At 41.0% G+C, this 144,179-nt stretch overlaps 1 protein-coding gene across 1 annotated transcript; it reads right to left on the bottom strand.

Annotated features, from left to right (window-relative positions):
• Positions 1 to 38,441: 38,441 nt before the first annotated feature.
• Positions 38,442 to 104,874, bottom strand: pcdh1a (protocadherin 1a). The gene is made up of 4 exons (XM_086131919.1): positions 104,077 to 104,874; positions 101,664 to 103,847; positions 60,104 to 60,323; positions 38,442 to 42,268 (listed from the first exon to the last, which is right to left on the bottom strand). Exons 1-4 carry the CDS (start codon positions 104,869 to 104,871, stop codon positions 41,904 to 41,906), a joined length of 3,564 nt encoding a protein of 1,187 aa, XP_085988045.1. The 5' UTR covers positions 104,872 to 104,874; the 3' UTR covers positions 38,442 to 41,903.
• Positions 104,875 to 144,179: the final 39,305 nt, after the last annotated feature.

Raw genomic sequence — 144,179 nt, 5'->3', positions numbered from 1 at the left:
GGTCTGTCAAGCTGGCCGTGAACTTTGCAACGCAAAACTCTCCCGTTTATAGCACAATTCCGAGTTGACCAATGAGCTTTGAAACCGGTGCCGATTTCAAGTGTTGTTTATTAAGTCATGCAGCTTGCCGTGAAAATAGTTCCCCAACGCTTGCGTGAGCATCAGATTGAATTTCCGTCAGAAATGCGGATAGCCTTGTGAATCTTGCGCAGCTGAAGCAGCGTAAAGCTCACGTTTTCCAACATACTTTTTCCTTGAATTGGACTTGGACAAAATGGATGAATAGTATGTAGAAATGATGTTTTGACATGTCTGTACAATGCACGTCTTTGAGTTTTTGCCATAAATCAAGACACTTATAAGTTGCTCATTAGGTAAGCAACCATGGATGGCGGCCGCATCTGCAACAGTTTGAAAGCCATACAGTCGACCTGCACGATTAAATAGCACGTACAGAACCAGCAGTCGCATAATAATAATGGCTGCGTCGATCCATACGAGCTTGCTTTGACTTTTCATCATCTGTGATGAACTTGTTTCGTATAAATTGGCTGAAGACTGTCTCATTTTCTAAAATTCTGAATGTGTTGGGTGTGTGTTTTTTTTTATTTTATTTTTTAACAGATTGGAAATTCAAAGTGAATGCAAATTGAAAAGGTGGGAACACACATTTTTAATAGCTGGCTGGGGGATACATCTGTTAGTGGCAAAAATGTGTGTGGGTGTGTGTGTTTAAACTAATCCTGTAAACAAATAAACCGATGAATGATGATCAAATTGAACACGTCTCATCCTTTGTCTTTTTTTTTTTATTTGCTAACAAAGCTGCAATAAAGCACGAAGATGGCGGCCTCACACCTCCTGACATGCTTGTAAGCTGAAAACGAGAAGGATTTCACCTCCACGTAAAGCATAAAGCACAAAAGACAAAATAAATAGCTTCTCAGATTGAAGTAGGGACCTTTAAATCAATTAAGGAATCAAATCCGTAAGAGAATGGATTTTTCGACAAGAAGAGGATTGATTTAGAATTGCCTCGTCAAATTCAGGACATGAATCTAATTGAAAATCTTTGGGGTGACCAAAAGAAAGCTGAAACAGGAGGTGCCCTTACAATCTCATAGATTCAGGTTGCTTTTACAAGAAGGACAGGACTGATCAAGCCAAGTCAAGATGTTTCATGCCGATAGACTCTAGCCTAAAAACAATACGTATCATGTCAATGGACTCGAGCCGGTGGTGTACGACTGTGTTGTGTTTCAGACTATCGGTGAGGTACAGCAGGATTTCTTGTGTTGGTTACGTGTAATCGTCTCACTTCGATGGCACTGCAATGTTTTAAAATACTTCAACTTGTAAATGAAAATAAAAGCTTCCCCAGCTTTAAAAATGTGCACCCCCCCCCCCCCCCGACCCACACACACCCTCATGGACATCAAGAGAAAAAGGGGAGAGTCAAACTCCCCCTGTTACATATCAAGTGAAGTTCAAAATTGCAGCCATGGATTTTTATTTTCTATCGCAGTTCACATTTCACAATGTTATTCAATTACTGTCGGGTCAGTGTCTGCCCACATCAAATCAGAAACTTAAAAAAAAAAAAATATATATATATATATATATATATATATATACATATATATTTTCTTTGTATGCTTATGGATTGTCATCCATCAATTCCATTTTCTGATCCGCTTATCCTCACAAGGGGCGTGGGGTGTGTTGGAGCCTGTCCCAGCTGTCTTGGGGCAATAGACGGGGTATACCCTGAACCGGTTGCCAGCCAATTGGATTGCCTTTTGAATTGAACCCCCCCCCCCATAATAAATGTGTTGCTTGTATCTTTGACTTGACCCCAATCTGTTTGACTCACTTGGTATCATTACAATCATTGCAACTGTGGCCATATTTGTGTTTCGAATTGTGTATTTTATTCAGAGGGATGTTATGCCAACTTAAAATCGAGTTAATATGGTCCGTGTGTGTATCCAATTCTCACAGTTGATACACGTTGTGATTTGCGCCTTCCTTACAATGACGAGGCTACACAGAAACGTCTCCTTTTGAGTCGAGTGCAGGCTTTCACAAGTTACAAAGCCGTCTCAAGGTCAAGGTATTTCAAATATATTCAATTATTTTTGTATTGTAAATCATTCTACGCAAACTAAATAACACTTCGAAATCACAGTGGAAGTTTTATTTCAAAGAAGTTATCTGAACGGTTTTCTTTTCACACCGAGGCTCATCATGTTGGCCTTGTCGGTCATAATGTTAATTCAACACGGTGTGAAAGGACAAAATCTTCAACAATCTTTACCTTGAGTTCATTTCTGCCAACAAATATTGATCAGTGAGGATTTTAGCGCAGACTGCTTAGGAGACTCGCCCCACATCTGATATGATTTTCAACTCAAAGTAAACCCTGTTAAACAAGAGCAATTTCTTTGCCCTATTGTGAAGCATTTCCTATTTTCAATTGTCAACATGAACAAGGTAGACCCCATCCCACGAGCAGTTATGACTGTCAGATGATACAGTATAAGATACTCCCTATAATAGCCCTTCTCCTTCCCCCCACCTCCCACGTCGTTTCTATCTAAACATTTCCTGGCACCTATATGTTTGACATGATCAGGAATGTAATACGTGCACACTGAACTGTAGTTCAATGCACTGCAGTAACCAAGGAGCAACAGAGGACCAGTCTTAGGGCAGGGGGAGAGGAGTTATATCCTGCTGAGCACAAGTTACTGGATGGTGACAATCTCATTTACGCCGAATCTTTTAGATTGCTGACTCAACTTGGGCCCATCCCGAGAGAAAAAAAAACATAAAACTAAAATTGGGGCCAGAGTGCACTTTTCAATTACTTTCAGGGGCTACTAAATTCATTGTCACTGCAGAGGCATCACACAAAACTAATATTTATTCATTCATTTTCCGATCCGCTTAATCCTCACAAAGGTCGCGGGGGGTGCTGGAGCCTATCCCAGCTGTCTTCGGGCAGTAGGCGGGGGACACCCTGAACCGGTTGCCAATCGTAGGGCACACAGAGACGAACAACCATCCGCTCTCACACTCACTCCGAGGGACAATTTAGAGTGTTCAATCAGCCTGCCATGCATGTTTTTGGAATGTGGGAGGAAACCGGAGTACCCGGAGAAAACCCACCAAAACTAAAATATCAAATGTTATTCAGGTTACAAAGCAAGGTATGTTCACGCACAAATACATCCCCCTATACGCCAATAGCTATGGGGGAGCCGGCTATGGAGAAGGCATGCTCGTTGGTCTGAGAACACACTTCGCACTGCAGTTTGTCCTTGCCTTGTTTAAAGTCTTGCCTCGGGCATTTCAGTTTGGCTGGGTGGCAGAGGGTCACACAATCATCAGTTCTCGAAGCGGCATCCATTCTTCGTTGTAGACTTTGGCCAAACACAAATACAGGTGTTTTTTTTTGAAGGTATAACTCATATTTTTGTAAGCCTTGTGGCCTTTTGGCCACACGATAACTCTGTTTTACGTCACAGAAAATGGACTTCTCAAGACACACGTGCACACACACATACATATACATACATACATGCAGAACAAATGATTCCTCTCGAGCCTTCTTGATTGTTTGAACTCCTCCAGCTTGTGTCTCCATCCAGGTTTTTGTCGGCGAATGGCATACAGTAGATTGTTGATTTGTCTGGGGGGGGGGGGGGGTTGAACACAATGGACAAAAGCAAGTGTGGCAACGCACATTCATTTCTTTGCTCCTTGCGGCTGTTATTGTCTGAAAGTGCTGTCGACAGCTTTTGCACGACGACGCGCGTTTTTCTAAAACAATGGACCGCTCACCTGCCTTTGTGCTGCGGGGATTTGATGAGGCGTGCAAATATGAAAGAGAAGATCTATGTCAGCGAGGTTTATAAATGACAATCGATTGGATAAGAAAAATATGTTAATGGGAGAATTTGGATTTGTGATGGACTCACAGTGTTATAAAATTAGAATACAATCTCAGTAAACTCACTAACAGGGTTGTGAATCAAACGTATTGTCTCGTAATGTTGGAAATTAAGCATTTATACGAAATGATGATGAGCGTGCAATTAAAAACTTAATTAATTAAAAACTTAACGCAAAACATTTCAATGGTGGCGCACTAAATCCAAAGCGACATTGAAATAATACTTTTATTCTGTTTATTGTACTTTAAAATGCAATACAGTAAAAGCTCAAGGACACTCTAAAAATATTTTTTTGGAGATATAATGAAAATGCATTTTTATTATTATTATTATTTCAGGATTTACACCAAATTTCATGCTGTTTAAATGTTTTTACAAGGATATGGATCTAACTCTCTTTTTAATACTGGTCTAGCGAGATTATTATATATTTTTTTGTTTGTGAGCCCTGCAACTTTCTGATATTTGTTCTGTCAAAACACTGATTTGCTCGCATGAGATTTATTTTCCTGCGGGAGTGAGATAAAAACTTCAGTTTATAAAATGCCATTCTCTTGTGCTTGTGGTGTCTGAACAAAAGACCTCACATAAAACACGAGAACGTAAATCTACACAAGATTTAAGAAGTGGGAAATTATCATGCTATTTTTTTTTTAAGAGTCATCATCTGTTAGATATTTTCCTAAGCTTGAGTCTTAAAATATTCAGTTACAGTATATGGCTCAGTTTTACAGGAGGGCAATACATCATGGAAAATTGACTTTAATTTACAGTCTCTGCATAGTTGGGTCTCTGAAGGGACTGTCCGACCACAATGTGTGAAATATAGTCAGTAAATCAATTTTTTGCTGCCTCGTTTGACTTTTCAGTTCAAATCTGTCCGTCGGACGACACAGAAGCGCAGTCATGTTAAAGCAAGGTAAGCAGAGTTGCAGTGTCAGTTCTGACTCGATTTAGTTCACGAACAGCATAAGCAGCATTAGCAGTTTATGATAACCGTCACTTGTGGAAATGATAACTGTCACATGTATAAAATACTCCGTGAAGTTGCCGAGGAGCGGACGGGGGGGGGGGGGGGGGGGGGGTATTTGTGTTTGGTGGCGTTGTCCATTGCACGCAAGAGAAAGTGACGAGTGTAATTCTGAATCTTGGTGGGGGTGAAATGATTTCTTGCTTTTTTATTCACAAACTGGGCTGTTTTTAAAACAAGCAGCCAGTAAACCCTATGCCTACAGTTGTCATGGTAACAAGCTTGAGACAGCCCCCCCCCCCAACAGAAACACACTAATTTTTTTTCAACAAGTGTTGTGTGGGTATTTGTTATCCATTACTTATTTTGAGTGAAATATATAAGAGGCCATGGGTTTTCAATTATGAAGAAAAAAATCAATATCCCATTAAAAAATAATAATAATAATAATGCTTGTGTACTTATGACAGTTCCTCTACGAATACAATTGAAACGTGTCACAATACCCAAAATGGTTACCTGTCTTTAAAAATACTGTGAAGCCAAATTTGTGAATATCCAGGCAAAAGCTGCACTCGGTCTGTGGACACAGATGGATATACAAAGATTTACTCATCCGTCTTTCTTTTTTTTTTCCTCAATTGCTGTCCAGATTGTACAGGATTAAAAGATTTGCCTTGTGTCCTTCCACCACAATTCAAGGCTCATAGCTAATGTCGCAAATACTTTCTAATGTGCGGCTGGAAAAAAAAAAAAGAAGCATTTTACATTATTTCAGACGTGTTAAAAGATAATGATTTGCAACTAGTGGGAATAATAAAAAAATAAAATAAAAGCAGGAGTGCAGCCAAGCAGGATGGGCGATATAATATATTTATGGCCTTTGAAGTTCAAGATATAAACTGCTGTCTCACGCCTTGGGATTCACCTCCAGCCTCATCACAGCATCAGTGTTTCCACCTCCCCGTGCAAATGTGGCAAATGTGGCCGTTGATGGGCTGTCTAATGTGAGAACTGCGGCCAGGCCTGGAAGAAGTCGTCGCCTCGCCTCATTTGGTCGCTTCATTGCACTCTCTGAAATAATTGATGAGTTCTAAGTGACTAAAACACATCGTGATTTTTTTTTCTCAGATCTTTATGTTTTAATATGGTTGAGACGAAAGTTTAGTGTGGAAAAGAAACTTTGGAGCCCCTCGATGTCAACGTTGAAACTTTGGGAAAGAAACTTTGGAGCCCCTTGATGTCAATGTTGAAACTTTTCTGGTTAATTCAATCATATACAGTTGAATCTCATTACAACGTACTTCAAGGGACATAGCGAATCTGTTCGCTACAATGGTATTTCGTTGCAACCACTTTTAATAAAATGGCCACCAACTATGATGTATAATACAGTATGAACATTTATAGATGTAAAAACATGAATATGGAAAACAGTATAAATATGTCAATTCCAAATGCATGTTAAGAGTGTGAAGACACAATGATTTTATTAGACATGAAAAAAAAAACAACTAACATTCCTACTTCATCTCTGAAGCCATTCAGTCAGCAAATGCAAAGTGCCTTTTCCAGTTCGGGATGTGCCGCGATCCGAAGCCGTTTACGATTATCTTTAAATCCTTTGGCTTCAAACTCTGCCATGATTTTGTTGCTATTACGGATGATTGTCGAAATTGTTAACTGCTAATTCGTAGTCTTGGCTGAGCTTTGTCTGGGAGACTCCCTTTCGAAAGTGAGAGAAAATTTCCGTCTTCACAGAAAGCGAAATTTGCTTCCGTTTATCAGGCATGTTCTCAGACCAAGTACAACAATGTACGAGTTGATCTGTCGCGTTGCTAAGCAACAGGGGGGAATCCCACACTGTACATTTTGTTCGTAAGGAAGGTCGCGGTGGCAATTAGCTTCCCACGGTTCGTTGCAACAAAGGCCTTTTCACTATTCGTTATATTGAAACTCACATTATAAAAGTGTTCATTGTAAGTAAAATCGAATTACGTGAAGTCGGGATTTTGAAAGATGAACGTTATAAGGGTGGAAATGTAAACGGTGTTCGTTGGAAACAGGTTTGACTGTACTAAGACAATCAACGTAACAATGGTGGGGCTATAAATCACTTGGAATCTGTTTGTGCGAAAGTTTTATCTTGAGTTTGCCACCTTCAAATCTTAAAATATTGTTTCTCTGTTACAGACCCCACACATAAAGAAAAATGGAATTTGAACAAAACATTTTTAGTCGTACTGCATGAACACAACAATCCACCACGAATATGCCCAATTAAAAAATCCTGGCTTTCATGATATGGTTGCTTCTGCACTTGGCGGAGAATCCAACGTCCCTCCCGCAGGTTATTCAGAACAGTCATTTTGTATAATCGAAATAAGCAGACTGACTCAAATAATGTCTACATATAGCACAAAGGTTGCAGTGTTGCTTTGTCATATCACGACATGCTGTGGCCCTGTCGAGTCTAACTCAAGTGGAGCGCAGTATAAAACGACTGGCTCAATGTGAAGTAAATAGCGCCAAATGGCCACATTCATTTAAAAATTGTGAAGGTGAAAGAAGATCATTAGAACCATTTTACAGACTTTACAGATGATGAATGTGTAGAGGAGAAGTACTGCAGTTGGTGAGAAAAAAAAAATTTCATTTCTGTCAAAAGACCCCAAAACAACTGTTAGTCGCATCAACGGCAACCTCCAGAGGGTAGAAGTGATGCTCGCACAATCTACTGTTTGCAGAAGAAAGTACAGAGGATTTAGCAGAAGATGCAAAACACTAATTAGCCCAGTAGAATAGAAAAGCCAGGCTGGGGTTTGCCAGTGCCGCGACAAGCCTTAAAAATCCCAGTCAATAGTATTTTGGTCTTTGAAACATGATACCAAACATGCAAGCTCATCTCTGAAACATAGCGCTGCTCATGTTATAGCTTAGACTTGCGCGATTTATTTCAGGGAAAGGCTAATTAATCACAATTTTAATTGATAAACAACACGGCAGCAAAATCAGACTACAGAAAATGTTGTCTGCTAATTTCAAGAGGGATGCAATCAAACTAATTAGAAAGTCCTCCATCAAGGCGCAAGATAAGGCCCAAAGCACACAAGCAACCCCCAGAAGACTGCATCGAGGGAAATAAGCGGAAGGACTTAAACCTTATCGAGCATGCACAATATTGCATACGTTTTCTGATGTCGGTGAGTCAAATGCTTGATGTGATGATCACAAAAAAAAAAGTTTTATTTGCCCTTGTTTATTTCAAATCTAACTCGAATTTATATTCACGTAAGAAATCTGAACCATGGCGCTATCATCTGAAACATCAAACGCAAATTTTTTCATTAATGACGGACGACCACATTGACCCAACTCATGACAGATCGGCCAAATTTTGTAAATCGCCCACCTTTGGTTTCATCTTACAGCTGGAAAAAAAAAAATCATTATAATGGCTTGAGTTTTCCAAACCTTTGGCTGGGGGTTTAAATCCTGGACTCCATCATTTAAATTCATCCTCAACAACGCGTTGCGCAGGACGAACCGAGAGTACTTAAAGATGTGAATGTACAAGTTCTTCATCTGTTGCTTTTGCACATGCCGCACATACGAGTGCGATTGTTTGAAATGAGATGAACGCATCTGTTTAAATGGAGCTCAGAACCAAGTGGCTCCCCACCTCATATTTAAGAGGCAATCAGTAGTAGATTTGGATATCGTCGGCTCATTAAATCCCCATTTTGTCGGAACGAGCAGCATAGGTTTGTTCGCTCTTATAGTTAAATCAACGTGTGCTCTTAGAATAAGAACAGATGGAAAAACAAATCATCACCAATTATATACAGATTTTATGAATGTGCTCAAACGGCGATTATAAAATACATGTTCAGATATGAATCATGAAACAAACACACCGTGAGTCATTATACTTGTCAACATTGTCTTAAAGCCACTTTAAAAAATAAAAATGATGAAACCATACCGTTACATATCATGTACGTATGCAATCCGGCAACCTGAGTTTGCTACCGAAAAGACAGCAGAACAATAATAGGTATTAAATGCATTCATATCTTCCGCAAAGGATGCACGCAGGCTGCTTTGGTGACGCATAAGCATTAAAATAAACTGCTGATCACTGGCTGATCAGCAGTTTGATTCCTCCAAATGGCTCTTAGAATTATCATAAATGTGCCTCCCGGATGACGGACTTCAACTGAATAGTAATGGGAAGGGGGGGGGGGTGATTCAAATCAAGCACCGAAGCAGGTTATTGTTGAGATTATGATCCGCATTGTCCTCTACCTGTTTTTGATTCTGACATTTTGCCAAATAGTGTGTGTGTGGGGGGGGAGGGGGGGGGGGGGGTTCTAGGTCAAATCTGAAGGTAAATCGGGGTAATGAACAGAGCAAACTTTCTGTTTGAGTCGACAAAATAAAACGATGGCTGCCGGGGGCCGTTTTTTCTCCACCGTGACAGAAAAAAAAAATGAGTGGGAATTGCACCTTCACTATCCAGATCTGATCATTTGTCACTGAGATGATATACGCGAAAGGTAGACCCATGACTGGAGGCCTTTTCATCTTGAGAACTTGCCTCCTACCGTACCCCTAATGGTGCGGGAGGTAGTGGTTCAAAACAATGTTCTCACGCCGGAAAAATGACATTGGAATGCCAGGAAACAGTTGTAGGGAAAACGAAAAAAATAACTTCAATGGAGCATCGCGTTTAAGCTTCAGAAATGTGGGGCAATCATTACTGCTGGGCACTGCTTGAAAATGTGACTTTGATGTGGATGTGATGTGCAAGTAGAAAGGGAAAGAAGAAATGACGCAGGAACAGGAACGACTCTGATAACACACAGTCGAAATCCTGTTAAGTGTACAGTCCCGTCTTTTTTTTTTTTTTCCCCCACTCGCACTCCAATTACATGACCCTCCTACATGGACATCATGAATCATACAATAGATCATGATGCTTTTATGAAGACAATGAATTTCTGACAGGTTGGGGCCCGGTGGTTTCCTGATATAGTGAGTCGGTGCTCAGTGACGGAAGGAACAGCCTGCAATAATTACATCTTCCAACAAATTCCAAGTGAACGGTCAGATGCTTTCATCGTAGACCTCGGGCATAATTGCAGGGTGGCGAATGATGACGTTGGATGACATTCGATAAAATCCTGGAGTATATCAATATTATGATAAAGTCGACTCACAGGATCTGAAGCAAAGCTAAAAAAAATGAACGCTTCGTCAAAAGGTTGGACGGTTGTTCAAAGATCCGGCACCCGCTGACGAACCTTCTTGTTGAGGGAACGTCTCTTTGCATATCTAATGAGGTTATCTCCTTAAATTATTTGTTAGCAGGTGGAATTACGGTTGCAAACCTGTTCCCCCCCCCATCCCCCCAGTATTTTTATCAAAGATTATTGTCCACCATTGCGTAATGCATGTTGATCTCCTCCTGCGCTCTGAGGATTATATCACCATAGAATTATTTTTTTCTTTTGTGTATGGCTAAATCACTATAAATATGCCAATGTATGCTAAACTTGTTTTCCAAATGGAAGAAGTTACAAGCAAAATGGGTTTTTATAAATTAATTTTTTATTTTATTTTTTTTAAGGATCCTTGACAGGGAAGTGATACAATCATTGACAAAGATATTACAACCGCTGTGGGCACCTTTGTACCAAAGTAAAAAAAAAAAAGGGGGGGGGGTGTTTTGTGTAGGAAAGGAAGCTTTTTGGTGCATTTTAAAGGGGAATTGGTTGAAATCAAGCTGAAGCACAGTTAATTGTGAGAAATAAAAATGTGGGGTCATTTTTGAGGTCGGTGATCATTTTCGAGAAGTATTGAATCTCTTACAGCGTTTGGTTAACGATTTGATAATTCACAATAGTTCTTTTCTTCCTCCATTTTCTCTTGGCCACCCTGCAGATTTCTTTGTCAAGTTGATTTCTTTCCCCCCGGAGATATTTTCAATTACATGACCTGTGTAAAAACCTTTTACCAGTTCGTTTGAATAAGAGCATGCACTTGTTTTCACATCCATTAATTCATCTTAGAAGGCTCAAAGAACCGCATATTTTAAATTGATTTACCAAAGAAACATTTAATGACCATTATAGCTTTACTGATAATGGTCCTTCAAATAACAATTTAAAGGTATTAAAAAAAAAAAGGTTCCATGGTCTTTTGTGTTGTTGTTCCAAATAGAACCTTTTTCTTTCTCCCAATTTACATTAATGTGTATATTTTAAAGATCATTTAGATTTAGAGGCTACTAATGGAACCACCGAGCAAGACATTTCTGTGGAACATTCATCCGCTCTGCGGGCCTCTTAGCTACCAACGATTTCCTGCCAATGCCCAGAGACATGCCACTGTGTCGGGTTCAATTCGTGACTGCACTTGGCTTGTTGTGAACATCATTTTTGGATAGGTTCTGATCATTAAAGAATATTATAAATGAATGAAATTCTTTCCAAAAAAAAAAATCTAGTTTTTGGTGATCGTGTCGAGGGTCTGAATTTTATTTACTGCTTCGATGCATTCATCATCTTTAGCATCCACAGATTTTTTTATTTTTTTTTTGGGGTGGGGGGCGCAGACTACCAGTCACACTTTTTTAGATTACATTCAGATTTGTGTTTGGAAGACCAAAAGTGTTATATCTGTCTTGAAGTTTAATGTCAGGACATTTGTCTTTCAGATTCATCCAAGACGATTATTGTTGCCCATACCACTCTGTTAGTTGCATCAAAGTATTTTTGCCTCCTTCTTTTCCTCAGCTAACCAAACCTAATTTGTATGCTTTTCTTTTTTTTCTTTTGTTGTTCCAGCCAATGCATGGAGGTCAATCGTCGCCTCAGCTATAGCTGGTATGGCTTGTCATTTGGCAGAGCGATGCACTTTCATGAATCATTTGGTCAGATTTCTCAACTGTCACATATCATTTTGTCACTGGGGCATCTCCATCCGAGCATGCAGATGTCATAGTGGTTCCATTTTTGCCTCCGCCGGAAAACTGAGGTCCACACGCGCACACAAAACAAATTCAAGTGCGGCCATAAAACGCTGCAGGCTTTGTTCCACTGCTTGAGATGTATGATGTGATTCATTAGCAGATTGACTCAATTGCATGTGGTGAGTGTCAGGATGTCCGGAAGGTTCCCGGACAGAATAAGAATCATCTGAGACTCTGATAAAGATTTTGACAAAAATATTTATTTACAGAAAAAAAAAAAGTACAAAGTACAAATACTGACGCTGGTACTATAAACCAGGATAAAACGAGAAGAACAATACGCGCTTGCAAAAGGCAAGGAGAATATAAATGGAAATAGCTTGTCTCACAAGGACACGACAACCCAAAACGCGTAAGGTACAAACCGTGAATAACCCAAAACACTTCTTAGATGAACAGATACAAAAACGTGGCAAGAAAACTACGAAGGAAAATCATGGAACGTCTCGAATACCGCACTTGAAACAACGGCATGAGCAAGGCGAACTATACGATGTCGAGTGATAGGAATCCTTCAGTAGTGGCGTAATCATGATGCGAGACAGGTGCGCCGTTGGAGGGAAACGCCCACCGCTCCAGCTGGAACTCAGACACAAACAAACGGCTCTTTTTGTCATCAATTTATTCTACCAGTACCTAATATTTCCACTTTTCTCGCTAATTCAGACAGAATAGTTATTTGACTTGAAACAAAGTGCTGTGTACCTTATTATCATGTTCAGGATGGATGCACAGACTCATTTCAGTCCAATTCAATTGATACAGATAGATAAATATAATAAATAAATAAGAAAAAAAGAAACTTTCTCCTGTGGGTGAGAGGAAAGAAATGTTATCTGTGCTGTATGTTGCACATAGAGCACATTTGACAATAAAGTTGACTTGAACTTGAACTTGATGATTCACTTTTAAACAGAGCCAGTGCATCAGGATGGAAGCTTGGTAGAAGTCGAATGAAGATTATGAACATCATGATTACTGTAGTGATCAAATTTCAATGACAAAATTCCATTTGCTTCATCGGTTGAAATTTGACTATTCAAACACACTGTCATCGCAAACATGGATTGAAAATAATGTTGACAAATGTTCGGGCAGACAGCAGTAAAACCGTGTCAAATATACTGAAGTTTGTTGTTATGGTAGAAGACTAGTCACACGGAATTGTTGCAACAAAAACATGTTACTTAGACCTTCCGATCTTGGCATTTTTCTTGTGGGCTGGATAGCAATGTTGAAATATATATCTGGAATTCAAAACATTCGGAAAGACACCACGCAGTAAACATCCACCTTGAAATCAAATCCAAAGTACACTGCGGAGTTTTAAAGAATTAAGTAGATTACCCCCCCCCCCCCCCCCCATACAGTGGCCCTCATTACAATTGCATAGTCTCTGGAAGTCTGTGTCGACTTGGCAAAGGTTAATTTCAAATAAATGATCTGCCAGCTTGACTTTTTGCATACCTCAAGCACTCAATAACATGAAAACCTCATTACAAATGAGGCCTATGACATATTTTGCTCGCTCCATTACCTCATGGTTGAATCTTATTTAGAAACACCACCAGCATAGGCTCTCAATCCATATACTGCATCTCAATTTGCAATTAAAGTCTCGTCTGTTTTTAACAGTGAAATACTTGTGAAACGCTATCTTTTGTAAACCTGTTACAATCGGGATGAGTATGAGAGTTTGGGCATCTTATAATGTGATTTTTCCTACCACATGATGCATAAAAAGTTGATTCAGAGCACAATTTTCACACCCATCATTTTAATTGTGGTGCAGTCCCAGTGGGTCAATCCCCTGTGACCTCAGTTCATGTTTGCAGTTGGAGCTGCGCCAGTCCTCCCCTGGTCCTGTCTCAGCTGTGCAGCTGGAGCCCCTGCCACCTTTCCATGCCTCATTTCTCTGCTTCGAGGGCACAAGACCTGCAGCCGCCATCTGATGCTGTGGCTTGAGGACACAAGATCAGCGACCGCAATCCCCGTTGGTTGAGAATTCCTGCCAGGGCCAGCCAGCTCCACTCGCTCTGGTGTTGTACTGCTTGCAATCCTCACTCGGGTCCAGCTGTCTTTGTCTTCTTCACACCACATTAAACTGTGACATATTTACTCTCCCGTTGTCAATTAAGCCCCTTAAGTTAATTTGTTACGCGCCTTTCCTGCACACTTTCAAGGTGCGACGATTCTTGGGACGCACCCATCATGCGCAATTTGGGAATTTGGGTGCAACCACCAAAGAGGTGTGACGGATTAAATTCTGAGGATTCCTGCAATTCCCGGATTGTATCATTTTTCGGAGACATTGAATTCCATTGAGATCCATTTGGAAAATATGTCACATTTGAAATGTGAAATCGACTTGGGTAGTAAAGTTTTAGTGTGCGCGGCTCATCTAACAAGTTACTTTGCAGGTGCATTTTGATTTGCATTATGTGTTTAATAAATACAATAAAAGTAATCTATACAGAGTAGTGTGGTCATGACTGAATGCATATTTGGAGTCGTTGCATTAAGTGAAAAGTTGAGTGAGCCGGCCTTTGTTGAAGCCTTGCTCAGCAGGGCATCATAAGCGGATGTGTCACTTCTATGGTTTTCACAAACGACATATATTGAACAAAAAAATTATTCTTCAAAATCGAAAGTCATTTCCACCATGCAGCTGGCACCAGCAGAGCACGAAAGCAGTTAATTGAATCAAATATAATATTTCAGCATCCTGCGTTGCTGTAGTCCTGAGCATAGAATAGAAAATGAGCGCACACACAAACATACATATATATATATATATATATATATATATATATATGCATGCATCCATCCATCCTGTTGTGTTGAGACAAAAGCAGTTATGGGCCTGTGCTGTTTCTGTTTTACAACACGAAATTCAAGAGCAAAAATAGAAGCGCCAAAATAGTGTTGAAAGAAACTCAAGCAAGACATGTAAAAGTTTTTTCTTTTTTTTTCAAGGATTTGTTTTAGAACCTGCACAAATTGAACACTTTGAAATACCTGTCAGCGATTCAGAACTTCTGCCTCAGGGAATCACACTCCTATTCCTGAGCTGAATTCCTGACTATAGAGGCACCAAGTACAACATTGCACATGAGCAGCTGACACAGTGAAGTGAAAGAAACAAACAGTAGGAACAAAAAAAAAAAAAAGCCATGAGTTGATAAATAATAAATAAAAGCTTGTTGACGTACGGAGGGAGCTGTCACGACAACACATTTGCATTTCTCTCTCTTTGTCAAACATCTTCAAGTGGAGTACAAATTACGACGGAAGAGCTCATACACCTGAAACTGAAAGCCCATCCGCCCATAAAGTATGTTGAGCTGTTTTGAATCACATCCCGTTTCAAGTGATGTTGCGCTCCACGATGGCATTTTCTTCAGCCGCGTGCATTCTGTAGGGAGCGGAGCATCCTGGTGGCACTCTGACAAGCTCATCCATCAGCACGGCGGCGCTCACGTCCTCATCAAATGCCTGCACGGCACCATAAAGTGGAGGAGGAGAGGTGTCACTCCCTAAACAGGATATATGGCCTCACACTGAGGCGCAAATTAGACAGTAAATACATTACAGTGCAGGTACATACTTCCCCCCACTAGTAACATGTCTGCACCGCTGGTGGGCCAAAAACAACACTACAGAACCATTGAAGGAGGCTGCTCGCCTGCCAAGAAGATATACACTACACATCTCTACGTGATTCACCCATTTCACAGATTTTGCACCGTCGCACGTATATCAGGCGAGATCTATTCCAATCGGAGAGGTCTCACAAATCGTTGGCAATTCATGGTGATGATTTCATTCGTAAACCAGACTTGATCATGCAACCAAATAGCTTACTATTCAATAAATTATATGTCTGGTACTACATCGACAATTTTTATCAACTGCATCTGCCTTGTATCTCATTAAAAGTTGGCCCGGATTATTCATAAGTCTACCATGTGTTGATGATTTGCCTGCTTTTTTTAAAAAAAATCAACTTGTGATTGGATTTGTGTCGGTGACATTTACTAAAATCGTTCTCTCAACATGAACCTGACATATGGCAAGAGGTTAACTTGAATTCACTGCAACTCTTCCCCCCGTTGCGATATGCCTATGACTATCAATTTCCACATATATTCCACGACTAACACTCGGCGCGCAACAAAATGAGTTTTTTTTTCAAATGACTCCCGTATCCCTGTATAACTCCAGCGAGGAGGGAGGAGTCCCAATTAAATATAGCAAAGTGATTTGTTGATGTTCGTCACTGCAGCAGCAGGAGCACAAACAGCCAGAGGTACCGCACGAGCTTCTGTAATTAGGACAAGTGTTTTGGCCTTTTCTCCGCATCATGGAGAAATCCGGTTTGCTATGATAAGCTGAGTTATGTATGAGGAAATTAACCAACCTGACATGCCAGATGGCTTGCTTTACAAGAGTGTTTCATAAATCCATCTGGGACAGTACGAATAGTAATGACTTGCAAATTTAAAAAAGAAAATTAAAAAGGAAGGAGGCTCGGTGATTTGACATCTTGTCTTTATCCATCAGATCAACAAGACATGTTACACATTACACAGTACATTTGACAATAAAGTTTTATCCGATCCAATCCAAAGAGTGCCGAGAGTAAAAGTGTGAGAAATGTGTGTCATTTCGAAAATCAAATTCTCACAAATCCTTAAAATGGAAGGTTATCAGAAGCTTCCTCAAATAAGTCCTGAGAGTTATGCAAGCGTTTTTTCCAGTGGCCCGAATGAGCGCTGTGAAATGTGAAAGGACACCAACCACGACACATAAATATGTATGTCGCAATAAAAAGCCCACTCAAACAAATCTTTTAGCTTTCACTGACAGGATTAATGAACGTTTGGAAGCCTTTCATCATGTAAACAAACATTTTCCCTTAATGAGGTTCAACAACCCTTTCACGGGTCGAGCTTGAGCGACAAGACGTCGAAAGTTTCAAGGGTGTATGCTGTCAACTTTGCAATGCATGACTACAGCAGTACATTTTCATTGTTGTTTCCGAATGAGATGAAGACAAACCACACGGGAAAGTCATACAGATGAACGGAAGATGGAACCAAAAAATATATATAAATGTAATGAAATGAAATTAGTACATCAGAAGGGAGCAACGTGGGGCGAATGCTTTCATGTGATTTTCAGCAAAAATAAAGATCACATTTGCACAGTGCAGTTACAGACTCAGACTGTCAGAAATGTGGGAAAAGGTCAAAAACATGATTTGGGTTTACATGCTTGGAAAAGGTTTGTATCTCTATCGCACGGTTTACTGGCTGTCATTCTGAAACGGCCACATGGTGCGTTTTGAAATGCCACAAACGAGAGCGACGATCCTCCGAGATTGAACATGTGCCGCAGTTAATCCGAAATGTTCTGCACAGCTGTTTTTTTATGGAGGTTTTTGTTTTGTTTTGTTTTTAAACAATGAATGTGCAACTTTTGTTGGAAAATTTGGAATATGACAGGAAGCATTCATGAATAAAATTCCACTTTCAATCACACTATCCAAACTTTTATTGACCAATTGGTACAAAGCAAAAGTCGGACAGATAATACCACAATGCTGCACAGAATACTTCTACAGTCTACCCCCCCCCCCCCGCACCCCCACTAAAAAACACTCAAACCTGGCTCCAATAAAAAAAATACTGTATTTTAATTACATTTTAAGACTATGATGAATTAACTTTTTGTGCACACATTATAATTATTATATACATGTTTATATATTTTTTCCACCTCATTTCTTAGCCTCTGTCCAATAGAAAAGGAAATGCAAACAACACAGTAATCAAAAAGCTAAACATGTCCTTCAATCAAACGTTCCAGTATGCAGCCAACCTTTTAAAATGTCTTCATCAATATGTTTTCACATCATGTAGCACGTCTAAGAAAGTCGCTGCAGGACGATGAAGTCCTGTCCAATGGTCGGTATCATTAAATGATATATTAAATCTCCAAGCAATTGACATTCCCCCTGTGGAACTCAGCATATGACAGTGCCAGCTGGTTGACAAGTCCAATTAAAACATATGAAATGCCTCTCCTGACACATTACACCTGGACCCTCGTGTCTACTTTGTCTGCACTATTAAAAAAAAAATTGAACATAGAATATTATCTCGAGAAATCATCATACAAGGTATTTTTTAAGATGCATTATAATTTGCTTTGAAATAATCAAGTGGCAACCTAAGGAAATGCAACGTAAGACCCATTAAATGATTTTTTAATTAATTATTTTTTTTATGTAATTCTCAAACACAAATAGCATCTTTGCAACAAATTGGAATGATCAGTGGTCGCCAAACTTTTTTGACTTCCTCCTTTGGCACTACCCGCCAGTGACGCTCACCAGTCAAATGGGCAGTCATGTGATGCGCACAGCTTGATGATTCATTGCTTAGCTGTGTCTTGCCTAACATGGAAATTCAGCTCACTTCTAACTTGGAAAACAAAAAACAAAACTGCAATAAGTTGCAGATGTTTATTATTGTTTTTGCTGTGCTTAGGCCAACATTAGTTGATCATCAGTCACTGTCAAACAGCCATATTTTCAGGTCTCTCTCTCTCTCTCTCTCTCCCTCCCTCCTTCCTCAGTTATTTTGCAAGTGCCAAAGGACATCTGTAGCCATGGGTTTGAACTCATGCAAATAAAGAAATAAAAATCCCAGTTCAAATGTATAAGCTGTTCAGAAATGAAATGAAACACGTTTTATTTAAGTGGATTTGATTGTTTACTTATTTGGCATCGATGGAGATATTTTTAATACTTTGTCTAAGTGGTGGGTGCTATAGCTGGTGTCTTAGCCATCCCGCACCCTCCCCAGAAAACAGCTATTCAACTCATGATATGAATCTTTTTTTGGCAGCTTGGCCATGCAGCTTTGCATGATTGGCTCTCTCCTTGTCCTCTCACACTCCCACTGACATGCATTTGATTTGTCACCAGCATCCAGAGTCTTAACAGAATAGTGCAAAGAATCTCAGAGTAAATGTTCTCTCTTGGCAGACTTTAGCGGCGCAGAAACTGACTATTCAGCTGAAGGATCTTCTAAGTACCCCCCCCCCCCCCGCCATCGCAAACGAAGAGGGTGGGATTACAATACACCACAAAAATAAAGGGAATAGATGATGTGAAGATGACTTGGCACATAAAAACATGCAGGCCATGATACGGTATTATCATATGATAAGATGCCTGCTTCTTTGAATCCTTTCTTGTGAGAGGAGGGTGACAGAAAATAGGGCAAACTAAAGTAATTGGCTTCAGAAGTTTCAGCTTTCTCCTCTTCAATTTGAAGTTGACTCGGAGTAACCTGCCAAGCTTGTCAAATCTACAGTACTTGAACATTCCTGTGCCGGGTAACAGTGGCCGCTGTCTTCAAAGTGTATAAGAAAATACAGTCGAGTATGAAAAACAGACTTTGTCATTGTATCGAATTGTGTGCAGCTCCCAAACTGACATATTTTAATTTCTCCTCTGCTTCTTAAAAATGGCCACATTCAAAATGACAAATTACGGAACACTTAACTCAAACTTAACACTTTAGCAACATTGACTTCCGAGACAGATCCGATCTGCTCACACGTGTATTATTGGCTATCCTTAGCCCTTGCTATTAATCGCCTGTCTCACCATAGATAGTGTTACAAATGATAGCGAAGGTGACAACATTTAGAATTGATAAGAGACGCTGCCTCGGGGCAATGAGCCGTGCACATCAAAAAAGGATTTGATTTATACTGCCGAATCAGATAAGCTAAAATGTGGATGTGTCCACAGAAAGAAGGTCCAGTGCAAACAGCTCTCCCTATCTCGCTCACTGTCAAAGTTTCCTAAAGCCCAGTGGCGAAAACACAACAAAAAGAGTCAACACACACAGGCTGTGCTATCATTACAAACAGGCACACATTATTTTAAAAGGTTATTTCTTGACAGCGCTTGTCTGGATTCTGGAAAGAGAAGTCCGCTATATGGTGTTTTGTTATGCAAAGCGGCCACTTGACTTGAGAATAATAGAAAAAAAATGTTATATCAGAATTACAGAAACATGGCAGTGTTTACAATGTCAACCGTACACTGATGGACATCAAAACAACGGGGATACATTTTACAAATGTATCCATACAGCACTGACAACATTATACACCATTTTGACAATGGGAATCACTAGTTACTCGAAACATCGATTAATTATTAATTACTAGTTTTACCTACTACAGTAACCACCCACGATAAACGAAAATCCGCGAAGTATAAGGCCAAATTTAATGGTATACATGCATGTAGAAGTACATTTTGTAGTAATTAACATTACTTAATTTTGTATACTAATAGAGTTCAACGTGTATGACTTAGGTTAGTGTATGAATAACAAATTACAGTAAACATATACATGTAGTACTGTATATGTTGCTCTATGTGACTCGCTGCTGTTTTGCGGACTTAATTAAAAAAAAAAAAAATTAATGAATATGTTTGAAAAAAATCCGCAATGCACTGAAGCCGCAATAAACGAACCGCGAAATCGCGAGGGATCACTGTAATGCCAAGCAGACCCTGGACTAGAGTTGGAGGAATCGACACATGAGATTGGAGGAATCTACTTCATTGTTTGGATGTACCTGAAAGTGTTTTGTTTCAATTTTGAGCATTTAACACATGCTCAGGTTTGCTAATTAAAAGACAGGTCCCACCATTTGCATACGACGGAGTGGGTGTTGGAGTCTATCCAGCAGAAAACCACCCGGCCAGTGACTTCACACAGTTTTATTAACGACTACACGAATGGGTTCCTTTGAGTGAGGGGATAATGCCATGTCTTTACTTTCCAGGTAGCTGGCTTGAGTTGATCCCTGGCACTGTGGCTGAAAGCTGCTGAGCGATTGTTTTCTCCATCTCCTTGTCTCAGAGATTTGATGTTTCAGAATACCCCCACAACACCATCCGAACGCGTCTGCCCACTCGGAGAAAGCCCTTGAATTGTCTAGGCCTTTCATCAACCAGGGACTGTAATTAGCTTGTCCAGGCTTGTTTGAACCAGGCGTGTTTTGCAGCAAACATGTCATCCATGTTGGGCTCACCGTGATTACACCAAACGCGATAAATCAATAAACCATTTGGACGGAGATGTGAGCTTTTAATTTGGCTGTATTTAGCTTTCGGAGAGACTTCCTCTACTGGAGGATACAAACAGCCACTCTGGAGTATGTGAGCTGTTATCTCCGTCTAACACACAGATACACTTAAGCATAGCCCCCATATCGTTGAACACAGCATGAGGCACAAGCTGCCGGGCAGAAAGATGTACACCTCCCACAAATAAACACGTGTTGTCAGTGAGCTTCATTTAATGAAACCAAATTTAAATTCACGTCACATTTAATCAGCGCAAGTGATCACATTATCGCTTAGACTCCTGCTCCTTGGTGGGAATCAGGAGGCCCCGGCAGCTTCGGAATACGCGCAAGCTGAAGATCCTCGGCCACAGTTTGGAGCGATTGACCACCACTTAACTCATTCACTCTCAAAGACGTTTTTAAACGTCTTTTCAGACTTGGTCTAGAATTGGCTGGTACTGAATGAGTTGTTAATAGAGATGCAGGAAAGTGTCTGGATGATCAGGGCAACACCCAACATACTTCATTCGAAATGATAGCATGAATAAAAGTACCTCTCACTGAAATAATGGTTGGCATGGAAATGTCATAAGAAGAACAAAAGGCACATTTTTAATCTTTTCATCTCAACATATTACTTAATGTACTAAATATGACTGACTCATGTTACTCTGATTCACTCACAAAAGCGATGCAGTTCAATTCACTCGAGTTGCCATTGTTGATATTTTGGCACAGCAATCTCTGGATCTTTTGACAGTCTTGTTGCTCAACAAGTGAGGACAAAAACTAGCCGATGGGACGTGAAGTTGCTTCAAAACAAATGTGCTTCCTTTCACTTGGTTTGTGAGGAGAGACTCCTTGTTGTGGAAGTTTCAGGTAAAAAGTCAAGTCGCGCTTTTGAGTGGCATCGCTGTTGACCTGTGGTTTGGGTGAGCTTCAACCAATGAGACAACTTCACACATTGGTGTGAAATCTGCAAAGCCTTCTGGGAAATTAAGTCTGCAGCAGACGCCCTTTGTTGTCTTATCAGTGCTTTTAGCTGGCTCGCAGGCTACATGGCCACAGGAGGGCCCATATGTAGCGATTCAACATGAATATAAACAAAGGTACATATAGGTTCATCTCGAAAAATATCCAATTCAAAGAAAAAAAATTGCCTTCACAAAGATAATAATGATGAATTTCTTTTGACACGAGGGAGGCATTAAGCTACAAGTTTATGATTGCAATTTGTCACGAGATTGTCAGCAACGCTACTGCATCACAACAATGGCATATTATTATACTCAGCGTTATGCTGTTATTCTAAATTCCCAAACTTGTTTCCTGTGTTCACATCAAGGTGATGCTGGATATTAAGTGACCATGTGGTGATGTGACAGAACTTTCCAGGTTTTGTAATTAATCAAAAGAAATCCATTTCGAACATGCTAAAATATACATATACACACACACACACACATATATATATATATTGTATATATATTATATATATAGATTGATATGATATTTAACCGACTGCATGAGGAAACGCTTGAGATTCAGACCTTTAAATGATGAGAAGGTACACACTCTGAGACCTTTAACGAGTGAAGCAAAGAGGTAATAGGATTCTAATTGGGTGGGGAAAAAAAACCCCAAAACGTTTCTTGAGTGAGATCACTCGACTGTACGAATTTTCATTATAACTGTATGAAACACAGGGAGCGAGAATAGATAGTGTATCTTCTCAATCACGATGGGTGACATTTTATAGAATAAGTGATTAGCTGTTATGTTTTGCCAGCAAATTAGTTTCCTGTCAATTTCATTTTCATTACACAGAGTGCTGTCATTTGGTCCCAGACCAGTTTGAAGCTCGCAAAACGGCAGAGTGACAACATTTTTGGCACAAGATATCTTCCTTCCCTGGGCACATTTGGTAAAATCAGGCCTACTCTATGACATCACTTGCCACCAAATGTGAGTGGAAGCACACTAAAAGGGAAATGTCAATACAAATTGGACAATTTGGCACCAAAGAATTGTGCTGTGCACTCTCAGATCTACGTGTTTCAGCAGCCGATTTATTATGATGGGCAGCTCTGCGACTCAGTTGGACTTGGAGCTAAATTTGGAAGTTGGACCCCTTGAGTCTGATCCACCAATATTCTCAAAAGAGTTCAACATCACAAATAGGCCAACAACAAATAGATGTACAGGCTACCACAGCAACTGTAACTTAGAATGCCCAATGTCTTGCAAAAATATCAAATAAACCAGACACCTAATTTTCAGATTAGGCTTAGATTCAGTTGCCGTCATGCTAAAGTTAGCTGCAGTGCAGCTCCCTGTCCATTTCCCCAACTGACTGTATCAAAAAAAATTCAGTCCTGGCATGACATTACCTTTCTCAAACTTAACGGACATGATCCTCAAAGCCACCCAAGTTACCCTCTCAAATACCAGCACTTTTTCCATCTAGACCAACAACTTTTCATTTCCCCCCGCGCCCTCCTTATGGGTTAAGAGTCTGGATGCCATCCTCGATAACACTGTAATTTCAGTGACAAATTAACTCTATCACTCAGTCTGTCTATTTTCACCTCCACATATCTGTCCATCCCTCTTCCATAACAACCCTTCCACTCTTATTCATACACTAGTCACATCTCATCTTGATGACTGCTACTCACTTCTCACTGGCTTACTGAATAAATCCATCCCTAAAATGCGCCTGGTCCAAAACTCTGCCATCCACAGACGTACGAGATCCAGCTCACAAAATTCACCGTGCACCAGTTCGACAGCAACTTCACTGGCTGCCCATTAGAAACACATTCGAAGCTAGAAATAACCTCACACCCCAGTTTTTCCAACAAGCACCTTCACATTAACAGACCCACCCGTTCTCTTAGGTCATCCTCATCTGTCCAATTTGTTCTGCCACCAGCCCGTCCCATCACCATGAGGTCAAGAGCCTTGAGCCACTTAGCCAACCCCAAGACACCCCCTTCACCTCACCTCAGAAGTCCGTATCCAAGGACTCCTTGGTAGGGTGCCATGGGGATACCCCAGAATTAAAAAAATATTTGCTTTGGGGGGAAAAAAGAATATCATGTACATGCGGAAACAGTCATTTCACAGCAACAACCGTTTTTTGATTCCCATCCGTATTTAAAAGTTCATCCATCCATTATCTGAGCTGTTTATCCTCACAAGGGTCGCAGCAGTCTTTTCATCCTCAACATCGTCAGAGGAATGTCTGTGGGCTTAAATCTTTTCCAATCACCTTGAAGCCGGGCCATGAACTTCTGAAAGCAACACCAGAAATGCATCATCGCTCATGGGACTGGAAGTAAACAGCTGACCACACAAGGGGAAAACAACTAAACTCGAAATAATTGACTCACCCAAGATCTAGACCTAAACTAGCAATCACTGGAGAGTAGTCGGATGATCAATCATCAAATGATGCGCGGGCAAAGCTCCAAGAATTTGACACCAAGTGCCCTTTTGGTCGATTCTTCCAAGACTTTGCTTGCTGTGAATTTGCTGTCTACACTAATGGTCTCTGAGGAGAAGGGTCAGCACCTTCTTAAGGTTTGTGTCATTCCATAGGAGGAGGGTCATCTCTTTTTGGTGGTAACAGCAAAAGGTATTTCTGTCTGCATAATGAGTTTGATGATGTAGAGTGTGAATATTCAAGACAAACGTTCAGATATTCCATTCGATTTCAAACTCAGAATGCATCTTACATCCCCCGCATCCGATATATGTTCAGCCTGCAATTACCAGCACACCTGATAAACCAGTGTGCAGAAATCCCAAATTATTGTTCAAGGTAAGGGAGCATGTCAGATGAGAGCGCTTCCCTATTGCTACAATGGGTGCCCAAAAAGATTAGGTTTGCTGTCAGGACAAATCATTTCCAATCCGACCATCGCTTTTGTATGTATTTTTCTGGAATGCTTTTGTAGATCTCATAAATGAGATTTCCCCCCCCCCCCCCCCCCCCCACTTCTTCCTTTGGACTAAAATGCTGCAGACAGTCAACAACTCTTCTTGTTTGAAAAATAAATAAAGAAAAAGCAGCGGGGGGTCGGGGAGGGTGACTCTGCCAACTCGAAAGTAACAGATGAAAAAAGTGCGCCTTGTTCACACTTGAATGTGTATGTTATGAAGCTGCATATGAAAGTTAATGAATATTAAGCACTTCTGTATGTAATACTGAGATTATTCCCATGGAAAGTATTCCTCGGCAAAGATGGTGATCGTAGATTTTTTTTTTCAAAATTTTCAAAGGCTGCAAAGTCTGCAGCCTTTAGGCCATTTCTCAACAATGCAATGTGCATACTTTGAGGTTAAACATTTTAGTGAGTTTACAAAGACTGTCAAAACTATCAATGAATTATGTGCAAAATCAACCTTGTTTAAACAGTTATGAGATTATTAAAAACTACATGAATGGTCCCATGGGCGAAATATGCGCGGACCAACCCTAATGAGCCAATCAATTATTGAGATCTGCTGGCAGTTGGCTCCGTTCACAGTGCAGCGTTCAGCAAAGTTTTACGGCCTTCAAAATGGCAATGGGACTTTCTTTTATGCACAAGACAGACTCCGCTGTCACCAAAAACCAAAATATCCTCACAGAGGGAGAAACATAAAACAACCCCAAAAAAAAAAAGGAATTCCTTCCAAGAAGAAAGCAAACCACAACCAATTATTCTGTCACCTGGAGGCTTCGATGAAAGGTTGACAGATTGTGTAAGGCAGGTGATTAGTTCAGCCGTTTTGGCTGTGAACTCTGTGCTTCGCTAACTATTATCAGGTTTAAAGGAGAGAAAACTAACATGCCACTGAAAAAGTCCCCCTAACAAGCTTGCACATCAGTTTAAGACATTCAAACCCTTGGAAGTGTCGAAACTGCTTTGCTTTTGTCCCCTTTACAGTGCCACGGGTACTATTTTAATTACCCCACAGTAGGAGCAAGATGTAGCCCCTCAGCTAGACGGTTACAAGTGACGGAGGTTCCCGTTGACTCTCGCATAGAAATCCATCAACGACAATTTGTTTTATCATGTAATTACAAATCCGAGCCGGTAGACTGTCATAACTAAGCCAATCATCCAACAAATAGACTGCAACACCGGAGGCCATTAATAGTGCTCTACACTGCGTTCATATTTTATTTGCTATGAGATTTCTAGATTGTTATGGGTTGTTACATCCGGTTACACTTGTAGATGCGTCTTATTTCCTAATGAATGAAAACCACTCTTAAGTTGCCGTGTTTTCTACTTCAGTTGAAGAGGACATATTTTACAAACCTCAGATCTGCCGAAGGTAATGTCAACATTTTCCTTTTATCTTTAAAACTTCTGAAATGTATGAATGGAATTTAATTGAATTTTGCGCATCGTTGGAACACTGTTGATGTGGATTACAGTGTGGGGAAAAAAGATCAACCTGGAATATATGTGTTTTATAAAGCAATGCGGTACATGTTTTTTTTCCTTTAATCGAACGTACTGTATATACTCCTTCCTCCATGTTTTCTGTGCACCGTGGCCTCCATCTGAAATGTTGTTGAACGTCAGCCTTCCTTTATTTTCCTAAAAAACCCCCCAACTAGTTCACCCAATCGCTGCTGATTGACTCGTCTCTCGACTGAGTGGTGCTGCACCCATCCCCACCCAAGTGCCACCTTGTGTGAGTGCAATGATCGATTTGAAATTTCTCGAGGGCAGCGGAGAAGGCTGGTGGTTACATAAAGTGTCCCACATCTTCACTCCCCTGCAGCACTTCTCTGAATAGAGCGCTATCGGTCTTTGTTCGCATACTATATTGTATATGAAGGAGTGTTAAGGTCATTAGGCAATTTCTGTGTGGTCCAAAGAATCTGTTGTTTCTACAAGCAGAGAAATAACATCCGGGGGGAATTCTGAATAAATGATTCGATTTCTGTCACGTTTCATTTTGATCATTTTGTTGTGTTTTAATAAAATTGGACTTTGGTCATTCATAAAACAATCATGAGTGTATCTGAAAATTCTACAACTTCCATCTTACGTCATCTGAACCCACAGGATATAATTTGACCAGTATTCATCTATTTGACGACCCCGCATCGACGTGTATTGTATTTCCTTTTTTTTTTTTTTTTGTCAGTACAAAATTCAGCGAGCCCAGAGCAGTCATTTTCTACCAACAGAACATTAGAACACGCAAAATTAGGTAGGTTCATATACATGCATGAATAAAAAATAAGTAAAAGGCTTCCATGGCCACATACTGCATATTAAACGAGTCGAGAGAAGTCAATTGCAAATACACGGCAGCACTAGGCGGATCGTAATTGGCAAGGAAAATGCAGTTGAAACGTCTGAACATATCTGTATGCCGAATTGATATTGGGGGGAAATTCTAAATGCCTTAATCGACCATAAGTGCTGCCTCATTAGATTATTGCTTAAATGCCATGTTTGTAAGGTTAAGAAATGCAAACGAAAAGCATTAAATGTATCATTTAAGGCCGCGGTGTACCATGGTCCGGTCGCTAAATAGGAGGTCACGTACAAAGTAGTTGGTGTCTGATTGAATTCAATCTGGAGCACTCTTACATTTGAATCTGGCACATGATTAGCATTCAACTTGAATGAATACTTACTGTGTCTTTTAAGAAAGGAAGCATTTGAAAATGAAAATGGCACTTGGTATTTTCAACAGTGGAATTCTTCATTAATTTATCCACAACTGGATTGGAATTGCCCATCGCTTCTCAGTTATTTTACTGTGAGAGCTGCAAGATGTAAGTGCCTCTCCGTTTGAAAGTAAGGCTAATAGCATTCCAAGTGCCTCTCACCTGCTCAGACAGCCCACTCCTGTCCTGACAGCCCACTACTTTCTGGCCTTGCTTTGCCAAGCGTGCCACAACCAGCTGGGGGCAATCTTCAATACAACACCTGTGCTGCATCAACTCGTCAGTGCCAATGGAAAGTCAGCAGGTGCACTCTGTGGAAGGTGCCGGTACCAGCGGATGAGACAGGGGCTTGTGTCAAAGGAAGGGCAAGTTCATCCATCCATCCATTTCCAACACTTTGTGCATATCACCACGCTTCTTCACCAATGAGCAATAAATAAACCTACATGTCACGTTGTATTTATTTCGCCAGACAATGTCGTGTTCAAAGTCTCTCTGGGATTGACGTTGCTTGGTGCTTTTTACCACTGCCACTACCATTCGCCATGATGGATGGGCTAATTTTATCTCAATAAAACACAAACAGCGACAGCACAAGCTGATGCTGTGGGAACGGCACAGCGCTTGACAAAACATACAAACTACCTCTATTTCTCCTCCAACAACTTTGTCAGAATAGCTGACTTACAGTAACATTGCCAACTACTGGCCTGGCATGAACATTGCAGCACTTTCTATCATTTCTGATACCCTGTCAAAATGTGTCATGATCGTATTTGCAAATGGGACAATTGTGTAGGACTTGAGTGGCGCTAAAAATGGGGAAAAAAAACACCCACAAATTATCAATGTATATTAATATTTCATACATGTATATATCATGTCATATAAAGTACAACTAACATGTCCTTGACTGCATTTCCAAGGATTCAAGTGATCCTTTCCTCATTAACCTCACAGTCATTCTGTCTCATACGTGTAAAACAAATCATGACAACAATCTCGCCAAGTGCCGCCGTGTCGCCACAAACACTTCATCTCGTTGGTGTTGTGCGTCGTTTGAATTAATGTTGAGTCGCATTCAGCCAATGGCTCCACTGGGACAGTGATTTATTGAAGTGAGAATATTGACTTGGGAATTAATTTCTGAGATGTTCATAGAGAGGCCATGAGTGACAGCTATTATTTTTATATTATCGTATTTTTACACAATGCTGCGGGGTTTATACTAGAGTCAGGACAAAATAAACATGTTTTCTGTGTAATGATGGATGGCGAGGTCGGTGATTCAGTGAAGGCTGTGTGTCAGCTAATAGACTCATCGCACAAAGTGTTTATTTTTCCTACATGAGCAAGCAACGCTGTGAAAGGTAATGGTAAATGGATTACACTGATATTACGCTTTTCCATTGCATTCATACACAGGTGGCGAAGGCGTTAGTGGTGGTTAGGTGTTAAGCATCAGGCTCAAGGACACAACAACTCCAGTGCAGGATCAAACCATAAAGGTCTCATTACAGGACAACACAATCCACCTCCTGTGTCACCGCCGTAAACATATCCAATGCCCATATCCACTTAAAGGTAATGTCATTCACTCCTTCACGAATATTGCCACCCGATTATTCGAGTTATAAACATCTAAGTGAATGATCTGGAATGAATACTTTGTTAAACAGAAAAGGCCTTTGGCAGATGACAAAACATTTTCTTTGTTGTTTTTTATACTAATAAATCGCACACACAAGGAAGCATATTGGGCTGGATCAACCTCCCCTTCCGTGAAATAGGCGTGCTGGGAGCATTGATTTACCTATTTACAATATGTGTATAGTGCAGGCTTGAAAAAGCATTGCAGTAACACGGCAAGACATGTTGCTGGGCTATTCGTAATGTTGAAACAAGTTCACAAAAAAATAAAATAAAAAACAGAAAAAGAATCGAAAACATGGATTTTGAGGTAATTCATCAACATAGCAACCACTGTGCAGGATTTTAGGAACATAGCTCCCAGGTGCATGGTTTATTATATAGAGAGCAGATGTAGCTTGAAGGAGCACTGCTATTTGAAAGTATTTAATTGGAGACTGCATTTCAAGACAGCCAGGCCTGCCGCTGGTTTTCATTCTAATTGCCAGTAGCAATGCACTTAATGAAGCGAGTGGGGAAGAGTGTGGGGAAGGGAGTGCGAGTGACCAGGTTTCCAAGGCAACAGCAGCGGTAGCCAAGTAGTGTTTTCATCTAGAGGAAAATGCTACAGGAGAGCAATGTCGCCCTGCTGTGCTTCCTGACGCTCTATAATAAATGCCTACAGTATACTGTAATTGCTGTATTTGCTCAAATGTTTCAAGGCTGGAAAAACTGACAAGTAAAGCATGACGAGGAGAAAACATTTTCTGGAAATGTGAAGCTTATGGCGTGAGTGGTGTTGGTGTGTTCAAAAGAAGAGAAAATAAGGCAGAGGATACTGTGGTCAAGATATTGGCGGACTGCTAAGGGGTGTGTTACTGTTTTCATGCACACGAATCAGATTACTGACAAAGTTCATGATCGTCAACTCTACACGCTGGTGTGACATCCCGGGTTAGATAAACTCGTCACAACTTTGAGCCAAATGCTAGGAACACGCCCTCTGCCTTTCTCTTCTTATCTACGTGGATTAAATGTTAAGGTCTGCCATAAATCCACCGGCTATAATATTTGATGGATGGAATTGTGTACATGCAAGTGGAGTTTTCCAATCGAACCGTTTGTGTGTATCGTCCAGTTTTGAAAGTGTCAAACTCAGTCAAACAAAGTTCAGTTTCAAACCATACAATGCACATGGTGTTGTTCTTGCACAATCGGACATACTGAGGAAATTGAAATGAATATCACAATTGACTACGTGCTCTTACTACTTAGTCTTTCATCATTTTTTTTCTTTATCATACTGCAATATGAGCTCGACAGTAGGTTCTCATAATGCTGAATCTTAGAGCAACTTCACATCTTAAGGAAGATAATGCGAGCGTACATCCAGTACACAGTAAAAATATTATGAGCCGTAAAACATTAGAAGCCAGGAAGCTCGAGAGTTATGAGCTGGAGCTATTGACTGGATTTAACATCTTTAATTTATCATCAGCCCAGCCCGTCTTTATCGGATTGTCGATTATCACAGGGTCTTGGGTCTCCCTCACACAATTCTAGGTGACTACCTTGAATACAAAAACACTTCCATGAGTCAAAAAGCAGATAATAACTACAACACTGAGACAGCACATCCCTCATGTGAGAGGGTCTCCAAAAGAACATTGACACATTAATAATTGATAGAAAGAAAGGCAGCAGCACCGAGCTATTCTGAGAAGCCTGGTGCCTACCACGGGAGAAATTCCCAGCAGCCAATGGGTAGCGGTTATGTCATCCTTTTTTCCAAAAGGGAAGTGAAAATGTCAACTGTAATAGATGATGAATTGGGAGCCTTTCCTTTGATTGCAATTCATTTTAAAATGTCCTGGAACAATTTTGTTTAAGTTACATGAACAAACCAAAACGCTTTGTTGTTCACAGATATCTGAATATACAGGTACATAGCATCTATTTTGGGCTTTAATGTCAAAGTTATGTGTGTTCCCTCTTTAAGTTACTCGCTTGATTTAGCTCAACCCTACTCGCTCGGTTTTCCACCTCAAGGAGAGGAGCGTGAGAGACTGAAAACGATTGTTGAGAATGAGAACAAAGGACAACAGTGTAGTGGAGGAGAATGATTGTCTCCTGTCGTTATGTATTATTTTAATAGTCTCAAAGAGAATGAGGGCAGCTTTAGGAGCAAGTGGAAACCGTGGAGTAAACATGGTGAGCAAATGTGACCAATGATCAACTAGAAGTTCAGATGGGATATGACTTTGGCACATTTGGAACAATCAACCTCACGTGAATGTGAAACGCAGGTCCTCCAGTTGAAGTTTTTTTTTTTCATTTTGAGAGGATCTATGTGTAGGGTTGGCATCGTGAATCAAGAATCGAGTGGAAAAACGAGTGGGTCTCACAGAATCATTCAGATTTCAAGATGTCGGTGCTAAATTTCGATGCCGCACAGTGCAAAAAAAAGCCGCTAAGCACATACAAAGAAGGACCGATAGGAAATGTGTGTGCGTGGCGTGCAGCCCCAGTGCCAACTGTGACTCAGGCACTGGCAGTGCTGTAATTATACCCACTTTCTCCTCATCCTCTTCATTCTCATCAGCATCATAATCATCATCTTCAGTTGCTCCACTTACCTTGAAATGTTGGCGGAAATGGTTCATCACACATTTTCAGTGCACCCTCAAAACTTGTGCCGCTGTGGTCGGCCATTTCTTGGAAATTGCTTTTGTAACCAGGCGTTGCGTTGCTGATCCTCGCGAGCAAGAGAAGTGATCCAGCAGCTGAACGAGATGTGTACATGTACGGTCGAAGTTTAAAAATGCGCTCGCCACTTCGACCTCAGCTATCAGGTTTTTGTAAAAAAAAAAATCTAATTTAAAGTGTTACTTTAATATGATATAATGTTGCGCATCATTTGCCTTTAAATTGAAATATAAGGTATTCAATAAATCAGGATGTTATTGGCCGTGCTCACTGTGGTTTGAGTCGGGTATAGCTAGCTTTAGTTTTAGCTACGTGGGTAATGACGCCCCCCTGCGTCAGTCGCAGACGGGACCTTACCGTGGTGGAGAGGTTTTTGTGTCCATTGATCCTAGGAGTGGTTTGAGGCTTTATGCCCCTGGCAGGGTCTCCCATGACAAACAGATCCTTGGTGAGGGACCAGACAAAGCATGGCTCACAGACCCCTAATGATGGAAAATACATATGAATCCAGTTTTCCCTTGTCCTGATACGGATCACCGGGGGACCCCTCTGGAGCCAGGCCTGGAGGTGGAACATTCGCTGGGCTCACCACCTGCGAAAGGCCAAAGGCTGGATACGCGGGAGAAAGGATGTTTCCCAGATGGCCTGGAAACGCTTTCGGATAACCCTGGAAGAGCTGGAAGAAGTGGCTGGGGAGAGGGAAGTCTGGGCTTCCCTGCTAAAGCTGTTGCCCCAGTGACCCGAACACAGAAAAGCGGTAGAGAATGAATGGATGGATGGATGGATGGATAGTAATGACGCCCACTGCACCAAAAGCAAGCAAAATAAACACAAAACTCAGACAAAACCATGAAATGACAGGCTTCTTTTGACTCACTGATGAGTTGGGAGACCGTCGAAGAGTAACACAAGCGAGCCCCGGGGGTTATTTAAAAAGACGTGCCCGCAAAATCAAAAACACAACAGAAGCCTCTACAGTGTACATGGTTACATTTACATGATATTGATTGGGTTCCTTCCACATCCGACAAAACAAGGTTGACTGAGAGAAGAAGCGCGACTCCTTATACCCCATTACTTGGATGAAAGGGAGACTAATTAGACCTGAACTCAAGTGGCATGGTAATACGCCTTTTAATTGCATCTATAAGTCCAGCATTGTAAATGTCAGGACGTGTTGTTTTGAGATACCCTCTCTGCCTGCTGTGATTCTCAGCCCATGCACTCACGAGAGTTCAATCGACAATCTCGGTAATGTGGTTACATCTAGCCATTTCCTCTACCTCTCTCATCATTAGGGTGGTGAGCTAGAGCCTTTCCCTGTTGACTTAGGGTAGGGGCCCACGACCACACTCTGAGTGGGCTCTTGATTTATTTGATTTGATTTTGTTTCTGTTTCTCATTTTACCAACGTTTTTTTTTGTGTGTTTTGCGGGGTAGTAAACTTCCGTTTTTCATTGAAAATGTACGTAGGAAGTTTTATCAGGGTTGTTTTTTTTTTTTTGTTTGCCAAATGAGTTCTTGTACTTAATGTTGGTTTGCTGTTTTGGAGTTTTGTGCCATCCTTGAGTGTTAAATTTTATGCAAGAGAGCCTTATGCCATAGGTGTCAAACTCTGGTCCTGGAGGGCCGCTGTCCTGCATGTTTTCCAAATCTCCCTGTTGCAACACACCTGATTCAAATGAAAAGTTCAATTTCGGGCTTCCGCAGAGCTTGCTGATGATCTGATCATTTGAATCAGGTGTGTTGCAACAGGGAGACTTGGAAAACATGCAGGACAGCGGCCCTCCAGGACCTGAGTTTGACACCTATGCCCTATGCAATGGGGAGGGGAAAAATAAATCGCAGTATGTGGTTATTTTGTTGTTTTCTTAAAACCCTTTGTTGTTGACTTGTGCATCATTTATACATGCACTGAGAAGTGTCTGATGAAAAATGAATGACCACGTATTTTGCATGTAGGCACGGTACAGTCGTTTGTCTGTATTTAATTTTTTTGTCATACATCTGGTTGCCTTATGTGCCCCCCCCCCCCACCCAGAATGCTAATCATTTGCAATGTGGTTAGGAACAAGATTCAAATGAAATCATCACTCCTTTCAAATGGAAAAAGTAATGTCGGTATTTGTTGTTCCAGAAATAAAGGTGAAAATATATGTCACGTCCTTATCAATCTTCAAGTCTGATTGACAGCAGCTAGCGACATATTCACAAGATAGTATCTCTACTGCCGCCTTGGAGCAACTGTGACTGAGATTATGGACCTGCTCTATGCTACTCACGGGCATTTGGAAAAACAAACATTCTACCACAGGGGTACCCAAGTCAAGAGTACCAAGTCCTTGACAACCCCTGTTGATGCTCTGTAGTGCAGCAGCTTATTAGCAACCAAGCCTTTGAGACAGGTGGTGCATTTTGGTTTGGCGCATGATTCAACGAGCTGGGGTGCACAACAAGATGCGTGTTCATCTACGTGAGAAGCTTCAGCATAAAGGATAATCGAGGTTGTATTGTATAACCGCCACTCACCGTCGCCGCATGCCCTCACTTTATTATCGCTTTGTGAGGGTTGAATTCCAATTGAATCAAATAACGACAATACTATGTTCCCCTTGTTTATGTTTTATTCTTGAGCAAATTATAATTCAAGCATAGCGGGTTTAGATCCTGCAGAGTGAAAAAAAAAAAAGAAATGAACTCAAAAAAGGAATTTTGCTCTTGTGGCTCATTACATTCTCATCAGGATGAACAAGATCTGTGACGAGCACAGACATTCTCCATCCTTCATACCATTGGGATTTCTATGGTTGGAGGATGGTTCACTTGGATGCTTTTCATCATCTATCGCGATTGGGGGAAACCATGCATCGCAATCATACGCTACATTGCTCATTTGGAGGTTATTCTCTTGTCCGACCAAACGTCTCATTGGTCAATTGCCGGGAAAGCTTTCTATAGGAGAAAAATAAACCACTAAAAATGCAGCCTTCCAGAAGAAAGGCGTTTTATTTGCAAACAGGAAAGCCATTATGCGCGATTAATCATGCACAGTCAGTGAACCTATACGTGTTCTGATCCGTTGGAGGCAATACGAAACATGGCTCGTGTGTAGAGTTTCACTCGGACATTAAGAGAGCACCAACATGATGTACACTTGCATTAATTGGTGAAAGCTGTATCAAAAATTATGCCTTTCAATATCTATTCTGACATCATTTGGGGAGCACTAATTATTAGATTATAAGAGCTACCTTTATGGAACATTATTGCAACAGTGGAGAGTAACTGATAACAGACTTAACAACAATCTGAGTCCATGTACAAAAATCTGAGAGCTGCGAAAACACACAGGATTTGCCCCGTGCTTGAGCTTGAGGGAAATATATTATGGGGAAATTTCTTACAAATACCCAGGATGATCTTTCTTTCCCAAGAGGTCCACAAACACATACTCAGCCTACAACTACCATAATCTCCCCCGAAAATCCACAGTATATTGAATCGCCTTGCACCTCCACTACAAGGGGATGCCGTTGGAGCTCATCAGCAGACTGCAGATCATTTTTTTGTTGCAGGTTAGTGAGAGAGCCAACACAAAAGGCAGAGAGGGTGAGCTAGGGCTACACAATGAGCGAAACAAGATGGATGAGCTCGGAGGCTCGGAAACATCAGAGAAAGGAAACATGAAATATTGCATTCCAGTTTGGAAAATTGGCTAAACTGCAACATTCCCAATGCTGCCTAAAGAGCTTGCCAGCAGCTCACAGCAGCACGCACAAAATGCTGACTTTGTATGTTCAACTGGTGCTGACAGGCTTTGCAAACAGCCACTTGTAAAGAATCACTGTCTGAACTCAGGCGCAGACAATGCATATTTAAATGGCACCACTTGCTTACATTGGTAAAATACAACATGGAAGTACCTGGAGTGACAATTTTGCCACCATAACGGCATTGTAACTTTTGGATTTTTTTTGGAATGTAAATTGGATTGGAATTTTTGGAATGTAAAATGCTTGCTGGTGGTCAAGAGGAGCGGTCGTTGCTGAAGATTTGAAGAGTAGATATTTCAACTTGAGTAACAGATGTCTACAATTCGGTCGCAGGTATCTGTAATTCACATAGCGGATATCTGCGGCTTGAACGGTAGATATCTGTCATGAGACAACTTATCCACATGAATCGCATATGTGACATCATATGCCTTGGGCAAGATGACACCAAGTGTGCATCGTAAGAATGGGGGTATATTTGGAATGCTTTTTTTTCTCCTTTTTCTTTTTTCTTTGGCTAGAAAAACGGACTTGCAGATACCATATCTGCAACACATATCCAGCCTAGTTCAATCAGGTCCATGGAGTCGTCAGTAACCTTAACAAGAGAGAGAAGATAAGCATTCTGTGGAGTGATTTAAAAAAAACATATGTTGGTTCGTGAATGAAGCCGAGTGTACGTGGACTGATGGAAAGGATGGAAAACGTCCACACAATAGAAAAAAAAAAACATGCAAGTCAAATATTAACAGTTCACTTAAACGTAAATCCCGGTGAGCTGCTTTCATTAGATACCAAAGTATTTGTCAACACTTTGAATGACAGGACTTTGATGGAGTTCAGTGCACTCTGCTGAACACTTCCAAAAGGAGATTGATAACTTTTCTCTCCCTGATGTGTGCAACCATCAACTTTCATTTTAATTATTAATTGAAAAAAAAAACAAATTATAGAAATCTGCCTGTCAAATGGAACTGGGAGTGGATTTGAATGTCACGTTGACATTTGAGAGAAACAGTGAACCAAGCCAAACAAATGTGGAAAAAAAAATAGTCAAGAAAGCCTTCACTTATCAGAACAATGTTTACGCTTTGTTTCGGCAGCAATGTGTTCGTATGAACATACTAAAATGAAAAAGGTTCTGTTCGCCTAATTAATTTACCGTAATTGCAAACACTCTATGGCCAGTATAATGTGCTTGGTTGTCCTCCACGACAGAGCCGCTTCAGCACTGAAGCTGTTGGGAATGCAATACAAAGTGTTACCATTCAGAAACTGAAAGGAGACTTTCACATAGTGTTTAAAAAAAAAAAAAAAGCTTCAAACTAAGACAAGCAAACATCTTAAAATTAACATCACAACACAGCCGCGTTCATTGTGGAGTTGGAGCCAGCTCCTCAATGCTTTGTAGAATCGCTCTAATTAGGTTGAGTATCGGACGGGGATTATCCACTTCGAGTACTTTGTTGTTGTTTTTTTAAGTAATAGAAATTCTAACTGCAGGTCCTGGGTCTATCTCACTTCAGGCCCTGGGGTGTGTCCTTTCTCAATATAATGGATCTTTCTTCACAAGGAAATGAGATACTCTTCCTTTCTTATTTGGGAAAACTGCCATATCTCTCTATGTGCTTGTTGTGCAAATTCTCATGAAAATGGAGTAGGGAATTGAACAAAGTACAAATATTCAAGCATTATGTCCTCACTGGGACTATTTGAGGGCCATTTTGAGCAATGTTGTGGTAGGATCGTGGATAGTGGTGAAGCATGTCTTGCTGACAGTCAAGAGATCTCGATTTTTTATTGTTTTTATTCATTGATAACAACAGTCACTCTGATTACAGTTTGGCTGTTAACTTCAGAGTAAGGGCGGAATTTGATTTCTTTAATTAATAATTAACCACATGTGTTTTGGGAATTTGAGTCACTGTTAACGTCTTTTTGAATATACCGGTAGTTCATCATAGTGTGTGTATGTGTGTATGTGTGTGTGTGTGTGTGTGTGTGTGCGCGCGCGCGAGCAAAGGCATACTTGTGGAAATATGTATCTGTGGATATTGGGAGGGAAAGGGGAGAGTCCTCCTTTTGTGTTGTAATTTTGATGTTTTAATTGCACAGCACTTTGAGTTGCATTTGTTATGTATGAAAAGTGCTTTGTAAATAAAGGTTGATTGATTGATAACCACAATCGAACTGGCTGCCTAAGTCAGGTGAATGTAAAATTTGAAGATCGTACAATACAACACGCCAAAACAACCAACCAATGCAAATTAAACTGCTTGTTTTAGCTTTTCTATCTATCTAAACTCGCTGACTCTGGGCGAAAGTGCAAATTACACCATATCTCCTGTCACTCTCCTTGTTGTTGCAAACAGGGCATTGAGTAAGAATCAATTCTTACCGGCGGTACAAGAGTCAGCTATACGTACCACTCCGCTAGCGTAATTGTTCTCTTTCTCCAGACCATAGCTTTGGCGAGACAGTGGTTATACGACAAGACAAACCACAGACGTTTTTTTATTTTTTTTTCCCTGAAGTAATTTTATTACAAAGTTCATGAGGACAGTATTACAAGAGAAGTTGTCAACATACTAAAACGGAACAAATTGGAACACAGGAGTTGAACAAACCGGTAAGATAAGACGATCCACTGTTCACAATAAACATAACTCGATTTAAGTCTTCAGGAGGTGGGAGCCAGTGAATGACTACAGTGCAGGCATAGAACGGCCACATTCACACCGACTCAGCAAAGGTCAATCCAACCAAGGCAAAGATGTGCACAGCTCAAGAAAAACGGGTTACAATTTTTATGTGCCATCGGCTTTTCTCAGAACTTTTAGAAAGCATCACTTGTATGTACATAAAACTGTACAAAAACATCACAAGCATTTTTGTCCTATATAAATATACCAATGATTAGGATAACAACTAGTATCTCTCTTGCAAAGACATTCTCAAGGCAATTGTCTTTGTTTTCCATGGACTGTGAAAAAGAGAAAAAATATATATATGTGCAGTTGAATTTCTATTTGAGGAGGATAGGGCCTGTTTTGAATATAAACCAGCACTGTCATTTCAGAAACCGAAAGAAAAGAAACAGTAAACGGTTTCAACCAATTATCTTTGGAATTCATGCGAAAATCTCAGCCTGCTTTGACGGCAGACGAAGGGGTTGTGGAGATCTATGTACACTAACACCATCAACAGATATTTATTTTTTTATTTATTTTTTTTTTTTCTTCACACAAACCGCTTCGCTAAGAGTCTTTTGACTGACACAGAAACAAAACCGCTTGCCAATTTCAGCACAGTAATTTGTCCAGCTGTCCACAGAAATGATCACTTTACAATACGGACTACAGAGAGGCAAAGTATTACTCAAGTGAATTCAACATTAAATCAATGCAAAGTACAAATGAAACAATATTCAACATGTTTTAGGTGTATTTCGGTGCTATGTGACGTCCTTTCCCTTTCGATCGGGGTCATCCTCTTTCTATTTCAGAGGGGGGGTCGTTCAGTAAGACTTCACATCAAAGGGTGTCGTGCAGGTCAATTTGGTTCCATTGTGTTGGCGTCAGTTTATGGGTCGTCAAGAGAGAATAAACCCAGAACGGTTATTTTGCTGTATGGTAGTAAATCAGCCTCCTGTTATTCCATTCAGAGGAACGCCTGACCATCCCTGCCCCAATTTGATGATCAAGGAGGAGAAATATTTCAGATATGTGCCGGTTATAAGCGTGTACTTCGGCAGGATTCAGGTTAGAATTAATCTTGGGGGGCCGAGTAGGGGGTTGGTGTTGGTGGAAGAAGGATGCAAAGCAGTTGCGGGTCCTAAATAAATGAGTCAGGAAGACACAAACAGATAAAAGTTGTGACTGAGGCGATGTGGCATTGGCTTTATCACTCCTTGCCGTCTTTCAGTTTGTCATTAATTCCAGGTCAGTGATCACACCCGCTGTTTCCGGGCCATGAAGCGGCTATCCGAGGGGTACTCGCGGGGGTTTAATCACAGTGCATCATGGCTGTTGTTTGAATTTTATTTCAGTCACTAAATGGCTTTGAAAATGGCATAATGCGCTCTCTCTCTCTCTCTCCCCCTCAAGGCAGGATAATCGCCCACATTATTTAATCATGGCCATGTCCAGTAATTTCCATATGTATTCAGTCCAATTACTCTAAATGCAGTTTTCAATAGCGGCGTGATGAGGTAAGTGCTGATCCTTTTCACTGATTATAGTGCTGCGGGTAGATGTGCATTATTTGGTGGGTGCCTTGTCCTGGGGAGGTGCCTCACGTACACACGGCGCAGCTGAGGACTCATTACTCACCCTAATTAGGATGCATCTATCCGGGCATCTTTCTTTCTTATTTAGTGACAATCTGACCGTGGAAATTTTGTCGCGCAGGTGAAAGGTATCTACAAGTCTCATCAAATCAATGTTTGAATCAAAGACGCTGGCGCTGTAGCGTGTTGCGAGAAAGGCTAATGTAGTCGTTACCAGCTTCCAATTACTGACTAATACAAAGTGTCCTTCAAGCATATCCTTCAGGTTGACTTGGAAAATCTCCATTAGGAGGAACAAATCCCGACATTTCTGTCTCCATAGGGGAAAAAAAAAATCACAGATGTATTGAGCACGCTGGTTTTGAATACAAGTCTGTTTACGTTATGTTAATGGCCATTTACTTGAATGATGTTCTTCAAGGGCCATGCATCTTTCTCAAATAAGTGAATACACAGGGCCCTGCACATACCCCTGAAAACAGCCAGACGAATCATAGAATACTTTGAAAGAAAAAAAAGAATGTGCTCAGAATGAAGAGGACTACATTAAGTGCAACATGAACTCCAATCAAACACTTAAGATCCAAGAGTTCTTTTTTTTTTTTTTCCGGACAATAACTAATATATTCATGAATTCTCGCAGCGTCCTCATAGGTCGTGAATGGAAAGCCCGAGCAAGTCGATTGTCTGGATATCGAAGAGCTTAAAAATGAGAAGGGGGTGGGGGTGGGAAAGACACACTGGTATATTTTGATTGAGTCGCAAGGATTTGAGGCAATAAATAATAAATAAAAAAATCCCAATTTGGTCATTGTGACTCCAGGGGACTCTGGCCAAGTCAACCGTTTTGATGATAAACTATAAGTCACAGTGCTGAGAGTCAATGGAACATAATGTCTGTTCAAATGTTGCTTCAGAGCTTTCTCCACCCATGGTGAAACTCAGCAGGGAGCAGAGGTAAAGGCCATTTTGCTATGATTAGGGGTTGAAGGTGTTTGTGATTATATGGCGCGGATAAATGCTTTCCACAATATTGAGCTTCTCTCCCGGAGATGTTTTCCATCAAGGTTTAAACAGCAGCAGCGGCAGCATCAAAGAAAACCTCAACGATGACTTAATTCGGAGCCAAATTATGACTAGTTTGTTTTTTGTTTTTTTGTTTTTATCAGCTTCTGCCAGACAAAAATATATGTAGAGCACACCATTCAAAATGTATTTACAGCACTGTACAACAAGAGAACATTTCATTTGATTGTTAGTTAAAAGCATAATGCCACTTGATAGGGCCTTCTTGGCCGTCTATCAAAATGATCTAACAATGGCACAAGAGCACTGATCACAAGTTTCAAATTCGAAAGATCACTTGACAGCGTCGGACTTGGCTAACTACAACAATTAAGCTAGCAGTTACTACTAAAGTAGTCATTAATCACCAAGCTCATTTTGATCCATGTCCTTACGAATAAATAAACGATGCGGTGTATCAATTAACTGGGGAATTTGCCTTAAATATGCGAATAAATTAATAGAAGGTGGAGATGGCAAGTGATCACGCCGTTAATTGAATGCATGACTGTCGACTGTTAATTTCAACTGGGCATTGGCATCGGTTAGGTGGGCAGCCTTACTTGTTGCACTGCCACTGGTTGATCTTTTCTTTATTTCTGCACTGATTTAGCGGGAGGGTATTCACAGATAGATTTCTCTTTTAGGAGTGTGGGCAGGCGGCGAGGTGGGCGGGAAGTCGGAGGTTACACTGAGCGGCATCTCCTCCAAGGGGCAGTCCTGACTGGCATCGTTGCTAGTATAGGCACTGCGAGAGGGTGGAAGGCGTGACCGGTGCTCTTCGCCACCCAGAATGGCGCTGCCATTTGCCAGGCGTCCCAGACTCCCTCTTTCCTGGTAAGGCACAAAGGTGGAGAGTTTCGGGGGGTTCCTCGTCCTGCGTACAGGAGAGGGATGCCCGGGCATCCAACACGCATCTGAGTGGCCCAATTCACTGCACTCGGTTGTACAGTTTCCGGTCATTGCCACATCAGGCAGTGAGCGAATGTCTGTAGGCAGAGGAGAGAACAAGACATTGTTAGTTTTTTTGAAATGTCACATTAATCAAACACAAACATTGATAAACATCCTTAAAACTCGTCGCCGATCAGAAATGGTGTCAACGGAACACAAAGAACCCCCCCCCCCCCTGCTCCCGCCCCCCGCTCACTCCCCTCTTTTGAGGTATTTGCAGCTGTTGCTATGCAGTGAGCAGCAGTTGCTATGTAGCTGTTGCTATGGCCGTGTAATGAGCACTACTGTGCGTAGTCCACTAGTTGATGTGATACATTCAGGAGATGACGTGCGGTGTCTCTGTGTCATTTAGAAGTATCCAGCAGCAGTTAGTCCGGCGTGCTTGAAATACTACATCACCGGACCATTAACAGCTTCAATAACAACATAATGATTTCAACTGCATGCAATTTGCATTCTGATTCCAAAAATATATATATACTGTATATATATATATATATATATATATATATATATATATATATATATATATATAAAACGTATCCCCCCGAAAATGTATCAGCATTTGGAAAAATACATAAACAAAAGAAAGACAAGCCAGCACAAGAATTATTGATTCACAGAGCACAAATTCTCGACATAGCAATTTAACTTTTCCGAATTAATTTAAATGAGACCATGAACCAGTGATCTCATTTGCACGTGTAAAAAGCTCTCAAATAACTCAAAATAACTGACAAAATAACTAGTGTCTGTCAATAGCTTTATTACGTCGTTAATCCAAAATCGAGCACAGAAGTGACTAACCAATCAACTAATAGCCACATACATCAACTAAACAGTGACTTATAAAAATACCGTATTGATGAAGATAACCTCTCGTAAACTCTACTCGAATATCCAACAAGAAAAAAAATAAATACATTAAAAAAAAACAATCAAACCATTGGTGGAGAATTTAACTTGATGAAAAAAGATCCTAATATGAACCAATATATAGTATGCTGCAAACTTTTGCTTATTGATTTCAAATGCCCGCTTATGATGCAAAATGACGGTAAGTAGGCGAAATAGTCCCGTCGTCGAGTGCAGCAGGCAGCTGACTTGTCACGCGGCCTACCTGTTGACGGATGACACTTTTGGCGGTGGTTAAAAGGAAAGCGTTTGGAATTTGTCTTTGTTATCCCTTCATCGTGTGACAAGGACACGCAATCAATGTCTGTAGAGCGCAGAACAGACAACATCACTCTGACACGAGCCGTGCGTAAGGTTCTGATCGCTTTGATAAATACATTAGCGTGATGTCATGTCCACGTTGCACATAAAATAAAAAGAGCAATGCGCATCACGGGTGCCTTGTCTGTTCTTGCAGAAACAGGCCAGTGAGCGTTTGAGCGGATGTATTTGTGGGGAAGGCGTAGCGCTTGGTGGTTCGGCGGTAAGAATGATGCTGCTGCACGCGACTGATGCAACCGCAAGAGATGGAGTAGCACAGGCAGTTGAGGCAGCCCAAAGAGCAAATGCCATCTTAACAGAGATTCACCATCAGTATTGTATTCTTGACCAGCAGCGTTATAATTATCTCCCCCAAAATGTCAAACCTCCGTGGCTGGAATCTAGCCTACGAGGGTTTAAATCATTCATAATAGCTCGTGTTGTCCTAGTCTTTGAGAAGATTTTGAGCGTTTTATGTAATAAGGATTTTTAAACCCGCGTTCAGCTTTACATCTGGAGAACTCATTTAAAGTACATCTGTGAAAATCAATTTAAAATATTTCTCGTCGATATAACTGCCGGAGATTTCTTTTTGTTGGACCTTGGGGAAATTTGACAAATGTGATATTTGCTTCTAAACAACCCCCAAAATAATAATGCCTATTTTAGGTGAAATTGTTCTCTGGCTTAAGTAACAAGCTCTCCGCAGAGGGCAAAAACCGGCATGTTGCATAACATTTATGATTATTATTTGTTTCCCATTCTTTAATAAATAAATCTCTTGGTTGGAAACATCTGTTGACTGACTACCCGGCATCTAACTGACTTCAAGCTGCAGAGAATGGAAATGAAATGTTAAAGCAAAGCCGACGAATGCGCATGCTAAACGCGGGTGGAAGTTACCTGTGTCATTCACATTCTGTTTTGGAAGAAATATGGACAATGTAAATGTGCGGCAAAATTTGCTTCGAGCTCAGCACCGTTTTCTGAACAGGAATGTTAGCCGTGATGCCGTTTCCAATACGAGGTGTCCCGGCCGGGACACCGCTATTACAGACCGCAGCTCTAGGTGAAACACGGTTGTCATGGCGATGACAGCGATGTCATTTGTAAATTTCCCCAGTGTGGGACAAATAAAGGATATCTTATTCGCTTATATCACAAGCCGGTGTACTACTTTGCTTTTGAAATTGTTATTTGAAGGTAAAAGGATCCCACGTACATGCAAGTGCAAAATAATCCGTACTGGATTGCCAATTGTGTGTCACAATGGCAATTGCTGTCCAAAGGCTGTTTGTTGCTTTACCTTTTGTTGCTCTGAATCTCATTGTTCCCTTAATCCTAATTGCTGGTTTTATGGTGTCTCAAGGCATTTGATTCACAAGTAATCAAGGTTTATTTATTTTTTTTATATTCTCGCTTAATGATATCATTAACCAACATTTCTAGTCAATAAAATGATACTTTGGAAACTCATTCAATCCAAATGTAGAAACAGAAAATGCATACATTTAAAATCGTCAACAACAGCCGAGAAAATAGGAGACTGTGTCTGCGTGCGGATATATCTCGTACACGGTGACAGGAGTTTATTTCTCATCTCGTCCGAGAATATTGTCTGCATGCATCACTTTGGTGAAATGGACCCCATGCTACAAAATATGTTCAAGGGAGGAGAGTTGAGTGAATTGTTGAGCGTCTGAGCGTGTGCACACTTGGGTAGGCAAAGACTCCAAAAGGATTTCACACTTGATTAAAACCTCTCCACAGCTTCCAGGAGGTTTACTCCGTACCAAGCCGCCTCGCGTCAAATTCCGCATAGCCGCAAGACCAAAAATCATTTACGCATCTTGACTGAAACCCACGGTTTTCGTTTCACCCATGTTGCAATTAAGAATATATTTTCCTTTCCTACTGTAGGTGTAAACACATTTATATTTTATCCACTCAAGGACGGGCAAAGAGGGTGAAAACTTTGTGATTGATAAACAGTTTGACTAATTGACTTCAGTTTTGAAGGCAGTGGACATGTTTAATGAAACCAAAAGAAAGCATGAAATGCACGCTGATGCCAAGGACCACTGAGTGCTCATCAACAACATCAACGGCCATAAAATAAGCAACGACAGCTCACAGCCTGCCAAAGTCTGACATATTCTTCTCGCAATGTCAAAGCGCATATTGCGCTTGTACCAGGAGACAACATCAATGTTCAAAGAGCAGCTATTTTCACACTCCAAGTGCCATCGCTTTTTTTTTGGTGCTTCATCTCAATTTTCGCACGGTTTTATTTGTGAAATAGTGTCGATAATTAAACAAGCTAGAGGTCTAAATGCGGGTACTGCAGCCTGCCCTGTCAGAGTTGTTGCTGTCATGAGCATGCGTATCGTTTCAAGCCCATGCACGTCAGCTTCCAGCGGTTGTCAACATGCAATAACACTAATGCGTATGCTTGTAAGGACTTTTTCCCCCCCTTCTCTTTAACACAGTGAAAGAAATGAATAATTTATTATTGATGGTTGACTGAAGATGAAATAAACAAAAGAGCACGATCTGCTTGTCGCTCCAAAGCGAACTCCTGAGCCGGTGATCGTAAAGGTGAGCATCAACTAGGATGGGGTGAAAAGGGAGCATAGAAGGCCAAGCTCAAGCTAGGATGAACTTCATCGTGAATCATGAAGGATAGGCTACCCCCCCCCCCCAAAAAAAAAGTTCCTTTTAACTAAATAATAACAACTAACAAGCTTTTATGAAAAATGTCAAGGATGTGCCCCACGTTTCATATTATGTCAGCTGTGACAGCAACCTTTTCCCACCAGGTGACCCTTCATGAAAAATGAAGTACACTGAAAAAAAAAATGTTGTGTACTCAAAATCATTTGGATGCAGTACACAAGTATAGTTTTCTTTGAAAAAGAAAGTGGATACGGACGATTTTATTTTGTGGAAACGCTTGACGAAATAAAACTGAGTGACCTCAACAAACACATTTCTCAATGAACTGTACATAAAATAGATGGGTGACTTTAATTTGTAGCAATGTATAACTTCACTAAATTGTGCTAATATGTCGACCGCTCATTTAAAAACCAATGGAAACAACAACCAAATTAATCAGACGTATTTATACACATTAACTGTTAATTGATGTTCATTATTCACTCTTATGAAGACAATGACAAATGAAATGTTAATTTCCTGCAGCATGTTATTTTGCCGGCACGGTGAGCGACTGGTTAGCACATCATCCGCACAGTGCAGAGAGGTGCAGGGTACGATTCTGGTTCCGGCCTCCCTGTGTGGAGTTTGCATGTTCTCCCTGTGCCTGCTCGGGTTTTCTCCGGGTACTTCGTTTTCCTCCCACATTCTAAAAAACATGCATGGCAGGTAAACGGCACACAACTAAGTTGTCCCTATGTGTGATTGTGACTGTGAATGGTTGTTTGTGTGTCCTATGTGTGCTCTGCGATTGGCTGACAACCTGTTCAGGGTGTCCCCCGCCTACTGCCCGAAGACAGCCGGGGAAGCGGATTAGAAAATGGATTGATGGATGTTATTTTGCTGATTGGGTTGTAAACGAGCTGCATTTACCCAGTTACTTTTACGGAAGTTACTTTTTGAATAAATTGTGCTAGTCAGAATAGTTTCCATGCAACAAATAGCACTTTGTATTTTTTATCAATATATTATTGCTTGTGCAAGGCACGGTATTTGCTTTGGTTCGTCAGAGCGGTTTTACTCTTCGGGTGCTGTTACATGACTCTTTTCAACCTATTCAATTTAACCACTAGTGACATTTGACTCCATTTCTCGAATCGAACAGGGCTCGGCACATTCTTGGTTTATATTTTTCTTTCTGCCTTCGAATGAAAAATGTCACAACAAAAAAAGGCACATTGAGAGAAGTCAGAAAGCCGGTTGGCATCTCTGAACAACTAGTTGAAATTTACTTCTCCACAGCGGGACTGTGATTTTGATCCAGACTTTGTCATGAATCTCATTAGATCGTGCATGTACCTAATGTTGTGGCTAGCGAGTGGCTTCCTGAATTATTTAATGGAAGGCGCATTTAAGAGAAATGATGATGGGAAATAATTGCAGCTCTGTTTTGCAAGTGGAATTGGCTGGCTGATTTGTCTTTAACGAGGAGTTGTATTTCTTCCAATTTGCGTGCACCAAAAATAATGTCCTGTCCTCAGCATTAGAAGCAAATGTACCTGAAATATTCTCCATTTATGCTCTATGTGTCTCGTGTGCAATGTGAGATCATGCATCACAAAAAAAAAAAAAAAAAAAAAAAAAAGTCAGCCACCACGTCACCAACTCAGTATGGACCTTCGTAAAACTCCCAAACGCACCTCGGATGCAGTGGCATAACATGCACTCCGCATCGTAGTCACAGGGGTAGGGGTATTCGCACAGTTTAACCCCACCACCTCATTCCCACCCCCCTGGCTGACTGACACATGTGAAGGGTGGGTTTGCATGCTGCTTGCATCAGGGTGCCAGTGGGAGGTGTTGAGTGTCTGAGGCAGGCTTCCTCATCGTCTGATCCCCTGCCCAAAGGCATTGGGAGGTGGTGGTGGGGAAGCTGCTTCTTCCTGAGATTTCACACTGCTGCTCTCCATTTGATTGCAAATGCTGCATCTCCCCACCGGCTGCTTTCTAGTGCGTGCGGCGCGCGGCTATGATCGATGGTGGAAAAAATATGAGAGCCACAGCTCATAGAGGGATAACAGCCACTATCGTTTGGGAGTGTGTGGGTGATATTAATGGCTGTGTTTGTGGTCCCTGCAAACAGTTTAGGTGGTAAATGGCTAAAAAAAATTCCAAGAAGAAAAATCCTCCACATCTCAGCAGACATTAGCGCCTGGTTCTAGCTGTCACTATAACCGGCTGTGAATGCATACTGCGTTTGTCATATTTGGAAGATAAACAACATGAAACCGGGGTTTTGTATATCTTTCGCTGTGACATGTCAAGCTTTTCCTTTTTTTTTTTTTGTATAAATACAAGTGCTCAGAGCAGTTTCTCACGGCAAGCCGAAGGAACCAAAAACAGCCTTTTTGTTCTCCTGAGGGGTGCATTTTTTTTTAAGAGAAGCGTGACACGAGCACTGCAAGCACACAACACAGTTTTGACATCCACATTCTCCTTGCAAAAAAAAAAAAAAAAAAAGAAGCAAGATGGAGTTAGTCACCTGACACTTGTACTTGTTCGTCTTGCATACGTGATTAGAATATTTTCGGTCAAAGAGATTGTCGCCTCAACTTGAAAGTCAATCAGCCATGTGTTATAATGCTGTCCTGTTACACTGCAGATAATTGTATGCATTTATTCAAAAACATGCTTTGTGTACAGCTGCTCAAATACAAAACCTCATCTGGCTGTGACAGCTTTTCTAGGTAGAATCTATTTTTAAATTATAATATATAAATATATATATATATATACATAAATCCCAATTTGTACTATAGGGATGAAATACCACTTTGAAAATTGGCTAATTTAATGGTGCTAGCTTGTGGATTCTGACTCCATCTAGAGTAGCTCCTCATCAGGGATTGATAAAAGGGATTGTTCGCCTTCACTTCACGGATGGAAGTTTGAAGTGTTCGACTCCCTTCGCAGGTAAGGCCACATGCTGACAAGCGCCTGATGAGCGGACATGGAGGCCAGCGGCATGTCAGGAAGAGCTGCTTGTGGATGGTTCGCCGAGTGACGGGACAACTTCTGTCAGTTCTTCCGACATGCACAATTTTGCCTAAGACGACCTTATTTTTGAAGACTGCTTTGTGAGTGGTTGCGTTTGACAGTCTTATCACCTTCTGACAGATCACGCTATGCACTGGCTACTCCAATTGAGGAGGTGATATGTGATGTGTTGGGCAACACTAGTTTTGGACAAGCCACTTGGAAAATGTGAGCACAGTCAGGAGTCATTCAGTATTTGAATGAAGCGTCATTAAACTGAAGCTACATTGAAACTAGATCAATAAAAGAAAAACAACACTTAGACATCTTGAAATTGTTCAACGAAACTGATATTTTTTTGATTCATCGCAGCTATGTACTGATCACGAACAAAATTGAAGTTGCTTCAAAATGTTGGTGGAAATAGCTATACCTCATTTTTTTGCAGCGTGGGAATTCCAGTCATGTTGAGGTCCTAAGAAACAGGTAGCCATGTCGATGTTCATGAATTAAAAGAAACAAAAATAAGGAAAAAGAAATATTCACCGCATTCTTTATAAAAAATGTAAGTACACTATCATATGCTCTCCCTGCTTCCTCTTGACGAGATATGGCAGTTAATCATTTGATAATGTTGAGTAGCTCTCATAAATGTCATTATATATCATAAAACATTGAGAATCGACATAGAAAGAAATCATAAAAGGCTTTTGATCTTACCTGAAGTAGGCTAAATGTAAAATAAAAACATTTGTATGCCGTATACACTGTGGGAAAATCTCAATTCTACTACTTCTGTTATTTAAAATGTGAATATCATTTTACATAATTATTTTACCACCTGCACCCTCGTACAGATTGCTTGTGCAAAACACGGCTTGTTTTTTTTTTTTTGGGCCTTTTGACAGCACTGATGTTGGACCTCAAGCTGCAGCTGAATAAAACCAAAACCATACTTTTTGAGCGGTTTATTCCTGCGAAATATTGCCGTGATTGTTCAACGGAGTGTTTAACCACCCGAACCTTTGCTGATGAATGTGACATTTACTTGGAGAGACGAAGAGCGTCTATTCCTATCTCTATCCGATGATTTTTTTTTTCTTGCAGTTTCTCTTTAATGGTCTCAGCCTCTGAAGCATTTGACGGTTTCAGACGTTTTATGTTTTCACTCTATTGACCCGTGTGCCATTGTGGCATCACCTTAAGGCCCCAGTGAATCCATGATGCCTTAATGTGCAACAGTCAAGTAACTCCAAATATTTGGGCCTCCTGCTAATGTTTTTTTTTCACTTTGAAGAAAACGTTCTACCTTCGGTATACAGAAATTGATTTTTCGACTGAAGTTGCAATGGGGTAATGTTCATTTCCTCCCACATAGTGCTTGCATGTCACGCTCACGCATGCACATTTGTCATTGACATAAAAACAGAACAGGAATAAAGAAATCAACGTCAGCAGATATGCTGTCAAAAATGTCAATTCTAGGATTCTACAGGGGAAAAAAAAAGAAGCTATTCCCAGCTCTGCCTATCATTCAATCATTGATCGTGTTGACATGTCTTCCATGAACCGTTTGTTCTCCCCCTCCCCCCCCCCCTCCCTCATATTGATCGTCGTGCATCCCTCGGTTAATTCTATCTTTGATCGCAACAGTATGATACATCGTAGGATCGCGCAAGCTACACAGTCGTTTGAATGGAATACAAGTCGGAGAAGGTTTTATAGTCAGAATCTAATACAGGCCCATGCCTTGTGTGTATCAGATTTCCGACATAACACACATGAAAGTCCAATTGAAATGGCAAAAGAACACAATCGCAACTCGGCCAATCCTCATTGATTGTTTCTCTCAGAAACGGTTCAAGGCAAGCAAGGTGTCGTCACAGGAACTGAATTGCATTATACACCAGACCTACATGGGAGTTTGTATTACCAGTCTGCATACGCTTTGAGGATTTGGAGAATGCCTTCACAGAGTCTTGTTTTGGATTTTTTTTTTTACTTTATATGGTACCAAACCAATGATTCCACCTTGGAATGCTCCCCGATGGATGAATGTATGGATGATGGATGGCCGGACGGATAATTTTTCAGCAACATGAGCATCAGTGGGAGCCACAACATTCACCACAGCTGCACGCACTGCATGTATCGTGAATCAGAGTCCTCACCTCCTTTAAACTGCCATCAATGAATACGTTTAAAAAATATATTTTGAGGAAAAAAAACAATTTGAAGGATTGACCAAATTATAACGCCTGCACTTTTGTCCCAATATTAAGCGACAGAAATGCAGCAATGCTTTTGCTGGGACTGAAATAAAACATTAATAAATATAGGCATACATTTGGTCATGCACACTGTATGAGTCTGCGTTTGCCCATAATCATGTCATTTCAATATTGTAGATATTTTTTCTATACAAATAATGTTGTTGTTGGTATTTGAATACATCTACACATCTGGGAGATTAGTATATTCAAATGAATATATGCATTTGGAAAATTAGGAAGTACACCCCGCCAGCCCTCCCCAAAAAATCTATGAAACAAAGGCACATGAGTAAACATCAGTCTTTTTTATGGCTGTACCTGCCATCTGTTCTTCAGTGTCTGTGTATGATGGCTACCTCATTTTCCTGCCAGACACAGTTTCAAAGAAAATAGCTCATCTTTTGGCTGCCGCTGCTCAACCCGTATTGTTTTGTGTTTTTTGTTATTGTAAAGTGTCCTTGGGTGTCTTGAAAGGCGCTTATAAATAAAATCTATTATTATTATTATTATTATCATCAAGATGAGTGACAAGTGTAGATGCCTTGCAATATATTGCTTCAAGTGCAATAGACCCCTGGTTTTCACCGATGAATTGCAAGAGCTACAAGAGTCTCCGACAGAAACCCTCACAAATCAGTGACAATATTCCACTGGTGTGGAGTCGACTGCCTAATTAAAGCAGACAGTCAGTAGAAAGCTGGCTTGGGAGGAAAGTTTCATTATAGAAAATTTCTGTCAGGATACTTGAAGAACAAGAGCTCTTCGGGGACAACTCAAGCAAAAAAGTGTGCTCTGAAAGAAACAAGTTCCAAACGACGGCAAAGGGATTCGTGAGATTTGACACTATTCAAAAGAGAATTGTCACATTTTGTTTTCCCCGCACAATGGAATAAAAGTCAAGGCGCCCTGGATACAAAACATGCATGAATAGCACCAAGGCTGTGGGGGTCAAACTCATGTCATATTGCTGAAGGCATGTTGAATATCGATATATGAACAGTGTACAGTAAATTAGGAATTGATCCTTTCACAGGAAGGTTATTTTAATCTCTGAGGAAAATGAACAGAACCATACTGCGGTGCCATTACTTATGACGGTGTGTACATTCCTGATTGCGTTTGGACGGTGAACTACGGTGGATGTGGCAATATCCTCAATTGACTGAAGACACTCCAGTCTTCTGTAACCCACTTGAAAATTAGGGAATTCATGTCAGAGCAATACAGTGTGAATCCAGTCCCTCGGGTTCTATCCATCATTAAGGGTCAGAACACTAGTGAGAGGGAGTTTCAGCAGCTCTTGGTAGCCAACAACGCAGTGTGGCGGGATGACCCCTTGGGGCTTTTCTCTGATGCCTGCCTGAACCGCTTGACAAACTGAGGTTGAAGTGGGTCTGCCCCCCCCCCCCCCCCCCTTCACTAGCATTGCCTCCAAGATGCGTAGCACTCGAACCTCATCCGCAAATCACATATGCGGTGACACTTAACAAGACCCCTCCTCGGGCAGTCAATTTGGCAGACCACGCTGCGCCTTGCTGGATGTTCTTGCACACCGAGGGCATTTTTTTTATTTTATTTTTTTTACAGGCCCCCAGCGCACCTGACAATTTGGTGACTGAAATTAGACGAGACTTTGGACCGGCTCAAAGCAGGTCTAAGTTATGGTGAATGGTTGTGGTGAATTTGATCGAGGTGCAGGCAAACAGATTCTGCGTCCCGCCGATATGTCATCATTTCATTCATAAATCAGACAGGAGCGTGCACTGAAGCCCTCTGAATCACTGAAGAATCAATTCATTGAATGCATTAGTGTTTATATCATTTTTATTACATGTTTTTAAAACACCCCTCTGGGCCCCTGGCACAGTGTGCAGGTGGGTGACATATGTACACCGTAGACCGCGAATGTACTTTGGATCTCCTTCTTGGACTACAGCGAGTCCGTTTCCCTTTCCGTCAAGTCAAAGACTCAGCGTCTCGCTTGCTCTGAATTTATAAGGAATGGGAGGAGCTGCGTCCATTGGCCCGAAAGCAAGTTATGTTGATTCCCACAACAGTGCAAACGCACCTATCTACAAAAATACCAAAAGAAAAAAACTCCACTCATGTGCACAGTTCCGCTGCGCTTTGCGCTAGACTTGTGCTGAACACGAAAATAGGGCTCGTAGCAACCACTGTTTTAATCACAGGGTTTCCCAGCGAGAATTTGTAAAGTTTTCTTTCATGCTATATGTAATCATGAATGCTGCATCAATAAATGGTATGGTACTGAACTTTGAAACCCGCGTACGTGTATGTGGCGAGAGATGACAATCCAAACCGGAAGTACATCGTGCGAGACCCCAGAGAGAATTTAATGTCACTCAGCACAAATAACTGCAAAAAATGTATCCTGCTCATCTATAAAAGACAAGAAACAGAAATCCAAATACAAGGATATTTCATCGTAATATTTCATTTTCATTGTTTAATTTTTGCCCCTTCTAAAGTGACTCAGCTAGGACGGGGGGCACCGTCTATTGACGAACCGCCGCTGATGAGGACGTGCAAAGCTCGGGGAGACTGACTCAGGCACCACTCACTCATGTTGTTAGCTCAGTGCAAAACCCAGAAAATTTGAGCATGACTGTGGTGTTAAAACCACATGTAGCCTAATGTCTGCTGTACTTTTTTTTTTTATTAGTATATCATTTTTCATAGTTATTTAGGAAACTAATCAGAGGTTTTATCATTTGACCAATGTCATTCATGTGTTGGTAAAAGCCCGTGTGCAGTACATCATAATTTAAGTCAAGGTACTTCTCCATTGTGTGACAAATAAAGGTTTTCTTATCTTTTTTTATCCCTTTCTTTTGCTCGTATTTTTTTCAACATCATTGCATTCATGTACTGTGCGTATTTTATCAGCATTTTCACAAAAACGTCCTAGATAGAATCAAAGTAAAAAATATAGATATAAATTTTTCATTGAAAAATATGATCATCACCGTTGTTATTCACGTCAGCAGGACAGAATGATGAAACTACAGAGAAATCACAAGATGGTGAAATGTAATTGGAGGGGGTAGATTTATTGAGATAATGAGGATTCTATTCCGGTTCTTTCTAAAGTTCACATGTGGCTGCAATCTCCACTACTCTATTAGGTGTCAGCTCATATTTAAAATCAGACCAATTTTATAATTTGCTTCAGTTAATAGTCTGTGTCACATATTACCCCATTCAGAGGTTTGGCCTTTCTGCTGTGACACGATAATTACGGTTAACTACAGTCAGGACCAAATTTTTGGTGTGTAGTTGAACTGTTTGTGATCATCCAAGCAAGATCTTTAAAAAAAATAATATACATAAATTTATGAATATTGTGATGACTTTCCACATCAATGTTTCCAATTCGGACCCAGATGCAATGTTTCTTAAAGGCCCCTGCCACAATAGGGGGTTGATAAGACATTGTCTGTCTCTGGTATCAAAGACTAATCCAGGTTAGAAAGTTTAATTCTGCTCCAGTTAGGATCTTCCAGTGACCTATTTGCTCGGCAGTAAAATTACAAACAAGCGAGCGGCAACAAACAGCAGCAGCACAATGCACATGCTAGTATGATGTCAGAATTATAGGCGTATTACTCAAGACAACTTGCCACAGGGGACCACTTGATGGGGCTTCTTTCCCGTAGACGCCGCTTACCAAAAAATGAAAAAAATCAGATGGCTTTTCATTTCTGGTAGCAGATCCAGCGGTTGGTCCGGACAGGCGTAGCCCACTCTAGTATTAGCTAGAAAAACGACATGACACCTGGACGACGACACCTGCATCTATGCATTAGTGTCAGATTATGGCACCAGGCAGGGACCCAAACTGTGACTCACAGGCCAAAAAGCCCCATTAAGGTGACATTTGCTCACTGCATTGTCTTCCTCCAGAACTCTTTATCTCCATGCTTACATATTTTGCTCATTATTCTCATATAAACACATCACAGATTGTTGCCAGGAAGGGGCAATAAAGGCTGAAAAGGTTGATCCCTGCATGATATGAGTATAGTAGTCATTAAAAGCAGAAGAAAATCCCTGACAGGAGTTCAAAAAGAAAAAAAACATTTGACGCTACATGCATCCTCTGAGAGATCTGAGGCTGGAAAATCAGACAGCATTTCTAAAGAACCTCATTATCATGCAAATGGCATTCATGCCATTTAATCTCATCCTACTTGGTATCCCACATGGCAATGAGTCCGCATGGAGGAAGTGACAGTGAGACCGCACGCGAGGCAAGCGTCCATATCAAAATTCCTCCATCTGTGGATGTTGCTATTTTTTTTTTCCGGCAGACAAAATGCTCTTCACAACCAAGCTACTGTATACGCGGTAAAAGAGACGATTCACAGCAGGCTCCGAATTCCTCACTCTGGCGACTGACCAATCAGAGCTGTTCACGGCAAAATTACGCAAGCAGAAGACTTGCCGGTCATGGCAAAATAACCAATGCCTATTTACAAAGTAATATGACTTATGACTGGTCTGTCTAAAATGATCTCTTATATGACTAAATACTCAAATGCTATCACCCAGGATGGCGAGCGAAAAAAAACATACAAATCGGAAGTATCTTCACATGCAAGCGACCAAAAAGAAATGTGTGTTCGCCGCCGCCTAAGCCACGGCAATGTGCGCAGCAATTCGGCCAAAGTCGGTCAGCGGAGTTATGCATTTACAGAGGCCGTCGCCATGGGCCGCTCCTCTTCCCTCCTGCTGGGCGCCCGCGGCATCCACTCTTAGCCCTTTACGCGGATCTCCCCAGCTGCAGCGTTTAGCTGGGACCGCGCGTTGGCGGCGAACACCCTTCGCGGGGGTTGGCCGGCCCATCTCGGTTGTGTGCAAAGTGTGGCTGCACTTTGTTGAACTTCAACATGTCGTTAAATATCAAAGAAGGTTGCACTTCAAATATGATAAAATACCTCCTGCCTCAACTGCCTCTTACGATCGGCTTCTACGCTCATCTTTGCACCACACCGACCGCACCAAAGTCCGAATCTATTAGTATGTCTAATGCCAACATCGAGCCAAGTTAAACTAGAACTTAAACAGTACAAATGCAAATCCCCAGCTAATATTTAGCTTATAATATACACAGAATATAAATGCATATAAATGTACGTAAACATATTCTCTATATATTTATGTAGAATTATCTATATGTTCCATCTTTCTTTTGTCTGCCTCAAATGCATTTTTTTCTTTATAAAGAAAAGCAACACTTAAGCCCAGTGTTCCAAGTTGAAGACTTAAACAGAAGGTAATAGAAACAAGAAGTAAAGAATGACCAACGCGCAGCTAAACGTGCAACTGATGGTCAGCCATGACATATATAACCGTTTTGACCAGATCGTTCCCCGCTGTTGCTTGTGTGGTGGAATCTCCAAAGCGATGCTGAGTAAATTAGGCCATCCAATCAAAAAGCTGGAACCAGAATCATCCACATTCAAATGATGCCCAACCCTAGAAAAGTATCAATGCAATCATGATTTGGCGGTTTGAGGTTGAGCTATGACAACCCTCCCTTCCTCTCCCTTATATAAACACCACTCCTTCAAAAATATTGGAAAAGTGAGTGCAATCATTTCATATTATGCTGTATAGCACTGAAAACATTTGGATTTGACAGAATAACGTTCATTCTTTCCCATATATATATATGTGTATATACTGTATATATAAAATACACACACACACACGTACTCTTCTGAGACACAATATGATGGCCCAGAGTCCCTAAGCCAGAGTTGGCCTCACTGAACTTCCAGCCCGAGTATTTTGTGTCAGCGACGACTGAAGCCTCATTGCTCTTGACCCGCCGATTCCTATCAGCTGCTTCCAGAGTCCCACAGGCCAAAAAGCCAGATAGGACTACTTTTTAAGCTTCAGAACATCCCTCAGTATCGGTGTCTACAAACGGGTTCATGGATTACCACCACGATAGGCACAAACCACCTTGAACTTATAGCTCAGGTTGGCTTCCTCAACAATGGAGGCACGAAACATGCCACACTCAGACTGAGTGTCCCCTGCTTCCCCTGGGATGTGGTTCTGTTGGAAGTGAGAGTTGGAATTCATTTTGACAGGGGAATCTGACAGACATTCCCAGCAGACCTCCACAATACGTTTGGGTCAGGCAGGCCTGACCGACATCCTCCCCTACCATTGCACCAACACTCAACCAAGGTGGTGATCAGTTGACAGGTCCACCCCTTTCTTTGCCTCAATGTCTAAGACGTACAACCCCATGTCCAACGGCACGACCACATCAAACTGCGGCTTTGCATTTCCTGCTGACGGGTGCACACATGGACATTCTTATGCTTGAAGATGGTATTGTATTATGGACAATCCATGATCAGCACAGAAGTCCAGCAATAAAAGCACTTGCCAGGTTCAGATCAGGGGTCGGCATTCCTCCCAAACATTGCTCACCTAAGCAGGCGAAGGGAGGCTACCCAGAGGAAGGCTCTGGTGACCTGCGTCCAGGCAAGGGAAGACACAATTCATTTTCGGTTTTCTTCAAAGGAAGTTCTGCAAACAGGTCTCTCCCAATGGACCCGTCTGCCCCGGTGACCCTACCAGGGGCATAAACGTGCGGCAACTTTGCTCCTCGGATCATCGGGACACAAAAATCAGGGGGGTTGAAACAGACCCTTGCAGAGTTTTTGAGTGAATATTAGACACAATTCCAAGACCTACAGTAAATGTTTAGCTTTGACTGATGTCAGACATTTGCATTGCATATGATTCACTCTACATAAATAGGTTAGCTACTGTTAAAGTTCCACTTGTATGACGGAATCGGCATACCTGTCGATATTCGCCGGGCTCACAGATGCAAAGGGAGAGAGTTTGAGGTTCGTATTGCATTTGATTTTACTTTAATAGAGTGACACATCATGCTCCCCGCCTCATTTTATGCCTGCCAGTCATCTCCACTGTGATGAACACAACCCTGCACCAGTGCAGCCTGTCACCCTGCCATTCAAAAGCTTAAAAAGAACTTCATGTCACTATTCAGGTGGAGCTGGGGAGAATTTCAGCTGTCTCTTTTGATTTTTCTGTCTAAACCTTCCTTTTATCTGGGCTCTAGGTTATCTCCCTGAAGTGGGAATCACTTTTTAATTGGGTCTATCCTTGGTTAGCGGCTCATCATAACATCCCCCCTGTCCTATGTGCATGCCCGATGGGTTTGCATGTCAGAGACTCTTAGTCCCCACTTCCTGTCACAATCTAACATCTCACACATCTTGTGCCATCTTTTCATTCTGTAACGGCTCCATCTCCATTCACAGTCAGGCTCTCCTGCTGCTGACAACAAAGAGGGCCCTGTCTGACTAAAACCTGCATTCTGCAGATGGGCAAAACAGGAGCAAAAATAGAAACGAAAATAAGAAGTTAGAGAAAAACAGATTATATGGAAGATGTAATAAGAACAAATTGTACTTTATTGAGATGTTTTCTAATTTAGTGGCATTCTTGAGATAAATTAGTTACGGTAATGTTCAAAACAACAGACATATATAGAGATACGTACACAAAGTATATATTTACGGTAAATAATGTTGGAATTTGCCATTCGGGTATTCACAGTGACACAAGTCTAATTTTTTTCCGATTTAATTTATAGTTAATTATCTACAATTTAAGTATAATTTATTTGCTAATTTGTCAGGAGATTTCTCTTGATAAATAATAATCTTCACAAAAAGCATGCTTCATTTGGCCCTATTTTGTTTAATTAATTCACAGTAATTGAATTTTGATTCATCTTATTTATGAGTGTATTCATTACTTATTGTTTTGACAGTAATGGTAGCTCGTCTTAAAAGTCGAGATAAAGATATTGTTAAATATTGTCATGTGTCTTATTGTATAGCATTGCTCGCTATTTCAAAAAAAGGGCAAAAGTAATTGGCCTTATATGGAATTCAAATTGCCATCTATCTCCTGTCACTCAAAGTGACTGGACTGTAATTTTTAGGTGGAACCACAAATAAAAATGGAATGAAAAATTGTCTGTGGTCTGGTGTGACACAACCACATAAAAAATGCCTGCTCTGGAGAGTCATGCAAGGCCATGTTTTTTTTTTTTTTTTTTTTTAAGACAGTCAATTCATAAAATGGCAGTTAAAGCTTTGACTATGACTATCTTTTAACAACGACAGATGCTGAATGAATTTTCCATTTGGGCACTAAATATGGATTTGGGGTCCAAGAAGCATGAGTCTGTTGATTATGAGAACAGTATCATCTGCACAGATGTCATGGTGAATTGATTTCGAGAACAAATGCTCTATGATTTGGCTTTTTAATTAGCACTATTGTGAAGCAGGATCATTATATAAAATGCCTGACAGAGGGCCTGATGAAGGGGAGAGAGACCTGACTAAGTCCAATTTTAATACTATGTGTGTTCAAAAATGGTCAAGAAAACAGCTAAAAAAAATGTAAGAATCACCAAGAGTTTCAACTAACGTGCTAACTTAACATCGATGGTGCCACAACATTTCAACCCTTCAAATATCCAGGCAGCAAAAAAAACTAACCTCACCCAAATGTCTCCAAAACATGCACCAGCAAAACCCCTAATGGACAATTTGCATTTAAACACATATTCATAGGGTCAAGAATGAATTATCAATGTACCGTTTTCAGGGTGTTCGCTCTCTCCAATACTGCCATCTGGAGTTGTTCTCTCATAGTGGTCTTCAGGCAGGGTCAAGGGTCCGATGCGTGGGCCAGACGATGACTTGCTGCTGGGTGTCTCTGATTCTTCCAAACCGCTGTCATAGTAACTGTGCTGGGAGGCATCCTGCAGGTCCTGCACAGGGTTGTTGGTGGAGAAGGTCACTCGCCGATGGGGATGCTACAAAACAGAGACATACAGTAGATGCGTGATTTATTTGATTTTTTTTAAACAGCTACGCTTATCCTTTTGTTTGTGTGCTCCACCGAGAGACACAACAGGTTGTACGCTTGCACTTACAGATGAAAAAGAGCATATAGAGAAAAGTATTGGTACACCTCGCCATTGCACCTACAGGAATTGCAAACAGAACACAATATCAAGTTGTTGTACCCTTGGTGGCTGTAACAACTCATATTGTTCTACAACGACTTTCTGCAAGATTTTTTTTAGGTTGAAACTAAGAGGCCTTACCCAACTAGTGATTGATGACTTCATTTGGCAAACTGAAGGAGTGTGTCGCAATACCTTTGACCACATGATGTATTTGGGAATATTGCTGAACATTACTCTCTCGAGGGAATTATGCTTGATGACATGGTTTGTTTTCGTGTATAAACAGCAGTAGAAATACAGATCATTGCAAGAAGCGTACTTTAGTAAATGGAAACTACCATATATGTACGCATGATCATGTCATGGCAGAAACGAAGCAGAGTTAGCAGAGAGACAGTATTAGCATCGGATAGCTAGCACATACACATATATTCGGCTAAGTTGTCAAAGCATGAAGGGGGATATTTGTGTTTGCTGGTGCGCAGAGCCGCACACAAATTGACAAAGTGGAATTCGCCGGCTGATGAAGAGGCACATCCACGAGTGAATTGAATCCAAATTTTATGGGGGGGAGGGCTACCTGTATGGGAGGAGTTATGGTTTAATTACAAAGTGGTGGCTTCACACAAGCGTGATTAATTTGCCGACTGGGTGCTGATGAGTGCAAGGAGTCTCAGAGTCTCCCGAAGTCCCCAATAATACCTGAAAAGGGGGGTACATCCGTTGCTAAATGATGCTATGGAAAAATAGTTGCTGAAGAAGTCAAAGAAGTTTGTCGGTTTTAAATTCGCTATGTTAGCAACACCGATTAGCTATCACTTCTTCGCACTCCCTGGCCAACCTCCCCGATCACCCCTAATTGTCACGGTAATGAAAGTTGCATTCTGCATTTACTCGAGACAGAGCCACACGCCCAAAACCAAGTGATTTCAGTCTGCCGAGTGAAGTGAATGATTTATCCTTCCTTTATGGAAGTAATGTTTCCGATCTTATTATTTATTCATGATTGATTTCTTGTACAGCTAATTGGTTCTACTCAAAACAGCACTAGTTCTCGTAACACGGCGCAACATCCATGTGTTGCATATCTTACGTATATCTTGCTTCAAAAAAATCTTCAGATGCCAATGTTCAACCCACAAACTACAGTGAGATTCTAAATCCACATATCAGCATACTTTTCCACAGATTTTGAAGTTCAACAAAGCAGAAAAGGAAGGAAATATGACTGTGATTTAGCGGAAAATTAATCCTTAAAGTCTCTACGCTGGGGGGGTTGGAGGGGGTAGAATAAAAAGGAGCATCGCAATTATACTTTGTGACAGTCACTATTTCCTCGTTACATGCTGATGAGATTTGATGGAAGAATAAAACACTAAATGCATGAATGAGAGTGCCGATGGAATCTTGAAATCAATGGCTCGGGGAGGAACGGGGCAGCAAATACTAATTCATTCCAGATCACACCCTTTATCAAATTGAATGGATTGTAAATACAGTTAGGGGACCATTAAATTCTTTCTTCTAAAGATCAGATTACTAATGACGACTTACCGCCGATCGACAACAGAAAGACGACTCTGTATGCTGCGCATGTAATCGAACACCCCCACCCCCACCCCCACGTGCATCTCTTGTTCAAGTCAGGAAAGCACTGAGACAGCAGAACAGGTCTGCCTCGGCCAGACCTGTCTGCCTGGATCGATACTACGGCTCTCTGCTTTCCACCGCGTAAACCACTTTTCTGGCAAACAAAATCCCTGCTGGAAATCACGCAACTGATCATCCTTTTTAATGCGTACATGCCAGATATGGAGAAAATGCTTTTAGAGTGTCGGTAAGTGCTACGTGCACTGTGCCAATAATATAGTTAAAGGGCTTCAAAATGTTTTCTGTTCATCTCTGGGTATCTCAACCGCTCTTTTTTTTTTCTGTCGTACAGCTGCATCTCCTCATTTCATTCGAGTTTTAGTGTGCATCATATTTTTTTTTCCCCTGCAAGTAGACACATACATCAAACACAGTATGCATTATAAGAGTCCGTTTCATGGAAATAAAGGTGGGCTTCCAAATAGAAGTGAACGACTCTTGACCAAACAATGGCTCCTTACAGTCCTTATGATTTGTATGCATGGTGGAACGTCAAGAAAAGGGAGCAGGGGTTCATATGGACTGATAAGAATAAACCATGTGTATGCCTTCAATTAAACGGGCCCTTTAAGGGGAGTACAGTGGAATTGCAATAACGTCCAACAAAATCCCTTGTTGGTGCTTAGGTGAAATCGATTTAAAAAGGTATTTCTTTTCAGCAGTGAATCTCTTCCAGAAGAATCACCCGACCAATATTCCAATAACATACCACAATTCTCTCAAAATGGCCTATGACATTTTTTGGTTTGATATTTAATCAAAGATCTCATGCAGCTGACCCAGCAATATGCTTTCGATTTCAGTGGTGCATTCTTAATATGATGCTATGGCTCAGTGACTATTTAAATGTGAATGTAGCATTTAGTTGTTCAAATATGGGCTCTTACTTAAAGGCCTCAAGGCTCCTATCCAAAGAGTCAGCATGTTTGCAGGCTATGATAACTAGCAAAGGCTGGCGAGATGGGGAATAGATTCTCTTTTTAGACTCAGCGCAAATCCTTTGCCAGGCCTCGGGGCTGCAGGGATGTGGCAAGACAGAAGGATTGGAAGGGGAGGACGGTCAGGAGTGGAGAGTTGGTCAGGCAGACAAAGACAACACTTTGGCTAGAGGGGAGAAGCAGAAGGATTGGATTCTGGGAGACTGGAGGGAGTCGTAAGAAATTGTTTGGGCATTGTGGCTAGCTGTGGGACTAAGACTGAAAGAAGGAACAATTATGATGACAACTACACTCTTCCCCCAAAAGTATTGGAACAATGAGGCTAATTTATTTATGCTTTGCACCCACCCCAAACGTTTCTTGATGCCAATGACTCACGTGTCAGATCCGGTTAATGCAAGCAAATTATTTGCAACTAATATTGCCATATTCAACGTCATCTCTTTTAAGTCTCTTCCAGTGACGTGAAGTCATGACCTGCAAAACCTTCTCTGCCGGCCTAAACACAATCAGAAGCACTGACCTACAATTATAACTGAATGAATGAAATTGTATAATTTTTCAATTTCATTCCAGAGCAATTCTCTTGGCTGTCCAGATTCCAGCTTCTCTGTGTTATGTCATTGTTATAATTGGCCAAGGGCCTTCAGAATCAGGAATGATGACCCATGACCCATCCATATTATCAGCAACCCCCTACCCCTCCAAAAATATTTGACCATTCTTGGCGTTCACAAAAGCTGAGAGTGATGTCGACGTTTTTCTGTCTGACTGGTTGAGATAAATAGACTTGCGATGTGCACAAAGGGTGACGGGGGAGGACGAATGTTGGACATTATTAAAAGATAATTTTCAGGCGGTCTTCTAAAGAAAAACTGGACAATTTGAGGATAGGTCTGCCAACATAATTGCTTGCTGGCTTGTGTCAACCCAGAAAATGATTTTTTTTTTCGGCAGTAGCACATGTGAACCTAACAATTGCGCGTTTTGAGTCAGTCCATTGTAGTTCCCAAATTCTTTGCAGTTTCTCCAAGAATAAAATTGAATCAGTTTATTCCTCAGCTCCTCCGAAAATGGCAGCTGATGCAAGCTTTAGCTTTGCCACTCAGCCATTTTTTTCCCCCGGGCTGAGTGGATGTGCAGCAACCACTAAGTGGGCAGTCACTTGAATAATGACGCTTAAATTTGACCGTCTCGTTTTGCTCCCATTTGCATTTCAAACAGGTATACGATTGCATACTGTCGTCAAACTGTCTAAATGTCAAAGTCATTTCTCATTCTACCTATGTAAAGCAGAAAACTGTGAAAGAATTGATTTTGATGGCATGGGACCTTTATGTCCCCACTGAATGCCCAGATCAAAAATGCATTGCCCACCACTGGTTCCAATACTTTTACTCGGTGTTGCGGTCTTGTATCAGTTCACTTGCCCGACTTCTGCTTGGACGGCATTTTTTTCACATCCCGCTGTGTGAATCTAAGTGTGAAAAGTTGTCTGCGTCAAAATATGCCCCATGATTGACTGGTGACCAGTCAATCATGTGACTGGTGAATAGGCTTCAGCTCACCACAACAGGAGAGGTGGCATACAAAACGGATGGCTGGATGATGCTACTGTATCATCAAAGTTGTTTGTCACATTCAAATAAGTAAACAAAGCAATAATATTGAGCTTTTGACTCATATTCATTGCTGATGCAAATTCAAATGGAAAGGAATTGAAGTCATTGTTCCAATACTCTTGTAGGAGAGTAAAAATGCATAACTTCAATTAGCCTGCAGATTGAATTGTTTCATTGCTCACATCATATTATAATTCTAAAGCAGGTAGAAGGATGTTCTTTTCACAAGAGGGCGAAGACACATTTGAAAGTAAAAATAAACACCAATCATGCTCAGCCTCCTACTCAGCGTTTAGAATTGTTTTTTTCAGGTCACACTGGCACGAATTGTAGCCGTAGCCTTCTGCATTTTATTTTTTTCATTTGCACAACCACATTTAAAATGTTTTTCACAATACCCCCCCAAAAAAACATACTGGCTGCAAAAATCATTTTGATGTATTATTATTATTATTGTACATAAAGTCAAATTCTAACAAGCAGTCACATATTTTCAAGCACCTGTCCACCCCAGCACACTGCATTAAAAATGCAGTGACATTAAAAAAAGTGATTTTAACTGGTCCATTTTTCATTGGCATGAATAAATTGCTGGTTTGCTTACCATATAATATACCACACAGGTACCAGCACCTATAGCCTGAAATTGTTTTGTTTAATCCTTGTCGTTTTGTGCCCTTTTCCTGTTGTATGCAGCATTGCTCTTAAACATTAAACTTTTTTTTTTAACAACCAACAGTTCGGCCTATGCATGAATCAACTTTAGATCACAGTTCATTGTACTCTATGAATACTGTACTTGCAAAAAACAGTTTGAAAAATGTAAAAACTTGAAACGTGAGGAAAATCAAAATATAGTTCAAATTCAATTTAAGATTGACTCAATTTATGAGGTTTTTTTTTTGGAGCTGCGAGCCTTTGCCCTGATAGATGTTAGTTTTGTTTTTTTGTCTTGTGTTGTGAGCAATGTTTTGATCTCTGACCTTTCGGCAGCCATGGCAGCAGCGAATTTCACAACATGAGTAGCAGTTTGACAGGTTGCAAAGACTTGAAATAAGGCAGGTGTGCTTGCTTCAAGCTGTTCATTGTGACTCCTAATTTAAGGGACAAAGACATAACCACCATAGAATAATAATTTTTGATCTGACATTAGTCCCGTTTTTAAAACAACTGTTTTGAATGGGGGCGGCCCGGTAGTCCAGTGGTTAGCACGTCGGCTTCACAGTGCAGAGGTACCGGGTTCGATTCCAGCTCCGGCCTCCCTGTGTGGAGTTTGCATGTTCTCCCCGGGCCTGCGTGGGTTTTCTCCGGGTGCTCCGGTTTCCTCCCACATTCCAAAAACATGCATGTCAGGCTGATTGGACGCTCTAAATTGTCCCTAGGTGTGAGTGTGGGCGTGGATGGTTGTTCGTCTCTGTGTGCCCTGCGATTGGCTGGCAACTGATTCAGGGTGTCCCCCGCCTACTGCCCGGAGATGGCTGGGATAGGCTCCAGCACCCCCCGCGACCCTAGTGAGGATCAAGCGGTTCGGAAAATGGATGGATGGATGTTTTGAATGGTAAATGGCCCTCTTATTCCTCAACTCGTATGCATTTTGACAATACAGTCGTGGGTCAAATGGTCACGCCTGCACTCCACTCGGGAGGCATGACCAATCGACACGCTTAATCCAAAACTGTTACATGGGTCGAGCGTTTCCATTAAGTGGCCAAACCACACATCTTCGACTACAGGAAAGGACTGCAAATCTTAGGCAATAAATGCTCCCACTGAACAGTGTTGCAGGTGTTATCTCTGGAACCCAATACAGGAGAAGCAAGTCCAAATGTATGTTGTATGCACCCCCCATGAGTTGAAACCCAGCATTCTGATTAATATTGTGTTTGTGGAAAATTAATGACACAGAAACAGCCACCTTTTTGCATCCGTCTCCGGGGCATGCCGTTTTGCCACTTGCTATCAACCTAAAATGACATGGCAGTACCAAAGGGCTCATGTAACGACCGTCACACTTTACCTATTTTCTGGGTTTGGTCATGCGATGTTCACAGCCGAGCCCTTAGACGCTGTGATGTAATTTTCAGATGACAGCAAGTGGCAAAATGGCCACCGCCTTGGGGCTGTTAAAAAATGGTGAATTTTTGTGCTTAAGTCATATCAAAATACAAAGCATTGTAGAGAAAAAAATCCCCTTTAAAGTATGGGGAATGTTTCAAGTAATGCCTCCAGACACTGAAATGTCTGTCAAAAATGTTCACTCGCTCGTCATTGTATTCAAGAGTGAAACCAAAATAAGTCCACACCGGAGATTTGAATTCAGGTTGTGCTTAGACAAATTTTCCTCTCTAAAATCTCGGAAGTAATTTTACATTTTACTGAGCATATGAGTTGCACTTTAAAGCCGGAATCTGCTACAATTTTAAATGGATGAACGTGCAACATGTACACACGCGGTGTCAATACAAAGACAGAAAAACCATGGCCCCTACAGGTCTATTATATGTACCTTACAAAATATAATAAATGCTACTCAGTTTTACAGAGCGCCATCAAATCACCAGCGCCACGATAGTATTAATTGGTTTATCAAATTGCATGTATAGTCTAGAACCGGGTGAAGTATCAATGAGATCACGTGAGATTTCTGGGCCGCACACTCAAAGATACCATTTGGTGATTGGAGAATCTATGCAGCATCTGCTGAATTTCACCACTTGTCCCGAGTGGGACATTGGTCCCCACTACTGCCGTGCTTTTCCCACTGCACCAGCTATTCAGTTCACTTTTGAAAGCCCCAGAGCTATCTGACACCACTCTGCCGTCAGGTGCCCTGTCACTCAGCCAAGCCTCACTGATTGCCAGCACTAAGCTGCCGGTACTCATGCAGGTACTAAAGCTTTTTCATCAACTCCATCACCTTTTCACTTTCTGCAGAGTGGTCGGTGAGGGAAACGAAACATTTGCATCTCTCTCATGTCGATGGGACTGCTGTGGAAAGTTTGTTGATCACCTCCCCTCAACTACAAACGCCACTGCAGTAACCAAGGACGCACAAGACCGGCTCCTTTAACTCCGTAAAGTCATGAAAACTGTTCTTTACAGCATACATCACTTGCAATAGAAGTACTTTCAGCTTTGGATGCTGTAGTGTTAAATATCCATCCATCCATTTTCAGATCCACTTATCCTCGCAAGGGTCACGGGGGGTGCTGGAGCCTATCCCAGCAGTCTTCGGGCAGTAGGCGGGGGACACCCAGAACCGGTTGCCATCCAATCGCGGGGCACACACAGACGGACAACCATCCGCGCTCACACTCACACCTCGGGACAATTTAGAGCAGGGGTGTCCAAACTTAGTCTTCAGGGGCCGCTGTCCTGCCCTTTTTCCAGCTCTCCCAGGAGCAACACAGCTGATTCAAATAATCAGGATTGTTGTAATGCTGCTTCACAGCTGGCTGATGAGCCCATCATCTGAATCAGGTGTGTTGCTTCTGGAGCCAAAAAGCCAAGTACAATAGTTTGGATAGCCAACAAAAATCAGAGGTGGCCTGCTTACAGCTGATCTAAGGTATGTGTGTGTGTGTGTGTGTGTGTATACAGTGTGTGTATATATATATACACACACACACACACTTGTATTGTACATTCCTTTTAAGGCCCACAAGACAATTCAACGCTTCAAAAAGGTGATGCATAAGGAGATGAAGTCGTCAAAACATGTTCTTTGATGAATGCTCACGAAATGATATTCATATATGCAATTATTATTATTTATTATTACGGTATTATTATTTGTGCTTAATTTGGTCATCTATTTGATGGATTAAATCCTAAATCTTATGGGGGGGGGGGGTTGCTGTATGACAATTACAGTCACATGCTGCATTTGATTTCATTACCTATGTTCTTGGTCCTCACCATGTTAAAAAGGCGGAATATATTTTGGCATGCTTTGTTTTTGGACCATTTGTCCTTATTAGAATGCGAACAAATGTTATGCAGAGCTCGGTGATACTCTGTATGCCGAAAACCCAATTTCAGAACTTGCTCAAAGCACAACGTTTCAGAACGCGGAATAATTACCAACTCTGCAAGCGCAATTTACAAATGAAAAAAATACAACTCCTGCAGAAACAACTTCAGGGTCGTATCTTTTCTTCAAATAAAATTAAATGGAGCTTTAGCCGTCGAATGTTTCCAGTGTTTTTGACTCTACACAATGAGACAGGTGGATGGATAAGATTTTGAGCACTATAGCCTCGACACAAAGAGGCTTTTTTTTTTAAATCAGCAAAAGGTGATGTAGTATACTCTGCTTAAACACTCTTAAGATTTCAAAATGGAGAAAACCTACGTGGCCCTGTTTATCTACCTTTAGTTGCGGTATGTGCAATGTGTACCGCAGCTGGAAGCCAGCCATTTCCTAGTGAATCATAGTTATGTGTCACACAGATATTATGAAATGGCTTTCCTGCCCATGTTCAAGAAAACGGCTGATGTCTCAGTGCCCCCCATGATATGAAAAAATCAATTTAAAAGGATGAGAGAAAGACTGGCGCAAGGCCTATTTTCATTCGCCCCACACTGAGATATGACAATGATGTTATATTGCGTAGAGGGAGTGATGCCAATCGTACTGCAGAGAAATTCCTTCCATAATTCAATTCAATTTCTTCAAAATCCCAGTGGCAGGCTCCTCTGCCAAAGTCAAGCGGCATGATGGAGTCAAACAGGGAGGGCTGCAGACGAAGACGGAAGAAGCAGGACCTCAGATTGAGACTGAAACAATGGTGAGAATAGCCGCCGAGCCGCAGAGAAACTAAAAGGTGGAAGGAGCCTTTTGAGAGAAAATGGAGAAGAAGTGGAATTTAAGAGTGTCGGAAATATGGTATGAATTTCACCCTATTACGATAATCTGTCCAGTACTACAGAAAGCAATTTCTGGATAAGCCATAATACCATTAGAATGGGTAGAGCAGTGTTTGTGCTCGGTGGTAGACACCGGTAAAAAAAAAATACCAACGTTCATTTGGAGTTCACTTGCTCTGGCATTTACTCTATAGAGGGTGGGCTCAATGAGGAGCCACCGGTGAAACCCCAGAAAAACTGGTTCAACCAACAAAGTTGACAATGAAGAAGCGCACTCTTAAGTGTATCCGGCAAGCATATAACCCCATAAGGACAAGAGGGTATTACGCCAGAAAATACAAATACATATTTTCTTCTTCCACCATCATGTCCACATCCCTTCTACTGTTTTCTTGCCTCTCTTTAAACCCATCTATGCACACCACACACACACACACACAGAGTTGTTTTTTTTTGTAGGTGCAATAGCTCGGAGGCAAGCAGTGTGGAATTGGAGTCTTCAAAGACTCTCGGATTATCAAAGAGACACAGCTACCAGAAAACTAGGGGACACGCTGCAGAGGGGGAGGGAAAGAACATAAGCGAGAGGCGGGGAGGGGAGAAGAGTGCAGGGGAGTCAGCATGGGTTTTGGTGGAGGATGAAGTGATCAGACAGGGGAAGAGGAAAGGGAGGTGGATAAAGACCAGAAGTCCTTTTGTTCACATACTTTTTTTTTTTTTAATGGAGTGACAAAAACGGCCGGAGTGAATGCATTAAAAAAAAACAATCAAACAGCTCCTAATGGTCTTGATAGGCAAGACTGAATTCACATCTTTCATTGTCTTTGTCACCTATTCTGAAGCGCTTCTTTTCCACAGCCGCCCCCCCCCCAAAAAAAAAGAATTTTATTTCACTGGAAGCACTGGCCTTGAAATACCATAATATTGTTAGAGTAAAATCAAGTATTACTGCAGTGAGACCCACCAAGTGTGAATATAGCTGCCACATCTAATGACAAATTGGAGCGTTCACGCCATTCCATATGACAGGATGTGGGAGTGCTGCCGTGAATGCATCACCCTTTGACAAAAAGCTCTTCGTCAGCCCCTTCTGTCCTGCAATGAGCTATGGATGTCTATTCTCCATTACAAGGGCACGTCTCACTGTGGAACACATTTCGAACTAGCGGTGGGAAAATATTCCGCTTGGTTCACTGTGGTGAGCTGCGGGCCATCATCTAGTAATGATTCTGGCTGCCCTGCTACAGCAAAATCGTGCAAACCTCCCAACGATGGCAGCTCGGTTTGAAGGAAGTCATTATTTATATTAAATGCCTGATCAATTCTGAAGCGCGGTATGTAAAAAAATAAAAATATAAATAACATCCATTGTTAATATGCTTTGCTGCACGAATCCAAATCATAGCGGTTTCCTGCATGAACAAACACATCTTCCTGCCCGCACCATTTAGTAATGTGGATGAATGCCACGATGCACGTTAGCCCATGAGATGCTTTGTTTTGTGGAAACACTTGTTTCCTTTGAATCCAAAAAACTAAATGCCAAAAACCTCAACCAATGATAATAATAACATGTCCAGATCCTATTTAATATGTTTTCGCCTCAGCTTTGTAAGTTGATACAATCGCTTGGGATTCATGTTGCGCTAGTGGAGATGTGGGGGTGGAGGTTGATATATGTATACCTATAATCAGTTCTTGCATCTAATGTATCCAACAAAATTTAATATCTATATGTGTGTCCTGCAATTTTTTCTGTCTCATATTGTTACATCAAAACAATCACATTAAGAGTGGTGTAGGCCAAGATTAGATTCTTATGAGGTGAAGACACATTGTGGTTAAGAGTCAATTAAAAAGCACACAAAATACATCAATTAGTATTTCCTCTGGCAAAATGAAATGAGATGATAGAAAGTGGTAGACAAGAATAATATGCTTCGGTGTCAGGGGAGATTGGTGCTGTCAGCTTTTGGAAAAAAAAAAGTAGAAAGGATCAGTGGGAAAACTTAATTGGGAAGAGCACAGGATTAACATTTTGATTAGCTTTTGGGCTAAGAAAATGAATCCCCTCCCTTTTTTTTTTAAGTGACCCTCATTTTTTTTAAAACAGCGGGGACCAAATCTGCTTATCTGAACTGAAAAGACAAGAAAAGTCATTAATTGACATTACTTGAGCTTTGTAGGCATCATATCACTCCATTCCAAAAAATGATAGCTCCCTCAATGCGGAGAAACAAAAGGTAAGAGGCCAGTGAAATGGATGACAAGATGGATAAGATCAACCGAAAAAGGGAAAAATAGCAAAAAAGGAAGCGCAAAGAAGCCACTGTCTGCCAGAAAAAAAAATCAAGAGAAGTTGACAGATTGCCACGGTGATGTAAAGTGAGAAACTATTCTTCCAGACAAGCGAAAAGTTATGAAGAAATCCCAGTGAATACCAAAAGTTTTGCTTTGTCTGCTTTGAATTTGAACACAAAAGTTGCTCAGAACTTCGACCCGTGTAACACTCGGCGCAAAACTCTAGCTCCTTTTTAAAGAACGAAGATGTTGGAGTGACACCAGACGAGCTCACATTCAGTTAAATAGATAAGTATAGCTTCTAAAAAGCAAAGGTAGAATGTGAATACTAAACAGGAGTTTTGCTGCAACTTAAAAAAGAAAAAAACTATCATAATAAAAATGTTGATGACTATAGGTAAACAGCCGTAGAGAATGAGAGAATGTTACGGTCAAAAGTTTATTCCAAAAATAAATGTGTTCCGAATATCAAAAATGCCAGCTGGGATTTTAGGTTCTCTGATTCTAACGTTGCGTAGTCACAAAAACATAACGGCCCTTTCGTAGTTCATATACGCAAAAGTAACACCCAACATGTCCACGTCCGCAAGTCACGCTAAACTGATTTCAACAAGGCTCGCTTCAAGGACTAACTTGAAGTGTGTACTCGTAGCAGATTGCCATTTTGCCTCTTTGCACACATATCACTTCCTTTGATATTCTGTAAAATAAATCTTCCGCGCACACTGCGGAAAGAGTTAATAATGCCGGAAGGGAGCTCAAAACAAAGAAGAAAATGGGCTGGAAAGAATCAGACATAAGTTAATTAATCTTCAATATTCTCTCCCTGCTGGATACCTTATTCCCTCTCAAAGTTCCCATCGTCAGAGTTCATTTCTATGGCTGCAGCATCTGGATGAGAAGCATGCACTTATGTTTTGTTTGAATTAGAGCATAATTGGATTGGGGAAAAGGGATAAAAACAATCCTTCAACCATGCTTAAAATTTTGTCATTCCCCCCCCCCCCCCATCCTAATATTGTCTGCATGTGAGTCACTGTTTCACAGTGCATGCCTATATGCAGTGCTAATAATAGTATCTTTTATGGTCTTGCTTGTCAAGATTTACTACCCCGGCGTCCCGATTAGCAATACATTTCGAGGGGTTGCATTATTTTGCAAGAGTGCGCGTGCATCTCACTCTTGCACTCAGAGTAATTATTTTGATGCAACTCGATGGCGAGGTCTCACGCTGGAGGGAAAAAAAAGAAAAAAGAATCATGCGTAATTAGATTCACAATGACCTTTTTCATGTCTGGCTGTAAGCGTCCAGTTACTGCCAAAGCAGGATATGTTCTCAAAATCCCAACAGTCAAGAAGACTCCTGCGATGTGAAGCGAGGCAGAAAAACAACTTGTCAATCATCCGATGAAGAGATTAAGCCGTTTTAGTGAACTGCTTGTGGCCTTTAGGAGTCGGAGATCTGTAATCTGCATCTGAAATTATCTCAGAAAGGCAATGGAATTTAAGCACCGAGTCATGCCCTTTGCGCCTCACTGTCTTTGTGCAAATTAAATCCCACTGCATTTCTCAGATAGTACCTCAAATCATGCCCCCCCCCCCCTCCCATCTTGGATCCGGCAACCCTGCTTCTCATCGCATACAACAGCAGCCAACAACAACTTGCAGCTTCCATCCCTCGTGTTTGGGGAGTTAATGAACACACATTTGATGTATGCCCCCATATTGCCTCAGCTTTTCAGCCTCAGCAAAACAGAGACTATTATTAATGCCGCATTTATTGGAAAAGAAAAAAAAAGAAATATATTAAGACATCTAAGTGGATCGCCTTGAGCATACTAAAAAGAAGGGGCTCTCGTTTTGAAATGCTGGGGAAGAAAAAAAAAGTGAAGAGATCACAGACCATCTTTAGCTCTGATACTGAGAGATGACGGGGTGGGGGGGGGGGGGGGGGGGGGGTAAACTAGATACGGTTGATACAGATATGGTATGATATTGATGACAGATCTGATTAATCTTCTGATGATTTTTTGGCAGAGTCTTCCAAAACGGGCTTTAGACAAAGCCCCAAAGCAAAAAGCATCGAGCATGAATACTCCATCGCCATCTCCTTTCAGAGCCCATTTGAGTCAAAACTGACATATTTATGGCTCATTGTGCCGTATCGTAGACATCACAGTACAGGCACCATGAACCATTTAAATACTCAGGGCCATGCTGTCATATACTGTTAGTAACATATGTCTGAAAGACGCATAAGAAAGAGGAGCTCAACTTGATTCCTCTGATTGTGTTTCAGAAAAAAAAAAAAAGATGTTGGTGAATTTACTGTCAGGAAATGAGTTTTTGAGGACTCCTACAAAGCGAAAACAACCTTGTTGAACTGAAGTGAGCGCATTAGTGACAGGGACGGGTGGGTGTAGGTTGACTCATTCGAAAGTTTCATCAGGTTACAGAATTGTGTGATTTATTTTTTTTCTTGAAGAAGTACTGGTTAAGAGGAGCACCCAAGAAATCTATAATGGTTCTTTTTGTGTGCACCTTGACAGAGTTGCTCGGCAACAGGAGTGGAGCTCGGCAGTGAATTAAGGAGTCAAATTAAATACCTGTATAATCCCAAATCATCACGGATTCGTTTGGAATTGTTATTAGACAATATGACATTGCAAGGTGTGCAAAATGAATTGGGGGAGGAAAAGAAAAGGCAATGTTGTGATTCGATTTTTCTTTTTTTTTTTTCCAGAAGCTGTTATGAGGTGTGTATTGATAAATACAAATGAAAGCCAACAAAGTAAATGTGCACGTTTAAAATGGTTAGCCTTAATGAATGTTCTTTACACACATATGGAATATATTACAAGCATGGACATGAAGCTGATAGAGTATGATAGGATATGGATTAGCACCATACCTTTGTCCTCTGAATTATCGATTTATACAGCAGCTGTTTGAAAACATATTTCCTGTTGGCGAACTTATAAAATGGGTCTATTGTTTATGGAGTCGAGATTGCTTTATGCACATGCAAGACTGAGTATCAGCTTTTGTTATGTTCTGCTAAACAAACTTCAGATTCAGGCCAAGGGACTCAAAGGAGCATCTAATGGAATGGCAGAATCAGTCCCGAGGAAGCCTCCCAATCCCGCAAATGCATCTTTAATACATCAAACGACATAAATTGTAGTTCCTCTTCTTGTCCTTCGTCAGTTGGCACAACCGCGATAGAAAGTATGCGGACAAACTTGCACAGCCATCATGGACAATAAGACACAATGCAGCCAAATTCTCACGGGACTGCGAAAGAAACAGACCCTGCCCCCTTCATCATGGTTAATACATCAAACAAAATTAGCTGCCGAGATTCCTGAAGCGTAGACAGACACGATTCTGACAGCACACCATTCCCCACGACTTGCTGCCTTGTCCCCTCTTTATTAACTCTTTATTAGCCATGAAGTCCGTTTTAGGGGGAGGACTTGCTGCCATATACATTCCTTTATATGCTACCTTCTCATTTTGTAAGCTCGCACCATGTTTGAATTGACATCACAGTTTTGTTTTGTTTTTTTAAAACAACATATATTCTATATTTTGTTATTTTGTTAAAACAAGCAGTAGAAACACACAGGAGCTAAGCATGCGGACAAATATTTGCTCAAATCAACTCAGCGCTTCTAGAACAGGAATTGTTTCAACATGCTGCAGAGGAATTTTTATTTGAATGAAATGAAAATATAACTCGGTTTTGTTTCTGCTGCTGTTTGCAAATTGAAGATTTGACAGATGAAAATGTTCATTTTCAGGTTAGATTTTATATTGGTGCTTAATGTGTAACCTCAATTAGAGTCTGAACTGTATGTATCACGCATACAATTTTATTTAAATCCAATATTGATACTTGTCATCTATAATAAAATAAAATCAATTTTGGGGGAAACGTGGTTAATTACCAGGGTGATACAAAAATGCATTGACAATCTGCACAAAACTTTGTAGCATTTGCCACATGGCGATGCGGCTACAGAACTTCGAATTTTTTAACTTTTAACAAATTATGCTAATCAAATCAGTCAAGTGACTTGCTGTGGCAACGTCTGATGCAAAAGTCACAAGTTAAGTGACGATTGTAGCAAACTTCCCAAAGATGACATTAGTAATAATAAAATGAACAGTCATAATAATACGTAATATTTACCGTACAAAGTGCTCATAAACCCAAGCCAGAATGATGTCCGTTCGATATCGAGTGAACCTTGAGTGGCGATCTGAATCGCACGTGTTTGTAGAAACTAGAAGCTTTGCATATTTGACGGTAATGTCATGATAGCTCCAAATTTTTTGAGAACCATACTTGTTTTTTAGTGTCATTCGCTTTGTTATCGACATCATATGGACAACAAAAACATACAATTCATAACAAAGGGCAAGGAGTTCTGTCACAAGCTTTTACTACCAACTGAAAGCACTCAAAGCCTCCTGCTATAGATGACTTTCCCACTGTGTCGTTTTCCAAAGAGCGTAGGCTCAAATGAAATACGTACAAAAATGAAACTATGTCTCAAAAATGTGTCCCTGCACATGTTGACAACCCACAACGCTGCTGATAGTGAAGCTTAAGTGCAGGGAGACTCACATGTGATCTGCTGTACTGCAAATCCTCTGAAAGAGGATAAAGAGGCTTTGGAATCACATTTACAGCACAGGAACAGTATCTCGCTGATAAATACAGATTGTGCTGTTTGACCCTGTCCATCAGCATACTGAAAGACCCATTGCGACCGGTTGCTGTCAGCCCTTATAAAATCTTATTGGTTATCACTAACATTCTCATGCTTAAGAAAGAGCAAGCTTAAGTTCTCAGTGGGTCAGAGGGCACATGCCGCTATTGAGTCCACTACACAACCTATTTAGAGGTATACGTGTTGGCTCCGTTCTCTCCCGCGGTCCCTGCTACATAGTAATTACATTCGTCTGTGTGTTTTCAAAGCTAATATTCAGGCGGTTCAGGAAAATGCACTTTCCTTGTCCAATTGCAACCTCGTGTCCAAGAGGAAGTTTGCGTCATAGTCTGGGAAAATAAATAATTAAAAGGAGATCGTGAAATACCATTAATGAGCTGACATGTAGTGTTCATCACATCTTTTAAAGGACAGCTATGCTGCAAAGGCAAATAATATTCCTTCAAGCCATCCAATTTCGGATTTGTTGGTAACTAAAGGCTATCTCACCTGATTGTGGGCAAGAGGTGGAGCACGCCCAGGACTAGTCAAGCTCAAGCAAAGAATATTTCATTAACCAAATGACGGCTGAGTTTTACAAATGAAAATCCTGAAAAACATTATTTTCTCACATTCTGCTAAAACAACATTATGGCTTTTGCAAAACAAGGCACTTGCAGAAAAACTGTCGCTGCCCAGCTTTATTTCATTCTTTTTTTAATCTAATAATTAGATGACAACAAACACTGATAGCCTACAACATCGATAACATGAGCATGTTTGAATCATGCAACATCCGACACTGCATTGTTCATATTAGAACTCTAAACTGACCAGAAAGCAATCACCAGACACGCCTGCTTTGATAGCGGTGTTATTTGACAAAGATAATGAACAAACGCCGCAGGATTTTTCTGCTGTTCTCCCCGCGACAAACATTAGAGGCTGATGGGAAAGAAACAGCTCAATTTCCCCTGTGGCATTTTAGTGACATTTTCATGTGAAGCCTCTCCGGTGATTTGAGCAGACATCTGGTGCAGCATTTTTTTACATGTTCAAACAAAACGTCGTGGCTGCCCGATAACCATCGTGTATCTATCGCAGATCGATGGCAGGAGCCAAAATCCAGATGACCACCCTGAATCAATAAAATGGAATTAAATGCATGCCTCTTATCTAATCTTGAAACCAGGTTTCCCTCTAAGCAAAGAGGATTGTTTGTGTGTGCATGTGTCATGGTGACTGCCTCTGTTCTTGGTATAATGGAAGCAGTGTTGAGATTATTAAGAGAAAGCAGCTTGGTATATAAGGCGATTCATACAAATTAACTTGTCTGTTCCCAGCTACCTGTTTCGGGGTGAAAATGCCCATCAAAAATTATTTACTTTGACACCTTCGGATTAGGTCTAAATTGAGACATTTTACTTCAAGGCCGTCTGTGCATATTTTGGTAGTCTGTCAACATTTTAAGTTGTTACAAAATACCGTATTTTCTGCATTATAAGGCGCAATGAAAAGCATTCAATTTTCTCAAATGACGTCAGTGCGCCTTATAACACTGTGCACATTGTATAAGATAAGATAAGAAAACCTTTATTAGTCTCGCAATGGAGAAATTCCAGATTCACAGCAGCAAAGTTATGATGGATCAATACTCTGATTTCTTGGAGGTCACATTTTAAATGTTCTGTGAAGTGCTTTGCTACAGCGGTTGTGAAAGTTCAATATAAATACAACTGTATTATATTGTATTGTATTCCCTTTAGCGTCAATCTAGTGGATGCATAACGCAAGTGCATCCACTATTATAGCTTTTATTCTATGCGCTTTATAATGCGGTGCGCCCCATTTATGAAAACTGATTTAAAATATGCCATTCATTGAAAGTGCCCCTTATACTCCGAAGCACCTTATAGTACGGAAAATACGGTAGATTTGTAAAAGAATGCAAATGTTCAAAGAAATACACTTAGGGATTGTTTTTTTCTGGGAAACTTATTATTAGATATTTGCTGAAAACTCACCTATTCAAGGTTCTGTGATGCCACAAAAAAATGCCAAAGGCCGTAGTTCATTGGGTGTCAATGAAGTATGTCGAAGTGATACATCTCAACTGGGAGACTGTTTGTATGGTGAAAAACAGCTGAGTAAAATTTGCATTAGGAGTTGTTTCCCTGTGTGCACTTACACAATTTCCAATGCAAGTTTATTTATTTATTACAGTTAAAGAGTGAACGATTGATTTTCAAGTCTAATGTTGCAAGATGAGCTTAAGTCTGAAGGTATTTTGGAGTCATAGTTTCTGATGTATGAAAGTAAAAATCATTTTTATAGAGGGAATTAGAAAGACTTAGAGGGGCATCAATGTGTGTGTGTGTGTGTGTTACTGTTTTTTGTTTTGTTTTTGTTTTTTGCAAAATGTCCAATTAAACCTAATATATAGCTTATGTTTTGGTATCAGTTTGTGCTTAATGCGTTACTATTCAAAAGTGAGCAATTTAATAAGAGGTTTTTGGCTGTTTAAAATGCTTTTCCGCATCTCAAAAGTGAATGAGAGCGGGCCTGGATGACTCACTGACATGCCGGCAGTCCAGTTGCTGCTTTATTTATGAGAGCTGCTGGTGGTTTTTTGGTTTTTCTCCTGTGTGTCTCCAAGGCCCAGTGATTCATGAATGGACTAGACTGACTGAGCCTTCAATAGTAGAGGTGCATAGGGAGCAGTGGATATTCAGGATTAATTTCTTTCGTGTCATACACCTTCCACCAATCGTCAAAATCCATCACTGTCTTGCACCCTATCTGCTACGCATTTCCCATTTCTTGGTTTAATAGTGCAAGACCTAATTATTTGTCCACAGCTTGACTAACGGTATGAGCATTATGTATTTTGTTGTTGCGGCGTAATGATTTTGATGCTACCACTTAGATTGTAGGTACACCAATGCAGACCAAATGTCATTACCTGCATCGTGAATGAAGACACAGATATATTGTTGGTCACAGTGATTTGAATTGATGGTTTAAAGAATCACCGAAAGCAAAGTCTGGTGAAGAATGCCAAAAATAAATCATGTTGCGACTCCACCATCCCTGAGGCAGTTGATGCAATGACTAAATTGCATTATCCTGGTGTTTAAGAAGGGAATTGCCCACTCACTTGATTGGCTTCAACATTCAATTTTTTCAGCCTTCTGTCACAATCGGAATTGTTTGACAGCTAACTTCAAATGTCGCCTGTGCCTCAAGTTTCAGTGACACAGTAGGAGTCCAGAGGGCTCTTTGAAGTAGATGAATATGTCCTGGTTTCAACAGACTATGTCCCTCGATGTTCCATTTTGGCACATTGTTAAATATTCCTTTCTAAGTGATGTTCCTTCTGCATCCTGACCCACAAAAATCAAACCATAAAACAAACAGCTCTAACCCCAAATGGGGTTATTTCAGCAGCTGTTGACGGTTGCTTTGTTGCTGACATGCCAGTCAATCACAACAGAAATAGTCTGAACCATACTCGCAACATCTGAAAGAACGCCCGCTGTCTGCCGGGAGTGTGTGCTGACATTTTGCATTTCACCTTACAAAAGACAGTTTGTTTTGCAAAGATTTCAAGCTCGAATTTGTTTGTCTTTGCCAGATGCATTGTGGTTTTATAATCCCAATCAAAGTGCAAGGTTGTAATGCCTCGCTAATGTAGGTACAGCGTCAGTTCAATGAGTTTCTTTAAAAATAAGACTCTTACTGGGTACAGTTTTGTGTACAGGTATCTATATTATACCAGCAATAAAATCCAGCAGCACACACGCACACACACAAAATCCCAGCGGACAAAAAAATGGGGTTTGCAATAACTGTAAATGCAGCAAAGTGCTGCTAACTTCAAAAGACTGATGATGCTATTTTCTCCTGGCCGACTCACTGTTGCTGTAAAAGAGCTTCTTGGTAGATCAATGTGCTAACTCGATTTATAAAGAACAAGAGGTATTGAATTTTGGAATTACCAAGGGTTGAACAAAATAACTGCAGAGACGCTCTGAGCACATCCGGAAAAAAAACATTTTAGTTTTTTGTTTGTTTGTTTGTTTTGTTTTTTTCTGGCTACCATTGCTGCCAGAACATCAAATTGTACAGCGTGTTCACATGAACCACAAATTAAATCGCATGTATAGTTTGACCGTCCCAAAATCAGACAATATTTCAGCAAATTCATGTTGTTCGCCTCTGCTTCATACAGTAGAACTTACAGAGGTGGGCCAAAAAAGGTTGAAAATGCAGTATTCAAATTTCCCATTTCATTTACTCTTACATTTGTATGACTCACTAGTGGAGCTAACGACCCTCAAAACAACACATTATGTGCCTCTTTTCTTATTCTGTCATGGTGAAAATGGAATTCAAAAGGGCCTGTCAACTGTCGACATTTTGCTGGGGTGTTGCGTTGCTCAAATAGTAGAAATGGAGCACAACACATCACTCTGACAAAACTTTGCTCGCTGGAGGGGGTGAACAATCATCACCATGACAAAGAAAATGCCAAAGGCAGTAGCGGTGAGGCTAACCCCGCAACTACAACAGAGGCGATTTGCTTCCAATTTCTCAAATGATTAATGTTATTATTTGCCACTAAGAGCTAAATGGATTGTCTTTGATCCGTCAATTCTCTACTGAAAAGCACTCAACGCTAAGACTGACGACTTCACAAGGAGATTGGGGATCGCAGAGCTCAGTTAAGGAAACGAGTCAGAAGCAATTTGCACCCGGCATTATTTGAAGTAACTCTACAACTTTCTAGTGTGTCTAAATGTAAATATGTCATAATTCTCAACCCAAAATTGGGGTCACCGGCAACAAGTCAAAGTTCATTGAAAATATTTTTGAACTTGCAGTTGGATTTGGTTTTTCTACAATTTTATACATTTGGTTGTCATCTGTTATTTCGCAGCTATGCTGTGTTTACAACTTGTGCATATTTGGTGCGGTGTTGATAAAATTTTGAATGGACTTTTTACACATGCAGTTATGCTCTTTTGCTAGCGCTCTGAATGCAGATGTGTGTAATAACATTTTATGGCCTGATTTATTTGGTTCCTTTCTTTAGATCGAACATTTCATTTCATTTTTATTGTTTATTTGAAGGGCACAATGCACATGAATGAACACCGGTGCATTATCCGCATAAATGTGCCGGAGTTAGCGTACAGCTAATTTACATTTGTCGTCCCTCGGCAGGTAACATAAAAAATGGACAAGACGTAAACAAGACATCATTCATTCGTTCGTTCATACTTTTCTGCAAGTACATGAATTGAACCAACTGCCTTAATAATGTGCCCTGAAATTCATCTTGTACATGCAATTATCTTGTGCTTAAAAATATATATTTTTTGCATACAAAAATAATAACATTAATAATGAGAATCTGGTCCCAGTGTGAGAAACGTTAAGCTTTAATGTCATGCTTTGACATCCAGTTTTAATTTCGACATAATGTTGAAAGTGAATTGACCTTTGGGGTTGTAACAATTTTGACTTTTGCATTATTGCTGTGGGATTAAATCCTACCTACTGGCCCACTGACAACCACCCTGTGATTGACTGGTGACCAACGGCAGGGTGTAGACAGTTTTTTCACCCCAAGTCTGCTTGGATAAGCTCCAGCCCCGTCTGTGACAGGAAACAGGATAAGCAATCGAGAAAATGTTTGCATGGATTTATACTGTTACAGCAACTAAGTGTGTGTGAGAGGAGAGGTGATGTCACGATTGAAATGGGTTAAAATGCCCTCTGCTCTCAGCATTTTTCTTCAGTGATTTCAGTTATTTGGTCGTTCGATTGAATCGAATCATTTGAAGTCCTATTTGGGTCTTCGTCTCCATGTTTGTACCTTGTATAATCTCGCTTGAAAGTGTGGGCTTTGCATCCTTATATTCACCCAACCTAGTGCTTTCGTGCTTCAACAAAAGGGAAGATACATGAAATAACTAATTTGATTCACTGGCTTGAGTTAAAAAAAAAACAGCTTCTGAGCTTTCATTATTTATCTTGCAGATGCTTTTTGCTGTGTTGTCCTCACCCACTAAATTTGCAATGGCTCCCTATCTAGTAATGCTTTGAAACTGCCTTTCCTGAGCTAGAATCAGCTTGGGAACAAATACGGCAGGCATCGTGCCTTTCACTCATGTGAAAAAAAAAAAAAAAGCATCCATCCATGAATTAATGGTGACTTCGTTACAGAAAGCTAGGCCAGCATCTTCCGGTAAATGTAACATAGTTTGAATGAAAATTTGAATGAAACCGGACTCAACCAACTTTTCAACTGTTCACCGTTATACAATGTCAAACATTGAACAGCTTTCGATTGGTTGAATAAAATGCAACTGCTGCTGTTGAGGTATTAAAAACAAGAAGGTTCTTACTGTCGCCATTGTCAAAAATGTTGCTTGCAGTTGTAATCGTAGCATAATTGGTTGTGAAAATCCCAATTCACCCCGGTTATTCTTTGACATAGTCTTCACAAAGCATAAGGTTTACGGTTCAGCGGATTATCATTTTTGTTTGTTTTCTTCTCTGGTTCATTCCAACACACGGGAGCTTTTAAAGCATTGTGTTGCACACCGAGGGGATGAGACACTGTGCAATAGATAGTCAATAGGAAGCTGTGAATTGTTATCCCCTCCTGTGTGGGTTGTGTTCTTGCTCGGTACGGTATAAACACATTATTCAACAAAAGCATTGTTACTTTACTCCCTGATATTGTAACCACTGGATCGGCAATCATCAACAATGACGTGTTCCGTAATGGCCGGTTAGGGTTACTTATAAAGCAGGTGTAACTGATCGAGCCAGCCTTAGCGGCATCAAATCACAAAAGATTGGATTATACGTTTGGATAAAGTGGCGCACAAATGCATCGCAGGTACAATCCGTCAGCCCACGTTTGTTTGCACTGATGAAGAAAAGATTCTTCATTAAGGGATACAAGTCATCCCTCCACAATTCAAATTTCATAGGCCATGTGATCCGGGCTTTTCTATAATTTGTTACATTTGCAAATGATCTCCCAGTGCTATAAGCCATTCTACTCAGGAGAAAAGAACCTTTTCTTTTTTTTTCCTCAGTCTGCCGTCAGACCTAACGAAAGAACCCGAAGGGCTTTGATGAGAACAAAACCAACAGGACTCGGATAGCCCTGAAGCTAACTCTGTAAGTTTATTATAAGATAAATATTAGATCAAAAAGAAGGAACAGCGTGACCTTGCTACTCTTTCTTATCGTGACATCTTCTCCAAGGCAAAAATAATAAGTTTGGATTTCCTTTCTTCTCCTTTCGATGTCTCGTTCACTTGTCTCCATGTTCCATCACCGACTGTCTGCAGTCTGCTGGGTGTAAGAACGAATGTCTTGACACATTCCGATTAGTGAGAAGGCTATTCAATTACCATAGCTCGCAATATCAAAACCCTGCCAATTCCGAATGCAATTTCAGACATCTCCTCTTGACGCAGTTTTATTTGCTCATTTTATGCACAAGTGGATTTTGCCTTTTTTTTTTTTTTGTTTTGTTTTGTTTTTCCGTTTAAGGATAACATTCGACAAGCGGTAGCTCATCTGTAAGGCTTGGGCTTTGAAACTGGAGGTCGCGCTGCGAACACATAAAAATGGCAATGAGGTGTCAACGGAGATACTCGACTGCTTCTTGAGTGTGTCAATGTGGCCTTGAGCAAGGCACTGACCCCACCCTATCTTGGGATGCGCAGCACCTGTTAGAATGCCCCTTTCACATTGATATGTTGCATGTTCTTGCATGCTTTAATGCTTGCAGGTGTGTGATCTGGGTGTTTGTGTGCAATTTGATGTTGTGATCAAAACGGGGATGCAATTGTTCAGCCCGGAAGAGGGTGGCATAAATTTGAGTTAACCTATAAAGTTTTTTTGTTTTTTTGCTTGTTTATGCATTCACTGTATGTCATGAAAACAGCATGATATGACATCATTAACGTTTCATGAAAGTATTTCTTTGCAATACAGCACACTCCTCAATAAATTGTGTCATTTGTGGGATTTATCTAATTCCCTGTGTCCTAGCAACACTGCCCAGGCTTTTAATACTAGTAGTAACAACAGCAACATTCACACACAATCTGCCCACTCTGTGAGCCCACTCATGTCTCCATGCCCTCTGCACCTGCCCTAATCCCCAGGTGAGCCACTACCGCCAATCTCTGACTACACTGTATCCTCACCTCAACCCACTCGCTGCTGTTCTTTTCCTTCTGATGCTGAAAATGTGAAAAATGTGATGTGTTTTGACTCCACGCCGTCTCCCTTCCCTTCCAGTGTTGGGCACCAACTTTATATACTGAGCATTTTGACATTAATCTCCGCGACCTCAGATGCCACGTGGTGGAAACAAACATTCCGCACAAGACCATTTCGTTCATCCTTTCAAGAACTCACAGACACCGAGACCTTGCTTTTTATCGGGTGATCAAAGAAAGACAAAACATGCATGGATTGTAAAACCACAATTGTGTGTATAAAAGTGGATTGACAGAGGAGAACGTCATTTTCATTAAACAGCCTCAACGGAGAGTCATTCCAGTTCAGTTGATCATTCATTTTCCGATCCGCTTTATCGTCATAACTGTCGCGGGGGGTGCAATTTAGAGCAGGGGTGTCCAAACTTAGTCTTCAGGGGCCGCTGTCCTGCCTGTTTTCCAGCTCTCCCAGGAGCAACACACCTGATTCAAATAATCAGGATTGTTGTAATGCTGCTTCACAGCTGGCTGATGAGCCCATCATCTGAATCAGGTGTGTTGCTTCTGGAGCCAAAAAAAACAAGCACAATAGTTTGGACAGCCAACAAAAATCAGAGGTGGCCCGCTTACAGCTGATCTAAGGTATGACAAACAAAATGGTTTGTCAAACACACACAAAATGGTATTGTACATTCCTTTTAAGGTTCACAAGACAATTCAACGCTTCAAAAAGGTGATGCCTGAGGAGATGAAGTCGTCAAAACATTTTCTTTGATGAATGCTCACCAAATGATATTCATATCCGCAATAATTATTATTTATTATTATTATTTGTCCAGTGGTTAGCGTGTGGACCTCACTGTGCAGAGGTCGTGGGTTCGATCCCGGCTGCGGCCTTCCGACAATTTCGAGTGTTCAATCCGCCTGCCGTGCATGTTTTTGGAATGTGGGAGGAAACAGGTGTACCTGGAGAAAAACCACGCAGGCCCGGGGAGAACTTGCAAACTCCACACAGGGAATTGAACCCTGAACCCTCTGCACTGTGAGGTCTTCGCGCAAACCACTGGACTACTGGGACGCCCTCAGTTGATCATGTCACTCCAAATTGGATATACATTTTTTTGTAATTATTTCTACTAATTCTTAACCGTCCACCATAGCAATGCAATTGCGCAAATCTTTTGACTAAACGGCTCAATAAAATACAATACACACCAGTTAATTGGGCTCTTGTTGCTATTTCTTTCCAAATTGCAGATCGAGGGAAAGAAAAAATTATTTTTGTCCTCCGCTAACCATATAGGTCATGGTCGGGAAAATAAATAAATAAATAAGAAGGATTTCATTGGATATGAAGATACCTGAAAGATGATTGGTGGAGAATCGTTAACTTATCGATCTATCTCCATTTCTTTTTTTCCCCATTGTGAGACAAATAAAAGTATTCTTATCTTATCTCTATTGAGATGAATGATGATCAGTCTTGTGCAACAACATGTCGGCTACTGCAGTGAAAGTTAAGTCAACCGCAGTGCCCATATTAGAGTGATTTAATAAAGGTGCTACAAACCAAGTGTGACATAAAATGTGACCAAATCAGCTTAACATGATAAAAGACACACAGCACCAGACAATAATCCATAAGCTTTAAAGGAGGAGCGGGGGGGGGGGGGGGGGAGTTACAATCAGACGCTTTATGCAGAACTGTAATCAAACGTGGGTCTTATCACACATTTGCAGCACATTGATCTCACGCATACAATAAGCTTATCAAGCACATACAGAGACACTTAGAAATGCACGGATTTAGTCAAACCTTTTCTCGGATCGGGCTTGGATGGGCTTTTTTTTTTTTTTTTTTTTTTGCAAAACCTGTTGAACTGTTTAGTTTCCCAATGCACTGTATTGTGAGCTTATCTGTCTTAGCAGGCTGTCTTTAACGTCTTAATAAGGTGGAGAGACAAGTTAAAGGGGGCACTGCTATGTACGGGCGGGCATACACTTTCTCGATCAGATAACGTTTCCTCTGTAATGATTGTTACTTTTGTGTTGCTTAGAGTAATACCTAAGTGTGTACCGTTGAGTCATGGTGGGATCATCCAATAACCTCTTTTTTTTCTTCTTTAAAAATATATGATAAAGCCCATGAAACTGCCCATGTCGGGGCACTATAACTTAATTCCTAAAAATGTGCTGAGAAGTGGTGATGCCTTTTGTGAGTTCAGTGTAACCAGCACGACGATTGTTTTAAGCAGAGCCAACATGAATGGCCTCGCCTGTGATTGGCAAAATGAGCCTTCTGTGTGAAATGTGCTTTGAACTCAGTTCTGCCCGAGACAAACAGTTTTTCAAACAATTAATAACTTTTTATACACACACACACACATATATACACACACACACACGCATACATATATATATATATATATATATATATATATATATATATATATATATATAAATAACCATGTCTATTTCTTTCAATTTTTTTCTATTTATTTGTTTATTTGTTTTTACGTGACAGCTCAATTTACTCAAATGGCCTCAGTAGTCTATGCTTGTCAATCCAATTGAGCACCTTTGGGATGTGAGGGACAAAAGATTTGCATCACAGATGTGCAGTCGACAAATCTGCTCCAATTGCATAATGACATCACGTCAGTTCGAGCCGCTTATTGAGTGTATGCCAGAAAGAATGAAGGCATTAAAGATGACAAGAGTCGGGCCCGAAAAGGAACAAGCAAGGTGTGCTTGATTAAGTGTCTGCTACAGGTTCTTTCAACCAACTGATCTGCCTTATTAATTTGTTGAGAAGTTGCTCATTTGCCTTAAATACTGTAATGTGGCTCGGTGCCAGCATATAAAAGTAGATAATTTGCTTTGCAAAGTCACAAAAGACTTGCTTTGAAAGGATCCTTTAGAGGGGATTCATGAAAAAAAAAACTTGAATTGGAAAATCATTTTTGATTTAAAAGAAACTGAAGTGAATCATTATATTTCAAAATGTACCATTCTTGAATCGTATTGCACTCCATGTATCGAGATATGTATCTAAAAATCTTTTTATGAGAGACGCACACAAGGTAAAAATCCGTTGTTAGTTCTTTAAAATGACTTATCTATCATGGCTATGTTTTTGGAGAGCTTTAACACGTTGAGACATATTCATGACAAACATGACAAAGCCTACTCCTGTACCATATATTGAATCATATTCCCACCCAGTTGCATCAAACTGAATCATTCTACTTGAAAATGTACCGTTATTGATTTGTATCATACTCATGTATCAAGAGACGTATCACATCATCTTTTATTGGCCAGTTGTCACGTCAAGCACACATGCATCTGTCTACCAGTATAGAGCCGCTCGACTTGAAAAAAGCAGCTAATCTGACTTTGCATTGCACTGCAACAACCGGAGATATACACATGAATGTTTGGAAATTACTTTTAAGATCAACAAGTCTAGAAGCGCATGAGGGTGGAGTGACAAAGTTAAAGTCAAAATCCAGAAAAAGAGTATTTGACGATTGGCAAAGGGGGTTCAGGGCCAGGTCACGTAACGTGCCAACATCTAGATTGCTGGACATAGAAAGCCACACTCCATTGTCGCTGCAGCAAAAACACAAACGAGCCACAGGGACAAGCAAAAAACGCTAAAACATAACTTGTGGTCGTGGGGGTAGAAGACTGAAGGGATTCCATGGAGAACAATGAGGCAGAACAGTCTGAGGGAGACGGGGACCGCAACGAAAGATCAATCCACAGAAAAGTAATGGAGTGTCATACATGAATGTGTCGTGATTTTTATTTTTTATTTTTTGCGGCGAGTGAGTGATCAGGAGTGTCTCAAATAGGCGTGGCTAGCTGGCAGCGTGGAGATAAGACGGCGAGAGAATACCCTGGTGACTTGTAAATGATTTACATAAAATAGCACCATATGAGGCACAGTGTTAAAAAATAAAGAAATAACCACAAATTGGCCTTAAGATCATACCTTTCAATAAACGTTCAATAAGCCTGACATCTGACTTTGTGAAATTAAATGTATTTCAACAAAGCTTCAAAAGACTAGGCCGCGTGACACGTGGTTACGTCGCGATTGGAACAAGACAGCTAACAGTTATTCTGACCTGAAGAAAGAGATGCTAACAGCAGTTCTCCAGGCAAATAATTAGTTTTATCTCACAAAGACATGGGTCACACCCCGTAAGGGGCTCACTTATAATGCGGTGAACAATATAAGAAAATGTGCAGCTCAGTGGAGCTCTCGAAGGGGATTGCTTTTTCATATCTTGTCAAATTTCAGGTGACCTTTCATACAGCCGCAGACCAGAAACAACCCTTTTTCCCATGTGAGTCGCTGCAGCCCCAGAGTCATGAGATTGAGCGTTGAAATTTCACACTGCACTGCTTGAACACATTCGTATTAATGCAGATGGGGCTAAATTAGATCAGATTTTGAATACACATCAAGAGGAGCCAGATGAGGTGGCTCGGGCATCTAATTAGTATGCCTCCTGGACGCCTCCCTGGAAGAGCTCGAAGAAGTGGCTGGGGAGAAGGAAGTCTGGGCTTCCCTCCTAAAGCTGCTGCCCCCGCGACCCGACCCCGGATAAGCGGTGGAAAATGGATGGATGGATGGATGGATATGAGTTATAATATTTTAAAATAACATAAATATCAAACACAATATAGGCTGGAAATGAAACTATATGCAGGCACGAGGAGCCCGAAGCCTGCATGTTTAACTGAATGGCAGTATTTATTGGAGATTGTATTATTTATCACACTTTCCATTACCGGCTGCATTCTGTCCTCTCGATAACACTCTAGCATTGTGCGTGCGCAGTTAAATACGGTACGGTCAACATTTTTCTGCTCTTTTCTCATTTTGTTTTCGACTCGACTCCGTGTGTATGGTGTTGAGCGTACGTTGAATAGTACAGTCCACTTGTTATTATTCCAATTACATTCAGCACACTACATTTCTTAGCTCTGCGTGACGGATTTGCACTCATTTAATGCGTGCGACATACTGCCGCTTAACAGACTCGCATTTGCATCATAATGATTTAGAAGGCCGATGCATTTTAATGTTCATAAACAGAAAAATGTGCAGCGTTCCACTGGCATTGAACTGTTCATGTGGCTGCTGTCATTGCAGCAAATCTTTGGGAGGATATTGCTGTCATAGGACACTAAAACACGAAAAGACGGATAGTGAGTTTAAGTTCAGGTGTGCCACTAGTTAACAGCTGTGTTGAAATTATTGGTCATTAATCGATGACCTACGATCAGAATATGCAACTGCCTTTGGAAGAAGCATCTCATGAATAGTTTATCTTATCACGGCGTTGGGAAGCCTGAGGTTTTGATGCCAATCGGCTTTTGAAGGAACTAGGGCGACGCGTTTTTTAAAACATTTTAAAAATCGCACTGATGAGTTGTTTCCTGCGAGCAACACACAAATTAATTGCACACACCAGCGATCAGCGATGCGATACACATTAACAATGCACTGAGCATTTGAGATGCAGATCGGCCCATAGGGGGAGCTTAGTGCTTTCATATGATAATCTACTGTAGTTATTAATAACTTGTCACTAAACCTCTCAATATTGCACGGGGCATGACTGAGCCAGTATGATAAATTCCACTCCAGATGTTTTTAGCCAATTTGACTAAATATCTATGCTGGAATGCAACGCTGTAAAGATTATCCCACAAAGTAAATGTGTTCAGCCCCATGTAGTTATAGTATACTTCAATCAAAGCTGTATGTGCCATTGATGTTTACTCCTGCGCATCAAACGGCCGCAATGGGGCACCTGACTTGAACAATGCACCCACAATAAATTCCAAGACAGAGAGATGAGTGTGTGAAGGTATTAGGGTGGCCCTAAGCCTTTATCTTATCAAGTTTCAGCCCAATACACACGGGGATGGGGCAGGGACAAAAGGAAGCCAAGCAATTAATTGTCTTCTCAGCTTGGCATCTCATTTCAACAGCCCAGAAGGTCTATTACAGGAGCAAGGCAGTCATTAAACCTCAACAATAATCACTGCTGAGCTATTCCTTCATCCTTTGTGCTACTTCACCATATCCTGTTTAATGCCACTCTACTGTGTCAAGTCTACTCACCAATACAAGATTTGATACAGGAAATCAATATATAGGCTGGAAATGCCTTGTCGGAGCGCATCAGGGCCACAGAACAGAACGGAAAGATCCAAATTACGGAAGTAGTATATTGCTCCTGTCCATTGAATTTCAGGAGCAATAAAGAGACACTTTTTTTTAGAACCGATCTTTACAGACACACATTAACAACATTATTTGACAGATTTAGCAGCAGGAGTAGTCATGATTTCAAGGCAATCATTGTATGTGGTGTATATTTAAACAATTTAGTGTGATCACCTTTAAGCGAATAACTTTACAGGAGTTGGCAAAAAAAAAAAAAACACGCTTTGTTCTGTTTGTAAACACTGACAGTGGTACATCATTAAAATGGCTTGTCAAAGAAAATCTGTGCTCTCTGGCTCCTTCTAGTACCTCAAATAAGATTTTTAAGAAACACCCAGAGCTGGAGAGAAACAACCAATCAGCGTGGAAAAAAAACAACCGATCAGACACAAGGTATGACTGACTGTCAATCACTTGCCGTGCATCCCATGGCACACTCATGGCAGGGAACACTCCCGCGCTGTATTTTGCCAAAAACTCATATTTGTATGCAGCAATGGTTGTTTTAAAGTGTTATGGAAATAAAGTTGAGTTGGATTGTGCTCAACAAGACTAGCAAACAGAAGCAGAGCGAAAACGTAATAAAAGAAGGAATTGGACAGATATCAAGACAAAAAAAAATGTGTTAGAGCAAACTCAGGCAGCTGAAAAGATTCACAAACAACAAGGAATTTGCAGTATTTTTGTTCCCTGGATACGTTTATCATCCACCCATTTTCTAACCCACTTATACTCATGAGCTGTCTTCGGGCAGTAGGAGTGGTACACCCTGAACTGGTTGCCAATCAATCACAGTGCACACATAGATGAACAACCATCCGTGCTCACACTCCGACCTAGGGACAGTTTAGAGTGTTCCGTGAACCTGCCATGTATGTTCTTGGAATGTGGGAGGAAACCGGAGTACCCAAAGAAAAGCCACGCAGGCACAGGGAGAACAAGCAAACTCCACAGAGCCGGAATCGAACCCTGCACCTCTGCACTATGAGGCCGACGAGCTAACCAGTCGACACTGGGCCACCTCGTATGTTTTGCTTGTTTATCAGATGCACACAGCTTGGTCCAGTTAGAAACAGGCACTTTGAGCCATTGTGACCATGAACACGGCAGACTCATTTTGAATCCAGGGGAAGCGACTCCTCTTATTCGCTTTATAATCCTCCCGCGAGAGGTCACAAACCGATTTGCGAGAGTCCATGTAGGAGGTCGAAGCACACAAAGTAAATGTATGAGGAAGTGCAAGCAGACCCTTATGGCCGATCGCAGATCACCGCTATGAAGTGGGCACTTTCCTGATCGTCACTGAAGGTCGCAGGAGAATTAATTCTGCAGGCTATAAAATCATTTTATCTGGCAATTTCCAGAAAAATGCTTCCAAATGAATTGGGAGAAGCTTGATTATGCAACAAGAGAGTGACCCAAAACACACTACCAACACAACTACTTCATCAGGCGGGAAAAAGTGGAAGCTCTGGCCAAATGAATCAGAGGACCTTGGCCTCATAGAGCCTGCATTTTACCTGAAATAAAAGCGGGAATTCGGAACTTTTGTGCGATCTTCATCTTTTGATCTGAAACCCAACTCTCTTCAGTACACAACAAAAACAAAGGAATCGACCTTGCTGTTCCAATACTTTTGGAGGGGACTGTATGGTAATGCAGGAGAACATGAAAACTGGAATATTTTCATTGGAGGGTATCCAGCATGGCTCACCTTCTGGTGCAATACTTCACAAGCAAAAGGAGAGGAGAGGAGGGGGTGTTGATAGAAGGTAAAGATGTGAAAGAGCGCCACAGCACGTACAAAGTAAAAGTTAAAAATACGTTGCACACAGTGGAGACTGAGAGCTGAAAGCTCTCAGTAGGTAAGAATAAAGACGATTTGAAGAGTTGAGAGCGCCCAAGAAGAAAACAGTGGGCGGGTTGGGAAGAGACTCCCTGAGTTTGAGAGGCACAAAAGTGGCAGTCGGGGGACGTGGAGTTGGTTCATTTGTCACTGCCACATCAGTTACTTTCTCCTTCCTAACTGCAAGGACAGGATCTGGCCCACGACCCAGGCCTCGATTTCCAACCCCCTCCCAACTCACCTCCCCATCCTCTTCCATCCTCCAACCTCTGCCAGCACCTGCCCTGTCTCCCATCGCTGGGAATAAAACCATGCAACACTGCACTCGCACAATTTTGTCTGCCTGTGTGGACATGTTCATTGAGCTTAATCAAATACATGTCTCCGCAGCAGTCGCAACATATAGCCTGGAGGTAAATTATCCAGCCAATGGCATGCCTGAGTGGTGCTAGCATCTATTTTATGCGATCTTATGAAGCGGTTGTCCTTTCAAAGAGGGCGATCGAAACAGATATGCTGCATTTCTTTGGTATACAATATTATATTTAATATATATAATATTATGTCCGACACAATATACAGTAACTCTTCCACAGAGGCAGTAGCATGTTGACAAAGTCGTACAAAGGCTTTTATTGGCAGGATGTGGACCCCGACCGGAGGAAAGTAATGCATACTATGCTGGTGCTTCCTCAGTAAAAACCACTCGGTCAAAGGTTTTAAAATGCTCTTTGGCTTGAGAAGCATGACGTTGTTGGAAATTATTTTGCATGCTTTTTTCCCCTGTGGAAAATGTGTCCATGCAAGGGTAATTAACAGGAATTGTCTTTAGAATATCGCAGAGCCCGCAATTGCTGCACCAAAGTGTGGTATATACAGGTATTTTAGATACACACACACACACACGTACAGGTATATCTGTCTATCTAGATACATTTATTCATTTTCCGATCCGCTTTATCATCACGAGGGTTGCGGACGTGCTGGAGCCTATCCCAGCCGTCTTTGGGTAGCAGGCGGGGTACACCCTGAACCGGTTGCCAGCCAATCACAGGTCACACATAGACAAACAACCATCCGCGCTCACACTCAAACCTAGGGACAATTTAGAGTGTTACATTAACCTGCCACGCGTGTTTTTGGGATGTGGGAGGAAACTGGAGTACCTAGAGAAAACCCACTCAGGCACGGGGAGAACATGCAAACTCCACACTGGGAGACCGGAGCCGGAATCGAACCCTGCACCGCTGCACTGTGAGGTCAGCACGCTAACCACCATCTATATATATCTATATCTATATATATATATATAGATATAGATATATATATTGCTGCTCCTACAGTTACAGTATCTGGCAATCAGTTTCCAATTAGTACATGCAATCACCACCCCTACCCACCTTATACCCGCTCGTTCATCTCGTTGTGAGCATACCATATGTCTTGCTTGAGAGTCTCGCTTTTACTTTGAGGAAGTATTTTCTCCCGAGCTACCTTTGCCATTTTGACAGCAGGGCTATTCATTCAATCAACTTTCATTGCTTTTTACCATCACTTCATATAGGTTGACATTCATCTCTGCTGCCGGTGATTTGTTCACTGCTTATCTTTTATTTTCCACCAAACGTCAATAACGCAGCTCTGGTCGCACTCCTGATTGGTAACAGGAGCTTGTTTATTGAAAGCAACGGCTCTGAGATGAATTTTTGAGGCAAATTAGTTCGTAGCTCAACATCAATTTACGACATGTACTGTAGAGATTATTCGTTCATTATTTCATTTACGAAGGGAAATTTTCATGACTTGCTTTACAACACAATATACCGAACCGCACACACACAAACACACACACTCATTAGTGGTGAATAGTTTGTCAAAAACTTTCCCCTTGATCTAATCCAAACAAATTTTGTTCGGCAACAATCCAATATTTGTTTTGTTGTCAGCATGAGGCATACCGAATTGCTTCAAAACAATATATGTGTATTTATAGCTGTTCTGACAATGTTTATTCATTTTATGTCAGAAAAAAAATCCCCAAATGCCCCATGCTAGACCAGACATCAAAATAGACTCCCATAAATGTTTTTTTTTTTTAAATCAAATCTGATTCGTTGCCGAGCCAGGTTTATTTTATTTTATTTTATTTATTTTTTCCGCTCTTGAGCTGATCTAGGGTTTAGATTTTAAAAGTCGCTTTGAAAACCGTGTCGGTCTGTGGAAATTTGGGTCAAGCTCATCAAGCAATAATAAGCAGTGCGCCAGTCACGGTGCTGAAACCTCACAGCTTCATGACGTCGTTCCCAATAGAGGAGGTGACCGAGCTGGCATTTGCTAAAGCGAATGCTCGGAAATTATAAAAGAAAAAGTGAAATCTCAGATGGGATCTATCTCAGCGCAATGATTCTTGCACTGATTTACATTTTATGATATTGTGAATTATGCACTGCCTTTCTAATGAGAAACATAATTTAATGAGCCTACAGTTAAAACAGCTGTTGCTCAAACATCTTTGATTTGAGAGTGATTATGACCCAACAGTTGCATTTGTGAAAATGAAATGCTTTTTTGATTAAAATACTGCTGACATACCGTTGGGTATAAAGATAAGACGTGGCTTTTTAATGACAAATCAAATACGTTTTATGCCATCTGTTAACGTGCACCTTTGAGGCTGACTGGTCTTACAGGTGTCTGTGGACCAGAACGCTTCCCTAATGGACCTTAATGGATTTTATAGTGCGGTGCAGACTTCTAATGGGGCAGTATGTCTGATGGGGATGCTCCTCTCTGGCCCTCCTGGGCCATTTCGAGGTTCCTAATGTGACCTGAAGAGAAGGATACATAATGTATCAGTCGGTTCTCTCGGTGGGAGGGTTAAATAAAGTGGAAAGTGTGCAAGAGTGAAAACACAGAAATGGAAGGTTATGAGAATTTGTAATGGTAAAGGGGATGGGGGGTGGGGGGAACCTAAAGAGACATTAAAGCTGCCGGAGGAAGAAAAATACCACGGTGTATTATTGAGGGACACTTTGGTGCTAAGCTGCTTATTGATAAAAGCAGTAATCTGCCTGGCAGAAGGTAAGGAGGCTGGGATGTGTGGTGATATAATATTGCAGCTGAGGGGAACGCCATCAGAAAGCTGAGCTTTCACACACCTTTACCGAAAGGAGTTGCTCTTTTTTAAAAAAAATAGATATATTTTTTAATGCATAAATAAAGGGAATCTGACATGTGCCAATCACAAAAAAAGAGCATATGAGCCTGAGGGGAAGGGGGAAAAAAAAGCAGAGGATTTTAGATTTCTGGTGTCCCATCAGACTTATCGGTAATTAATCGTGAGAACATTTTTTAAAGGTAGATACATATATAATTCGATGGTGTCACTTTAAACCCTTGCAATTTTCTTTACAACTTCCAGAAGGCTTATAATTTATGTAGGATTTAGTTGCAAGAAAAGAGAGCTTGGTTGGATTTTTTTTAGTGCCTTGCATTTTGTGCTTTATTCTATTGTCTCAATGTAGTCTGGAGCTTTAACTAGTTCAGAGAAACGCATTGTTCGGTCAAATGTTGGCTCATAGGTATTGGACTAAAACCCCCAAATGCTACCAGATGTTATTTTTCTTTGAACATTGAGACATTGTTTTTCGGTCTTTTATAATCCTAAAATAGACAAATACTGTAGACAATTGTGATACTCTTATTTCTACTATATTGCTCAGCCAGCCTGTGCTCCACTTAGTCCAGGTAGATATTGCCATTCAAATCCAACATTTGGAACAGGCCACTGGTTGGGGTGGGGACACACACACACACACACACACACGAGTTTCTCATTTCCCGCAATGTTCTTATTAGCCTCAAGTTGGCCAACAAAGAGAACTCATTTTGTCACAAAAGACTTTTGAACACGGTATTTATAAATAGTGCCATGCCCTGTGCGTGCGTATCTTTGCAAGGCTGACTACATTAGCAAAGACTCTCCCCAAATCTAACTGAAAATCTTGTAATTCCATTTGTGCCGGTGTGAAACCGGCTCACTAATCTTTATTAATTACTCTAACATCCATCACAGAGAACATGAAATCTATGCTTACATGAGGCTAGTTTTCATTTCTGACGGAATGTGAGTTATCAGGAAATATATGGACAAGTCCGTGCAGTCATGGAGGGAACTTGAATAAGAGACATCAACAGACGGGTTTAAAAAAATGTAAATATGCTGCATATAACAGGCGGTCATCTGCATATTAGACAGAGTTCTTTTTTATCAGGAAAAGCCAGAGCCACAGTTGACGGTATCATCTTGCATGGCTCAACCACGCGCCTTGCCCATCTGTCCACAAACTTCAAAGAATGTTTGGCAATGCTATGTGATATTTTGAGGCTGCTCCAGCTACATTAAACAAAGTCTTAAATACTTTCTTCTCACCTACCACGCTTGCGGTTGTGAACTCTTGGTAACATGACAACACCGTCACAAAATATTCTGGATATTCCTTCGCCTTTTGGATAGAATTTCAGGATGAACGTAATCACGCTGTAAATGTTCCAGGTGAGACGAGTCCCTTGTGAAATCCTGAAACGACTTCTAACAATTTGGACTGCCATTCTGTTGGGTGTTCCCAAGGGCACCAAGGGACGTAATACACAGTGTTTTCCACCTGTATTTCACGCAAACAAGGTCCAATGTGTTGTTTTTTGAGGTTGTTTTAGCGTTTATTTGATTTGATTACAATACATTTTAGGACCATCGCCATAATCAACTCGGGACGGGTATACAATACCAGTCACAACCCAGAGAATACACCTGAGTCTACACAAGGATGGCTGTTTTTCATAAACTGCACAATGAAATGCCTTGAAGTGATGAAAGAATGCCGACGCAATTACAGGAAGGTGAAATTATTTCAGCAGAGAAAATACACATTTTGATTTTAGACATCCCATTCTGTTTCAAGTTCCAGAAAATGTGCACAAAGAGCTGTGGGTGGCGTCTGCATGGGCATCCTGAATGTGTGTGTGTGTGTGTCAACTGTGTCTGAAAGGCAGATATAATGGAGAGATAAAATAACGGATAAAAAGTTCTGCCTCATTTCTTCTTGCATTGCTCTTAGAAAAATGACTTTGTTTCTCTCAAGTCCATGTGAGGGAAAAATGTTTCAGCCGTTGGCAGGGGTGGGGAGAGAGCAACATTTAGTCCATTATATTAAATCAGTAATGTTTTTGAAAACGTTTAATTGTCCATGCAATAAATCAGAGCAAAAAACAAGCATATACAGACTTTTATTTGTTCATATCTCGTTATCCTGAATTTCTATTGTCACAATATTGTTTTTTATCGATTTTTTTCCACTATGTTTTGCAGTCCCATTTGTGTGTGTTATACTATTTATTTCAGTTGAATGCTTTTTTTGTGTGTGTGTGTTGCACTTAGTCACCTGAAGCTGTTTAAATTTGATGTATAATTAACTTGCACTCACGATGATTGTAATAAATTAATGAATAAGCTGGCAAGCAACATACAGGCACCCACGCGGGACCACCAAGCGACAGAGATACAACATATACAGTACACATTGTGTTTTACAACAGTACTGAACCAGTGTACATACCACACTGGTTACATTTAAATGAATGGGAGTGAGCCCTGCCTTTCAGTCTAATATAATCTTGCCCATTTTCCCTTTCTCTAGGAACCTGTGTTTTCTTTGACTGACGCCATCTTCTTATAGATTAAAAAAAAGTGATATGGTGCAACATATTTTAAGAGAAGCCTCAGAACACGATACTGGGTTGCGGTTAAACATTGTAAGGAGTCCATATACCAAATCAGTAAATGAGTTGCCAACTGTTTTTTTTTTTTTTTTGCAATGATTGAATAGATAGACTTATGCAAACATCAGTGGTTGCTTGATATCTTGTCGAACCTCTTCGATGCCGAAGTCTCATGTCACAATATGCATTTAAGACAACTGTGATGCCTCTTCAGGTGGCAGCTTGAAAATAAATTCCTGGTGGAAGCATCCAGAAGCAAGGAGTTTCCCAAGCATGGCACAAACAGGCTTGCAGTCAGAAGAGGCAGTCTTAGATTCAATTTGTGTTTACCTAACATGCTTATAAAAAAGAGCTGCATTGTCTGGTGAGCCTGCAGTGCTGTCTCACGAGATTAAACAAAGAAAGTCTTATTTTGAATGGCTAAATTAGCAATAATTTGTCAATTTATAAAGGTTCCCTTCAGAACAAAATACTTGCGTGCAATTTTGGCTACTCTATCTACCTTTGACCCTTGGTCTAAATTTGATATAATCCCATTTTAAAGGAATGCCCAAAGTTCATAAAATACGCACCTTTAAGTCATAGACCAGATTAATTAAGACTCGCTGACTCATTCTTTACCCTCTCAGGCTCTGCGAATCCTCTGGATTGGTTTTAGGGAGCAGCAGGAAGGTAATAAGATGAACATCCAAAGTGGAACACAACACAACTTCGGATTTTCACGCCGTCGCATGGAACACATGTTTTCCACAAATGTGGAACTCTCATTAGAGGGGTGTGAAAAAAGGTGTGAGCGCTTGGACCCAACAGGGCTAATTATCAGCTCCTAATTGCTGATGTGAGTCACGGGTTCCTGCAGCAACCATCCTACAATATCACACGTTCAAATGTGACAGGAGACAAAACTGAAGTTGCACAACGGTAAGAGGATGTTTGCCATCAGCTTGGCGGTTAAATCAGTTGTTGTGGATATGACTGCACAGCAATTGCGTGATAACCTCTCGTGGCATTTATTATCCATGATGACTTAAGAAGGAAATGTACGTAGTTTAAACAAATGTCATCTGAAATGAATCACTCGTTCATTTTCAAAATAAATCTTTCCTGTGATTAAATTTGAATGAGCCTCAAGTAGACAATTTATCACCATCACGTAAAATATGCAGACTTGCAAGAACAACACTGTTCATATTAAGGTAAAAAGGGCACCAGGCTACATCTGTCGCTATTATTTCGCAGCTAGTTAAATTATATATTTTGGTCAATCTGTTCTTCCTGATGTGAGATGCGATGTCGTACATGAAGCAACATCTGTAGCTGAGTTATGTCATAGAGCTGGGACATCTGTTGACGTTTTACAGCCTGCCAATCATTGGGTATTTTGTCATATGCCTTTCTGTTATCGTATTGAAAAAGTAATGTCAACTGCTGAGAGCTTACATCTGTGCCGCAATTTCATCTTACACTATTCTGCTAAGAGACACATTTACACGCACAGGCAGACATGAGGCACAGAGACACACCCCGTGGCTTTTGTTCACTTATGTTGTCACTCAAGGTGACAGTGGTGATTGTTCGGTAAACTGACACCATTCACAAAGGCTTGTGATCGCCAATGATGTCAGGTAGAATCTGCTGAAAGTAACAACTGAGCCAAAAGTGAGACTGGGACTATTGATGTCTTTATTATGAAAAAAAAAAGCCATTTTTCATAGCAGTCTATTGTCTATTTTTATGTCAGCATTTTTTTTTTTAATAATGCCTAAAGAAGTAAGTTTAGACAACTTTCAGCCACCAAATTGTCAGGTTTACGGGGCACATGTCAAATGAAATGCCCATGGTATGCCAGAATGGTCACCATGGCACAGCAGTCTGCCAAATCCCCCAAAAAGGTGCAAGGACGCTGCACCGTCTATGTATATAGAGCCAATAAGAGTATGTGCAGACATAAATAACACATAAACCCAGAGGCACACAGGCTTTAAATCCCAAGATCATACTACTTTTCCTTTTGTAAACCGTCTAAGTGTATTTCTATTTCGATGGTAATTTGTACCTTGCAAAAGACGGACAGATATGTGCAGATAAGTGATAACAGACAAGGGAGAAATAAGCATGTGATGCAAACAGAGCAGAATACTAGCGCTCATGTGGACACCCCTTCTCTACTCCATAGTTGTAAATTGGATTTTCTTTTTTTTAAATACAGTACATGCCTTATTAATCTCTCGCTCTCTCTTTCTCTCAACTAGTGTCACATATGAAGTGTGTGAAGTGGAGCCTAACTCAGCTGACTTTAGGTGAGAGACGATGTTTGTATATATACATCATCTATGTCTACTGACAATTTACAGTAGAGTCTACAACAAAAGATGTTTTCAGAAAGTAGGAGGATCAGGAATGGCCAGAATAAACACACGCAAACTCCAGTGCTCGGTGACCCATTATCGAGCCATCACCGCATCCAAGTCAAGATGAAAAAAAAAAATGGGTGGGTTGTGTCAAAAATGGTGCCAAACAAATCATGCAATTGACTTGGTGTGGCGACCCCTTACGGGACGGAGTTGAAAGTCACAACAACATGACAAAAAACTCAAAGTAGTTTTCAATTGAATATCCCGCGCATTGTGAAACGTATTTGCTCAACAAAGATGATGAAGAGGATGACTGAAAACACTGAAAACTACAATGATGGAGCAGTAACAGGTCTGCCAAATCTTTTTGGATTGGCAGTCAATGATATGGTGACAAAATACTTTCCATGTCAGATATATTGTTAAGTACCGGTACTGTTATTTCAGTAGCTTTTTTGCCAAATAGGATATACTAGATTCATCATTTCTTAAAACGAAAAAGAAATACAATAGTGTTGCATTTATTTATTCCATTGACGAATGTTGCTATGCACACACATTTATCTGTCACATGGCATCCAGAACGTTCAATGACCTTACCTGTTTGTTGTACTTGGGTTGACTGGTCTTGTAGCTGTAATCAGAGTATTGGTCCGACCCAGTAGAGTTGTCATCTCCTCCAGTCCCTACAAAGGTATTGGTAGCCGGAAGGTCCTGGACCGCCTGATGTTTTTGTGAACCTGAGGGAGACTGGGCCTGCAGCTGAATGGAGGGCAATGGGGAGTTAGAGCGGTAGTGCCGACCTATATCAGGGCTTTCTGGTGAGTAAGTCAGGGGCAGATGTATCCTTGGACTATCATTGACTGCATTAAGGTTGAACTTGAGGCTTTTTTGGAGGCTGACCTCCTCGTCTTCCCCAAGTGGTTTTGGAGATTTCTGAGGTTTTCCTTTCCGACCTCGTTTACATTTGCCGTTTTTTGGTGCCTGTTTGGGTGCATATAAGTCCTTTGTTTCCTTCTTGCCAGGTTGATATCCACTCTTTGTTTCTCTTTGGATGCGGTGTCGAATGAAAACCACCACCAAGATAAGCATAACAACACCTGCGACTCCAACAAGGCTTCCGAACAAAATGTTGCTCCGTTGTGCAGCAAAGCCATTGTCAGGATCACCAGCGATATCCCTGTCTAGTGGAGTGTAAAGACTGTGTCCAACTAGGGCTTCCACTAAGCTGACATTTGAAATTGTTTCATTGACGTAGATATGGACCAAGGCGGTGGCGTGACGTGCTGGCTTCCCTCTGTCACTCACTTTGACCACCAGGCGATGTAGTCCACCGTATTTTCGGGCCATCTCCTTTGCTAGAGTAATCTCTCCACTGGATGGTGAGATGCGAAACAACTGGTAAGGGTTTCCACCTGCAATGCTGAAGACCAACTCTGCATTGGGCCCGCTGTCCAGATCTTCAGCTTCCACAATCTCCACGTGGCTATCAGGGGAAGCAAGGGGCGATAAAAGCCTAAAGGAAGAATTGGAGGGCTTTGTAACAACAGGATCATTGTCATTTTCATCCAGTACATTGATGGTAACACCCACATAAGAAGACCTCGGCGGTTGCCCTCCATCTAATGCTTTTAGACGGAAAGTGTAGCTGCTCTCTTTCTCTCTGTCAAAAGATATGCTTGATAGAATGGTGCCAGTTCCATTTTGAACAACAAATTTCCCTCCATCAGACTCCACAGAGAGGTGGACATGAGCGTTTTCACCTTTATCCACATCCATGACTGTCACCATGCCAACTGGGCTGAGGGGAGGCATGTTTTCTAAAACTGAGAAGCTGTAGCCACTAAGCATGAATTTGGGGTCATTGTCATTGCGGTCAAGGACTTTTATCACAACACTTGCTGTTCCTTTATGTACAGGGGACCCTTTATCAGCTGCGGTGACTCGAAACTCATAGTGTTCTTTGTGCTCACGATCAAGCGGGTTACGGGCTCTGACTTCCCCCGTATTTGGATCAATCTCAAAGAGACCCTTGATGGATGTGTCTGCCACAATGCTATAAAGAAGGTCTGCATTTGTGCCACTGTCTGCATCTGAAGCGATAACATCCAAAACCTTCTCTCCCGGTTGGTTTTCTTCAGCAAACTCTACCTCAAACAAGGTAGGGGAGAATACTGGAGCGTTATCATTCACATCAGTTACCTGTACTTTCAATGAGTTTGTCCCAGAGAGCGCTGGATTTCCAGAATCGACAGCCACTATCGCCACACGATAATCCTTCACCCTTTCATAGTCCAGGGGAGTGGTTGTTTGGAGGAAATATTTCCTCTTATTGTCACTGGATGAGTCACTGATAGGGCGAAGTTGGAAGGGCACATCTCCTGCAACCACACAAGTGACCACAGCATTCTCTCCTTCATCCTGGTCAGATACTTGCACCAGAGCAACAGCTGTTCCCACCGGCATGTCTTCTGAGATGTTAGCTACTCCTTCACTGTGTGTCACAAGACCAATTCCACGTATCTCGACAGCTGGTGGATTGTCATTTTGGTCAGTCACCTCAATGGTGACAAAGGTCTTTGAGCTCTTGGGTTGTGGACCCTTATCCCTTGCCACCACATAGAAGGACAAGCTGTCAATCTCCTCTCGGTCCAGTGGCCCTTTGACATAGATGATACCAGTGGACCGATCAATTCGTAAGAGTTTTGGCACGGGGTCTCCTGCTTGATGAAGGGTGTATTCAATTTCTCCATTCGGGCCCATGTCAGAGTCATTTGCTTTGACCTACAACAGTAAGAACACACAAAAATGACACTTAATTGATGTCTATTATGTGCAACCATGTGCCAAAAACCCCCAAATAATTATTTGATCTGGCAACGAAAAAATGAAACCATAATTTGAGAAGATATAGTTTTAGCACAATTTGTGACAACCATTAGTTTTACTTCAAAACAGGCAGGTAAATGGACCACAGGAAAATGGTTTAATGTAAGAAAAGATTTAGTCTTACCTGCAGCACAGAATGTCCCACTGGACTATTCTCCAATACTTCTGCCTCATATGTCAATTTTTCAAACTTGGGTGAATTGTCATTGACATCAGTGACGACCACTCGCAGCAAAGCACTGCTGTAACGCTGTGGGTTCCCTCCATCCACTGTCTTGATGGTAAGGTCATAGGAATCTTTCAACTCACGATCCAAGTTGCCCAGAACAATAAGTTGTGGGAGCTTGCCACCCCTGTCATCCGCAACTTGCAAACCAAACAGTGTTGCTGCATCTTGTCCCGCTGTCAGGGCATAATCACTCACCCCATTCCTATCGGAGTCTCTGTCGGTTGCTAAAGGTATGGAGAACAGTGCCCCCATGATTGTGTTCTCAGGGACGGATATGGTCAGCACAGAAGAAGGGAACTGAGGGGTGTTGTCATTGATATCCTGCACCTCGATGCGTCCTTCAATGAGTCTCGGGCTCTGGTTCTGTATCAGATCTGTCACAGATACTTCAAATTCCAGGTAGCAGGGCTTACCCCGAACAAGCACCCGGCAGTCTCTCAGTGTCTCTCTGTCGATGGGGATCTCAGTGGTGAAAATATCTCCGGTCTTTCCATCAACACGTAGATAAGGGGCACCAACCTCCAGCTTGTACAGATGGCCTGAGTCTGGCAGCCCCTGGTCTGCAGCCAGACTGCCAATAAGTGTGTTGGGAGGTTGCTCCTCCAGGACCCGATACAGAATGCTGCCTTCAGCAGAGCTGCAGAGCAGCACCAGGAGCCAAAACAGCATCACGAGTAAATTTCGTTCCATGGAGTCATGAGAAGATTTTCCTGTAAAACAACCAAGATAAATTTTGTCAATGTTTAATTTCCGTTCTATACCACAAAGCGGGTGCTCGATGGTGGTCATTCAACAGACTGTCAGTGCGCTTGGTGGGCGTGATCTCCTAACTTTGCACCTCAAGGGCTTGATTTTATAAGATCCCAACGACCACTGAATTGAGTGTTGACGACCACTTTAAGATTGTGTGAGCCATTGGCAACAAATGCAAAAATGGTGGATAAAGAAAATTTTAAAGAGATCTTTGCGCTTTTTAAAATGACTTGTCCTGAGTACACGGGAATTGGCAATATCTTCTCATCCTGCATGAAACGGATTTTAAAAATTGGCACGGTACGCCAGAAAAACTGCTCTGGGAGAGTCACAATGAGGTGACATGGCATTCAAAGCACTTCTGTTATCGACGATGTCAAATGGGCAAAATTGCCACCCCGTTCATTTTCACTGCACCTAATACCGAATAGTGCAAACTACTTTGAGATGTAGATTCGAATGTAACAATGAAGCAAGCTTAATGTGACATGTAAAAATCTGAAACAAATTTTGTTGACTAATTTTCAATCTTTAAATACTGCTTTTAAAAGATAGGTGAAAACCAGCACCGCTGTGCATAATGATAACTGAGATTATTGTTGTCGTAAGAAGGCAAAGGCCAAATGAGAAACACCTAGGGAGAATATATCTTTTCCACTCATGGAAATACTTCTGAAATACAAGAATACACAAGGTTGGTAGGTCGCCTTCCACATCTGTTTGCCTGAGGAATAAATGTTCACCTATTTTCCCAGCTGCAAACATTTAGAACAGGCCCATTTTGTTTAGATTTCACTAACAGATGGCGAGTGCTATTACCATTGCTCAAATGTTGGCGCTAACCTTAATCGCATAGTTTTGCATGTTTTCGGAAACAGGAAGAAAACAATATATTTCGAAAGCATATTGTTTTTTGGGTTTTTTTTTTGTAATTATGATCAAGTTGTTCAGACTAACTTAAAAATGATTCAAGCAATGATGCTATTAAGTTTACGGAAATTAATGGTCACTATAAAATACGCATATAACCTTGTGCTAAATTGCCATGGTATGACAGAGCGTAAGAGTTTCATTTTGTGAGCCACATGACCATCTGAACTCACTGAAGGTTTGAGAGCTTCCTCTCACACAGATGACACACCATCATAATGGTGCTTCGTTCGACTTGCCCTGTTGTACAATTCAAATGTCTTTCCATGCTCCGCTGCTAGTGATAAACTCAAACACTGGAATAATTTCGTTTGAATTCTAACCTTTCAACAACTGTAATTACAGCGCATTATTTGCGGGTCTTTGATCCGTTTTTCCTCCAGCATTCTTTATTTTCCACGGGGTGTAATCATTTTCCGTGTGACCGAGTTGTGTGCGTAATTTAAATAAGAGGACTTTTTGGGGTTTAGTATCAAGGTCCAGTGCTCTGAAAAACTTTGGTGGCATGACACTTGATTTTGACTCAGTTCATGACATTTCAACTGGGCACTATACGTTAGTGATGAATTAATATGATGAATAAATGATTGCCAATCGCAGGGCACATATATATATATATATATATATATACTGCATATTTATTGTGGTCCTCACAAGTGCATAATAATTATAGCTTGAACACATATCTATAAGATTGTGTCTTGCTCTAGTTTTGCCCATGGTGTGACATCATCATCCCCATTTTCATTCCATTTACTTACAGAACTAATAGGCGTGCCTTGATTGTGACATGATTGTTATGGTTGATGACACTCATGACTTAATATCTTCCAGTTGGCCTCTTGCCTGTCTTCCAGCTGGCGCCATGCCTTGCAGTCACAGCAAATTGAGCCTCTTTTCTTTCCCTTTGTTTACATTTGAATTCAACATCACGCTGTTCGTGTCGTATGTTTAATCTGTGTTATGGAATGTTTGAGACAACATTCCTCCGCAACTATCTCACGATTCTTTTAATTGAAAGCATGACAGTGCTATGTTGGCCCAATCTTACAATCGATGTAGATTTGGGAGCATAATTTGGAGGATGTAGACTTCATGCTTCACCACAATTATGAAACATAATGCAAAATGACAACATTAAAACTGCAACAACTGCAAGGATTGCAGTTTCCTGCAACTCAGCACTTTATTCTCCCTAAAAATGTGACTATCATCTGCCGACCCAGATGGTGTGGTCACCCGAACAGCTCCAAGCTGATTAATGCAGTTTCTGACAGATAACTAAGCATATTTTTCTTCTTATTGTTCACTGAGATTCACAGAATTACACAAGGCTGCAGGTGACCGCAGAGTTTATGTACCGCACATTATATCAGTTACATTTATTGATGATTGACTTCAGTTGAACATCAGATGAATATTTAATATCTGAATTCAAGCTGAAGAAAGTCAGAACAGGCAAGCAGACACGTACTCCGAAGCTGAAGAAGCAAAGCCAGTGAACACTCACAAAACTTGCGTGTGTGTAATCTTTTGTGCAGAGCACACAGTTTTCAACAGTAACAGTTTTTCTTGTATCTGTTTTGATTATTGAACTGCAATATCAACATCATACCCTTTCTGCTGCCCTGCTTAAGTACTTTCAAATATTGTGATACAACTTTTGCCTTTTTCCTTCATATAACAAAATGGTAATTTTGAGTGTAGGAGGGCTGCCATGCACGACAAGATCCCTCTGAGATTTGGACATTTCCCGATCATTGTTTTGCTTGGAGGATAAGTTTGAGTGTCACTGCTCTAATTGTACAAGGCACTGAACAGCAACCAACCAAGATTAGCAGTGACCCCAAGAACTTCAGGAACAGGAAGCAAAAATGACTCACTCTTCCCCCCAAAAATAAGATGAATAGGACTATGTGACTTACTTTTACCATTTGAACAGAAATGCTACTGGATATGTTGGTATCGAGGCATTTGAATATTGTTTCCAATTGTCACACTACCTCGACACTGTTTTTCTTTTTTTGTTCTGAAAGTGCAACTCAGCAAGAGAAAAAAAAGCAACACATCCAGAGACATTTACCTCTATCAGATCAACATTCATCATACTGTATAATCTCATGCTGTGATCATGCAATGGTCCAGACGGACGATTCCTTCGTAGAGAAGAAAAAAAAAATGTGGACGCATGCCGGTGGGCCTTTAAAAGCCATCTATAACTGCCTAATCGCTGTGCGATATGCTCCATCTTCTGCAAAGATGTTTAACTTTGCAGAAAAGAGTGCAATCCAGGCTTTAAAAAAATTAATAAATAAATCACCACTCGGTTTTAGGACCCTGGAGAGGCCAAAGGAGAGGCTTGCCGTGCAGAAAGAACAGTAGATGGCTAAAAGCCAGCTTATTAAGACCATTAGGGTGGCAAGCCTGAAGAGAAAATGGGGCAAAAAAAGCCCTGTCGCATGAGTCATGCATAGCACAAGCCTCACTCCGCTAACCTACAAGTCTCAGGAGAGGGTCACCCAAATACACGCTGTTGCTGATCAATGACCTCAAGTGGAAGGAAAGTGTTATCTCACTTCCTGCTTAGCTTTCACTTGAGAGTCAGTCGCCACTGATGAAATGCCAAAGATTCAACACACGCATTCCACCCAAACGTATTATGCAAGAAAATATGGCTAAAATAGGGGACCAACTAAAAAACAAGAACTTATATATTCCAGACACTCACTGGAACACACATTGAAATGCATTTTATGGATTACTTTAAGCACAGTAGTGCTTGTGTACAATCATTTTGGTACAGTATATAACGGAAAAGTATAGAGTAATTAGATTTCATTTTTCATTATTATTCACCTTTTTATTCACCAATTGGAAGCTAGGTAAGTCCACTGGGAGGTTTTTGTTGCGTTCCCACTCTGGTTCCTTGCGGAAAATGGTCAATATATACACGTAACTTTTTTTTTTTTTTTTTCTTTCTGAGAACACATGGAAGCTTCTTTCGTATCCTCGTCACTCTTCTGTTCCACACATGACTTCCAATGTCATTTTGAATGACAGTGAACTCCTCCAGTTCCTTTTAGCATCTGACCGCAAGCCTCCATTTAGGCAGCGCTCCCTAAGGCTTCAGTGCCTTCAGTGCCATTACTAACAGCTAAGCTTTTTGCAGCAAAACATCCGTTTAACTGCAAGGTGATTGATTCTCACCCGGAGCCCTCACATAGTGCTCGACCTTTGTCACCCCAAGATTCAGGAGCAAATTTCAACTTCTACAAGTCTATTATCAACTTTTAGCTATACAGTATATCAGACTGTGCAGCTTTTGTCCCAGGAGAGCTCCACTTTCAAGCCTTATTGTACAGACAGTGCTGACCTTAGTGGTAATAAGGTCTTTTGGAAAGGATGTTCCAGCCAAGTTTGTAAACAGTACAAACCCTGAATGAATCGGGTATCCGTCACACTTTGGCATCCATGGAAGAGCCTTTTTGTTTGACTTTTAGACCATGACATGATTATATGACAGCCGTCAAAAAGCATATCAAGTATTTTGCAGCGCATAAAACTACACATTGGGCGAGAGGACAGACAAAGTGGGCAAATAAACTGATTTTTTTTTTTTTGGGACAAGCAGTATTGACGAGCATGTAACATGGCTCTTTAAAAAAAATGCATCTGCATCACTATTCCATAGCTACATTCCTCTTTACATTTCAAAAAGTGCATTCTGTAACCTAACCATAATTAAACATGTGGCGTGTCTTTTGTTTTGAGACATTAACAAAGGTATGAAAAATAATTTCTAAGACAATTATGCTGCAGCCCCCGTGCACCTGTCCTGGTTACCATAGAGACAGATGATCTATGACTGTGGACTGAGTCAACGCAGTGACTGACTGGCTGACATTTGCTGTGCTACAGGTACACACAAAATGACTCAAGCAGAAAATCAGCCAAGGCATGTTGGTAAATTAACAAAAAGCAAAGTGGTAGACTAACATTGGAAAATGTCATTGGAGGAATAAATTAATAATTTTGTACTTTGATGTTGCTTGAAAGCAGCTGCACGAGAGGGGACGGGACAGTATCATTGGTTCTCTGCAGAACTGGAAAGGTTCACTTTTTTCAAGCTCACATGTTTCTAGTGAGGGGTCTGCTCCCCCCATGTTGGAGGACAGAATGATAATGGATGATTTTATGATTATTTTTTTTCAAGTACAGTAATGTAATTTTCTATGTTGGATGCCTTTAGCCTTTAAAAATCAATTGTCCTCTTCCACACATACTTTATAATGACTGGCATCACATTGAGTGACCTAAAATGATTGAGCTTTGCAAAAAATTGATTACATTTTTTGGGGGGGGGGGGGTTGCACAATGTATTTGGATTAACTCACTTTGTAGGCTACTCCACGGTAGAGAATTTCTAAACTGTGTTAAGTGTGGTCAGGAACACTGCCAGTTATAATGGCTAAAACTACCCCCCCCCCTTTTTTTTTCATTTGAGTACAAAAACAAAATTTAATTAATTATTATAATGGCAAGCAGCCGTAATGGCACATCAAATTAAGCTGAAAGACTTTTTTCCCCCCCTTATCAAAGCTTGGCCTAATCTCATCTCTCAACATGCCCGCTGCCTTGAGCTCTTCACAGATGAGATCACCACATTGAGGGCTCATGTTACAGGCAGTTTGTGGGATATGAGCTAGAACGCTTTACAACCCTGTTGTGTTTGTGGACTGTTTTGACGGCCTTGTAGTGTGTACACTATGTGTCTAGCAGACTATTAAAATGAGCCTAGTGTTCGGTGGAGTGGGGAGAAACAACACCCAAGACTCTCACTTGGAGCGGGAGGGGTGGGGGGGGGGGGGGTTGTGGGGGGGGGGGCATTCCCATGTGGACGCGCACCTTCCATTCCTATCCAAATGGAAGCACAGCCATTTACAGACTGATCATTTGTTATTTTGCGCACCAATGTTACTCATGAGGAAACACACCGAACTAATTCGCGCAATTAGTGCGAGATTTGTAGCTAAAAAGAAAGGACGGGAGAGAAATGTCACAAATTGATCGCATTTTCAGCTTCACAGAAGCTCCTATAGAATGCAATTACCGCATAGCGTTCTGTGCAATTGATTTGTACTCTTGAAGCTGAAGTGCAACGGTATGCGCGCATGCGATCCTGCAATACCTTTTTCTTTTCTTTTTTTTTTTTTTGCACCTATCAAACACTACAGCCTCACATTTAGACACGATTTCACTGATGCGTAAATGCGCCGCGGTGGGCAACTTGTTGTTAGTGGACCGTCGAAAAATATGTTCCAAATGAGCTATAACACATGACAAAAAAAAAAAAAAGCGATGCAATTAAACCGAGTTATTTGTAATATATACATTCTGTAATGTACAGTACCTGAACGAGAGACTTGGATGAGCGTTGTGTCACAATCAGTCCAAAAACTGGTACATCCACCAACCCAGAATACCTCCTCAAAATAACTTCAGCTGTCACTCAGTCCGGTTATAACTTTCCCGCATTAAAATTCAGAAGACTGCAACCTCGTCTGGTCTCCCGACAGTGGTCAAGGGAGACTGATGTGTTCCCACCCTCGGCAGAAATATTCTAAATTTGCGGTTTGCTTTAAATTATCTGACGATTAAAGTGGAAAATGAGAGCCCTCATTCCGTTGGGGATTGCCTTCTTAAGAGCCATTTTCAGTCCTCAGCCAAAATGCAACGGCTGCCTTATCTCTTTCGGTCCAAGTTTGTCCGCCAGAAAGTAGAAACGAGCGCACTCTGAAAACACACCAAGACGTTAAATGACATCAAGATCGTGGAAGGGCGGCTTGAAAACCGAAAAAAAACCCCCAAACAAATAAATAAAAGAGCTCGTCTGAAGCAGTTCCAGGGAGCAAGTGGTGGTGAGATGCTATGGCTGACTTGCTCCCTTCGCTGCCTCTCTCCTCCTCATCAGAAGGTGGGAGGAGGAGGTGGGGCTCGCCATCAGCTGCATAACGCAGCAACTTCACACTCAACATCACGTTATGCCCGAGCTGCCTACCGCGAAATTGTTCGATTCCTACAGTTTAACGAGATCTCATCTAACTGGGTCACCCCAAATGGTCAAACGCACTTCATTTAAATCAGCGCACTCGTTCATTTGGATGCGCTTCTTGCACGCCTTTCAATTCCCGCATGCAAAAACCCACTCAACGGATGATGGAAATGATGCCACTTGTTTGGACCTGGAATAACAACAGGTATCATGCGCTGACAGTTTACTTGTTGATATGCATTGCATGTTGAACATGAGAGGACCGGAAAAAAACGAAGCCACTGGCACTTGGCTGCTCTTTATTCATTTGGCGCCACCCTCAGGCGGTTATTATAAGGAGGCCGTACACTGACAAGCTCTACTGTTATTGCAACAGTAGAATGGGATTCAATACAAGAGTTTGGTCGAAAAATGCCTCAGCAAATATAACGGTCCTAATATTTAATTTACAATGTCAGGGTGGTATTAATGTGGTTGTAATAATAGACTTCCTCCTAAGATCCTCGTGCAAGCTTTTCCAAATGTTTGGGTCACCCTATCAGTGCAGGCAGCGCAGGTTCAGTACTTACTCTGTAACCGCGTTTTCATAAATGGATTTCTATCGCTATATGTGCCCTGGGGCGGCCCGGTAGTCCAGTGGTTAGCACGTCGACTTCACAGTGCAGAGGTACCGGGTTCGATTCCAGCTCCGGCCTTCCTGTGTGGAGTTTGCATGTTCTCCCCGGGCCTGCGTGGGTTTTCTCCGGGTGCTCCGGTTTCCTCCAACATTCCAAAAACATGCATGGCAGGTTGATTGAACACTCTAAATTGTCCCTAGATGTGAGTGCGGGCGTGCATGGTTGTTTGTCTCTGTGTGCCCTGCGATTGGCTGGCAACTAATTCGGGGTGTCCCCCGCCTCCTGCCCTAAGACAGCTGGGATAGGCTCCAGCACCCCCCGCGACCCTAATGAGGATGAAGCGGTTCGGAAGATGAATGAATGAATGAATATGTGCCCTGTGATTAACTTGACAACCGGTCTTTATGCGTAGCGCCTTTCACCCTGTCAGTCGACAAGGGCTCCATCTCTGGTCGCAGTATAGAAAATGAATAGACGTATGCGTGGTTACCCTGATTTAGCTACACAGTAGTCAACATATCAGCCAGTCGTCAGTATGGTATCGTGTAGTGTCGTTGCGCCCAAAATAGACACATTGTTGAAGTCATACCACAAACGGTGAATATAAAGATTTAGCATTACAATTGTCGACGTTTTGACTGTATTAAATGTCTATTTATCTATCGTTCTACCTCGGACAGCACAGATCAAAACTGACTAGTACTATAAACAGTACTTTTGTATTGTTTGATCGAGTGGCCTGGAGTGAATTTCATCCTGCAATTGGTAGTACTGTAAAGCTGTATCCTCGATCAGTGTATTATCCACTTGAAATGATATGTGTGAAACATTAGTGAAATGGGAAAAAAATTTGCGTGCACCTATTTTCGGAATCACTCGAAATACGATTTTAATGTTTTGTTACTTCCACATAAATTACTACATGGCTTAGCACCTTCCTACCTAGTGGTACAAGCCCGTTCTATCCGGAAACTTTGTTCATAAGACGCTGGTCTTTTTGGTGATTGCAGAGTAAGAAAAAAATTGTGTTCGCTATTTGGGCTCCAGTAGTCTGGCGTACCCTACCGGGGAAAATAATAGCCGCTACATCAGTTAAAATGTTTAAATCTCATCGTTAAGCCTTAACTTTTATACTCCTGTATTTAGTTAGACCACATTTCGGTCTGTTTTACTACCGCTTCTCCTCTCTCTTGCCTTTCCCCCTCCTGCTTGCAGAGGTAATGATGCCTGTTTGTGATGATGTTGCTGTATAGATTCGAGACTGACTGAGTGGGGCAAGAGCTAAGGTGGGCCACTTTCCTCGAGGCGTTGCTATAGAGAACTCTGCATCGACTGATCGATCAGGCCAGGAGGATCCACTTCTCAAAAAGCGTCTGTCTGCGGCACATCGTGTTATTACAAGGGCTCTCATGTTGTCCTGGTTAACACTGTATAGGACTACATTACAGACAAAAGTTGTTTTTGTTGAATTTACTCAATTTTATTTCGTCATGTGGTTTCAAGAAGAAAAGCATCTAGATGGGTTACATTTTTAAAGTAGACAATACAACTACAAAAAAAGTATCTGGATACAGATGATTGTATTTTGTGCAACCACTTGATATAATAAAATTGAGTAAATTCATCTTTTTTTTTTCTTGTCATGGTTTCTTCTTTTATCCTCATTTGGGGCTTTTTTCTTGCTGTGGGGAGGTCAGATCAGGGGATGTTGGGAATGATTGCCAACCTTTGAGACACTTGAGGAGTTAGCTTGACACTGACCAAAATTGCACCAATGCAATCATAAAAACCCGATCCGTTTGCACAAGGCGAGAAATCAGCATGGCTCTACGGGGAGTGAAAGCCATCCCGCACCACATTACTCTCTCTTCCCCTCTTCCAAAACACTAATGGCAGTGATCATAAACGCTTAGTCATAAGTAATGAACTAGGAGCAATGAGACAAACACAGTTCTTTGCCACGGTACAAAAGCCTTGAGCGCTGCCCCCTGGAGAAAATTTGATTTTCTATCTCCCACCTGCCATACTGAAACCAGAGTTGATCATAGGCTTTTCTGTCTGCAATTCTTCACCCCCCCCCCACCCCCCCAACTCTCATTAGCTGCAAACACACAGCTGTTGGGTTACCTCTCCAGGGCTCCCATTAAGGGCTGCCACTCAGGCTTACCATGTCCCCGAGCCAATCATATTAGAGCACCCACCTACGCACTACTACTGCAAAGCTGCACCTAACCAGCTGTATTAATAACATTGAAGCATTTTACTCAGGTGGTCCATGCCCTCGTCTCCAAAGAATAGCACCGGAACTCAATACAGTATACCATCCAGCTACTGTTTGACGGTCAATCTCACAATCTGTCCATCCATCTGTGTGCAGTGTCTGTCATACACAAACCTTTGTTTCCCCGATTAACGAAACGCCCAACTCAAATGGCTCCTCACCAATGAAATTCTAATGAGTGATTTCAGTGAAAAGCCATTAATTATTATTACCCGGTGCACTGTTGCTGTGTAAACAGCTTTGTGTCCGGCGACCTGTTTGCAGCAGCGTTCATCAAAACAAGATGTCAAAGGTGATCTTTCAACATACCGGTAATTAAATTTATATGTAGAAGTCAGGTCCCATTCTTTCGACAACAGTGCGATCGCAATCATTATGTCGGAGAAAATATTTAATTGTTACGTAATGGCAGTATTGATCTCCTTGAAGCAACATGACTTGCATCTCCTTTGCCCACATTAAACTGTTTACATTCATTAATTCATTCATTTCCCACAGCATTTATCCTCAGTAGTCCTAAATTACGACGAGTCAATTAAAACAATGTTAGTACTGATAACAGTATACGGTCTTATTCATTTAGAAACACTTCACGCAAGGAAATATGTACATTCTTATCCTGTATTCCGTCAGTGTTTCAAATTTACGTCAGTTGTCAGCCCGCTTACGAACACGTAAGAAATTCAATTTTCTTGAGCCTGCCTAAATTGCTGCTTATACACCGCGCTATGGTACAGAACACAAGATGAGACCACCCGGCTTGGTGAACACCCGCACGACTGCCATTAATTGCAACTAACGTCGATTCAGTGCTCATCAGTGTTGCTTTGTTTTTATTGTTACGATGCCTGACTGTCAAATTACATCTTTCCATGAAAGCGATCCATCACGCATCAAAAGTTTGAGATTCGCTGTACTGCGCTGAGAAAATCTCACTGACATCATTGATTTGCCGTCTTCCACACGTTAGCGTTGACTGCAAAATATCTTTAGTCACAGCTATCAGATTGCTGTGAGGATGTCAGGTAAACAGATAAAGTGTACTCTGCCAAGTTGCCTTTTTGTGAAATATTTGTCTAACCGCATTAAAGATTTCTCTTCGATGTGTGAACGCTCCTAATTCACACGCATGGAAATCTGACAAGTATCACTGGTAGAATGGTGGTTCCGCCCACCCATGAGAGGTGTCCTTTGATTTGGGTTCAGTGGCTGTGATCTGTGCTCATTTGCATCTTTCTAACCTCTTATCGCACGAGGCACCTGGAGCACGGCTGCCCCACCTCCACAAACACACACGCATGGGGTCACATGTATTGCATTTGAAGGGAAATTTAAAAAGAGGTGATAAATCAACACAATGTATATCAAACACACCTGTACACACACACACACAGAAGACAAATCCATGAAGAATGAGAATGTAATATCTGCCGCTCTGTGTGGCTCAATGCGGGCACAAATCTTCAAGGATGCTTTCACAGCGTGCGTTTAGCCTTTGACAACTGATTGAAAACACCCACGCTCACATCCCAAGGTGTGGCGAGACATGCTACAACATTTAAGCCAACGGGGAATCACTGTACGACCCGCTATGAGATTGAACACGGACATGGATTTACTTCTTAGGGGTGTGAGAAAACTTCAGCTTCTGAAGGAAGAGACAGTCCAACAAGTAGACTGAACGTGCAATGGCATAGAGGAGAAATATTATAATTTTTAACGATTAACATCGTGGCAATTTTGACATGTCAATTTGGAATTTCTGCCTGTATGAACGACCTTATTGGCAGATATTTATCACGAAAACTAGGCAGCGGATCGGATAAGTGGTCCCACGCATAGCAGAATAAACTAAAAGAAGGTTCACGGAAATATGTGGACAATTAATGAAGTGATAATGTCTTCCTCTAATTTTACTCAAATGTCTTTCTCTTAATTATTCTATTATTAACTTAAAGGAAGAAAAAGACAATTTAGCCAGAGACGCTTTCACCCTGTATATTGTTACACAATAACATTCAAATTAGATTTCTTATCACAAAGACCAGATAACAAGTTCGCATGGCCGATCATTCAATTCCATGAAATTTTGATTAGAAAGTCAAATTCATGCTATTGTTTTTCCTTTGGGCTGTATGTTCTTAGTTGATTTTCATTTGTCGTTAATTTTTAACCAATAATAAATGCAGAAGTGAGCTTTTAGATAATGATTTGCAATGTATTATGCATGCCCACACCAGACTGTCGAATAATAGAAGGAAAAATAGATTGAACAATTTTCCACCTCATTGCTCGCCTCCTAAAGAACAGAAGAAAAAGAAAAAAAGATATCATTTTAAAATTTGAGAGATTTTGCGCCAACAGCCACGCCTGCTCAAGAATAGAAAAAAAGGAAGCACAATTTGATTCCCCCCACGCCCCAACTCCACTTGGTTCCCCCTCCTGAGTTTTGAAATTCAATGCTTGCCTACTGTCAATATGAGGGGGAAGAAAAGACACGGAGAAAATGGGCAATAACAATGTCAAAAAGGTGGGAAAAGAAAGTGTGCTTTATTTTTTTTTTCTTGCAAGTTTACATCACCATTCAGCTGTCAAAGAATATGATAAAAGACTACCACCATATTGTTTGGAACAGTTTTGCAATTCCATGTTCACTGACTAAACCACAGTACAAAAGGCGAATACAATGTTGTTTTCCTCAGTTTTACACTTCGACATTTGCCTGTGAAAGCCGATCATTAAAATAAAGAAAGAAATAAACAGGGGGAGGGGGTGGGGGGTTAAATATGACCCCAGAATAAGCCTGCGGTTGTGATGAGTGGAGTTCAAGTGAAGTAATCCTCTTAGTTACCATCAATGTGTCTTGTATAGTATTATGTGTCCCCATCATATTCTGAATGTTTATGTGTGCAGTCATGCCAGATGTCAGTATTTGTCTTTTGGGTATGGGAGGGGCAGGGGGGATGAGGGGGGGGGGGGTTGAGTGAATTTAACATTGCTTCGAGCTGTGGTATAGTTTGCATTTCCGTTTTTAGCTTATTGTGGATACTTGCCGACGGGGCTCGGATTATATCCACACGATCCTGACAGTCAGGCATGTATCAGCAGCAACAATATCGTTGCTGATAGTCAAACAGTCCAATTCTCCCGCGGTCATTTTCAACTTTTCACCATCCTACGTGAATGAAAAAGCAAAGGGCATAAATTAAATTACTTTACATGATGGTTTATAATTTTTTTAAAAAAGTCAAGTCAAGTCAAGTCAACAGTATTTATAGAGCACTTTCAAACAGCCATCGCTGCATACAAAGTGCTGTACAAGGAGCAATTTAACATGCACAATAAACAGTAAGACAAATCGGTAATAAAGGCGGTAGAAAGCACCAAACAGTAAAACCAAGAACAAATCTAAGTCATGCTGAGTCGAATGCCAAAGAATACAAGTGAGTTTTGAGGAGGGTTTTGAAGATGGGCAGCGATGAAATCATCCATGTGTACAAAATCACAAACACATTGGCCGGCAAAAGCCGTGTTTTTCTTTTTTCCAGTCAGAGGTTCAATTAATTGAATTATGACTTCTCCTTCTTAAAACTTTTGGGGTTATTTATCATGCGTTGTGTTCAACCAGTCAGTCGATTACAGGCTGCATTTAATGACAGTGCTTTAAAAGATGCTATCCTCTAATGATGTGTGAAATTAAGTTCCATGTGGTGTGATGCCATATAATATCTTGTATAAAATTTAACGATTTAAGGAGAAATACAAGAAACGTGTTGCAAGGGGAAAGGGAGGGGGCGCAGTACCGATCAACGGATAAAATACCTCAGCATGCTTTCTTTCTCTGTAAATTAATTATATTTGGTTTGGTTTGATTCTTTTCATCGGGATATGAGACAAATGAAGATGGTGCTAAATGTTGGATTAAGACTTTCTCAGAAATTCTGCCCACACCACGACAAAATTAATTCCAGGATGGTATGATGTCATGGTTTTGCCATGACGGTAGACGTGCACTTCAGGAGAACATTCACCGTGTACGCGAACATTTAACGAACAATAAACACAATTTTGTTCAGCTAAAGAGAAATTGACATTCGACGACAAAGTAGCACTTCTGAGATTGGGAAAATCCGCAAATAATCTGCATCGTTGTTGAAACCTCTCGGTTGAGGGGGGGGGGGGGGGGGGGGCTTTGAATTTGTGTTTGTCTTTTGAGATGTGTTGGGCTGTTAAGGTTTTGCTTTCCTGTAATCCTGCCATTGAATTTTGACCCCACATTTTTTGTTCCTGCAGTATATTTAATGAGGCCAGTAAACAGCAAAATGAAGGTTGTTATTTGTTAACTGTTGTTAGCGAGCATGTGGCAGGCACACGGTGTTCCGTTCCATAATTGTCGACCACAGCATCATATCTTCCTACATAACCTACCGGTACCTTATATCGTTCAACTTCTCAACATAACGCAGTGCAGTTGCACACTGCCGAAACTGACATCGACATCAAGAGATTGTTAATTTGAGAATGCTCTAACAGATTCATTCAAGGAAATCAGAGGGATTGCAACTAGAAATTTGGGTAGCAACAGGCTAAAGTGGCCATCTTGGTTTTATCGTGCGTTAAGCAGCACTTTATTTACAACTTGGTTTAATTTTCATGTTTTCCTTTGTTGTTTTTCGCCCTGTTGCAGCTCACCCCGAGGTCACCGGTTTAACATGCGCAGGAAAGTGTTGCAATGCTGTACAGAAGGTCCAACGCTGAAGGTTATTTTTGTGTGTTTGTGTGTGCGTGATATCAGATACATTCAATCCCACTCATAAGAAATGAATGTCATCGACATGTTATCGTCATCTGAGTCAATATTCAGAGTCGAATGCTCCGACGAAATGGTGACCTGTGCGGTAATTTGGGTGTGCGTATCGCTAACAAGATACAATGGAGTTTACCGTTTGGATGTCGCATATGTCAGTGAAACCGTGGTTTAGTATCAGATGGTTATGGTATAACAATAGCCACTGGATGAAAGTGCAACAGACTTTCCTTGCTTTATTTTGAATCCAAACAGCTTCTTGAAAAATGTACGAGCCGATGGAAGCCAAATGTATTCATCAGGGTAAAGAGTGAAGGCATAGCATCTGGCCTCCAAATTTTAATTAGATTTAACCACTGGGAGTTCTTTCATTTTACAAACTGGGGATGAGCCTTATCCCAAAGGAATACTTGATAACATGCAAGAAATAACATCTTTTTTTTTTGTATGAGGTAGATATCTTTTTTTATTTTATTTATTTTTATTTTTTTAACGCAAAGACAAACAATTCTGGGAAATATGCAAGGATACAAATGAACATATTAAAATTGGGATTTGGGGGCAACTATATCATCTGAGTTGGCAAAGTACACGTGTGAATCCATTTTGTCAGGTTGTTTGTTTGATTTGAAGTTTTATACGCGCAAATTAGTCCAGTTCATCTGAAGTGCAACTGGCAATGGAGCGGAAAAAAAAAAAACACATTTTACAGCACAGTGGGAGGAGAGTTGCTGCTTCACTGCCCTAAAAGGCTTCAATGTTTTAAGCATCAATCTCTTCCCCAAGCCTGATGTTGTTCAGTCAATATTATGCATGACATTGCAAGACTGACTGGCTTTGACCTTGCAAGCCCAAGAATGCAATACCTTTGCAAAGTGGTGACACAGGAGAGCCTTGAAAACATGCAGACAAAAAAAAAAGACTATCGTTAAACTAGAACTTTTTTTTTTTTTTTTAGATGACTGAATAAAACTGGAAGCAATGAAATGCTGACAGCCTAGAGGCTACTTACGTTGTTGGAGGCGTTGTTGAAAAGTCATCAATAAAGACTATACAGCTGTAAAAAGTGATTTTCGTATCAATTGTAAAAACTTGTCTTATGCAAAGTTGGACCTAGCAATGGCCATAAAACCGTGAATTAAAATAGCACTAACTTTCTCGCAATGTGTTGTTCCTGCTAACTCTTCAAAATTTATTTTTTAAATTATTATAATTATTTTTCTGGATAAGCAACTCAGATAATGTATGGATGGATGACAGTCGGAAGTAGGCAATTTTTTTCATAGTATTTATACTCAAAGCTTGAAATTATTTTGCCGAACAATGATCTGAGGAGCAAATTTAGATGTTGTCAATTTCAAAGCGGCTCCAGTCAGACTTCTGTGAAAAGTCGACTCGTTCATCCAAGCAATTAATTGCAGAGTTAAACGCGAGAGCCCATGTCATTTTGGGGGACGGGGGGGTTAGCTTAGCATTTAGCATGGCTTCTCTGTTTTTTTCTCGTGAGTATGACACTTAACGTAGCTTTTTCGCTACCACGCAAGTGATGGTTCATGACTTAGCAGTGACTCGTGTTTACGTGCGGCCGTCAACCAATTATGTTGCTAGCTAGTTACTTCTGTGGAAGAATCACAGATCTTCCCTCGAATTCTAACTACCCGGTGATGTAAACCCAGAGAAGCGTTTTGGGATTGCTTGTTGATTCTTCTTGTATTGGCTTTTGACAGCTGCCTCGTGAGTTGATTCTAACTTTTGCTATTCCAGATAATTTGATGAGGAGCAAATTGCTAATTTTGCCTCGCAAACCGCAGTGCGAAACCTCTTTTTTTTTTTTTCGAGCCTTGAAACTCTTAAAGTGGTTCTTGCCAAACCACTGTTTTGCTTTGCTACAGTTTGACAACAAGCAAAAAGGTTTTGTCATAAAAAAACAAGTTTCCAACCAAAGGCTAATTAGTGTGCTTAACATCCACTGAACCACATTGTCTTGAAAAAATAAAGGATGACAATGACCACTATGAAACGTTGTTTCATATTATCAAAGGCTCCAGTGGAAGCGGACAGAGAACAAAGCTTTCTTGATTGGTGTAATGTCAGCGATTGTAACGTTGATGAGAGGGCAGTATCAACGAGAGCGCAAGCAGCTCTTGAATTAACAAAGACTATCCTTTCAACGTCATCTATCAGTGAGGCACAAATAAACAACCAGTCACACTCACATTCACACCTATGGGTAATTTAGACTATTCAACAGACGCATGCATATTTTCGGAACGTGGTCGGAAACCGGAGTACCGACCACGCAGGCAGGGGGAGAACACGAAAGACGACCTGAGCCGAGATTTGAACCCAGACCTCTTCAAATATGAGACAGCTGTGCTAACCACTTCAGAACCGTGCTTATGTTCCACACCACCGACACCTACAAAAAAAACACAAAGACAATCATGAATATGAAGGAAAGGACAATATGATTAATACTGCATTACGTTATCACGGAATAATGTGAATCTACTTCAAAACAAACGTGATTGTTCAGCTGGCGTCTGATGATTGCACTTGTTTTGCTGCTTCCTGAAAGCGGAGTTCCATGGAATTTATTTTCCGCAGATTGCAGAACTGCTCTTCCTTTTAAGGCAAAGGTGGAACAGCCTGGGCGGTTGATTGTCTGTGCAGAAACAAACATGCTGGCCAATCAACTGTCACACAGCAGAGCTGAAGCCAATTACCTGTCAGAAATCTCGGCTCGGTAGTGGAGAAGAATTCTGGAAGGCACATATGTTTTTTATTCAATTGAAATTACAATGGGAAACACTCGCAAACATATAATGATAGCACACATTTTGGATTTTACATTGTGCAAAACTTATTGAAGAAACGCATCATGCTAAGACAGTTGTTTTGAAGGGTCTGTTCCGTACCGCTGGAGGGTATGGATGTGCTTTTCTTACTTTAATTCATGAGATGCCATGAGATAGCGGACTCCTATAAGTATGTAGACCGTCAGTCTGAGCGGTTTTGAAGTAGATGCCATGAAAGAGAGGATATGAGAAGCTTTTCATGTTTAATTAATCATGCTAATGAAACTTAATTAGAGCAGCTTATGAAAAATGCATTTAAATGAGGGATGGGCTTTATTCTTAAATAACAAGCATCCTGTTCTAGATTGGGTGTCCTATTACACGCTAATTGGACGGCACTAGGGACTGTTCATGAGCGTAGATCATTTCAATTTGAGCGTCGTCTGATCCCCAACCCCTCACCCCAAAACAACCGTTAAAGCCCACATAAGTAAAATTCTCTCTATGCATGTTTTGTTTTGGTTTGCATTCAAAATTGTGTCATTAAAAATTCAGATTTAAGCCTTGGCAGCTGGTCAATAAAGGGTGCTAGGGTGCCACCCCATTAAAATTGGAGTAACCAATATTAAGAGGCAAAGCTAACTAGATGGGAGTAAATTGTAAGGGGGTGCTTTCGTTAATGTTCATGCGACATGAAAACTTGCTGTGATGAAGTTGTCAGTCTTTGAAGTCTTTGGTCTTACCAAAATTGCATTCGTTACTACAGTTTATACTGAATCCTGTGAAAGAATTCTTCTCCAATTAAACACATCAAAACAAACATAAAATGTTGCTTCGGTGGCTCCACAATTCTCCAGACCCTTTCGACACTCAATATAATATAGTATCGTATATAAAATAAAATAGTATAATTAGTTCTTTTATTTTCCTTTTATGCATTTGGTGAGGTGAGACATCATTTTCCTACTCTTTAAATTGTGATTCATTAGCATCTGTTCTCAGTTCCATGTAGCCGAATGAATCCTTTATCATGGATCAAAATTAGTGTCGTGAACATGTCGTTTTGGAAAGTAGCAAATGTACGTTCCCTTTGGAACAAGTATATCCAAACCATAAACTTTTTCCAGATCATGTTTAATTTCTATTTTATGATCTTGGAGATCATGTTTATCTTCTATAAATCATATTAAATTTGAATATGCCAATACCTATGGATGAAACTTCTCAAGACCTCGCTAAAGGCCACATCTCGGAATTAATAATAATAGTAATAAATTCTAGAATCCCCACAGCTAGTGGGGTAGACGATTCGGTAAATAATGTCCTGACCATGTTCAAAAACCTACATTGGCACCACATGGAAGCTCCTTTCATGCCTCATAGCAGCCAAAATTAGTAGGCATATGGATCAATACACGAGCAGAGCACAGGCATGCATTAATAATAACACCAGGGGAGCCAAACACCAACTTCTGGTCAATAATGCAATCACCCAAGACTGGAAAACTACAAGCAACAACCTGTGCACCGCCTGGATTGACTACAAGAAAGCCTCTGACTTAATGCCGCACAGCAGCTTCTGCTATATAGTGCAATTGCCCACGACTGTAAAACCAGAAGCACCAACCTGTGCGCTGTTTGGGGGAAGACAAACAAGGAAGACTGTGACTCAATATGGCACACAAGGATGCAGGAGTGCCTGGAATTGTAACGTCTACAGGATCCGAAGAACCTTTATGGAGAACTCAATGAGGCTGTGAAATCCACAAAATGGCCATATTCCAAGGGGATGCTCTGTCCCCTGCTGCTGTTTTGCATAGGCCTGAAACCACTGGGTCGGATCAGAATTAAAAGTGGCTTGGGGAACCGGTGCAGAAGTGGAAAAACCATCAGCCACCTCCCGAAACTGTCTGTACTTGACCAGGTTTGTGGCGATTACACTGACGGACGAAACCCCACTCATGTCAGTGGTTATAGTATGTCTTTTTTTTTTTTTTTTTTTTTTTTTAGCATTCCGTTCTACCGTCAGTCATCAGCAAAACAAGCATCGGTCAATGACGGACTGACGGACCATTCTGTCAGTCTGACGGAATGCCCAACTTTCAAGATTTCTTAACCCTTTAATAACAATTGAATTAAATAGTTCACATTTTCAAACAATAATAATAATAATTCATTCATTTTCCGATCCGTTTATCCTTACAAGGGCCGCGGGGGGTGCTGGAGGCTATCCCAGCTGTCTTCGGGCAGTAGTAGGCGGGGAACACCCTGAATCGGTTGCCAGCCAATTGCAGGGCACACAGAGACGAACAACCATCCATCTGCGCTCACACTCACACCTAGGGACAATTTTGAGTGTCCAATCAGCCTGCCATGCATGTTTTTGGAATGTGGGAGGAAACCGGAGTACCCGGAGAAAACCCACACAGACCCGGAGAGAACATGCAAACTCCACACAGGGAGGCAGGAGCTGGAATTGAACTCGGTACCTCTGCACTGTGAGATCGATGCGCTAACCATTGGACACCAGGCCACCCAATAATAATAATTATATTTATATTCAGTACTGTACAAAAGTATTCGGGGACCAACACATGTGTTGTTTATTATTTAAGGTCATCATCTACCATATTTTAATTGATAACGTACATTTGCTTTCGATGGAAAAACAACTCAAGAGTCCTTTGGGAGTGCCGATTAAAAAACACCTTGCGGGCTCACTTCACACTTTACAGATCTGGGAAAAATGCCTTCAAACAAGCGCGCCTGATTCATTGATTCGGTGTTCGGTGAAATGCATCCAACAGTAAAATTGTAAATATGCATGGTCTGTTTTTTTTCTTTTCTTTTCGGGAATTGTGCATGCAATGCAGGAGCAATGCAGGAGCAACAAAACAAGTTGCTTTAATACTCGCCTTGTCTTCAGCTATGTCGATGTTTTGTGTGTGGAAAGCGGTGAACTACAGGGCTCCAGACTGCCCGTAAATGATGACATTTTGCCTCTAAAGAGTGAGACAGCGGGCATTAATTTTTCATTTATCGCACGTGTGCAAGAAATAAATTTGCATGTGTATGTGTGAGTTTGTGTGCGTGTGTACGCATGTAAATATTATTAAAATATTGTGAATGTTTTGTTGCTCACAATATTGTGCTCCTGACTTCCACCCATTTATTAGAAATGCAGTCAACATGAGTGAAAATGTGTGCATTTTACTTTGCAAGTCTGTTTACTGTGTGCGACCCTAAATTTTTGTAATTGCACGCCATAAACAAAAACAGCGAGTCTGGAGCATTGCCCTGTCAACCTAACTGTCATCTCCAGCTTTCTCACAGCACACCAACATCACGACTCAATTACTGAAAATGCATGTGTACGCTGCAGGTAAGAGTGTATTAAATCCTCCTACACGATGATCCTGCTCCTACGCCTGATTTCATCTCAACCTGTAAGGCTTTTGGTCAGAAATACCTATTGTAATTTGCTTCTCCAAATACCCAAGATATGAAGTGATATATATATATGACATGTACATGAGCTAATTAAGTATACAACCGGTATCTTTGCTTTCAAGAGGGTAGTCGGAGTAGCATGAATGAACGGGTGGATTAGTGGGCTCTGTTTTACACCGTCAATTTGTCAGACGCCTGTAGGGCCTGGTATGTTGCCATGGTGATATGCACAAGGCATGAAAGCCCAGCAAGGTTTGTCAAAAAGGACCAGACGCTTCAGCACGGAATATAAACGTATGCACACGCACACACACACACACACACACACACACACAATGTGTTTCTGATGCAAAGAAAAAGAAATATTTCATGTGAGCAGGTTGTTTTGTTTCTTTGAAATTTTATAAGGGATCAAGTTGTAATCTCCAGTCCATATGTTGGATCTTATATTTTTGTTTCGTTGGCTCCAGAAAAAAACAGTGGCTCTGGATTTTGGTAGTTGGGCTTAATTTTAGGTCATAACTTCTTGCCTCTCAAGCCTACATCTAAATGCACTTAGTGAGAATTTTTGGTTAGTAAATAAATAAATACTACTACTACTAATAATAATAATAAGTAAATAGATGTCTATGATCTCTCAGCACAATGGTTTAATTGTTTGGACCAACCTATTTAATTAATGATTTTTATTTATTTTTTTTGGACAATGAGTATTTAAGCATCCATCCATTTTCTGATCCACTTTATCCTCATAAGGGTTGCGGGGGGTGCTGGAGCCTATCACAGCTGTCTTTGAGCAGTAGGCGGGGGACACCCTGAAACCGGTTGTCAGTATATTAAGCAAGATTTAAAATTAGAATGTGATTTTGTTTTTGTTTTGTTTTTTAACACCTAATAAACAAATGGCTGCATTGGACCTTGCTGCTGCACATCCAATGACTTGGGTGCATTCAACACTTGGTGTGCGAGATTAGTGAGTTAGCGAAGTATGTTGGGCGTAAAACCACTAGGGCATCTCTCTATTAACCCGCAGAGACCATCACTGTAACTTATGTTCCAAACTCGCTTCACTCTAAAGTAGTTAATGTCCTGAGTTTCTCCTTAACGTACCCATAAAACAGCCATTGTTGGCTAACACCTATTCACTATCTTGAAAAGAGCCAATTTTGGGGGGGTGAAATCCACTGAAGTCTGAAGCTTTAAATTTAATAGAATGTCTTTGGAGGAAGGTAGTGTTCCATAAAATGATGAGTAAAACATCCCCTTTTGTGAGACTGTGCACTGAATCGGAAGCTGAGAGCCAAAATGGAAGTATTAGGCACATTTGCGATAGCAGTTAGCCAGTTAGCAGTTCAACTGAATCTGATAAAGTCTGTCAAACTTGCTTTGTAATCTTCTTTTCTGGAGTCACACCACAAGGAGAAAATATTTCGCATAAGATATATAGGCCGACTGTACCCTTGAGACAATGTATCATGAGTCTTTATTGTGCAAATATGAAAGGTTTTCAAAGCAAATATGTTGTCCTGCTTGTTATTTGTGTTATTAGCAGCACAGGGCACTCAATGAAAGAACATGTCTGTCTCTTTTGAAAAGGGTGGCTTGTTATCAAAATTGAAAATATTACAACCTCCATAAAAATATCAAAGGCAAGGTCAACGATCGAAAAGAAACGGCAATAAAAAGATGCGATGGCATCACCTCAAAGCACTGTATTTCAAAATTAATGGTGCGGTGGAATTCAGGAAATGCAAGATTAAATGTTTCTCAAAGACAAATAGAATGGGGAAGAATTTTTAAAAAATGTTTGGTATTAACCAAAGTGGGTGGCACGGTGGTCGATTGGTTAGCACGTCCGCCTCACAGTGCACTGGAAAAGAATCTGACTTACTGCCGGCAATACGGACCAAACTCTTACACCCGTCGGACAGGCACTGAACGTTCAGTCCCGTATACTCGCAAACCTCACAGAACCTTCTGAGGGAAATAGTCACATGCCTGCTGCATGTCCACAAAACACGTGCACTGGTTGGCGGACCTCCAATGCACCCTCGAGGACGTCATTACATTGAGAGCCTTTAGGGACTCTGGACAGATCTCATACACCCTTGTGGCCCAGCCACAGAGGAGTTTTTTTAACCACATCGCTGACCTGGACGATGCGTCAGAATCCCTAGATTCTGTTTCCACAAAGGACAGCAGAATTGATACGGTCTTCAAACGGTTTTCCCCATCAACTGTCATGATTCGGTTTGGGACCAACAGGTGGCACTGTAGGGCTCCCCCTGCAGCTGCACACTTGTTGGTCATTAGGAAATTAGTGCTTTAAAAGGACTCCCAGCCCGACCACTCATTGTCGGGTCATTGTTGCTTTTTGCTGCTGTCATGTTTGTTTGCGGTTGTTGGTATGCTACTGTCATGTTTGTTTCAGTCATGTTTTGGTCATGTTTTTGTTATTGAGAGTTTTTAGTTTCTGCCATGGTTTTTGTTTGTTACTTTGGATTTGTTTTGTTTTCATGACTTTGTTTTGGATTTAGTTTTATGTGTTTTATCAATACACTTCTTCAAATACACCCTGCTCCTCCCTCCTGCCTGCTTTTTGGGGTCCACCACCACCTTGCTACGTGACATCAACTCACGGTATCCTGTCAGCAAGCACCCTATATCTCCATTATACGCAGTTTTAGTGGTGCATTGCTTTTCCATCCTGGGGCCGGTATTTCCTTAAAGCTGTCTGGAAATACTCCATGGCCTCACCAAACATCTTCCATGCCTTAGTTTTTGCCTCACTGACCACCGAAGCTGCATTCTGCTTGGCCAGCCAGTACCCATGAGCTGCCTACGAAGACCCACAGGCCCAAAAAGACCCAAAAAGAATCCTTCAGCTTGATGGCTTCCCACACTGCCGATGTGCACCAACGGGTTCACGGATTTCCGCCATGACAGCCACCTACCACGATACTGCCACAGTTCCAGTCGGACACCCAAACAGATGCAAAACATGGTCCATTTGGGGAAAAAAAAACCATCTGCTGGACGTGTTTTCGTTTGGTCATTATACCAGGGACTTCTTCCATGTCACAATCTATGCTTTTTTGTGCATTGTTCAAAACTGTGCATATTGTTGACACTTGGCAGCCTGTGGGAGTCTATATTATATGAAAAAAGGGAGCTCTCGGTGGGCTGCTTTAGAAAACATGAATATGGCAAGTAAAAAAAAAAAAAAAAAGAAAGGACTGAAAAACTGGCATTCATACTCCCTCCAAAGTATCGATCAATATCCTTAACAGAGCTGCAGACTATAGCTGTGACAAAGATTTCCAATTTGAAACTGGGCTTTTGAGTCCATATTTGCTAATTCCGTCATACGATTTTAATGCTCTCCCTGCAACTGTCCGTGTTGCTCTGGGCAATCCAGAATCCATGTTTTAGATTCTCTTTTTTAACCTGACTCAAGTAATGAACGTGTTTGGACTCCATATTCTGATATATTTGTACACACATTTTTAACGAAATGCACTGACTTAATACATCTGACAACTGTCGTAACATATCAGGTTAAAATTGTATTATGATGAAAGCCGGCCATAATTTTCATTTTCTGGCAATACTATGGAACAATTCTCATTAGGGATGTGCGGTGCTACAATAATTATTCCAGCTGACAGCTCTGTGCACCCTTTGGCAGAGCCTGATTCCTTTTTCATGCGTGAGTCTGATCATTAATTCTACCAGCACTCATGGCCTATTGCTTTCACAAAGGCAGAATAAGAGGTTAATGCCACCTTCCCTGACCGGGACACATTGAGAAGATTGTCTCGTTCACCCTGAGTGGCAGACACAAACATGAACACCCTGTATCAAGGCCTACAACAGGACCTTAATGGATTGTGGAAAAAAAATCAGAAATCGCAAGTGGAATGGATGATGGATGAAACTCCGTGTTTCATATAATGCAATTATGAAACACGGAGTTTCAGCAGTGGTGAGAACTGAGGCTGAAATTACACTGGAGCTGTTAATGCTCAGATTCCATTCAATGTCTGTATCCGACTGCATTCATTAGCATCTATTTACTGTATGTCTGGAGAGGAGCTCCAAAAATATGGCCAAAAGTCAAATGAATGTAATCGTGGACTATAAATCTTGTGAGACTTCAGTGTGGTAAGCAAAATAAGGATTTATTTTTGCTTTTTCTTTGGCTTTGCTCAGCTGGTCAAAACAAGATGCACGACGTTTTCATCCCTTGATGTGATTGGTCGAAACAAAAGTTTGGTAGGCGTACACATTTGCCGCATCGCCCAATCAGCGCAAAGTATTGTTCTGAACGGACCATCTTTCTCGAGCAGGTGGCCTCGGAGCAATCCCAGATTGATACTGTGGATAACTCCTTTGAGTGATTCACGTATGAGTCTGGCTCTTACCATGTGAAAATCATCTTTCAGATGCTTATACACATAAATTGCATGCACCAATCTCCAGTCAGTCCAATATACTTCCGCCGTGTAGTTCGTGCACCTCTGATGTGTTGAATTTGAAGGAAATGAGGATGCTGCTTCGATTCGCGGAGAAGTCAGTTGTGCTTAGACGCCCATTTCTAACTGAGCCTGTCTGAGAAAATGGAAAAAGAAAGAAAACTCCTCCCACGCAGAAAATTACAGGTCACTTTGCTAGACTTATCCGCGGAGGGAAAATAAGACCAATTATGAGTGACAATGTACATGACATTAACAAATCCTGGAAAACTTCAGCTCCAGGAACAGTTGCAGGATTGAGTCCACAAATGATTTGTGTCAAACATGGCCAGGTAAAATGTGGTGAAAACAAGATAATGAAATGTATTCATCGTGTGTGTCACTAATTTCACCAATGTGATCGTCCTGTATACCCACTTGACACCCCGTGCTGCTTTTGCCGTCATAAGGCGATTTATTTGTGCAATACCTCTAAAAACTCTGACATACTGCAACATATAATATGCAGTGCATTTAAAAAAAGGAAACAATGCATTGGGTTAAAACGGCAGAATAAAAAATAGACTACAGTAAGCAGAATAAATGAACAACTATTTTACTTAATAAAGGTGATGGTTTTATTGGTCGCAGAAAGGTTCTGAACTTTAATTTAAAATAATGAAATTGAAATGGGGATGAAAGCTAATACAAAAAAGGGATTTCACAAACAAAACAAACAGCATCAAGCGTGCGAACATATATTGTCAGTACAAATTGCTTGTGTGGTAAGAAAATATATGACGAGTATGTTTTCATATCATATTTGTATGTTAAGTGCTTGTGCCCAAGCACACAATGTAAAATTCATCATTCGCACATGAATAGTAAATTGGAACAGCGTGCTGAATTCCATAAACATGTGTTTTATTGTTGTAATTTTTCACTGGAGCCAGAAAGTAAACAGCAGAAAGTTGGGGTTTTTTTCTGTTAAATTTTTTTGTTTTCTCATTCATTATCAAGCCAGTTGTTGTTCATCCACATTTTTTTTCTTCCTGTGAAGCCAACTTCCTCTGGAGTCTTCACTTCAGTTTAAACACCTCTGGTGTGAACAACCTTCACATGTGGAAATTATCAATTCGGAAAGTGGAGAAATCTTTCGGGTATTAAGATGGACTGAAATGCTTTCAACTTCTCTGGCTCTAATTTTGTGCCCAACCTAAGTCGAGCTCAAACTGAGGTCTAAATGTTCGTTTCCTTCCATTTGAATTTTTTTCACAGATGAGCACAGATAAAAAAGGGTGTTTGCACCATTGTGGGCGGCAGTGCAGTGCATTTGCCTCCCAGCAAATGGAGACGGCTTCTCTCATTCAATTTAAATTAAGTCTTGGACATGCCTGAACCAGAAATGGACTTGCTGGAAACTGTAGCAGATCGACGCACGCAAAGTCACTCAAAGTATGCTTATCAGGAACTGCAAGATCTCCACTTGCGGTGGATCTTTACTTGGCAAGGCTGATCACAGATGTGGGTGCTTGGAAATCGCCTTCCACCCTGATCCTTTGTGTCCGTGTCTAAAATGACTAGTTCAGTTGAACATTGCTGTTGGTTATCCTAAAGATCTTGAAAGTCTTCAAGACACACACACAAAATGCACATGCCCATGTTTTTGTTTGTAATGCACACATCACACAAACCAAGCACATTACATTGCGTGCCATTGTTTTTTTTTTTTTTTTTGGAATCTACCCAAAAGCTTCGAATGTTCATTTGAGACACAAATTGTCAGTCAAGTCCGAAGTATGGATTCCACATACGTACGTTTGTCTCCAAGGGAGTGCCATTTCAGAAAATGACGAGTCTATTTGCTCATGGAGGCTCTGTTCTGTCTTTTACTGGAAGAGGCCATCTGTTAATTTCTGTCCTGGCATCACCTCTGTTTTATATACCTCAGAGACTTATAGTTCCCAAAATGGTATGAAAATACCTCTGGATTGCTGCCCATTAAACATGAAGGTAGACCATATTTATTGTTGTCCTGCTGTGAAAGGTGAGATAAATTGCACCAGTTAGAAAAAGATTTTGACTTTAGGCCTTTTAAATTCTGCTTTTCCCAGGTAGCTGTCCTGTTGTATGAGGTTATAAGGGATTTCAAACCAATGATGACCCCACTCTTTGTGAATCTGTATTTCCCCCTTCTTAAACGACCATTAGAAGATTTCTCAACAGTGAAGAAAGATGATGGATGATAATTACAAATCATATAGGAGAATGTGTTCATGCCAATTTCAGAAATATGATGAAACTGAAAATTAGAACTTTCACAATCAAAGTAAAAAAATAAACCCAAAGCAACATTTTAGCATTAAATTTATCATTGTGTTTTTAACGGCATCACCGTCGCCGTCAGCGCCACAAAACACAGCTTACCTTCAACTCCTCATCATGCCAGTAGCGCAGCCCGCAGTTAGGGAACGCGACGTCGTCCACGTGGTTCTGACACTGTGTATGTGACACTCGAATCCCAGAGGGCATGTTCCCAACAGATGCTACCGCTAGACAAGCTTTGCCGTCTACAGTCCCAATTTTAAAGGAGGGACATACAAAGAAAAGGAAAAGAGCCCGACCTTTTTATTTCCCTGACAGCTCATTACTGCGGAAACAACCCTGGCCTGGCATCACTGGCCTGCCTTCTCACGGGGAAAAAAAAAAAAGTACAATAAAAAGTGGGTGTGGAGCGAAATGAGAATGCACAATTAAATACCCCAAATGGGTCCTTAATTAAAAGATAACTAGCTGCAGAGAGGGAATGGGCTGCCTTCGTTTTGGGGGTGACAAAAGCCATGCACGTGTGCCGCTCAAAATACGGTATAAAGTGAAGACCGGTGATCCTGGGCACAACAAACAGATGAACTCATTTGGCACAAATAGGTTCAATTGCTGGCTGGTGTCACCGTTTGGCACACTGATTATTTGTTTTTAAGTCCTTTGTTCACATAGCCAAAGTAAGAAGGTGATCGGGTGATGTGAGCTGGGAAAGGATGTGCTGGAGTCATTCCCAGCATAGTCAGATCAAAGGCAGCTCCAGATCGAGGGAACTTCAACCTAGTGTGAGTCTGAACATCTGTAAAATCGTAAAATACATGGGGGGGGGGGGGGGGGGGGGTACAAAACTGGAAGGAAGCCAGACAACGGGAACACATCCTGCGCTATATATGCTACAGCGGGGACGGGCAACTTAAATGATGGAGGGGACCATCATTTTGCATCAGCGCTACTGGGGGACCACATCGAGTGGGACCACACACACTTCCTCATCAGATGTATGAGAAAATGTACATTTTAAGCTACTGCATTTGTGACAGCTCACGAAAAGCAAACATCTATGGATAGTTGACAGCCACTGAAAGGCATTGGGAAAATTGGAGAAGGGAACAAAAAATGTCAACAAAACAAAACAAATTTTGAAAAGTCAATCCGTCTATCAATGCATCAATCTATCTGGATCGCCAGGGCAGGGATTTTTTCATTAAATAGCATGTTGATAACCGACATGTATATCCAACGTAACCACAATATTGGAAAGAATATCGCCTTCATATCCGTGGATGTTGCTCTGTGCTTCGGTGGACGGTGCATAGAATGTTATTTTTCAAAACTGGAAAAGACCAAGCCGTATTATATTAATGTGGGAGATTATATGCAAAGAGCCCATGGGCACACCACACAACTGAAGAGTGGTTTGGCATACAACAGTTACATTAAGTGAAAAACAGCGCACAGGGGAGGCTAAATACCACCTCTAGTCTCCACGTACAGTGTTGGCCCTTTTTGGCCTAACTCGGTTTGATTGCTTTAGGGTACAGCCCACACATGTGCAGTGATTCAAACTTACACAACGCAGAAATGGTTAAACCACTTATGAATCCACACAAGGTAAATCATGATTTAACCTACCCATATGGAACAATTTGGTATGAATACCGTAAGTGAGAAAGTCACTAAAAATCAAATCAAACTTTGTATGTCAATTAAACGTGTTTTTTTTTCGATTGACCAAAAAACTATTAGGGATGCATGAATATTAATGGTGACAGCCGAATTTATTTTCTCACCTCCAGCGATGTCCAACCTAGAGAGAATGCTACGACTGGCCAGAATTTTCAGCAATGTGATTCTTTGACCTTTCACTCTGCAAAACTCCCATCCATATTTATGAGGTAAATACCATGTGGAGATGTCTGAATTGGAGTTCTTGTGGACCAAAAAAAAAAAAAAAAATCAAGCACCTTTATCCACTGTTCAGTAAATATTGTCCGAGCATCCGTCCCTCTAATTTTAATTTGCTTTGGGTTACAGGCTGACATGAAATCGACTTCATAAAATGCCATGACTTTTTCCATTACTTGATGCACTCCATTTTTTGATGATGCTGGAGCAGTCAAAAGCAAATGTGTGCGTGTGTGTGTGTTTCAACCTCAAACCCTTTCAGCTATGAAATTCATGAACTGTATGTACCTTCTGTGTTATTTTTTTTACTAATAAAGCCTGGCGATGTTTGGAGACATCACATATGGACGGACTGTCATACTTCACTGCGCAGACTGCAGTTCAATCTTGAATCGGAATGTTTAATTTGGATAGCGCGACATGTTTTATGTTTAATTGGGTCCTCTTAAAGTATATCACCCTCTTTGTCTTATGCCGCACTCAGTTGTCTGGGCATGGAACAAATACGACTAACATCTTTTCAGTCCATGCTAGCAGACAGCTAGTTTTCAAAACATATGCACCAATTAAAAAATCCATTAATACCCATGATGTTCTCTCATAAATCATATGCTGTATCTGGGCAGCTGGTCTAACTGTAATTATTACGGAGCGAGAAACAGAACTATTTGATTAACTGTCCTTTACTTCCCTCGTCCCTTTCAAAAAAAATCACTTCCATGTTCAACCTTTATTAATAACAACACATTTGATTGTGACATGAAAACATATAAAAAAGAGAAGGCAATGAGCCACATTCAATGGCAAACATCATTGAAATACTCAAATGTAGATTTATCGTCATCACAAAAGTTTTACGCTCATTCTTATTCATCTATTTCGGCAGCAGTCTCTCTCCATTATCGAAATGTTTCAGTTTACTATTGCTTATATGTGTACTTTAAAGCAATAAACCTTGTATTAAACTACATATGCTGTTATTTATTTATGTAATGCGGGTATATGTTTTGCCTTATAGACGATGCTGAATGTGCCGCGTGGCCCAACGGGTCCTTGGAAAATCTATTTGTGCGTATTAACAAACCCGGGGTAAAAATCCGCTCTGTGGATTGACGGAAAATGTATTACCTTTAATGCAAACCCAATCATCAATGGCATACACATCAATTATTGAGTGAATTTCAGTCTCACAAAAGCTGGTTGAAAAACAAATGTGAATAATTTATCCTAGAAAGAATGGATTTCTAAACATGATAAGTATAAGGACCCATCCATTTTTGAAGAATTGGGATCATATGAAAACTCAGAAGCTCAATGGGTTTGCAGGTCTCGAGTCTAGGGATCCGGCTTATTTTTCAATGGATCAGGGGTCAATGAAGCACCAGCAGAGAATAGTTACCATGTACTTGATGACACCAGCTCAAAATATCGACTCAAATCCACCACGACACAAACAGAAATATAACCACGATCCACTTTTGTTCCACTCATGATGGTCAAATAAGCTGTAAGCACTCCCTGCAATGAAAAGGACGACTGGAGGAGTTTCGCAGCCAAACTGCAATTGTCTGCCAGGAATTTTCCAATGAGCCAGCCATTGACAATAAATAGGATGGCAGAAGTTGTGATCGCTCGGCCAGAGTAATAAATAAGAAAGAGATTTCTAATACAGCAAATACGTTGGATGTTGAACATCAATTATTCACAATTACTGTGGTCACTTATTCAAGGTGACTTGATAGCAATAATACATTTGTGTTATCTGTCTGACTCATCAAAAGGAAATCGACAAAATCCGCTAAAGGGTATATGGTCTGTAAATATTGTCCGTACATCCGTCCATCTTATTAGGAATACATAAAAGCCACCATGTGTCACAATTGTCATCCAAATTTTGTCCAATCTTGTACACGTTCCACTTACAAAACAACCAGTATATACGGTATTGTTAAATCGTAATATACGACTAAGTCTTCAACATTGTAAACGCTAAATAAAGCCACATCCTCATGGACAATTTCTTTTGATGTGCACACATCAGATAATATCCTGTGGAAGAGTTACATCAAGGCAGGCACCAGTCAGGCTCCGCAGGTGAAGAGTAAAGTGGGGGAAGTCCAAGACAGACTTTGAGAAGATCAGTCAAGAGCGAAGCCAAAAAAATCTGACAAACTTGGACGGCAGCTGAAGAAAACTACTAAAAAGAGGTATTTGATGGAGTCACGTGGTTGTCGGGCTATGCTCCACTTAGGAGTCAAAAGGACCAAGAGAGAGCTGGTGACATCACTTTGATTACTAAAACAGTTATGATCAAATCCCTAAATGTTGTGTCCAAGTAAAAGGGAAAGTATTTGCATGTTGCTGTTTTATTATTTTTTTTTTTTTGCAAATAATGATTCTCCCGCCAACGCGCTGTGTGGGCAGATGTCTCGCAAATGATTTGTTGCTCTTCAAGCAGGGCATGGGCCATGTATGCTCTGTATCAGAGTTTGTATTATCTCACGTAATGTGGCGCAGTTATTTTCCCTTGTTAAAGGCATAATTACTTGTTAAACTGCGACTGCCACACAAATCAGACAATAATGAGCTCAGCCACGGTTTGGTTTGGCAACTGTATGTGTGTTCCAAATGTCATCCTATAAACACATGAATACAGGAAGCACATGAATAGAGGTACCGGCACAATGACTAACAGTGTCTATTCCAGGTGCGGCATGTTCCGGGTTTGGGATCAGGCACGCTTTCGACATACTGAGACAGTTATTGGAAAACTGCCGTCAGTTGTTACCATTTGTGGCAATGCTGCCTTTGCTGGGAGAAGTCAAGGGCTTCTCCATCGATGCCCCCATCTGCTGACCTTACAACCAAGCAGCTGGTATTAACCTTTGACTGGCAATGCTGGATATTATTATTTGTGGGCACAAGTAAGGTCTTTAGCCCGCTCTGTCCGTCTCACCTGTTATCCTCAAGGCAGATGGAGGAAAAAAAATGTGTATGTATATATTGATACCAACTGGATGTTGCAGTTGCTGCTAATATCGTTATGTGTACAGTTCGGGAATGGTGAAACCTTAACTGGAAATAAAGTCACCTCTGTGGGTCTATCACCTTCTGTGAAATGGAATGAACCATTAAAAGAAAGCATGTTAAAAAAAAATCTTGCAACAACAGTTTCAAAATGATCAACGTGGCTCCTGCTCATTATGTGATACCTGGGAAATAAGGACATAAGTTTCCTCTGCTGTTAGGCGAGGATGTGTTTGCAAGATTTCTCGGATTCCATCGCGTCGCTTTGAACTGAAACATAGCTGGGGCTATTATGATATTAGGTTAATGTATTCTCTTTGATGATTGTAAGCCAGTGAGTGGCTTGATCCAATGCTGATTGTTGGGGAGACCCTTCGTTATTTATGGTATAATGTACCGATGCTGGAACATTGTGCTACTTATCCTTTTCTCAGCTTTGGGTTTGAGGGTAAATAATTAAAACAACTGGGTCAACTGAGTATCAAACTTTTTACTTGCTGACAGCAGTTCATCGGTATGGTACAATGTTAGCTCATTCCTGAGAATGCGCTCTGTGAAAAGGCTTTTTTTTTTTTCATGATTGGAAGAGAGTAATAAATAAGTGGTGAGAATGCTCCGCTTGGCCTACAAAAGAAATGCTTGAGTTCAAAGACAAGTGGGTCATTTTGCGTCTTAAATGGTGCCAACAATCAGATGGTTAGAAGGAGGGGGGAAAAAAGAACTTATTTCTGGGCACAAAGATGAATAATTGCTCCAGGTTGAAGAGGAAAACTGATTATTGTCATCGTGCATATTAAGGCGGTTTCTGTTTTGAATGCCTGGCTTATTTATCTAAGCCACTCATTCATGTAGAATCTGTCAGGGTGACACGTTGGGACTCTCAGAAACCTTCTTTTTATTATCCTATCACTCTGTTGTTTGACGTTAAACGATGACGGAATTGTATCTCAAGGGAAACACTGCGCATTTCCCGCCTGCTGTTGTTATGCCCGTGTTCGATTTTTTGGTATTGTCTTTGCCATTATCACAGGTGTCTCATTATTTCTAAGTGATGAATAAACACATTACACGCTGACAGCTGAGTATGCGGACTGACAAAGAGGACAGTCAGAAAGAGCGGATCCCAAAGGCGCTAAGCGCCTTCTTTTCTCTTTTACAAACAAACAAGCACTTACTGTACATCTCTTCTCAGCATCCTGTCTCACAGTCTTGTTTCCTAGGCAACCGTGTCAGATGAATCGAGAGGGCAGCGGACAACCTCCGGGGAGCCGAACCTCTATCATTCGAAGTTTGTCTCGCTCTATGTCATGTGACAACTGTTGCCGTGGCAACCAGGTAGGAGGGCAGCTTGGGTATCGGAATGATCAAGGGAAAATATCAGGGCATAGCAGAATTGACGAGGGAATGCAAATATGCGATAGCCAATAAACAGACCATAAATTCACTTCTCATCATTCATCAATTGGACATGCTTAGTTATATCAAAAACAAACAAACAGACTGTCATTCCTGGTTAAATGTCTCCTAACTCTAAGCTAATTAAAGCTCGATGGTGGAAAAGGACGACATAATTTTCAAACTGAGCGTGTGTTTTTCTTGTCCACTTGAAAGAGTATTAATCACCAGCAGCAGCGGAATCACAAAACCGATTTAATTTTGTGAGCAGGTGGCCTTAAAGCCTTAAAGGTCTTTTGGTCTATGATAAGCATTTGGCCTTTCACAGCCTTTGAGCACCCACAAACAAAGAGCCAATCCCAAAGCTCTGGGCTCAACAAAATGGTTGACTTTTGTAAGCCTTTTAGTCTGCACAAAGCTTTTGGAAGGCATCCATCAGATAAGAGATACCCACGGGTGTCCTTTTGATTAAAAACCTGACAGCAACCAAAATGGCATTATACAGGTCGCATACGAGGACAGTCTGTTTTGTTTATGTTGAAAGATTTGTATGCAAGTAGTAAATTACAGAGTCACTTCAAAAAAAAAAAAAACGAATCGTCAAAAACATTGGCTCATTCCAATCATTGACGCGATCCGTGAAATATAACATTACAGCTAACACAACCTCGTTCCATAGTGTATATGTGCGCCAGAAAACGGATTTATTTTTAGCCTTGTCAGATGTCCTGTGGGTAAAAAGCCTTTCCACTGGCAGGCGAAACTTCAGCCTCCGCTTGCCCGACCATCCAATCACAAAGCAATAGCGCTTGTGTTTATTTATTTATTTTATTTATTTGACTGGTAAAAAGTCGGAATACTATTTTATTTACATCAAAGAAAGAACTTGATCTGACATGTGTTATTTCCTATTAATATCTCTTTCATTCAAAGTAGCTTTCAATCACTCAGCGTAACCTCCATGAACTTTCTGCTATGCACATTCGGCCAATCAACCAGCACAACCGGTGTACTCTCCAGTCTAGTCAGAAATGATCAAACAAGAACTTTTGTGACATTTGTGATGCGGCGAATGAACTCTGGTGTCCACCAAACGGGAACTAGATCTGCTTGAAGAGATGCTTGCTACCGATCAATTGTAGAATTGAAGCCAACGCAGCTGAAACTGTAACATTCCTGTGCAAAGACGCATGTTCCAACAAAAAAGCAGAAGGAAAACAAAAAAAATGTTTACGAGCTAAATGCAGTATAACGATAAAAGCCAACCGATATACTGTCCAGAGAAATGTCAACAAGCAAGACGTCGACCCCGCAATACCCATACGGTTGCAGATCTCTCTGCCGATACCTCTCCTTATCCTCATCAAGACAAACGGCTTTTTACTCAGCACCTCCTTGTTTTACCCATGGAAGAAAATGGCCACGAGAGGCAGGGACTTAAATGTGACCTTTTCATGATTCCTGCAGGGTTGACAGTGTTCATTTATTCTCACCAGTGGTGTTAGTTTTGAATTTTTCATAGTTTTTATATCCTTTGGACTTTTTTTAAATTCAGTTTTCAGTTAGCTTTAATTATAGTTTTTACCACATGTGTGTGTATGTATGTGTGTGCATGTGCTTTTAGTAGTATGTCTACATCAGTATATCCACCCATTTTCAACACTGCTTATCCTGAAGACGGTCGCAGATGATTTTGGGCGAGGCGGTGGTACACCCTAAATTGATCGGCAGCCAATTGTAGACAACAAATACTGTACACGAAATGCAAACCCTTTATAATCACAGTAGACAAAGCTTTATTGTAAAGTAGGCTAATAATATTCATTATGGATAATTCGTGAATAGCTTTTGTTGGTAGAATAATTTAGCCAATTTTGTCCTCAAAAGAAAAAAAATTAAATACATTGATTGTGTGCATTGGGTTGGCTATCTATGAGCTGAGGATCGATTCGCACACCAGCAAGACTTCACTGTGCAAGTCTTGATTTTTTAATAAATGATAAAAGTGGACATGTTTCTGATTTTTTGACACTCATCCTGTATTGTAGTGAGTGCTGCATTAGTATACAGTATGTCTTCACAGGGTTCCAGGAATACATCTTCGTTCTCAGGGGCCATACTCTTCTGTGCGCTCAATTCAGGAAGGCGAGCAACAAACTTGAGAACTGATTTAAGTACTTTTGTTGGATTTATTCAATAAAGTTAGTAAAATGAACATGTCGCTTCAAAGTGGTCTGTAAAATAAGCTGCACACACATCACTGGCAACTATTAGTATAACTTCCGGAAGCTACTAGCACGTTCAAAGTGTGACATATTTTCCAAATGGATCGCTGTGGAATTCACACATCTCATGCACACTCCATGATCTGGGAATTAGGGACACCCAACAGAATTCAATCAGTCATGCCCTGTCAGTGGTTGAGCACAAATTTCCAGGTTATGCGCGGTGGGTGTGTCAAAAGTCCAGAGAGTGCGTAAGCCAAGTGAAATAAAAATGGATGTGCACAATTTTTAAAACCAGGATAATGTAGATGTAATTTACATCAAAATGTTAGGGGTACCTCTTAAACTGAAGTGTCAACAACCATAGCACAAAAATACAGTATTTTCCGCATTATAAGGTGCACGTAAACACATAAAAATGTCTCAAAATCCAACAGTGCGCCTTATAATCCGATGCGCCTTGTATATGGATCAATATTCAGATTTTCTTGGACGTAGTCTTTCAAGTGTTCTGTGAAGCGTTTTGTGACAGCTGCAGCGGTTGTGAAGGCTCTAAGTAAATTAAGCTGGAGTGTATTGTATTTTATTCCTTTTAGCATATCTAGTGGATAAATCTAGTGGATAAATAACGAAACTGCAGCCACTATTGTAGCATCTATTCTATGTGCCTTATAAGGCGGTGCGCCCTATATATGAAAGCAGTGTGAAAATAGGCCATTCATTGAAGGTGCACCTTATAATCCGAAGTGCCTTATAGTATTGAAAATACGGTATGAACATAACATCATGTAAGAGGAACACAATAATAGCATACCTCTTTGCGAGGTACCGTATGTCTGATAACGTAAACCTCAAACTCCTGTCATTTACAAAACAGTTATGTCTTATTGAACTTGGTGACATCTACAATCTTGTCGGGTTTTGTTGTTGTTGTTTGTTTTGTTTAGTTTTTCGTGGGAGCTAATTGGTCTTCAATTATAAATGTGCACTGCTGCTGTCTTTCATTTCTGCTCCATGAGCCCATGAGGGCAAAACTGCGGTTGGCTTACTTATGACAAGCGACTGTCCTTGGTACTTTACTTCCTCCTTGGGGAGAGTAAAGACTGGTGGAAGAAGAATTCACAGACATCCAACAAAGAGGGAACTTCAGAATGTCTCTGTGACCACAGAAATCTAGTTAAGAGTTTGACATACACTAAATTGTGTAGTGTAGGTGTTCATCTGATTTTCCATAATTTTATATTTTTTCAGATGTTATATATTTGATATACTTTTTGTTCTTCTAATTCTCCCTTTCATAATTTTGCTGCTGTCGATTGGGAATTTCTCCATTGTGAGACGAATAAAGGTTTTATTATCTGACGGTTCAATCTTTTTTTTCACATGATACAACCATTATAACACTAGAACTGGATAATGATCACACTTTTATGGTGCATGTACAGGCTCTGTGTCTGAATAGACGATGCCTAATAATGAGTTTGAAACAACGGTTGCCAGATTCTTTGTCATCTTGTTTTACACTGCTGTGTGTTTTCCGCTTTGAAACAAATTATGTACAGTATGATCATCAACTGGAGCTTGAAAAAAACATACTTCCTTTTAAAAAAATGGTGAGTGAAAATAACAAGAAATCCCAACTCGGTGAAAGTAATTTCAGCCAGCTTCAAAGGATGAACAAGCAAATGTGGTTTTCTGTATTTTTCTCCTTTTCTGCCTTGTTTTCTCTCTCTTTTTTTGTGCTTTTTGGAACAATGTTTCAAAATGGACACCAAGGACAAGAGAGGAATATTGAATATCAACAGCGGGGAGCACATCGGAATATTGGTTAGCATCACTGCCTCACAGTCAGCAGATGCAGATTTTTGTTGGCACATCTCAGTGTGGATTTTGCCTGTTCTCCTGATGCTTACGTGTTTTTTTTTTTTTTTTTTTTTTTGTGGGAGTAAATGCTTTCTCACACACAACAAAAAAAAATCATTTATTTATTTTTAAGACTAAATTTCCCTTCGGTGTGAATGTCTGCGTGAATGTTTGGTTGTCCCCACCTCTCGTCGGCTGAAGTCAGCAGGCAGAGGTTCCAGCTCACACACAACTCTAAGGAAGATGAAGCAATATATCAAATGGTGTGACGGATGGATAAATCAGGCAAAATCGGACTCATATTCCCAGCAGGAAATACTTGTTTATTTGGCGTTGATTGCGCAGAGTCAAGTGGCTGAATCTCCCTGCCGGTGAGTGACATGAGGCCCACATCCGTGTGCACTGATCAACCGGGATTAGCACTGAGTGAAGATCAATGCGTATTGATAGGTTAGCATCTCACACTGCCATTTGCTTGTGACTTGTTAACAAAAGGTGTTACTGGCAATGTGTCAGACGACGTCCACAAGGACTGGTGTCACAACAGATTCATTTTATACACAAATTAAAACCTACAAGTTATCCCTTTCACTGTCAGCCAGCATATCTAAAAAGAAAGCCTGCAGCATTTTCCCAGCTCAATGCATGAGAAGAGGGGAGCTGTGGCTGAACAACTCCATTTGGCTTTACCTTGACAACAAGCCTGCTCACACTGCCCGGGGCATCTGATGGGTTTCTAGCTGAGAAGAACATCTCCGTGCTGGAGCAACAGCCCAATTTTCCCAACCTGGTAGCTATGCGTGATACTTTCCACCTGGGTAAGCTCAAGGGGCTCCTTAAATGGAACTGTTTTGAAGATGTGTAGGAAATCAAGATGGCTGTGACAACAGCGGTGCGTAGGTTGTTTAAAGAATCCTCCCAGCAGTGTATGAAAGTGTGGGTAGGGAAGACTGGAAATTTGTGTAAAGGATCGAAACATCTCATCGTTAGGTGACAGCTGTCCCGAAACTTTGCTGACACTTATTGTGTGTGTTCTGTTTTAATGTTAAGTTTGTGGCTGATGTTATGTTGTACTTGTTAGTTAAAAATGAGGCGGGAGGCGCATTCATTTCCACTCTT

This window comes from Hippocampus guttulatus, chromosome 15 (assembly GCF_054856545.1).
Source record: "Hippocampus guttulatus isolate MCC_2025c chromosome 15, RoL_Hgut_1.0, whole genome shotgun sequence".
Classification (NCBI taxonomy): Eukaryota; Metazoa; Chordata; class Actinopteri; order Syngnathiformes; family Syngnathidae; genus Hippocampus; species Hippocampus guttulatus.
Note: the sequence above shows the minus strand (reverse complement) of the source record. Positions and strands in the feature narration are given on the sequence as shown.

What these genes read in the sequence shown, in the direction of transcription:
- pcdh1a (XM_086131919.1), bottom strand. Translation starts at nt 104,871, where the DNA reads ATGGAACGAAATTTACTCGTGATGCTGTTTTGGCTCCTGGTGCTGCTC. An exon ending in TGGGACATTCTGTGCTGCAG is followed by an intron (nt 103,848 to 104,076) that starts GTAAGACTAAAT and finishes TTACTGTTGTAG; the next exon opens with GTCAAAGCAAATGACTCTGA. An exon ending in AACCCAAGTACAACAAACAG is followed by an intron (nt 60,324 to 101,663) that starts GTAAGGTCATTG and finishes TCTGTTTTGTAG; the next exon opens with CATCCCCATCGGCGAGTGAC.